This window comes from Ascaphus truei, chromosome 7 (assembly GCF_040206685.1).
Source record: "Ascaphus truei isolate aAscTru1 chromosome 7, aAscTru1.hap1, whole genome shotgun sequence".
NCBI classification, from domain to species: Eukaryota; Metazoa; Chordata; class Amphibia; order Anura; family Ascaphidae; genus Ascaphus; species Ascaphus truei.
Genome location: NC_134489.1, coordinates 23237478 through 23381656, shown reverse-complemented (window position 1 = coordinate 23381656; position 144179 = coordinate 23237478). Strand labels below are relative to the sequence as shown.

General features: G+C 49.1%; 2 protein-coding genes across 2 annotated transcripts in view; both read right to left on the bottom strand.

Moving 5' to 3' along the window:
* The window catches only part of ASB18 (ankyrin repeat and SOCS box containing 18), a 35659-nt gene extending 11990 nt beyond the window's left edge, over window positions 1-23669 (bottom strand). Inside the window, 2 exon segments of the mRNA XM_075609974.1 lie at window positions 21384-21671; window positions 23414-23669. Coding sequence (XP_075466089.1) covers window positions 21384-21671; window positions 23414-23648 — 523 coding nt within the window. The 5' untranslated portion in view covers window positions 23649-23669.
* Window positions 23670-47607: 23938 nt separating this feature from the next.
* On the bottom strand, window positions 47608-125969 carry DRC11 (dynein regulatory complex subunit 11). The gene is made up of 19 exons (XM_075607347.1): window positions 124679-125969; window positions 114193-114520; window positions 109373-109492; window positions 105154-105345; window positions 104229-104300; window positions 87421-87626; window positions 70945-71029; window positions 69317-69445; window positions 67560-67635; window positions 66389-66495; window positions 65690-65773; window positions 65269-65333; window positions 59654-59736; window positions 59448-59555; window positions 55806-56005; window positions 50815-50901; window positions 49930-50107; window positions 49136-49374; window positions 47608-48456 (listed from the first exon to the last, which is right to left on the bottom strand). The coding sequence occupies exons 1-19, from the start codon at window positions 124687-124689 to the stop codon at window positions 48316-48318; spliced, it is 2511 nt and encodes an 836-aa protein (XP_075463462.1). The 5' UTR covers window positions 124690-125969; the 3' UTR covers window positions 47608-48315.
* Between the last annotated feature and the right edge of the window lie 18210 nt (window positions 125970-144179).

The following is a 144179-nucleotide window of genomic DNA, read 5'->3' as shown; positions in this document are numbered from 1 at the left end:
ATTCCCATCGCTAATATAAGTGCCTGTACCCCATTCCCACCGCTAATATAAGTGCCTGTACCCCATTCCCACCGCTAATATAAGTGCCTGTACCCCATTCCCACCGTTAATATAAGTGCCTGTACCCCATTCCCACCACTAATATAAGTGCCTGTACCCCATTCCCACCGTTAATATAAGTGCCGGTACCCCATTCCCACCGCTAATATAAGTGCCTGTACCCCATTCCCACCGCTAATATAAGTGCCTGTACCCCATTCCCACCGCTAATATAAGTGCCTGTACCCCATTCCCACCGTTAATATAAGTGCCGGTACCCCATTCCCACCGCTAATATAAGTGCCTGTACCCCATTCCCACCGCTAATATAAGTGCCTGTACCCCATTCCCACCGCTAATATAAGTGCCTGTACCCCATTCCCATCGCTAATATAAGGGCCTGTACCCCATTCCCACCGCTAATTTAAGTGCCTGTACCCCATTCCCACCGCTAATATAAGTGCCTGTACCCCATTCCCACCGCTAATATAAGTGCCTGTACCCCATTCCCACCGCTAATATAAGTGCCGGTACCCCATTCCCACCGCTAATATAAGTGCCTGTACCCCATTCCCACCGCTAATTTAAGTGCCGGCACCCCATTCCCATCGCTAATATAAGTGCCTGTACCCCATTCCCACCGCTAATATAAGTGCCTGTACCCCATTCCCACCGCTAATATAAGTGCCTGTACCCCATTCCCACCGCTAATATAAGTGCCGGTACCCCATTCCCACCGCTAATATAAGTGCCTGTACCCCATTCCCACCGCTAATTTAAGTGCCGGCACCCCATTCCCACCGCTAATATAAGTGCCTGTACCCCATTCCCACCGCTAATATAAGTGCCTGTACCCCATTCCCACCGCTAATATAAGTGCCGGCACCCCATTCCCACCGCTAATATAAGTGCCTGTACCCCATTCCCACCGCTAATATAAGTGCCTGTACCCCATTCCCACCGCTAATATAAGTGCCTGTACCCCATTCCCACCGCTAATATAAGTGCCGGCACCCTATTCCCACCGCTAATATAAGTGCCGGCACCCCATTCCCACCGCTAATATAAGTGCCTGTACCCCATTCCCACCGCTAATATAAGTGCCTGTACCCCGTTCCCACCGCTAATATAAGTGCCTGTACCCCATTCCCACCGCTAATATAAGTGCCGGTGTACCCCGTTCCCACCGCTAATATAAGTGCCTGTACCCCGTTCCCACCGCTAATATAAGTGCCTGTACCCCGTTCCCACCGCTAATATAAGTGCCGGTGTACCCCGTTCCCACCGCTAATATAAGTGCCTGTACCCCGTTCCCACCGCTAATATAAGTGCCTGTACCCCGTTCCCACCGCTAATATAAGTGCCGGTGTACCCCATTCCCACCGCTAATATAAGTGCCTGTACCCCATTCCCACCGCTAATATAAGTGCCTGTACCCCATTCCCACCGCTAATATAAGTGCCTGTACCCCATTCCCACTGCTAATATAAGTGCCTGTACCCCATTCCCACCGCTAATATAAGTGCCGGCACCCCATTCCCACCGCTAATATAAGTGCCTGTGTACCCCATTCCCACCGCTAATATAAGTGCCTGTACCCCATTCCCACCGCTAATATAAGTGCCTGTACCCCATTCCCACCGCTAATATAAGTGCCGGCACCCCATTCCCACCGCTAATATAAGTGCCTGTACCCCATTCCCATCGCTAATATAAGTGCCTGTACCCCATTCCCACCGCTAATATAAGTGCCTGTACCCCATTCCCATCGCTAATATAAGTGCCTGTACCCCATTCCCACCGCTAATATAAGTGCCTGTACCCCATTCCCACCGCTAATATAAGTGCCTGTACCCCATTCCCATCGCTAATATAAGTGCCTGTACCCCATTCCCACCGCTAATATAAGTGCCTGTACCCCATTCCCACCGCTAATATAAGTGCCTGTACCCCATTCCCACCGCTAATATAAGTGCCTGTACCCCATTCCCACCGCTAATATATGTGCCTGTACCCCATTCCCACCGCTAATATATGTGCCTGTACCCCATTCCCACCGCTAATATATGTGCCTGTACCCCATTCCCACCGCTAATATATGTGCCTGTACCCCATTCCCACCGCTAATATATGTGCCTGTACCCCATTCCCACCGCTAATATAAGTGCCTGTACCCCATTCCCACCGCTAATATAAGTGCCTGTACCCCATTCCCACCGCTAATATAAGGGCCTGTACCCCATTCCCACCGCTAATATAAGTGCCTGTACCCCATTCCCACCGCTAATATATGTGCCTGTACCCCATTCCCACCGCTAATATATGTGCCTGTACCCCATTCCCACCGCTAATATAAGGGCCTGTACCCCATTCCCACCGCTAATATAAGTGCCTGTACCCCATTCCCACCGCTAATATAAGTGCCTGTACCCCATTCCCATCGCTAATATAAGTGCCGGCACCCCATTCCCACCGCTAATATAAGTGCCTGTACCCCGTTCCCACCGCTAATATAAGTGCCTGTACCCCATTCCCACCGCTAATATAAGTGCCTGTACCCCATTCCCACCGCTAATATAAGTGCCTGTACCCCATTCCCACCGCTAATATAAGTGCCTGTACCCCATTCCCACCGCTAATATAAATGCCGGCACCCCATTCCCACCGCTAATATAAGGGCCTGTACCCCATTCCCACCGCTAATATAAGTGCCGGCACCCCATTCCCACCGCTAATATAAGGGCCTGTACCCCATTCCCACCGCTAATATAAATGCCGGCACCCCATTCCCACCGCTAATATAAGGGCCTGTACCCCATTCCCATCGCTAATATAAGTGCCTGTACCCCATTCCCACCGCTAATATATGTGCCTGTACCCCATTCCCACCGCTAATATATGTGCCTGTACCCCATTCCCACCGCTAATATATGTGCCTGTACCCCATTCCCACCGCTAATATATGTGCCTGTACCCCATTCCCACCGCTAATATAAGGGCCTGTACCCCATTCCCACCGCTAATATAAGTGCCTGTACCCCATTCCCACCGCTAATATATGTGCCTGTACCCCATTCCCACCGCTAATATATGTGCCTGTACCCCATTCCCACCGCTAATATATGTGCCTGTACCCCATTCCCACCGCTAATATATGTGCCTGTACCCCATTCCCACCGCTAATATATGTGCCTGTACCCCATTCCCACCGCTAATATATGTGCCTGTACCCCATTCCCACCGCTAATATATGTGCCTGTACCCCATTCCCACCGCTAATATAAGTGCCTGTACCCCATTCCCACCGCTAATATAAGGGCCTGTACCCCATTCCCACCGCTAATATAAGTGCCTGTACCCCATTCCCACCGCTAATATATGTGCCTGTACCCCATTCCCACCGCTAATATAAGGGCCTGTACCCCATTCCCACCGCTAATATAAGTGCCTGTACCCCATTCCCACCGCTAATATAAGTGCCTGTACCCCATTCCCACCGCTAATATAAGTGCCTGTACCCCATTCCCACCGCTAATATAAGTGCCTGTACCCCATTCCCACCGCTAATATAAGTGCCTGTACCCCATTCCCACCGCTAATATAAGTGCCTGTACCCCGTTCCCACCGCTAATATAAGTGCCTGTACCCCGTTCCCATCGCTAATATAAGTGCCTGTACCCCATTCCCACCGCTAATATAAGGGCCTGTACCCCATTCCCACCGCTAATATAAGTGCCTGTACCCCATTCCCATCGCTAATATAAGGGCCTGTACCCCATTCCCACCGCTAATATAAATGCCTGTACCCCATTCCCACCGCTAATATAAGTGCCTGTACCCCATTCCCACCGCTAATATAAGTGCCTGTACCCCATTCCCACCGCTAATATAAGTGCCTGTACCCCATTCCCACCGCTAATATAAGTGCCTGTACCCCATTCCCACCGCTAATATAAGTGCCGGCACCCCATTCCCATCGCTAATATAAGTGCCTGTACCCCATTCCCATCGCTAATATAAGTGCCTGTACCCCATTCCCACCGCTAATATAAGTGCCTGTACCCCATTCCCACCGCTAATATAAGTGCCTGTACCCCATTCCCATCGCTAATATAAGTGCCTGTACCCCATTCCCACCGCTAATATAAGTGCCTGTACCCCGTTCCCACCGCTAATATAAGTGCCTGTACCCCATTCCCACCGCTAATATAAGTGCCGGCACCCCATTCCCACCGCTAATATAAATGCCTGTACCCCATTCCCACCGCTAATATAAGTGCCTGTACCCCATTCCCACCGCTAATATAAGTGCCTGTACCCCATTCCCACCGCTAATATAAGTGCCTGTACCCCATTCCCACCGCTAATATAAGTGCCTGTACCCCATTCCCATCGCTAATATAAGTGCCTGTACCCCATTCCCACCGCTAATATAAGTGCCGGCACCCCATTCCCACCGCTAATATAAGTGCCTGTACCCCATTCCCACCGCTAATATAAGTGCCTGTACCCCATTCCCATCGCTAATATAAGTGCCTGCACCCCATTCCCACCGCTAATATAAGTGCCGGCACCCCATTCCCACCGCTAATATAAGTGCCTGTACCCCATTCCCACCGCTAATATAAGTGCCTGTACCCCATTCCCACCGCTAATATAAGTGCCTCTACCCCGTTCCCACCGCTAATATAAGTGCCTGTACCCCATTCCCACCGCTAATATAAGTGCCTGTACCCCATTCCCACCGCTAATATAAGTGCCTGTACCCCATTCCCACCGCTAATATAAGTGCCGGCACCCCATTCCCACCGCTAATATAAGTGCCTGTACCCCATTCCCACCGCTAATATAAGGGCCTGTACCCCATTCCCACCGCTAATATAAGTGCCTGTACCCCATTCCCACCGCTAATATAAGTGCCTGTACCCCATTCCCACCGCTAATATAAGTGCCTGTACCCCATTCCCACCGCTAATATAAGGGCCTGTACCCCGTTCCCACCGCTAATATAAGTGCCTGTACCCCATTCCCATCGCTAATATAAGTGCCGGCACCCCATTCCCACCGCTAATATAAGTGCCTGTACCCCATTCCCACCGCTAATATAAGTGCCTGTACCCCATTCCCACCGCTAATATAAGTGCCTGTACCCCATTCCCACCGTTAATATAAGTGCCTGTACCCCATTCCCACCGCTAATATAAGGGCCTGTACCCCATTCCCACCGCTAATATAAGGGCCTGTACCCCATTCCCACCGCTAATATAAGTGCCTGTACCCCATTCCCACCGTTAATATAAGTGCCGGCACCCCATTCCCACCGCTAATATAAGTGCCTGTACCCCATTCCCACCGCTAATATAAGTGCCTGTACCCCATTCCCACCGCTAATATAAGTGCCTGTACCCCATTCCCACCGTTAATATAAGTGCCTGTACCCCATTCCCACCACTAATATAAGTGCCTGTACCCCATTCCCATCGCTAATATAAGTGCCTGTACCCCATTCCCACCGTTAATATAAGTGCCTGTACCCCATTCCCACCACTAATATAAGTGCCGGCACCCCATTCCCATCGCTAATATAAGTGCCTGTACCCCATTCCCACCGCTAATATAAGTGCCTGTACCCCATTCCCACCGCTAATATAAGTGCCTGTACCCCATTCCCACCGCTAATATAAGTGCCTGTACCCCATTCCCATCGCTAATATAAGTGCCTGTACCCCATTCCCACCGCTAATATAAGTGCCTGTACCCCATTCCCACCGCTAATATAAGTGCCTGTACCCCATTCCCACCGCTAATATAAGTGCCTGTACCCCATTCCCACCGCTAATATAAGTGCCTGTACCCCATTCCCACCGCTAATATAAGGGCCTGTACCCCATTCCCACCGCTAATATAAGTGCCTGTACCCCATTCCCACCGCTAATATAAGTGCCTGTACCCGATTCCCACCGCTAATATAAGGGCCTGTACCCTATTCCCACCGCTAATATAAGGGCCTGTACCCCATTCCCACCGCTAATATAAGTGCCTGTACCCCATTCCCACCGCTAATATAAGTGCCTGTACCCCATTCCCACCGCTAATATAAGTGCCTGTACCCCATTCCCACCGCTAATATAAGGGCCTGTACCCCATTCCCACCGCTAATATAAGGGCCTGTACCCCATTCCCACCGCTAATATAAGTGCCTGTACCCCATTCCCACCGCTAATATAAGTGCCTGTACCCCATTCCCACCGCTAATATAAGTGCCTGTACCCCATTCCCACCGCTAATATAAGTGCCTGTACCCCATTCCCACCGCTAATATAAGTGCCTGTACCCCATTCCCACCGCTAATATAAGTGCCTGTACCCCATTCCCACCGCTAATATAAATGCCGGTACCCCATTCCCACCGCTAATATAAGTGCCGGCACCCCATTCCCACCGCTAATATAAGTGCCTGTGTACCCCATTCCCACCGCTAATATAAGTGCCTGTGTACCCCATTCCCACCGCTAATATAAGTGCCTGTGTACCCCATTCCCATCGCTAATATAAGTGCCTGTACCCCATTCCCACCGCTAATATAAGTGCCTGTACCCCATTCCCACCGCTAATATAAGTGCCTGTACCCCATTCCCACCGCTAATATAAGTGCCTGTACCCCATTCCCACCGCTAATATAAGTGCCTGTACCCCATTCCCACCGCTAATATAAGTGCCTGTACCCCATTCCCACCGCTAATATAAGGGCCTGTACCCCATTCCCACCGCTAATATAAGTGCCTGTACCCCATTCCCACCGCTAATATAAGTGTCTGTACCCCATTCCCACCGCTAATATAAGTGCCTGTGTACCCCATTCCCACCGCTAATATAAGTGCCTGTGTACCCCATTCCCACCGCTAATATAAGTGCCTGTGTACCCCATTCCCACCGCTAATATAAGTGCCTGTGTACCCCATTCCCATCGCTAATATAAGTGCCTGTACCCCATTCCCACCGCTAATATAAGTGCCTGTGTACCCCATTCCCACCGCTAATATAAGTGCCTGTACCCCATTCCCACCGCTAATATAAGTGCCTGTACCCCATTCCCACCGCTAATATAAGTGCCTGTACCCCATTCCCACCGCTAATATAAGTGCCTGTACCCCATTCCCCCCCATTCCCACGCTAATATAAGTGCCGGTACCCCATTCCCACCGTTAATATAAGTGCCTGTACCCCATTCCCACCGCTAATATAAGTGCCGGTACCCCATTCCCACCGTTAATATAAGTGCCTGTACCCCGTTCCCACCGCTAATATAAGTGCCGGTGTACCCCATTCCCACCGCTAATATAAGTGCCTGTACCCCATTCCCACCGCTAATATAAGTGCCTGTACCCCATTCCCACCGCTAATATAAGTGCCTGTACCCCATTCCCACCGCTAATATAAGTGCCGGCACCCCATTCCCACCGCTAATATAAGTGCCGGTACCCCATTCCCACCGTTAATATAAGTGCCTGTACCCCATTCCCACCGCTAATATAAGTGCCTGTACCCCATTCCCACCGCTAATATAAGTGCCTGTACCCCGTTCCCACCGCTAATATAAGTGCGGTGTACCCCGTTCCCACCGCTAATATAAGTGCCTGTACCCGATTCCCACCGCTAATATAAGGGCCTGTACCCTATTCCCACCGCTAATATAAGGGCCTGTACCCCATTCCCACCGCTAATATAAGTGCCTGTACCCCATTCCCACCGCTAATATAAGTGCCTGTACCCCATTCCCACCGCTAATATAAGTGCCTGTACCCCATTCCCACCGCTAATATAAGTGCCTGTACCCCATTCCCACCGCTAATATAAGGGCCTGTACCCCGTTCCCACCGCTAATATAAGTGCCTGTACCCCATTCCCACCGTTAATATAAGTGCCTGTACCCCGTTCCCACCGCTAATATAAGTGCCGGTGTACCCCATTCCCACCGCTAATATAAGTGCCTGTACCCCATTCCCACCGCTAATATAAGTGCCTGTACCCCATTCCACCGCTAATATAAGTGCCTGTACCCATTCCCACCGCTAATATAAGGGCCTGTACCCCGTTCCCACCGCTAATATAAGTGCCTGTACCCCATTCCCACCACTAATATAAGTGCCTGTACCCCATTCCCATCGCTAATATAAGTGCCTGTACCCCATTCCCACCGTTAATATAAGTGCCTGTACCCCATTCCCACCACTAATATAAGTGCCGGCACCCCATTCCCATCGCTAATATAAGTGCCTGTACCCCATTCCCACCGCTAATATAAGTGCCTGTACCCCATTCCCACCGCTAATATAAGTGCCTGTACCCCATTCCCACCGCTAATATAAGTGCCTGTACCCATTCCCATCGCTAATATAAGTGCCTGTACCCCATTCCCACCGCTAATATAAGTGCCTGTACCCCATTCCCACCGCTAATATAAGTGCCTGTACCCCATTCCCACCGCTAATATAAGTGCCTGTACCCCATTCCCACCGCTAATATAAGTGCCTGTACCCCATTCCCACCGCTAATATAAGGGCCTGTACCCCATTCCCACCGCTAATATAAGTGCCTGTACCCCATTCCACTGCTAATATAAGTGCCTGTACCCCATTCCCACCGCTAATATAAGGGCCTGTACCCCATTCCCACCTCTAATATAAGTGCCTGTACCCCATTCCCACCGCTAATATAAGTGCCTGTACCCCATTCCCACCGCTAATATAAGTGCCTGTACCCCATTCCCACCGCTAATATATGTGCCTGTACCCCATTCCCACCGCTAATATAAGGGCCTGTACCCCATTCCACCGCTAATATAAGTGCCTGTACCCCATTCCCACCGCTAATATAAGTGCCTGTACCCCATTCCCACCGCTAATATAAGTGCCTGTACCCCATTCCCACCGCTAATATAAGTGCCTGTACCCCATTCCCACCGCTAATATAAGTGCCTGTACCCCATTCCCACCGCTAATATAAGTGCCTGTACCCCATTCCCACCGCTAATATAAATGCCAGTACCCCATTCCCACCGCTAATATAAGTGCCGGCACCCCATTCCCACCGCTAATATAAGTGCCTGTGTACCCCATTCCCACCGCTAATATAAGTGCCTGTGTACCCCATTCCCACCGCTAATATAAGTGCCTGTGTACCCCATTCCCATCGCTAATATAAGTGCCTGTACCCCATTCCCACCGCTAATATAAGTGCCTGTACCCCATTCCCACCGCTAATATAAGTGCCTGTACCCCATTCCACCGCTAATATAAGTGCCTGTACCCCATTCCCACCGCTAATATAAGTGCCTGTACCCCATTCCCACCGCTAATATAAGTGCCTGTACCCATTCCCACCGCTAATATAAGGGCCTGTACCCCATTCCCACCGCTAATATAAGTGCCTGTACCCCATTCCCACCGCTAATATAAGTGCCTGTACCCCATTCCCACCGCTAATATAAGTGCCTGTACCCCATTCCCACCGCTAATATAAGTGCCTGTGTACCCCATTCCCACCGCTAATATATGTGCCTGTACCCCATTCCCACCGCTAATATAAGTGCCTGTGTACCCCATTCCCACCGCTAATATAAGTGCCTGTGTACCCCATTCCCACCGCTAATATAAGTGCCTGTGTACCCCATTCCCATCGCTAATATAAGTGCCTGTACCCCATTCCCACCGCTAATATAAGTGCCTGTACCCCATTCCCACCGCTAATATAAGTGCCTGTACCCCATTCCCACCGCTAATATAAGTGCCTGTACCCCATTCCCACCGCTAATATAAGTGCCTGTACCCCATTCCCACCGCTAATATAAGTGCCTGTACCCCATTCCCACCGCTAATATAAGTGCCGGTACCCCATTCCCACCGTTAATATAAGTGCCTGTACCCCATTCCCACCGCTAATATAAGTGCCGGTACCCCATTCCCACCGTTAATATAAGTGCCTGTACCCCATTCCCACCGCTAATATAAGTGCCTGTACCCCATTCCCACCACTAATATAAGTGCCTGTACCCCATTCCCACCGCTAATATAAGTGCCGGCACCCCATTCCCACCGCTAATATAAGTGCCGGCACCCCATTCCCACCGCTAATATAAGTGCCTGTACCCCATTCCCACCGCTAATATAAGTGCCTGTACCCCATTCCCACCGCTAATATAAGTGCCTGTACCCCATTCCCATCGCTAATATAAGTGCCTGTACCCCATTCCCACCGCTAATATAAGTGCCTGTACCCCGTTCCCACCGCTAATATAAGTGCCTGTACCCATTCCCACCGCTAATATAAGTGCATGTACCCCGTTCCCACCGCTAATATAAGTGCCTGTACCCCATTCCCACCGCTAATATAAGTGCCTGTACCCCATTCCCACCGCTAAAATAAATGCCGGCACCCCATTCCCACCGCTAATATAAGTGCCTGTACCCCATTCCCACCGCTAATATAAGTGCCTGTACCCCGTTCCCACCGCTAATATATGTGCCTGTACCCCGTTCCCACCGCTAATATAAGTGCCGGCACCCCGTTCCCACCGCTAATATAAGTGCCTGTACCCCATTCCCACCGCTAATATAAGGGCCTGTACCCCATTCCCACCGCTAATATAAGGGCCTGTACCCCATTCCCACCGCTAATATAAGTGCCTGTACCCCATTCCCACCGCTAATATAAGTGCCTGTACCCCGTTCCCACCGCTAATATAAGTGCCGGTGTACCCCGTTCCCACCGCTAATATAAGTGCCTGTACCCGATTCCCACCGCTAATATAAGTGCCTGTACCCCATTCCCACCGCTAATATAAGGGCCTGTACCCCGTTCCCACCGCTAATATAAGTGCCTGTACCCCATTCCCACCGTTAATATAAGTGCCTGTACCCCGTTCCCACCGCTAATATAAGTGCCGGTGTACCCCATTCCCACCGCTAATATAAGTGCCTGTACCCCATTCCCACCGCTAATATAAGTGCCTGTACCCCATTCCACCGCTAATATAAGTGCCTGTACCCATTCCCACCGCTAATATAAGGGCCTGTACCCCGTTCCCACCGCTAATATAAGTGCCTGTACCCCATTCCCACCACTAATATAAGTGCCTGTACCCCATTCCCATCGCTAATATAAGTGCCTGTACCCCATTCCCACCGTTAATATAAGTGCCTGTACCCATTCCCACCACTAATATAAGTGCCGGCACCCCATTCCCATCGCTAATATAAGTGCCTGTACCCATTCCCACCGCTAATATAAGTGCCTGTACCCCATTCCCACCGCTAATATAAGTGCCTGTACCCCATTCCCACCGCTAATATAAGTGCCTGTACCCCATTCCCATCGCTAATATAAGTGCCTGTACCCCATTCCCACCGCTAATATAAGTGCCTGTACCCCATTCCCACCGCTAATATAAGTGCCTGTACCCCATTCCCACCGCTAATATAAGTGCCTGTACCCCATTCCCACGCTAATATAAGTGCCTGTACCCCATTCCCACCGCTAATATAAGGGCCTGTACCCCATTCCCACCGCTAATATAAGTGCCTGTACCCCATTCCCACTGCTAATATAAGTGCCTGTACCCCATTCCCACCGCTAATATAAGGGCCTGTACCCCATTCCCACCTCTAATATAAGTGCCTGTACCCATTCCCACCGCTAATATAAGTGCCTGTACCCCATTCCCACCGCTAATATAAGTGCCTGTACCCCATTCCCACCGCTAATATAAGTGCCTGTACCCCATTCCCACCGCTAATATAAGGGCCTGTACCCCATTCCCACCGCTAATATAAGTGCCTGTACCCCATTCCCACCGCTAATATAAGTGCCGGTACCCCATTCCCACCGTTAATATAAGTGCCTGTACCCCGTTCCCACCGCTAATATAAGTGCCGGTGTACCCCATTCCCACCGCTAATATAAGTGCCTGTACCCCATTCCCACCGCTAATATAAGTGCCTGTACCCCATTCCCACCGCTAATATAAGTGCCTGTACCCATTCCCACCGCTAATATAAGTGCCGGCACCCCATTCCCACCGCTAATATAAGTGCCGGTACCCCATTCCCACCGTTAATATAAGTGCCTGTACCCCATTCCCACCGCTAATATAAGTGCCTGTACCCCATTCCCACCGCTAATATAAGTGCCTGTACCCCGTTCCCACCGCTAATATAAGTGCCGGTGTACCCCATTCCCACCGCTAATATAAGTGCCTGTACCCGATTCCCACCGCTAATATAAGGGCCTGTACCCTATTCCCACCGCTAATATAAGGGCCTGTACCCCATTCCCACCGCTAATATAAGTGCCTGTACCCCATTCCCACCGCTAATATAAGTGCCTGTACCCCATTCCCACCGCTAATATAAGTGCCTGTACCCCATTCCCACCGCTAATATAAGTGCCTGTACCCCATTCCCACCGCTAATATAAGTGCCTGTACCCCATTCCCACCGCTAATATAAGGGCCTGTACCCCGTTCCCACCGCTAATATAAGTGCCTGTACCCCATTCCCACCGTTAATATAAGTGCCTGTACCCCGTTCCCACCGCTAATATAAGTGCCGGTGTACCCCATTCCCACCGCTAATATAAGTGCCTGTACCCCATTCCCACCGCTAATATAAGTGCCTGTACCCCATTCCCACCGCTAATATAAGTGCCTGTACCCCATTCCCACCGCTAATATAAGGGCCTGTACCCCGTTCCCACCGCTAATATAAGTGCCTGTACCCCATTCCCACCACTAATATAAGTGCCTGTACCCCATTCCCATCGCTAATATAAGTGCCTGTACCCCATTCCCACCGTTAATATAAGTGCCTGTACCCCATTCCCACCACTAATATAAGTGCCGGCACCCCATTCCCATCGCTAATATAAGTGCCTGTACCCCATTCCCACCGCTAATATAAGTGCCTGTACCCATTCCCACGCTAATATAAGTGCCTGTACCCCATTCCCACCGCTAATATAAGTGCCTGTACCCCATTCCCATCGCTAATATAAGTGCCTGTACCCCATTCCCACCGCTAATATAAGTGCCTGTACCCCATTCCCACCGCTAATATAAGTGCCTGTACCCATTCCCACCGCTAATATAAGTGCCTGTACCCCATTCCCACCGCTAATATAAGTGCCTGTACCCCATTCCACCGCTAATATAAGGGCCTGTACCCCATTCCCACCGCTAATATAAGTGCCTGTACCCCATTCCCACCGCTAATATAAGTGCCTGTACCCCATTCCCACCGCTAATATAAGGGCCTGTACCCCATTCCCACCTCTAATATAAGTGCCTGTACCCCATTCCCACCGCTAATATAAGTGCCTGTACCCCATTCCCACCGCTAATATAAGTGCCTGTACCCCATTCCCACCGCTAATATATGTGCCTGTACCCCATTCCACCGCTAATATAAGGGCCTGTACCCCATTCCCACCGCTAATATAAGTGCCTGTACCCATTCCCACCGCTAATATAAGTGCCTGTACCCCATTCCCACCGCTAATATAAGTGCCTGTACCCCATTCCCACCGCTAATATAAGTGCCTGTACCCCATTCCCACCGCTAATATAAGTGCCTGTACCCCATTCCCACCGCTAATATAAGTGCCTGTACCCCATTCCCACCGCTAATATAAATGCCAGTACCCCATTCCCACCGCTAATATAAGTGCCGGCACCCCATTCCCACCGCTAATATAAGTGCCTGTGTACCCCATTCCCACCGCTAATATAAGTGCCTGTGTACCCCATTCCCACCGCTAATATAAGTGCCTGTGTACCCCATTCCCATCGCTAATATAAGTGCCTGTACCCCATTCCCACCGCTAATATAAGTGCCTGTACCCCATTCCCACCGCTAATATAAGTGCCTGTACCCCATTCCCACCGCTAATATAAGTGCCTGTACCCCATTCCCACCGCTAATATAAGTGCCTGTACCCCATTCCCACCGCTAATATAAGTGCCTGTACCCCATTCCCACCGCTAATATAAGGGCCTGTACCCCATTCCCACCGCTAATATAAGTGCCTGTACCCCATTCCCACCGCTAATATAAGTGCCTGTACCCCATTCCCACCGCTAATATAAGTGCCTGTACCCCATTCCCACCGCTAATATAAGTGCCTGTGTACCCCATTCCCACCGCTAATATATGTGCCTGTACCCCATTCCCACCGCTAATATAAGTGCCTGTGTACCCCATTCCCACCGCTAATATAAGTGCCTGTGTACCCCATTCCCACCGCTAATATAAGTGCCTGTGTACCCCATTCCCATCGCTAATATAAGTGCCTGTACCCCATTCCCACCGCTAATATAAGTGCCTGTACCCCATTCCCACCGCTAATATAAGTGCCTGTACCCCATTCCCACCGCTAATATAAGTGCCTGTACCCCATTCCCACCGCTAATATAAGTGCCTGTACCCCATTCCCACCGCTAATATAAGTGCCTGTACCCCATTCCCACCGCTAATATAAGTGCCGGTACCCCATTCCCACCGTTAATATAAGTGCCTGTACCCCATTCCCACCGCTAATATAAGTGCCGGTACCCCATTCCCACCGTTAATATAAGTGCCTGTACCCCATTCCCACCGCTAATATAAGTGCCTGTACCCCATTCCCACCACTAATATAAGTGCCTGTACCCCATTCCCACCGCTAATATAAGTGCCGGCACCCCATTCCCACCGCTAATATAAGTGCCGGCACCCCATTCCCACCGCTAATATAAGTGCCTGTACCCCATTCCCACCGCTAATATAAGTGCCTGTACCCCATTCCCACCGCTAATATAAGTGCCTGTACCCCATTCCCATCGCTAATATAAGTGCCTGTACCCCATTCCCACCGCTAATATAAGTGCCTGTACCCCGTTCCCACCGCTAATATAAGTGCCTGTACCCCATTCCCACCGCTAATATAAGTGCATGTACCCCGTTCCCACCGCTAATATAAGTGCCTGTACCCCATTCCCACCGCTAATATAAGTGCCTGTACCCCATTCCCACCGCTAAAATAAATGCCGGCACCCCATTCCCACCGCTAATATAAGTGCCTGTACCCCATTCCCACCGCTAATATAAGTGCCTGTACCCCGTTCCCACCGCTAATATATGTGCCTGTACCCCGTTCCCACCGCTAATATAAGTGCCGGCACCCCGTTCCCACCGCTAATATAAGTGCCTGTACCCCATTCCCACCGCTAATATAAGGGCCTGTACCCCATTCCCACCGCTAATATAAGGGCCTGTACCCCATTCCCACCGCTAATATAAGTGCCTGTACCCCATTCCCACCGCTAATATAAGTGCCTGTACCCCGTTCCCACCGCTAATATAAGTGCCGGTGTACCCCGTTCCCACCGCTAATATAAGTGCCTGTACCCGATTCCCACCGCTAATATAAGTGCCTGTACCCCATTCCCACCGCTAATATAAGGGCCTGTACCCCGTTCCCACCGCTAATATAAGTGCCTGTACCCCATTCCCACCGTTAATATAAGTGCCTGTACCCCGTTCCCACCGCTAATATAAGTGCCGTGTACCCCATTCCCACCGCTAATATAAGTGCCTGTACCCCATTCCCACCGCTAATATAAGTGCCTGTACCCCATTCCCACCGCTAATATAAGTGCCTGTACCCCATTCCCACCGCTAATATAAGTGCCTGTACCCCGTTCCCACCGCTAATATAAGTGCCTGTACCCCATTCCCACCGCTAATATAAGTGCCTGTACCCCATTCCCACCGCTAATATAAGTGCCTGTACCCCATTCCCACCGATAATATAAGTGCCTGTACCCCATTCCCACCAGCTAATATAAGTGCCTGTACCCCATTCCCACCGCTAATATAAGTGCCTGTACCCCATTCCCACCGCTAATATAAGTGCCTGTACCCCATTCCCACCGCTAATATAAGTGCCTGTACCCCATTCCCACCGCTAATATAAGTGCCTGTACCCCATTCCCACCGCTAATATAAGTGCCTGTACCCCATTCCCACCGCTAATATAAGTGCCTGTACCCCATTCCCACCGCTAATATAAGTGCCTGTACCCCATTCCCACCGCTAATATAAGTGCCTGTACCCCATTCCCACCGCTAATATAAGTGCCTGTACCCCATTCCCACCGCTAATATAAGTGCCTGTACCCCATTCCCACCGCTAATATAAGTGCCTGTACCCCATTCCCACCGCTAATATAAGTGCCTGTACCCCATTCCCACCTCTAATATAAGTGCCTGTACCCCATTCCCACCGCTAATATAAGTGCCTGTACCCCATTCCCACCGCTAATATAAGTGCCTGTACCCCATTCCCACCGCTATAATATAAGTGCCTGTACCCCATTCCCACCGCTAATATAAGTGCCTGTACCCCATTCCCACCGCTAATATAAGGGCCTGTACCCCATTCCCACCGCTAATATAAGTGCCTGTACCCCATTCCCACCGCTAATATAAGTGCCTGTACCCCATTCCCACCGCTAATATAAGTGCCTGTACCCCATTCCCACCGCTAATATAAGTGCCTGTACCCCATTCCCACCGCTAATATAAGTGCCTGTACCCCATTCCCACCGCTAATATAAGTGCCTGTACCCCATTCCCACCGCTAATATAAATGCCAGTACCCCATTCCCACCGCTAATATAAGTGCCGGCACCCCATTCCCACCGCTAATATAAGTGCCTGTGTACCCCATTCCCACCGCTAATATAAGTGCCTGTGTACCCCATTCCCACCGCTAATATAAGTGCCTGTGTACCCCATTCCCATCGCTAATATAAGTGCCTGTACCCCATTCCCACCGCTAATATAAGTGCCTGTACCCCATTCCCACCGCTAATATAAGTGCCTGTACCCCATTCCCACCGCTAATATAAGTGCCTGTACCCCATTCCCACCGCTAATATAAGTGCCTGTACCCCATTCCCACCGCTAATATAAGTGCCTGTACCCCATTCCCACCGCTAATATAAGGGCCTGTACCCCATTCCCACCGCTAATATAAGTGCCTGTACCCCATTCCCACCGCTAATATAAGTGCCTGTACCCCATTCCCACCGCTAATATAAGTGCCTGTACCCCATTCCCACCGCTAATATAAGTGCCTGTGTACCCCATTCCCACCGCTAATATATGTGCCTGTACCCCATTCCCACCGCTAATATAAGTGCCTGTGTACCCCATTCCCACCGCTAATATAAGTGCCTGTGTACCCCATTCCCACCGCTAATATAAGTGCCTGTGTACCCCATTCCCATCGCTAATATAAGTGCCTGTACCCCATTCCCACCGCTAATATAAGTGCCTGTACCCCATTCCCACCGCTAATATAAGTGCCTGTACCCCATTCCCACCGCTAATATAAGTGCCTGTACCCCATTCCCACCGCTAATATAAGTGCCTGTACCCCATTCCCACCGCTAATATAAGTGCCTGTACCCCATTCCCACCGCTAATATAAGTGCCGGTACCCCATTCCCACCGTTAATATAAGTGCCTGTACCCCATTCCCACCGCTAATATAAGTGCCGGTACCCCATTCCCACCGTTAATATAAGTGCCTGTACCCCATTCCCACCGCTAATATAAGTGCCTGTACCCCATTCCCACCACTAATATAAGTGCCTGTACCCCATTCCCACCGCTAATATAAGTGCCGGCACCCCATTCCCACCGCTAATATAAGTGCCGGCACCCCATTCCCACCGCTAATATAAGTGCCTGTACCCCATTCCCACCGCTAATATAAGTGCCTGTACCCCATTCCCACCGCTAATATAAGTGCCTGTACCCCATTCCCATCGCTAATATAAGTGCCTGTACCCCATTCCCACCGCTAATATAAGTGCCTGTACCCCGTTCCCACCGCTAATATAAGTGCCTGTACCCCATTCCCACCGCTAATATAAGTGCATGTACCCCGTTCCCACCGCTAATATAAGTGCCTGTACCCCATTCCCACCGCTAATATAAGTGCCTGTACCCCATTCCCACCGCTAAAATAAATGCCGGCACCCCATTCCCACCGCTAATATAAGTGCCTGTACCCCATTCCCACCGCTAATATAAGTGCCTGTACCCCGTTCCCACCGCTAATATATGTGCCTGTACCCCGTTCCCACCGCTAATATAAGTGCCGGCACCCCATTCCCACCGCTAATATAAGTGCCTGTACCCCATTCCCACCGCTAATATAAGGGCCTGTACCCCATTCCCACCGCTAATATAAGGGCCTGTACCCCATTCCCACCGCTAATATAAGTGCCTGTACCCCATTCCCACCGCTAATATAAGTGCCTGTACCCAATTCCCACCGCTAATATAAGTGCCTGTACCCCATTCCCACCGCTAATATAAGTGCCTGTACCCCATTCCCACCGCTAATATAAGTGCCTGTACCCCATTCCCACCGCTAATATAAGTGCCTGTACCCCATTCCCACCGCTAATATAAGGGCCTGTACCCCATTCCCACCGCTAATATAAGGGCCTGTACCCCATTCCCACCGCTAATATAAGTGCCTGTACCCCATTCCCACCGCTAATATAAGTGCCTGTACCCCAATCCCACCGCTAATATAAGGGCCTGTACCCCAATCCCACCGCTAATATAAGGGCCTGTACCCCATTCCCACCGCTAATATAAGTGCCTGTACCCCATTCCCACCGCTAATATAAGTGCCTGTACCCCATTCCCACCGCTAATATAAGGGCCTGTACCCCATTCCCACCGCTAATATAAGGGCCTGTACCCCATTCCCACCGCTAATATAAGTGCCTGTACCCCGTTCCCACCGCTAATATAAGTGCCTGTACCCCAATCCCACCGCTAATATAAGTGCCTGTACCCCATTCCCACCGCTAATATAAGTGCCGGTGTACCCCGTTCCCACCGCTAATATAAGTGCCTGTACCCCATTCCCACCGCTAATATAAGTGCCTGTACCCCATTCCCACCGCTAATATAAGTGCCTGTACCCCATTCCCACCGCTAATATAAGTGCCTGTACCCCATTCCCACCGCTAATATAAGTGCCTGTACCCCATTCCCACCGCTAATATAAGTGCCTGTACCCCATTCCCACCGCTAATATAAGTGCCTGTACCCCATTCCCACCGCTAATATAAGTGCCTGTACCCCATTCCCACCGTTAATATAAGTGCCTGTACCCCATTCCCACCGCTAATATATGTGCCTGTACCCCATTCCCACCGTTAATATAAGTGCCGGTGTACCCCGTTCCCACCGCTAATATAAGTGCCTGTACCCCATTCCCACCGCTAATATAAGTGCCTGTACCCCATTCCCACCGCTAATATAAGTGCCTGTACCCCATTCCCACCGCTAATATAAGTGCCTGTACCCCATTCCCACCGCTAATATAAGTGCCTGTACCCCATTCCCACCGCTAATATAAGTGCCTGTACCCCATTCCCACCGCTAATATATGTGCCTGTACCCCATTCCCACCGCTAATATAAGTGCCTGTACCCCATTCCCACCGCTAATATAAGTGCCTGTACCCCATTCCCACCGCTAATATAAGTGCCTGTACCCCATTCCCACCGCTAATATAAGTGCCTGTACCCCATTCCCACCGCTAATATAAGTGCCTGTACCCCATTCCCACCGCTAATATAAGTGCCTGTACCCCATTCCCACCGCTAATATAAGTGCCTGTACCCCATTCCCACCGCTAATATAAGTGCCTGTACCCCATTCCCACCGCTAATATAAGTGCCTGTACCCCATTCCCACCGTTAATATAAGTGCCGGCACCCCATTCCCACCGCTAATATAAGTGCCTGTACCCCATTCCCACCGCTAATATAAGTGCCTGTACCCCATTCCCATCGCTAATATAAGTGCCTGTACCCCATTCCCACCGCTAATATAAGTGCCTGTACCCCATTCCCACCGCTAATATAAGTGCCTGTACCCCATTCCCACCGCTAATATAAGTGCCGGCACCCCATTCCCACCGCTAATATAAGGGCCTGTACCCCATTCCCACCGCTAATATAAGGGCCTGTACCCCATTCCCACCGCTAATATAAGTGCCGGTGTACCCCGTTCCCACCGCTAATATAAGTGCCGGTGTACCCCGTTCCCACCGCTAATATAAGTGCCTGTACCCCATTCCCACCGCTAATATAAGTGCCTGTACCCCATTCCCACCGCTAATATAAGTGCCTGTACCCCATTCCCACCGCTAATATAAGTGCCGGCACCCCATTCCCACCGCTAATATAAGTGCCTGTACCCCAATCCCACCGCTAATATAAGTGCCTGTACCCCGTTCCCACCGCTAATATAAGTGCCTGTACCCCGTTCCAACCGCTAATATAAGTGCCTGTGTACCCCATTCCCACCGCTAATATAAGTGCGGGAGAGGGGGGACGCTGCGGGAGAGAGGGGGGACGCTGCGGGAGAGAGGGGGGACGCTGCGGGAGAGAGGGGACGCTGCGGGAGAGAGAGGAGACTGCGGGAGAGAGGGGGGACCCTGCAGGAGAGAGGGGGGGACCCTGCAGGAGAGCGGGGGGGACCCTGCAGGAGAGCGGGGGGGACCCTGCAGGAGAGAGGGGGGGACCCTGCGGGAGAAAGGGGGGGACCCTGCAGGAGAGAGGGGGGGACCCTGCGGGAGAGAGGGGGGACGCTGCGGGAGAGAGGGAGGATGCTGCGGGAGAGAGGGGAGAAAGGGGGGGGACGCTACTGGAGAGGGGGGACGCTTCGGGAGAGAGGGGGGATGCTGCGGGAGAGAGGGGGGGACCCTGCAGGAGAGCGGGGGGGACCCTGCAGGAGAGAGGGGGGGACCCTGCGGGAGAGAGGGGGGACGCTGCGGGAGAGAGGGAGGATGCTGCGGGAGAGAGGGGAGAAAGGGGGGGACGCTACTGGAGAGAGGGGGGACGCTTCGGGAGAGAGGGGGGATGCTGCGGGAGAGAGGGGGGGACGCTGCGGGAGAGAGGGGGAGAGTGGGGGACGCTGCAGTAGAGAGGGGGGAGAGGAGGACGCTGTGGGAGAGAGGGGGGGATGACCCTGCAGGAGAGAGGGGGGACGGTGCAGGAGAGAGGGGGGACGCTGCGGGAGAGAGGGGGGGACACCCTGCTGGAGAGAGGGGGGACGCTGCGGGAGAGAGGGGGGACGCTGCGGGAGAGAGGGGGGAGTTATCTATGAAAGTGGATGAGCAGAAAATTCAAATGTAATTCCGTGGCAGATAATGAGCAGAGCAGTCAGCAAAGTGGGATTTTATGTGCAGAGTACCACTGCTTTTTAATGACACCCTATACTGTGCCTGTACCGTAATGAGCTGCGGGTGTCACAGAGGTGCAGGGGTGTGACCCCGTCAGTGCTCAGCTGGTTGGGGTTGGCACCGTGTTCCAGGAGCAGTTGGACGCAGTCCCCGTGCCCCCCAGCACAGGCCTCGTGCAGGGGAGAGCGCCCCCCGGGGGCAGCGCGGGGGTCTGCACGTCGATGCAGGAGGTAACGCACACACTCTGTGTGCCCCCGGGCACATGTGATGCACAGGGGGGAGGTGAGCTCCTGCGTGTACTCCAGGGTCCACAGACCTGTGGGGAGAGAGACAGACAGACTGAGAGAACGAGAGAGAGAGGGAGAGGGAGAGAGAGAGAGAGAGAGAGAGAGAGAAGAAAAAGAGGGAAGAGACATAACGGACTGTAAGGTGTCTCACGGGCTAGCACTGCTTAGTAAATCAGGGCCTTTAAGCGGAATTCTAATAAAAGCGGATGTTTTCAGACAAAAATGACTATTGAGTTGAATTTTCACTGGAAAATGTCCGGTACGGCGGCTTTAACGTATTTATAGAATGACCCCCTTTATCTGCTAGAGAGAAAGAGAGCCGTGAGACAGTATGAAAGGGAAAGAGAGACAGTGAGGTCTGAGAGACAGTCTGGGGGAGCAGTAGTAGTTTGAAGCTGTGGGCAGGGTGACAAGGCCAGATTTACAGAGAGACTGCAGAGTACACACAACGCAATGTTATCCTAATGCTACACTAGTCACACGAGATTATATTGTTACACTATAAATATCCCATCTTATCTCATCATTCATCCAGCGCCCTGTGCTGATCCAGCCCCGAGCACCCCAAACACACACACACACTGCTCTGTCACTACATCTCCCTCCCACCTTGACACAGCGCCCTGTGCTGATCCAGCGCTGAGCCCCCCAAACACACACACACACCGCTCTGTCACTACATCTCCCTCCCACCCTGACACAGCGCCCTGTGCTGATCCAGCCCCGAGCCCCCCAAACACACACACACACCGCTCTGTCACTACATCTCCCTCCCACCCTGACACAGCGCCCTGTGCTGATCCAGCCCCGAGCCCCCCAAACACACACACCGCTCTGTCACTACATCTCCCTCCCACCCTGACACAGCGCCCTGTGCTGATCCAGCGCTGAGCCCCCCAAACACACACCGCTCTGTCACTACATCTCCCTCCCACCCTGACACAGCGCCCTGTGCTGATCCAGCGCTGAGCCCCCCAAACACACACACACACTGCTCTGTCACTACATCTCCCTCCCACCCTGACACAGCGCCCTGTGCTGATCCAGCGCTGAGCCCCCCAAACACACACACACACCGCTCTGTCACTACATCTCCCTCCCACCCTGACACAGCGCCCTGTGCTGATCCAGCGCTGAGCCCCCCAAACACACACACACACTGCTCTGTCACTACATCTCCCTCCCACCCTGACACAGCGCCCTGTGCTGATCCAGCGCTGAGCCCCCCAAACACACACACTGCTCTGTCACTACATCTCCCTCCTGCCCTGACACAGCGCCCTGTACTGATCCAGCGCTGAGCCCCCCAAACACACACACTGCTCTGTCACTGCATCTCCCTCCCACCCTGACACAGCGCCCTGTGCTGATCCAGCGCTGAGCCCCCCAAACACACACACCGCTCTGTCACTGCATCTCCCTCCCGCCCTGACACAGCGCCCTGTGCTGATCCAGCCCCGAGCCCCCCAAACACACACACACTGCTCTGTCACTACATCTCCCTCCCGCCCTGACACAGTCTCCTCTGCTATTCCAGCCCCGAGCCCCCCAAACACACGCACTGCTCTGTCACTGCATCTCCCTCCTGCCCTGTCACTGCATCTCCCTCCTGCCCTGACAGCTCTCTGCTATTCCTGTTCTGAGCCCCTCACTCACAGCTCTGTCACTGCCAATCACTCACTCTGTTATTTCGGCACTACCCTCCTTCCACCCCCCACACCCCTCTTCAGACACACATAAGGCACTTCCACTCCAACAATACTCCAAGTACCTGCCAGGCCGAACCTAGCACTGGTCTGTGCCTGATACCCCATCTCCTGCCCCCGGACCTCGAACACGGTGTTTGCGTGTCTGGCCCCCAGCAGCTGGACGAGGTCCAGGTCCCCAGTCTCCAGCGCAGCGAGGAATATGTCCCCTGGCCCCGCTGTGCCCCCCTGCGGCCCCTGTGCTGTGCATTCCTGAAGGACCTGCAGCTTATGCATAACTCTGCTCCTCACACTGTCCATCGGGGGACCAGGCTGCACACACTCCCCACTCACACAGCCCTGCTACCTGCTGTGTATTTATAGGGCAGTGTGTGATGGGGGCGTGATAACTGTGCCAAGGGACTGGGGGTCACATGCAGCCAACACAAAGCTTGTGCTGAAGCGTTTTGCATGATGCCCATTCCTGCATTGTATATAAACAGTTCATTGTGAACAATACATAACTATATACCCTACATTGCGTATATATATATATATATATATATATATATATATATATAATACTTAGTTGTTATGGTGCGTAAAAAGGTGACAAAAACCCAAAAACCCTCCTTTCTTTACCCACCATAACTTTACTAAGTGTGGTGAAACCTATCCTAAGCTTCATTTTTGCATAGCCAGTATAACCAACCCCACACTTAGGAGACCCATTAAGGTCGAAACTGTCTGTGGGTGGGTTTACTGGCTATGCATCTTAACCCAGGCTGTGCTCCAAAGCTGTGAAATGCAGCAAGCTTAAGCTTATAGGGGACCATGTCATATGGTTTTGAAACAAAATGTGGCATTGTGTGCTCATTTGCATGTCATTTCCCAGAATCCCTTGCTGCAGTGAAAGTGCTGGGTGATAATGGTGAGAGGCGGGGTTGCCTACCTGTCTAAGGCTGCGCTTATAGTGCCTGGCGACTGAGACGCGACGTCACTCCAAAACAAATAAATTGAATCCGTCGCATGCGCTTATAGTAAGCGCGACGGAGCGACCCAAAATGTTGCAGCCGGTTACATTTTATTTTTTTAGAGACAGTCGCCACATGTGTCTGTCTCTAAACCAATCACAGAGCGCTGCCCTCCTCCTTGGTGATGTCACTGGCCTTTTCGCCTGCGACATCGCTTAAAACTAAAGTTTAACTTACGCCAGTGGCGACCACACACACACACACACACACACACACACACACACAACTTGGTATCAAACAATAAAACTATATCTGTTGTCAGATTGAGGTAATATTTCCATTGTCCATCACAAGTCAGTATCAAGCTACTGTTTGCATCTGCGTGCTATTTGGGGGTCGGGGTGGGTTATGTTGAGCTACAGAAGGAGTTGCACAAGATACGTATTATAAGGGTCTGAGTGTTGTATTCTCTCTGGGCGGCTATTCTTCTTGCTTCACAAAAATCCCTCAGGTGTAGAATGGTGTAAACTTCTCATGTAAAGAGATCCCCTGAAGTCCCCGTGCTGAGCTACCCCCAAGGCACCCGCAGGGGGTCACCAATCACAGATTATTTGGGGCAGAAACCAATCTACGTGAAAACGATGGGAGTTCTCTAGGATAAATCTGGTGTGGTTTTCTAATATTGTCCACGGGTCCTGCTTGCAGCACCACAAATAAATAGATAGACGATTGATGGATAGATGGATCGATAGATGGATGATCGATGGATAGATGGATGATCGATGGATAGATGATAGATAAGTATATATATATATATATCACATACCACTGTTCTGGCAGCTCCATCTCATCTCCTGTCCCTGGATCAGGATTAGGTCATTCACAATTTCTAAAGATTCTCTGAACAACATCACGATGCCCCCAATATCCCCCTCTGAGAAGCAGCGGAAAACAAACCCATCGCCCCATGTGCAGCCCGTCCTCACCATGGGGGCGCCAGCTGCAGTGCCAGCCTCCCCTATCCTGCCCCTTTGTGGTCTTGTGCGGTGACCACTGAGCATTTAGAGAGAGGAGCGTCCTGAGAAGGTACTGTATGGACACTCACAGCTGACACAAAGTTTTGTATGTCAGGGTATCAAGGGTAATCCAGCCAGCAGGGAGATTTGTGGCTTCCAATAGAGAGTGCAGTGGGAGGAGGCACAGTGTAGTGAGAGGAGACACAGTGCAGTAGGAGGAGGCACTGTGCAGTGGGAGGAGATGCTGTGCATAGGGAGGAGGCACTGTAAAGAGGGAGGAGGTGCAGTGTAGTGGGAGGAGGTGCAGTGCAGTGGGAGAAGGCACAGTGTAGTGGAAGGAGGTGCTGTGTAGTGAGAGGAGGTGCAGTGGGAGAGGTGCGGTGCAGTGGGAGGAGACACTGTGTAGTGAGAGGAGGTGCAGTGCAGTGGGAGAGGTGCTGTGCAGTGGGAGGAGGCGCTATGTAATGAGGAGGTGCTTTGTAATGAGAGGAGGTGCTGTGCAGTGGGAGGTGCTGTGCAGTGGGTGGTGGCACAGTGTAGTGGGAGGTGGTGCTGTGTAGTGGGAGGAGGTGCTGTGTAGTGGGAGGAGGCACTATGTAGTGGGAGGAGGCACTGTGTAGTGGCAGGAGGCGTGGTGTAAGTGTAGTGGGGGGAGGTGCTGTGTAGTGGGAAGAGGTGTTGTGTAGAGGCAGGAGGCGCTGTGTAGTGGGAGGTGCAGTGTAATTTCAGGAGGCATGGTGTAGAGGGAGGAGGTGTTGTGTAGTGGGAGGAGGCACAGTGTAGTGGGAGGAGGCACGGTGTAGTGAGAGGAGGCGCTGTGTAGTGAGAGGAGGCACAGTGTAGTGAGAGGAGGCGCGGTGTAGTGAGAGGAGGCGCTGTGTAGCGAGAGGAGGCGCGGTGTAGCGAGAGGAGGCGCGGTGTAGCGAGAGGAGGCGCGGTGTAGCGAGAGGAGGCTCGGTGTAGCGAGAGGAGGCGCGGTGTAGCGAGAGGAGGCGCGGTGTAGCGAGAGGAGGCACGGTATAGCGGGAGGAAGTGCGGTATTATGGGAGGAGGTGAGGTGTAGTGAGAGGAGGCGCGGTGTAGTGGGAGGAAGTGTGTTTGTAATGGAAGAAGGTCCTGTGTAATGGGAGGTGTTGTGTAATGGGAGAAGGTGCTGTGTAATGGGAGAAGGTGCTGTGTAATGGGAGGTGTTGTGTAATGGGAGAAGGTCCTGTGTAATGGGAGAAGGTGCTGTGTAATGGGAGAAGGTGCTGTGTAATGGGAGGTGTTGTGTAATGGGAGAAGGTCCTGTGTAATGGGAGAAGGTCCTGTGTAATGGGAGAAGGTGCTGTGTAATGGGAGAAGGTGCTGTGTAATGGGAGAAGGTGCTGTGTAATGGGAGAAGGTGCTGTGTAATGGGAGAAGGTCCTGTGTAATGGGAGAAGGTGCTGTGTAATGGGAGAAGGTGCTGTGTAATGGGAGAAGGTGCTGTGTAATGGGAGAAGGTGCTGTGTAATGGGAGAAGGTGCTGTGTAATGGGAGGTGTTGTGTAATGGGAGAAGGTGCTGTGTAATGGGAGAAGGTCCTGTGTAATGGGAGAAGGTGCTGTGTAATGGGAGAAGGTCCTGTGTAATGGGAGAAGGTGATGTGTAATGGGAGAAGGTCCTGTGTAATGGGAGAAGGTGCTGTGTAATGGGAGAAGGTGCTGTGTAATGGGAGAAGGTGCTGTGTAATGGGAGAAGGTGCTGTGTAATGGGAGAAGGTCCTGTGTAATGGGAGAAGGTCCTGTGTAATGGGAGAAGGTCCTGTGTAATGGGAGAAGGTCCTGTGTAATGGGAGAAGGTCCTGTGTAATGGGAGAAGGTGCTGTGTAATGGGAGAAGGTGCTGTGTAATGGGAGAAGGTGCTGTGTAATGGGAGAAGGTGCTGTGTAATGGGAGAAGGTCCTGTGTAATGGGAGAAGGTCCTGTGTAATGGGAGAAGGTGCTGTGTAGTGTTATAAGGTCCTGTGTAATGGGAGAAGGTGCTGTGTAGTGGTAGAAGGTCCTGTGTAATGGGAGAAGGTGCTGTGTAATGGGAGAAGGTGCTGTGTAATGGGAGAAGGTGCTGTGTAATGGGAGAAGGTGCTGTGTAGTGGGAGAAGGTCCTGTGTAATGGGAGAAGGTGCTGTGTAATGGGAGAAGGTGCTGTGTAATGGGAGAAGGTCCTGTGTAATGGGAGAAGGTCATGTGTAATGGGAGAAGGTGCTGTGTAATGGGAGAAGGTCCTGTGTAATGGGAGAAGGTGCTGTGTAATGGGAGAAGGTGCTGTGTAATGGGAGAAGGTGCTGTGTAATGGGAGAAGGTGCTGTGTAGTGGTAGAAGGTCCTGTGTAATGGGAGAAGGTGCTGTGTAATGGGAGAAGGTCCTGTGTAATGGGAGAAGGTCCTGTGTAATGGGAGAAGGTCCTGTGTAATGGGAGAAGGTCCTGTGTAATGGGAGAAGGTCCTGTGTAATGGGAGAAGGTGCTGTGTAATGGGAGAACGTCCTGTGTAATTGTCACGACTGTGCTCGCCACAAACCTGGGTCGGACCGCGTGGCTGAGGTGGGGTTGTAAAAGCACCGACCTTAGACCGCGCAGGCTGATCCGGATTGTGCAGTTCGTAGTCGTACGTAGCAGGATCAGGATAGGAGAAGACAGCATCGTCGGTGGACACGCCAGGGTCAGGACTGGAGACATCAGGGTAAACGTTGTTCAAGCAGGAGTTCGGCAACAGGTAGTCAGGAGAGCCCCGCTTCAGCTTAGCAGCGTGGGAGTGGCCTCTGCGCGTGCGGTGACCATGGCCCATGGTACTGGTCTCAGGAGGTGGTAGACAGACCAGAGTAGCACACCGCCTAGCTGCACTGGTAAACCAGTGCTTCAGCGCAAGAGTCCTGAGCGGGCTGGGGAATCCTCCGTCTCAGCGCAGGAACCAGGACACGGCCTCTCTAGATTAGGGAAAGAGTAGGCCCAAGGAACCAGGAAGCTGAAGATACACAGGGAAACCTCCGCTTCAGTGCAGGAAACCAGGAACAGACCGCTGCATGAATATAGCAGCCGGTCACAGGAAACAAGGAGCTGAAGTAACAAGGAGAGTACTCTGCTTCAGCACAGGAACAGACCGCTGCGTGACACTAGCAGCCGGTCTCAGGAACCAAGGAGACAGACAAGACAAGGCTTATGGCAGAACACAGAGACATCCAGGAAGGACTATGCTCGGCAGGGAGCATTGTGGGAAAGCAGTACTTAAAGGTCAGAGACCCAATGGCAGAAGGGGCGTGTGGCAGTATTGCTTTGGTGAGTGAATCCAGGCTGCAGTAAATATCAGGGGAAGTGTTCCAGGACTGCACTTGTCTGCAAGGTAAGGCAAACAGCAAACCGAGGAGCGGATTCCTTACAGTAATGGGAGAAGGTGCTGTGTAATGGGAGAAGGTCCTGTGTAGTGGGAGAAGGTCCTGTGTAGTGGGAGAAGGTGCTGTGTAGTGGGAGAAGGTGCTGTGTAATGGGAGAAGGTGCTGTGTAATGGGAGAAGGTGCTGTGTAATGGGAGAAGGTCCTGTGTAATGGGAGAAGGTCCTGTGTAATGGGAGAAGGTGCTGTGTAGTGGGAGAAGGTCCTGTGTAATGGGAGAAGGTCCTGTGTAATGGGAGAAGGTCCTGTGTAATGGGAGAAGGTGCTGTGTAATGGGAGAAGGTCCTGTGTAATGGGAGAAGGTGCTGTGTAGTGGGAGAAGGTGCTGTGTAATGGGAGAAGGTCCTGTGTAATGGGAGAAGGTGCCGTGTAATGGGAGAAGGTGCTGTGTAATGGGAGAAGGTCCTGTGTAATGGGAGAAGGTGCTGTGTAGTGGGAGAAGGTGCTGTGTAGTGGGAGAAGGTGCTGTGTAGTGGGAGAAGGTCCTGTGTAATGGGAGAAGGTCCTGTGTAATGGGAGAAGGAGCTGTGTAATGGGAGAAGATGCTGTGTCATGGGAGAAGGTCCTGTGTAATGGGAGAAGGTGCTGTGTAGTGGGAGAAGGTGCTGTGTAGTGGGAGATGGTGCTGTGTAGTGGGAGAAGGTCCTGTGTAATGGGAGAAGGTCCTGTGTAATGGGAGAAGGTCCTGTGTAATGGGAGAAGGTCCTGTGTAATGGGAGAAGGTCCTGTGTAATGGGAGAAGGTCCTGTGTAATGGGAGAAGGTGCTGTGTAGTGGGAGAAGGTCCTGTGTAATGGGAGAAGGTCCCGTGTAATGGGAGAAGGTGCTGTGTAATGGGAGAAGGTGCTGTGTAGTGGGAGAAGGTGCTGTGTAGTGGGAGAAGGTCCTGTGTAATGGGAGAAGGTCCTGTGTAATGGGAGAAGGAGCTGTGTAATGGGAGAAGATGCTGTGTAGTGGGAGAAGGTGCTGTGTAATGGGAGAAGGTCCTGTGTAACGGGAGAAGGTCCTGTGTAACGGGAGAAGGTCATGTGTAATGGGAGAAGGTGCTGTGTAATGGGAGAAGGTCCTGTGTAATGGGAGAAGGTCCTGTGTAATGGGAAAAGGTCCTGTTTAATGTGAGAAGGTGCTGTGTAACGGGAGAAGGTCCTGTGTAACGGGAGAAGGTCATGTGTAATGGGAGAAGGTGCTGTGTAATGGGAGAAGGTGCTGTGTAGTGTGAGAAGGTCCTGTGTAATGGGAGAAGGTCCTGTGTAATGGGAGAAGGTCCTGTGTAATGGGAGAAGGTCCTGTGTAATGGGAGAAGGTGCTGTGTAATGGGAGAAGGTCCTGTGTAATGGGAGAAGGTCCTGTGTAATGGGAGAAGGTGCTGTGTAATGGGAGAAGGTCCTGTGTAATGGGAGAAGGTGCTGTGTAATGGGAGAAGGTGCTGTGTAGTGGGAGAAGGTCCTGTGTAATGGGAGAAGGTGCTGTGTAATGGGAGAAGGTGCTGTGTAATGGGAGAAGGTGCTGTGTAATGGGAGAAGGTGCTGTGTAATGGGAGAAGGTGCTGTGTAATGGGAGAAGGTGCTGTGTAGTGGGAGAAGGTTCTGTGTAGTGGGAGAAGGTGCTGTGTAATGGGAGAAGGTGCTGTGTAATGGGAGAAGGTGCTGTGTAGTGGGAGAAGGTGCTGTGTAGTGGGAGAAGGTGCTGTGTAGTGGGAGAAGGTCCTGTGTAATGGGAGAAGGTGCTGTGTAATGGGAGAAGGTGCTGTGTAATGGGAGAAGGTGCTGTGTAATGGGAGAAGGTGCTGTGTAATGGGAGAAGGTGCTGTGTAATGGGAGAAGGTGCTGTGTAGTGGGAGAAGGTCCTGTGTAATGGGAGAAGGTCCTGTGTAATGGGAGAAGGTCCTGTGTAGTGGGAGAAGGTGCTGTGTAATGGGAGAAGGTGCTGTGTAATGGGAGAAGGTGCTGTGTAATGGGAGAAGGTGCTGTGTAATGGGAGAAGGTCCTGTGTAGTGGGAGAAGGTGCTGTGTAATGGGAGAATGTGCTGTGTAGTGGGAGAAGGTGCTGTGTAATGGGAGAAGGTGCTGTGTAATGGGAGAAGGTGCTGTGTAGTGGGAGAAGGTCCTGTGTAATGGGAGAAGGTCCTGTGTAATGGGAGAAGGTGCTGTGTAGTGGGAGAATGTCCTGTGTAGTGGGAGAAGGTGCTGTGTAACGGGAGAAGGTGCTGTCTAATGGGAGAAGGTGCTGTGTAATGGGAGAAGGTGCTGTGTAATGGGAGAAGGTGCTGTGTAGTAGGAGGTGACACTGTGTAGTAGGTGAGGGTGTAGTTGGAGGAGGTACTCTATAGTGGGCGAGGTGTGGGGTAGTGGAGGAGGCATGAAGTAGTGGGAAGAGGCTCTGTATAGGAGGAAGGAGGTGAGGGGAAGTGAGAGGAGAAACATTGTAGTGGGAGGAGGTGTGATGTAGTGGGAGAAGATGCAGTGTTATGGGTGGAAGTGGTGTGGTGTAGTGGGAGAAGATGTGGTGTAGTAGAAGGAGACAGTGAAATGATAGGGTATTGTGCAGTAAGGTGGTATTGTGTATTGGGGGATTGATGTGTGATGTAGTGGGGGTACGGTGGGGTGTGGTGTGTGATGTAGTGGGGGTATGGTGGGGTTTGGTGTGGTGCAGTGGGGGTACGGTGTGGTGTAGTGGGGGTATGATGGGGTTTGGTGTGTGATGTAGTGGGAGTATGGTGGGGATTGGTGTGTGATGTAGTGGTGATATGGTGGGGTTTGGTGTGTGGTGTAGTGGGGGTATGGTGAGGTTTGGTGTGTGGTGTAGTGGTGGTATGGTGGGGTTTGGTGTGTGGTGTAGTGGGGTATGGTGGGGTTTGGTGTGTGGTGTAGTGGGGGTATGGTGAGGTTTGGTGTGTGGTGTAGTGGGGGTATGGTGGGGTTTAGTGTGTGATGTAGTGGGGGTATGGTGGTTTGGTGTGTGGTGTAGTGGGGGTATGGTGAGGTTTGGTGTGTGGTGTAGTGGTGGTATGGTGGGGTTTGGTGTGTGGTGTAGTGGGGGTATGGTGGTTTTGTGTGTGGTGTAGTGGGGGTATGGTGAGGTTTGGTGTGTGGTGTAGTGGGGGTATGGTGGGGTTTAGTGTGTGATGTAGTGGGGGTATGGTGGGGTTTGGTGTGTGGTGTAGTGGGGGTATGGTGGTTTGGTGTGTGGTGTAGTGGGGGTATGGTGGGGTTTGGTGTGTAGTGGGGTTTGGTGTGTGATGTAGTGGGGGTACGGTGGGGTTTGGTGTGTGGTGTAGTGGTGGTATGGTGGGGTTTGGTGTGGGGGTATGGTGGGGTTTGGTGTGTGGTTTAGTGGGGGTATGGTGGGGTTTGGTGTGCGGTGTAGTGGGGGTATGGTGGGGTTTGGTGTGTGATGTAGTGGGGGTATGGTGGGGTTTGGTGTGTGGTGTATTGGGGGTATGGTGGGGTTTGGTGTGTGGTGTAGTGGGGGTATGGTGGGGTTTGGTGTGTGGTGTAGTGGGAGTATGGTGGGGTTTGGTGTGTGGTGTAGTGGGGGTATGGTGGGGTTTGGTGTGGTGTAGTGAGGGTATGGTGGGGTTTGGTGTGTGATGTCGTGGGAGTACGGTGGGGTTTGGTGTGTGGTGTAGTGGGGGTACGGTGGGTTTTGGTGTGTGATGTAGTGGGGGTATGGTGGGGATTGGTGTGTAATGTAGTGGGGGTATGGTGGGGTTTGGTGTGTGGTGTAGTGGGGGTATGGTGGGGATTGGTGTGTAATGTAGTGGGAGTATGGTGGGGTTTGGTGTGTGGTGTAGTGGGGGTACGGTGGGTTTTGTGTGTGATGTAGTGGGGGTATGGTGGGGATTGGTGTGTAATGTAGTGGGAGTATGTTGGGGGTATGGTGGGGTTTGGTGTGTGGTGTAGTGGGGGTATGGTGGGGATTGGTGTGTAATGTAGTGGGAGTATGGTGGGGTTTGGTGTGTGGTGTAGTGGGGTATGGTGGGGTGTAGTGGGGGTATGGTGGGGTTTGGTGTGTGGTGTAGTGGGGATATGGTGGGGTTTGGTGTGTGATGTAGTGGGGGTATGGTGGGGATTGGTGTGTAATGTAGTGGGAGTATGTTGGGGTTTGGTGTGTAATGTAGTGGGGGTATGGTGGGGTTTGGTGTGTGGTGTAGTGGGGGTAAGGTGGGGATTGGTGTGTAATGTAGTGGGAGTATGTTGGGGTTTGGTGTGTAATGTAGTGGGGATATGGTGGGGTTTGGTGTGTGGTGTAATGGGGGTATGGTGGGGATTGGTGTGTAATGTAGTGGGAGTATGGTGGGGTTTGGTGTGTGGTGTAGTGGGGGTATGGTGGGGTGTAGTGGGGGTATGGTGGGGTTTGGTGTGTGGTGTAGTGGGGATATGGTGGGGTTTGGTGTGTGATGTAGTGGGGGTATGGTGGGGATTGGTGTGTAATGTAGTGGGGGTATGGTGGGGTTTGGTGTGTGATGTAGTGGGGGTATGGTGGGGATTGGTGTGTAATGTAGTGGGAGTATGTTGGGGTTTGGTGTGTAATGTAGTGGGGATATGGTGGGGTTTGGTGTGTGGTGTAGTGGGGGTATGGTGGGGTGTAGTGGGGGTATGGTGGGGTTTGGTGTGTGGTGTAGTGGGGTTATGGTGGGGTTTGGTGTGTGGTGTAGTGTGGGTATGGTGGGGTTTGGTGTGTGGTGTAGTGGGGGTATGGTGGGGTTTGGTGTGTGGTATGGTGGGGTTTGGTGTGTGGTGTAGTGGGGGTATGGTGGGGTTTGGTGTGTGGTGTAGTGGGGTTTGTTGTGTGGTGTAGTGGGGCTATGGTGGGGTTTGGTGTGTGATGTAGTGGGGGTATGGTGGGGTTTGGTGTGTGGTGTAGTGGGGGTATGGTGGGGTTTGGTGTGTGGTGTAGTGGTGGTATGGTGGGGTTTGGTGTGTGGTGTAGTGTTGGTATGGTGGGGTTTAGTGTATGATGTAATGGTGGTATGGTGGGGTTTGGTGTGTGGTGTAGTGGGGTGATGGTGAGGTTTGGTGTGTGATGTAGTGGTGGTATGGTGGGGTTTGGTGTGTGGTGTAGTGGGGGTATGGTGGGGTTTAGTGTGTGGTGTAGTGTGGGTATGGTGGTTTGGTGTGTGGTGTAGTGGGGGTATGGTGAGGTTTGGTGTGTGGTGTGGTGGGGGTATGGTGGGGTTTGGTGTGTGGTGTAGTGGGGGTATGGTGGGGTTTGGTGTGTGGTGGAGTGGCGGTTTTGTGTGGTGTAGTGAGGGTATGGTGGGGTTTGGTGTGTGGTGCAGTGGGGTGTGGTGTGGTGTAGTGAGAGTATGGTGGGGTTTGGTGTGTGGTGTAGTGGCGGTTTGGTGGGGTTTGGTGTGGTGTAGTGAGGGTATGGTGGGGTTTGGTGTGTGGTGTAGTGAGGGCATGGTGTGGTTTGGTGTGGTGTAGTGAGGGTATGGTGGGGTTTCGTTGGGTGTAGTGAGGGTATGGTGGGGTTTGGTGGGGTGTAGTGAGGGTATGGTGGGGTTTGGTGTGGTTGGGTGTGTGGTGTAGTGAGGTTATGGTGGGGTTTGGTGTGGTGTAGTGAGGGTATGGTGGGGTTTGGTGTGGTTGGGTGTGTGGTGTAGTGAGGGTATGGTGGGGTTTGGTGTGGTTGGGTGTGTGGTGTAGTGAGGGTATGGTGGGGTTTGGTGTGGTTGGGTGTGTGGTGTAGTGAGGGTATGGTGGGGTTTGGTGTGGTTGGGTGTGTGGTGTAGTGAGGGTATGGTGGGGTTTGGTGTGGTGTAGCGAGGGTATGGTGGGGTTTGGTGTGGTGTAGCGAGGGTATGGTGGGGTTTGGTGTGGTGTAGTGAGGGTATGATGGGGTTTGGTGTGTGGTGTAGTAGTTAAGTAATTAGTCTTGAAATCCGTACAATGACAAAACGTTCGCACACATTACTCGTCTCCCACAGATACGCACACTATGTGCCTGTACTAAGGCAATGCTGCTGTGTGTCCAATATATCAAGGTCTTTTCACGCTGAGTGGGTCGACTTGTGTCCTGGGCAGTGTCAATAGGAGGGATTATGGAGCAGTTACATGGTGCGCAGAGTATAATACGCAAACTGCGTGCCTCTGTGCATCACGTCTCCTCCTTACAGTCTGCGCATACAGTCGCTCCCATCACAGGGCGGCACAGACGCAGGGCTCTGCGGGCTGCATGCTGATGGATTAAATTCCTTGCTTCCCTGCGGCGTTACCTTACCCTGCCCCAGACACACAGGCAGCACAGCGGCTCTCAGAGAGTTATGTGGGGTGTATAAGGTATGAGGGTGGAGGGCTGGGATTTGGGGGGGGGGGGGGGTTGTTAAAACCTTACCAAGAACCGCCAGATATTTGTAATCAAAACATGAGCCCGTGACTGGAAACAGTGACCTAATGACAGATTCAAACCAGAGGCCGGAACTGCGGCCAAGGTTATTAATAACCGCGGAGGGAACGGTGACTATAGAGTGGGAGTGAGCAGCACAACACCAGAACCTGAGAAATTCCATTAAATTGTTTATTTTGTTTTTTTTGTTTTTTACGCTGACCTCAATTGTTACAAAAACAAACAAAAAAACGTTTCAACGCATTAGGGACCCGTACTAATATTATATATTATTTTGTTAATTGTGCGTCAACATTTTAGTGCAAACCGTCAGAAAACGTGCTGTGTGTGTAAGTCTCCACACATCGCTGGCTGGTAGAGAGTCAGTGTGCGGCAGCGCTTCCTGTTACACATCTCACTGACGCACTTGAAATGATCACATCCTTAGGTGTGCTTTTATCCAGTGTTAGTAGGTAGGAGAGGATGTCTGTCATTTTAAATAGCCATACCGTGAATATAATGCATTGTGTTACCCTATATAAAAGAAACATCCGCACTGCATGAAATACATGGGTGGATATATAGCAACTTAATTCTGCGCTTACGCCAGTGGCAGATTTGTTAGGGTTTACTAGTTGAATTTGGGGGAGGATTTTGACACACGTCGCCCTTTCTTTGGAGGACAGTTACATTTCAGCTAATATTTAGGCGCTCACAAAAACAATTTACAATAGGATTTCCATGTGCCAATTCCGCACTAACCCCCCCCCCCCCAACCCCCTGTTTGAGACACTTAGCACTAAGGTCCCATAGAAGGTTATTAATCAAAATCCCTTGGCTGCAGAATGGAAGAAAAACCAGCACCAGACAAAAATCCACTTTGATAAATTTGGTGCTGTTTTTCTCCCCGGCTCTGCAGCTCTGTGCGCCATGTTACAGGTACGGGTTGCAGCGCAGTGCGCCATGTTACAGGTACGGGTTGCAGCGCAGTGCGCCATGTTACAGGTACGGGTTGCAGCGCAGTGCGCCATGTTACAGGTATGGGTTGCAGCGCAGTGCGCCATGTTACAGGTACGGGTTGCAGCGCAGTGTGTTAATGTCCACTCCAACACGCAAGGGGTTCTTTTCATTCAATAGAACTGCAGGTGCGCCAACGAGTATTCTAAAACTTGCCTTAAACTTGCCTTGTAAAATCTGGGGCAATCACCAACAAGGACCAGGTACATGCTGGGTACATGCTGGGTACATGCTGCAACATATCCTTGACATTTCTGCAGAGACTAATGGCCCATCGGATTAACACAGCAGGGGTCCCTGGTAGTCCCATTCAATTTGAATGGGATGCCAGGGACCCCCGCTGTTAATCTGATGGGCCATTTGTCTGTCTAGAGAAATGTCACTGAAATGTTGCAGCATGTACCCAGCATGTACCCAGCATGTACCCAGCATGTACCCAGCATGTACCCAGCATGTACCTGGTCCTTGTTGGTGATTGCCCCAGATTTGTTTTAGAATACTCGTCGGCACTACAGTACTAACTTTAGCTCTTCCAAAGGTGTTAGGGCCTGTCAGTTCATTGAGAATAAAACCCTCAAGCAGTGTTTTTCTACCAGGGTTCCTACCGTAGGTAGCCTTGTGTTCCCTGTGCATCCCTAAAAGGTTCCCTGTAATTTTCAGGTAATTTGAACATTTTACCAAATACAGAAGAATTTACAATGAATCTGATCTCAAACACTATTAGAGAGGGTTGGGGTTCCTTACAATGCATCTGATCTCAGACACGCTATTAGAGAGGGTTGGGGTTCCTTACAATGCATCTGATCTCAGACACGCTATTAGAGAGGGTTGGGGTTCCTTACAATGCATCTGATCTCAGACGCGCTATTAGAGAGGGTTGGGGTTCCTTACATTTGCATCTGATCTCAGACGCGCTATTAGAGAGGGTTGGGGTTCCTTACAATGCATCTGATCTCAGACGCGCTAATAGAGAGGGTTGGGGTTCCTTACAATGTATCTGATCTCACACACGCTATTAAAGAGGGTTGGGGTTCCTTACAATGCATCTGATCTCAGACGCACTATTAGAGAGGGTTGGGGTTCCTTACAATGCATCTGATCTCAGACACGCTATTAGAGAGGGTTGGGGTTCCTTACAATGCATCATATCTCAGACGCGCTATTAGAGAGGGTTGGGGTCCCATCCTTACAATGCATCTGATCTCAGACGCAGAGAGGGTTGGGGTTCCTTACAATGTATCTGATCTCAGACACGCTATTAGAGAGGGTTGGGGTTCCTTACAATGCACCTGATCTCAGACGCGCTATTAGAGAGGGTTGGGGTTCCTTACAATGCATCGGATCTCAGACGCACTATTAGAGAGGGTTGCGGTTCCTTACAGTGCATCTGATCTCAGACATGCTATTAGAGAGGGTTGGGGTTCCTTACAATGCATCTGATCTCAGATGCGCTATTAGACAGGGTTGGGGTTCCTTACAATGCATCTGTTCTCAGACGCGCTATTAGAGAGGGTTGGGGTTCCTTACAATGGATCTGATCTCAGACGCGTTATTAGAGAGGGTTGGGGGTTCCTTACAATGCACCTGATCTCAGACGCGCTATTAGAGAGGGTTGGGGTTCCTTACAATGCATCTGATCTCAGACGCGCTATTAGAGAGGGTTGGGGGTTCCTTACAATGCATCTGATCTCAGATGCGCTATTAGAGAGGGTCGGGGTTCCTTACAATGCATCTGATCTCAGACGCGCTATTAGAGAGGGTTGGGGTTCCTTACAATGCATCTGATCTCAGACGCGCTATTAGAGAGGGTTGGGGTTCCTTACAATGCATCTGATCTCAGACGCGCTATTAGAGAGGGTTGGGGGTTCCTTACAATGCATCTGATCTCAGACGCGCTATTAGAGAGTGTTGGGGGTTCCTTACAATGCATCTGATCTCAGACGCGCTATAAAAGAGTGTTGGGGTTCCTTACAATGCATCTGATCTCAGACGCGCTATTAGAGAGGGTTGGGGGTTCCTTACAATGCATCTGATCTCAGACGCGCTATTAGAGAGTGTTGGGGGTTCCTTACAATGCATCTGATCTCAGACGCGCTATAAGAGAGTGTTGGGGTTCCTTACAATGCATCAGATCTCAGACGCACTATTAGAGAGGGTCGGGGCTCCTTACAATGCATCTGATCTCAGACGCGCTATTAGAGAGTGTTGGGGGTTCCTTACAATGCATCTGATCTCAGACGCGCTATAAAAGAGTGTTGGGGTTCCTTACAATGGATCTGATCTCAGACGTGTTATTAGAGAGGGTTGGGGGTTCCTTACAATGCACCTGATCTCAGACGCGCTATTAGAGAGGGTTGGGGTTCCTTACAATGCATCTGATCTCAGACGCGCTATTAGAGAGGGTTGGGGTTCCTTACAATGCATCTGATCTCAGACGCGCTATTAGAGAAGGTTGGGGTTCCTTACAGTGCATCTGATCTCAGACACGCTATTAGAGAGGGTTGGGGGTTCCTTACAATGCATCTGATCTCAGACGCGCTATTAGAGAGGGTTGGGGGTTCCTTACAATGCATCTGATCTCAGATGCGCTATTAGAGAGGGTCGGGGTTCCTTACAATGCATCTGATCTCAGACGCGCTATTAGAGAGGGTTGGGGTTCCTTACAATGCATCTGATCTCAGACGCGCTATTAGAGAGGGTTGGGGTTCCTTACAATGCATCTGATCTCAGACGCGCTATTAGAGAGGGTTGGGGGTTCCTTACAATGCATCTGATCTCAGACGCGCTATTAGAGAGTGTTGGGGGTTCCTTACAATGCATCTGATCTCAGACGCGCTATAAAAGAGTGTTGGGGTTCCTTACAATGCATCTGATCTCAGACGCGCTATTAGAGAGGGTTGGGGGTTCCTTACAATGCATCTGATCTCAGACGCGCTATTAGAGAGTGTTGGGGGTTCCTTACAATGCATCTGATCTCAGACGCGCTATAAGAGAGTGTTGGGGTTCCTTACAATGCATCAGATCTCAGACGCACTATTAGAGAGGGTCGGGGCTCCTTACAATGCATCTGATCTCAGACGCGCTATTAGAGAGTGTTGGGGGTTCCTTACAATGCATCTGATCTCAGACGCGCTATAAAAGAGTGTTGGGGTTCCTTACAATGGATCTGATCTCAGACGTGTTATTAGAGAGGGTTGGGGGTTCCTTACAATGCACCTGATCTCAGACGCGCTATTAGAGAGGGTTGGGGTTCCTTACAATGCATCTGATCTCAGACGCGCTATTAGAGAGGGTTGGGGTTCCTTACAATGCATCTGATCTCAGACGCGCTATTAGAGAAGGTTGGGGTTCCTTACAGTGCATCTGATCTCAGACGCGCTATAAGAGAGGGTTGGGGTTCCTTACAATGCATCAGATCTCAGACGCGCTATTAGAGAGGGTCGGGGCTCCTTACAATGCATCTGGTCTCAGACACGCTATTAGAGAGCTTTCATAGTCCCACCCCAGAGGGGGCTGCATGGAGTGTAACTCCTGAAATGAGCAGCTCTAGTTCTGCAGATGGTCGGTTTAGTTCCACAGCAGGACCTGTGCGGGGATCTGTGTGGACAGCTCCTTCAGCCCGTCGTCTTTGGTCAGTTCTATGACAGTATCAACGCGCCTGACACGGGTTTGAAGGAGCTTAGTTACGGCTTTCTCATCCCCCGTGGCCAGTGACTACTTCAGGTTCCCCACAAAGAGGGGCCCCATGGGGTTGTCTGGGTTGCAGACTGGTGGGCGTGCTCTTCGGACGTGGGGATGGGTACTCATTAATCATGTCTGTGTGTGGTACATTGTTAGTGTTATTAAGTCTGTGAGATTGTGTTAGTTTGATAGTGTGTCTTTTGTGTTTGTTACTTTTAGTATGTTAGTGTTACTTTGAGTTCCTGTGTCTGTTAGTTGTGTCCCTGTCTGTGTTATCTTGAGTGAGTATGTCACTGTGTCCCTGTATAGCAACTCCGTCATTCCTATAGATAGAACGAATCACATGACACATTACTGATCCATCCAGAGACAGGGAGACAGAGCAAAGAGTATCCTGAGGTCAGCTCACAGCTCCCCTCACACTGTGCTGAGGGTCAGTGACTGCTCACAGCTCCCCTCACACTGTGCTGAGGATCAGTGACTGCCCACAGCTCCCCTCACACTGTGCTGAGGATCAGTGACTGCTCACAGCTCCCCTCACTGTGCTGATGGTCAGTGACTGCTCACAGCTCCCCTCACTGTGCTGAGGGTCAGTGACAGCTCTCAGCTCCCCTCACACTGTGCTGAGGGTCAGTGACAGCTCACAGCTCCCCTCACACTGTGCTGAGGATCAGTGATAGCTTAGAGCTGCCCTCACACTGTTCTGTGGAGTCAGTGATAGCTCAGAGCTCCCCTCAGACTGTGCAGAGGGTCAGTGACATCTGAGCTCCCCTCACACTGTGCTGAGGATCAGTTACTGCTCAGTGCTCCCCTCACACTGTGCTGTGGAGTCAGTGATAGCTCAGAGCTGCCCTCACACTGTGCAGAGGGTCAGTGACATCTCAGAGCTCCCCTCACACTGTGCTGAGGGTCAGTGACAGCTCAGAGCTCCCCTCACACTGTGCTGTGGAGTCAGTGATAGCTCAGAGCGCCCCTCACACTATGCTGTGGAATCAGTGACAGCTCAGAGCTCCCCTCACACTGTGCTGAGGATCAGTTACTGCTCAATGCTCTCCTCACACTGTGCTGAGGGTCAGTGACTGCTCACAGCTCCCCTCACACTGTGCTGAGGGTCAGGAACAGCTCACAGCTCCCCTCACACTGTGCTAAGGGTCAGTGATAGCTTAGAGCTGCCCTCACACTGTGCAGAGGGTCAGTGACATCTGAGCTCCCCTCACACTGTGCTGAGGATCAGTGACAGCTCAGAGCTCCCCTCACACTGTGCTGTGGAGTCAGTGATATCTCAGTGCTCCCCTCACACTGTGCTGTGGAGTCAGTGATAGCTCAGTGCTCACCTCACACTGTGCTGTGGAGTCAGTGATAGCTCAGTGCTCACCTCACACTGTGCTGTGGAGTCAGTGATAGCTCAGAGCTCCCCTCACACTGTGCTGTGGAGTCAGTGATAGCTCAGAGCTCCCCTCACACTGTGCTGTGGAGTCAGTGACAGCTTAGAGCTCCTGTGTGTGATATGCTGGGGCCGCCTCCTGTAAGCACCTGATGCCTTCTGCCCTCCCTGTTACCTGCCCGTCCTGCCTCCCCTCTCATTAGTGGGGCTATCAGAGTAGGGGAATGTGTCATCCCATCTCTCTCCAAATTACAGAGCAAGGGACACAAAACAATGAGGACACATCTGTATCCATACATCACTGTGTCAGCTCTTCCTGTGCCATGGGCAGGAGAGGGAGGAAGGGGTAGCGGCTTCTAATCACAGCACTGCTTACCTTCCCCAGGTCTATATGCTAAGTCTCTGTCGTCCTCACACACACACACAGCTGTCACTGCACCCCTTCTATCCAGCAACCCCAGCTATACCTCTGCTGCCTGTCCTCCCCACACACACAGCTGTCACTGCATCCCTCCTATCCAGCAACCCCAGCTATACCTCTGCTGCCTGTCCTCCACACACACACACACAGCTGTCACTGCACCCCTCCTATCCAGCAGCCCCAGCTATACCTCTGCTGCCTGTCCTCCTCACACACACACAGCTGTCACTGCACCCCTCCTATCCAGCAGCTCCAGCTATACCTCTGCTGCCTGTCCTCCACACACACACAGCTGTCACTGCACCTCTCATATCCAGCAGCCCCAGCTATACCTCTGCTGCCTGTCCTCCCCAGACACACAGCTGTCACTGCACCTCTCCTATCCAGCAGCCCCAGCTATACCTCTGCTGCCTGTCCTCCACACACACACAGCTGTCACTGCACCTCTCATATCCAGCAGCCCCAGCTATACCTCTGCTGCCTGTCCTCCCCAGACACACAGCTGTCACTGCATCCCTCCTATCCAGCAGCCCCAGCAATACCTCTGCTGCCTGTCCTCCTCACACACACAGCTGTCACTGCACCTCTCCTATCCAGCAGCCCCAGCTATACCTCTGCTGCCTGTCCTCCCCAGACACACAGCTGTCACTGCACCTCTCCTATCCAGCAGCCCCAGCTATACCTCTGCTGCCTGTCCTCCTCACACACACAGCTGTCACTGCACCTCTCCTATCCAGCAGCCCCAGCTATACCTCTGCTGCCTGTCCTCCACACACACACAGCTGTCACTGCACCTCTCCTATCCAGCAGCCCCAGCTATACCTCTGCTGCCTGTCCTCCACACACACACACAGCTGTCACTGCACCTCTCCTATCCAGCAGCCCCAGCTATACCTCTGCTGCCTGTCCTCCACACACACACACAGCTGTCACTGCACCTCTCCTATCCAGCAGCCCCAGCTATACCTCTGCTGCCTGTCCTCCTCACACACACAGCTGTCACTGCACCTCTCCTATCCAGCAGCCCCAGCTATACCTCTGCTGCCTGTCCTCCACACACACACAGCTGTCACTGCACCTCTCCTATCCAGCAGCCCCAGCTATACCTCTGCTGCCTGTCCTCCCCAGACACACAGCTGTCACTGCACCTCTCCTATCCAGCAGCCCCAGCTATACCTCTGCTGCCTGTCCTCCACACACACACAGCTGTCACTGCACCTCTCCTATCCAGCAGCCCCAGCTATACCTCTGCTGCCTGTCCTCCTCACACACACAGCTGTCACTGCACCTCTCCTATCCAGCAGCCCCAGCTATACCTCTGCTGCCTGTCCTCCACACACACACAGCTGTCACTGCACCTCTCCTATCCAGCAGCCCCAGCTATACCTCTGCTGCCTGTCCTCCCCAGACACACAGCTGTCACTGCACCTCTCCTATCCAGCAGCCCCAGCTATACCTCTGCTGCCTGTCCTCCACACACACACAGCTGTCACTGCACCTCTCCTATCCAGCAGCCCCAGCTATACCTCTGCTGCCTGTCCTCCACACACACACAGCTGTCACTGCACCTCTCCTATCCAGCAGCCCCAGCTATACCTCTGCTGCCTGTCCTCCACACACACACACAGCTGTCACTGCACCTCTCCTATCCAGCAGCCCCAGCTATACCTCTGCTGCCTGTCCTCCACACACACACACAGCTGTCACTGCACCTCTCCTATCCAGCAGCCCCAGCTATACCTCTGCTGCCTGTCCTCCTCACACACACAGCTGTCACTGCACCTCTCCTATCCAGCAGCCCCAGCTATACCTCTGCTGCCTGTCCTCCCCAGACACACAGCTGTCACTGCACCTCTCCTATCCAGCAGCCCCAGCTATACCTCTGCTGCCTGTCCGCCTCACACACACAGCTGTCACTGCACCTCTCCTATCCAGCAGCCCCAGCTATACCTCTGCTGCCTGTCCTCCACACACACACAGCTGTCACTGCACCCCTTCTATCCAGCAGCCCCAGCTATACCTCTGCTGCCTGTCCTCCACACACACACACAGCTGTCACTGCACCCCTCCTATCCAGCAGCCCCAGCTATACCTCTGCTGCCTGTCCTCCACACACACACAGCTGTCACTGCACCCCTCCTATCCAGCAGCCCCAGCTATACCTCTGCTGCCTGTCCTCCTCACACACACAGCTGTCACTGCACCTCTCCTATCCAGCAGCCCCAGCTATACCTCTGCTGCCTGTCCTCCACACACACACACAGCTGTCACTGCACCTCTCCTATCCAGCAGCCCCAGCTATACCTCTGCTGCCTGTCCTCCCCAGACACACAGCTGTCACTGCACCTCTCCTATCCAGCAGCCCCAGCTATACCTCTGCTGCCTGTCCTCCCCAGACACACAGCTGTCACTGCACCTCTCCTATCCAGCAGCCCCAGCTATACCTCTGCTGCCTGTCCTCCTCACACACACAGCTGTCACTGCACCTCTCCTATCCAGCAGCCCCAGCTATACCTCTGCTGCCTGTCCTCCACACACACACACACAGCTGTCACTGCACCCCTCCTATCCAGCAGCCCCAGCTATACCTCTGCTGCCTGTCCTCCTCACACACACACAGCTGTCACTGCACCCCTTCTATCCAGCAGCCCCAGCTATACCTCTGCTGCCTGTCCTCCACACACACACAGCTGTCACTGCACCTCTCCTATCCAGCAGCCCCAGCTATACCTCTGCTGCCTGTCCTCCCCAGACACACAGCTGTCACTGCACCTCTCCTATCCAGCAGCCCCAGCTATACCTCTGCTGCCTGTCCTCCTCACACACACAGCTGTCACTGCACCTCTCCTATCCAGCAGCCCCAGCTATACCTCTGCTGCCTGTCCTCCTCACACACACAGCTGTCACTGCACCTCTCCTATCCAGCAGCCCCAGCTATACCTCTGCTGCCTGTCCGCCTCACACACACACAGCTGTCACTGCACTCCTTCTATCCAGCAGCCCCAGCTATACCTCTGCTGCCTGTCCTCCACACACACACACACAGCTGTCACTGCACCTCTCCTATCCAGCAGCCCCAGCTATACCTCTGCTGCCTGTCCTCCCCAGACACACAGCTGTCACTGCACCTCTCCTATCCAGCAGCCCCAGCTATACCTCTGCTGCCTGTCCGCCTCACACACACACAGCTGTCACTGCACCTCTCCTATCCAGCAGCCCCAGCTATACCTCTGCTGCCTGTCCTCCACACACACACAGCTGTCACTGCACCTCTCCTATCCAGCAGCCCCAGCTATACCTCTGCTGCCTGTCCTCCACACACACACAGCTGTCACTGCACCTCTCCTATCCAGCAGCCCCAGCTATACCTCTGCTGCCTGTCCTCCCCAGACACACAGCTGTCACTGCACCTCTCCTATCCAGCAGCCCCAGCTATACCTCTGCTGCCTGTCCTCCACACACACACACAGCTGTCACTGCACCCCTCCTATCCAGCAGCCCCAGCTATACCTCTGCTGCCTGTCCTCCTCACACACACAGCTGTCACTGCACCCCTCCTATCCAGCAGCCCCAGCTATACCTCTGCTGCCTGTCCTCCACACACACACAGCTGTCACTGCACCTCTCCTATCCAGCAGCCCCAGCTATACCTCTGCTGCCTGTCCTCCACACACACACAGCTGTCACTGCACCTCTCCTATCCAGCAGCCCCAGCTATACCTCTGCTGCCTGTCCTCCTCACACACACAGCTGTCACTGCACCTCTCCTATCCAGCAGCCCCAGCTATACCTCTGCTGCCTGTCCGCCTCACACACACACAGCTGTCACTGCACTCCTTCTATCCAGCAGCCCCAGCTATACCTCTGCTGCCTGTCCTCCACACACACACACACAGCTGTCACTGCACCTCTCCTATCCAGCAGCCCCAGCTATACCTCTGCTGCCTGTCCTCCCCAGACACACAGCTGTCACTGCACCTCTCCTATCCAGCAGCCCCAGCTATACCTCTGCTGCCTGTCCGCCTCACACACACACAGCTGTCACTGCACCTCTCCTATCCAGCAGCCCCAGCTATACCTCTGCTGCCTGTCCTCCACACACACACAGCTGTCACTGCACCTCTCCTATCCAGCAGCCCCAGCTATACCTCTGCTGCCTGTCCTCCACACACACACAGCTGTCACTGCACCCCTCCTATCCAGCAGCCCCAGCTATACCTCTGCTGCCTGTCCTCCTCACACACACAGCTGTCACTGCACCTCTCCTATCCAGCAGCCCCAGCTATACCTCTGCTGCCTGTCCTCCACACACAGACAGCTGTCACTGCACCTCTCCTATCCAGCAGCCCCAGCTATACCTCTGCTGCCTGTCCTCCACACACACACACAGCTGTCACTGCACCTCTCCTATCCAGCAGCCCCAGCTATACCTCTGCTGCCTGTCCTCCCCAGACACACAGCTGTCACTGCACCTCTCCTATCCAGCAGCCCCAGCTATACCTCTGCTGCCTGTCCTCCACACACACACACACAGCTGTCACTGCACCCCTCCTATCCAGCAGCCCCAGCTATACCTCTGCTGCCTGTCCTCCTCACACACACACAGCTGTCACTGCACCCCTTCTATCCAGCAGCCCCAGCTATACCTCTGCTGCCTGTCCTCCACACACACACACAGCTGTCACTGCACCCCTCCTATCCAGCAACCCCAGCTATACCTCTGCTGCCTGTCCTCCACACACAGACAGCTGTCACTGCACCCCTTCTATCCAGCAGCCCCTGTTATACCTCTGCTGCCTGTCCTCCCCACACACACAGCTGTCACTGCACCCCTCCTATCCAGCAGCCCGTTATACCTCTGCTGCCTGTCCTCCCCACACACAAACAGCTGTCACTGCACCTCTCCTATCCAGCAGCCCCAGCTATACCTCTGCTGCCTGTCCTCCACACACACACACAGCTGTCACTGCACCTCTCCTATCCAGCAGCCCCAGCTATACCTCTGCTGCCTGTCCTCCACACACACACACAGCTGTCACTGCACCTCTCCTATCCAGCAGCCCCAGCTATACCTCTGCTGCCTGTCCTCCACACACACACACAGCTGTCACTGCACCTCTCCTATCCAGCAGCCCCAGCTATACCTCTGCTGCCTGTCCTCCACACACACACACAGCTGTCACTGCACCCCTTCTATCCAGCAGCCCCAGCTATACCTCTGCTGCCTGTCCTCCACACACACACAGCTGTCACTGCACCTCTCCTATCCAGCAGCCCCAGCTATACCTCTGCTGCCTGTCCTCCACACACACACAGCTGTCACTGCACCCCTTCTATATAGCAGCCCCAGCTATACCTCTGCTGCCTGTCCTCCTCACACACACAGCTGTCACTGCACCTCTCCTATCCAGCAGCCCCAGCTATACCTCTGCTGCCAGTCCTCCTCACACACACACAGCTGTCACTGCACTCCTTCTATCCAGCAGCCCCAACTATACCTCTGCTGCCTGTCCTCCACACACACACACAGCTGTCACTGCACCTCTCCTATCCAGCAGCCCCAGCTATACCTCTGCTGCCTGTCCTCCTCACACACACACAGCTGTCACTGCACCTCTCCTATCCAGCAGCCCCAGCTATACCTCTGCTGCCTGTCCTCCACACACACACAGCTGTCACTGCACCCCTTCTATACAGCAACTCCAGCTATACCTCTGCTGCCTGTCCTTCCCACACACACAGCTGTCACTGCACCTCTCCTATCCAGCAGCCCCAGCTATACCTCTGCTGCCTGTCCTCCTCACACACACACAGCTGTCACTGCACCTCTCCTATCCAGCAGCCCCAGCTAAACCTCTGCTGCCTGTCCTCCACACACACACAGCTGTCACTGCACCCCTTCTATACAGCAACTCCAGCTATACCTCTGCTGCCTGTCCTCCACACACACACACAGCTGTCACTGCACCTCCATCCCGCTATGAAGCACCGGCTGCAATTTCACTAACCCCCACCCCACATGCTGCCCATCCTGTGCTTAGTGTGAGACACGAACTGAACGAACAGAATTAATGAGCTGCAGATAATTTATTAAGAATCATTTGGAGGGTGATCGAGTTCACACACGTACACCGAAACAGTCGCACGCACTTGTACATAGAAAACAGATATACTCATAGATACATGATGATAAACGCTAGTATATAGATGCAAATACATACACATATGTACTAAGCAGCGCTATTCCACAAGAGACCTCCTAGCTCCAGAAGACACTCATTTAATTGGACTGTAAGGTGCCTTATGGAATAGCCCTGCTTAGCAAACATGGGCCATAGGAAGAAATTCAAAACGGTTATCGGAAACTCGGTCTGCATTACCTGCCATTCAAGTCAATGGCACTTAACGCCTGATCGCGTTTGATAGCCCTTATCTGAGCTTCGTGAATACAGACCCTATATACGTACGTACACACAAACATCCCATCTCTCCAGCTGTACAAGTCCGCTGGGGCTGCATCTCTCTGGAACACTTTTATTTAATCCCTTCCCCCCCCCTCATAATTCTTGCCATTGTCCTAAACTTAGTGTTCAGTCCGAAAATGCGCTAAGGCCGAGAACGGTACAAATTCTGTATCTGGCGGCAGACGTTTAACACCCCTCCCCCCCCCCCCCCCCCGAATACCCAGTGACATTGTGAGGAAGAGTAGGCGGCTCAGGTTCAAATCCACCTCGTCCCGCACAGAGCCAGGAGGGTAAATCTACTTCTTCTTCTTCTTCTTCCCCTTTTTCCGCCCTTTCTTCTCTCCTTTCCGCTTTCCTTTTTCGTTCCCTGCCTCGTCCTCTCCGACATGCAGTGATTTGCTCCTCTTCTTTCCTAGAGGTGTTTTTGAGTACCAGTCCTGTGACCGCAAACAGAGGCAGGAGGGGGGAGAAGAGGCTTCTGTTAGAGCACTGGGGGCCTCTCTCCCTCTCTCTCTCGGGCCCTTAAATCAATAAGCTGGGGAGCTGCTTCCCTGCACTGGCGAAAAGATCAGCTCTATTCAAATGAATGGGACTGGAGCCCTCTCCAATACAGGGATGGGACCTTCCAGCACAATGAAGAAGGACTATTATGAGAAGGAGGGAGGGAGAGAGAAAAAGACAGCGAGGACGATGGATAGGAAGGGATATAAAGATGGATAGAGAGGGAAAGAAGAACATGGGGAGGGAGAGAGAATGAGAGAGGAAGAGAGAGAGAGAGGACACTGGGATGGACAGAAAGAAAGAAGGACAGAGAGACAAAGAGAAAGCAGATAGAGACCCCCTACTCCAGGGGTGGTCAACACCAGTCCTCAAGGGCCACCAACAGGATATCCCTGCTTCAGCACAGGTGCCTCAATCAGTGGCTCGGTGTTAACTGAGCCACTAACACTGAAGTAGGGATATCCTTAAAACCTGACCTGTTGGTGGCCCTTGAGGACTGGAGTTGGCCACTCCGGCCCTACTCAATACGGTGACTATTCAGTGAATGAGTCATATACATGTTACTCCACTTCTACTATACTGAGTAGGGGTCGGAGATTGTAAGCAGAGGTTCACCTTGAATGCCTCCTCCTCCTCCTTGTACACTGGCTCCTGTCTGGAAAGTGCACCCAGGAACTCAGTTGCCGTCAGCGGCTTGCGGGGGATCTGCTTGACCCTCCTCTCGCTCAGCACCCCCTCCACCGCCTGCATCATGTGACCCGGGGTGAAACCATCTGTGATCTTAGCCAGAGCGCTGACATTCAGGGAGCTGCTGACACTGCCGCCTCGCAGAGTGATCAGGTGCTTCCACAGAACTGAGGAGAGGCAGAGAGAGAGGGACATAGGGAGAGGGGAGGCAGAGAGAGAGAGGGACATAGGGAGAGGGGAGGCAGAGAGAGAGAGGGACATAGGGAGAGGGGAGGCAGAGAGAGAGAGGGACATAGGGAGAGGGGAGGCAGAGAGAGAGAGGGACATAGGGAAAGGGGAGGCAGAGAGAGAGAGGGACATAGGGAGAGGGGAGGCAGAGAGAGAGGGACATAGGGAGAGGGGAGGCAGAGAGAGAGAGGGACATAGGGAGAGGGGAGGCAGAGAGAGAGAGGGACATAGGGAGAGGGGAGGCAGAGAGAGAGAGGGACATAGGGAGATCGGAGGCAGAGAGAGAGAGGGACATAGGGAGAGGGGAGGCAGAGAGAGAGAGGGACATAGGGAGAGGGGAGGCAGAGAGAGAGAGGGACATGGGGAGAGGGGTGGGAGAAAGAGGGACATGGGAAGGAGAAAGAGAGGGACATGGGGAGAAAGAGAGGGACAGAAAAAGAAAATAGGATGGGAGATGGATTAGCACAGCACACCGGTTTGGGGGCTCTGCTCACCTAGCCGTGCTGCGTAGTCTGGCCTGGGGATCAGGATGATCTTATTGTACATTTTACAGAAGGGTTTGATCTCAGCATCGAATGGCCTCAGGCTGGTCCCCACAAACAGAACCCGATCCTCTGGCTTTAGGGATTTCAGGACATTTGGAAGGCTCTTCTTCAGACGCTTGGGGTCCAACTACAAGTGTGGAGAGAGATGGAGAGAGAGGGGGGGTAGTGAAAAAGAGAGAGGGCGAGAGAAAGGAGAGAGAGGTGAGGGGGAAAAGAGAGCGAGAGGGAGGGAGAGAGTGAGAGATAGGGGAGAGAGCAAGAGGGGAGGGAGGTAGAGAAAGATGGGGAGAGAGAGAGAGGGGAGGGGGAGGAAAAAGAGTTTAAAAAAAAGACAGACAAAAAAAGAAAAGGAGAGGGGAAGAGTGAGAGAGAGGATAGATTGGGAGAGAAAGTAATGGAATATCAGGAGACAGGCTGACGTTATGCTGTGTTGTTGTCTCACTGACCAGTGATGGATAAATAGTATAAAAGACGTACGTATCTCTAACGCTTTGAAACAAGAATAAATTACCCCAAACAGGAATGGGCAAGTCAGTGCAGAGAGGAGATGCTCTTATAAGGGGGTTGTTCTTATAACAAGGTACCTTTCATAAGAAGGTTACATTAGAGCTTTGAGATGTAATTAAAAGGAGGTATTGTGCTGATTTGTGTGGATTTCCCTCATAAGCAGGAGCGCGCTTGGCCTGTACGGTGTCCTTATTAGATGGTTCTTCTTATAATATTCTTTAGAATAAGTATTTACATTTCGCTGGGTCAGTTTTAATCCTCTAACACCAGAGGGCAGTAAACTTGTGAAGCAGAACCAGCATGCTGGGTTCTGACGGGGCCCGTTACCTGCTTCTCGTTCTTTGGCACTTTCTTGTAAAAGGTTTTCTCCGTGTCTCCGATCCAGATGACTGACGGCTGCAGCTGGCGAGCCACCTGCAGGGGACACGCAGGGAGAGGGCATGAGACCAGAGCCTGGGACATGGAGGGGCAGATCAAGGACTCCCCCACCCCACACGGTGCCCTAAATTATCCTTATTTAGTTTGAGATAGATCAGAGACGAGAACAATAGCACACCCAGGCAAAAATAAGTAGCAGAAGAAAACGCACATTTTTAGTGCAAAGTCAACATTTCAGTCTTGTCCGAGACCTGCATCAGGATGCAATGACTATATTGTATTAGTCTATTTGGCTGTGTGCACTTACGTTAGCATCGCGTTTTTGTATACCCCTCAAGACTGTAATCCTTTTTTTGCTTTTTTTAAAAGGTTTTGGGTGCAGAGAGACCTTTTCATATCTTCAACCATTTATACAACACTTCATGTAACTATGTAAACCAGGGGGGCTCAACTCCAGTCTTCAAGACCCCCCAACAGGTCAAGGATATCAGGATATCCCAGCTTCAGCACAGGTGGCTCAATCAGTCCCCGCTTCAGCACAGGTGGCTCAATCAGAGGCTCAGTCTGCGACCGAGCCCCTGATTGAGCCACCTGTGCTGAAGTTGGGATATCCTCAAATCCTGACCTGTTGGGGCATCTTGAGGACTGGAGTTGAGCCCCACCTGTTGTAAACAGTACTCCGAAGAATGAGCATATACACAACATACACAATGTCAAACACAAGGCAGTGATTGTATTCTGTATGTTACTGCTTCTTCCAGTCACTGGGAAGGCAGATTCACCAATGTAACAGACAAACAGAGAATATAAGTCAGACCCTCCAACATTTTGTGGGTATGATGTAGGTACCACTGCTGTTCCTCTATTCCTGCTGGATGGAGGTACTTTCAAGCAATCCCTATGGAGGTCCCATAACCTATGCCACTCACAAAAAACGTTCTGTTATATGTACAGCTGGTCTTTCAGGAGCCAACCACATGTGGTGTACCTGCAAAATGGGCACAGTTGGAGGGTGTGTATAAACATAATTTGATATTCTATCACACCCATACGTTATTCACATGTATTCCATAGCAGCTTTCCCAGCATGCTGTTCACTGCAGCCACCACTAGAGGACGTCTTCCCTTCACACCAGTACACTGCTCTGATCTCTGAGCTGCATGGGTCACTGTTACATCACTGCTCTGTCCCTGTGTTCTGCGGCACATACCAGGTTCTTACATGGATACAGTCACAGTCTAACAACCTAATGATACAACTACAGTACATGTATACAGACAGTCACGTAGAATCAGCCAACAATAAACATAGTTACACAACGACGGCCAGCGGTGACATTCTGTATATACATAGTTACAGATGTATATAGTTAGTTACACATACACATCATTACAAACAACTTGTTTATATACACACACAAACACACACACATATATATACACACGTGTCAATCAGACTGTAATGGTTACAGTCACACAAACACAATTACAGACAGCTATAGTTACAATAACACACTTAATAACTCAAAGTTAGTCACATGTATATAATGAGTAAGACGGTTATAGTTACACATATACAAACGTAGTCACACAGTTATAGCTACATAGTTCCAATCACATATACAGGCTGTCCTCGCTTTACAACGTTTCGCTTTCCGTCAGTAGCGTTTTCCGACGGTGCATAGAGCAGTCTAAAAAAATCATTATCCGCCGCGGTTTTCGCGTATCCAACGGAAACCGCCACCAGTTAACATGGGTCCCATCTCTGACGTGGGTTTGCGGGACGCATTGTGTCGTAAAGGCGAGGACTGCCTATATACACAGCTACAATATATATATATCTCAACAGAGATATATGTACTAAGCAGTGTTATTCCATAAGACGCCTTCTGCCACCAGAAGGCACTTTTCTGGCCACTCAAGTGACTTCAATTAAATGGACAATGGGTGTCTTCCGGCCAGTGCCGGATTAAGAGTTCAGGAGGCCCCAAACTATGGTAAAGACGGGCACCTACAAAAAATGTTCAAACGCAACTGTAGAAAGAATGATCAATAGAAATGAAAGATTTGTATTTGAATAATTACACGGACAGACTGTTCCATGACAGAGAATAACGTGATTGTAAACGGACTAAAAGGAAAATTGTAAAACCTTTTTTTCTTGATTCGTGGAAAACAAATGTATCGATGATATCATCAAATGATAATGCTACGCATCTTATCTCTTTGTTTTCTTGCCGCGTTCTTAGCTTTTTTTTTAGCCTAGAAAAAAGACCTTTCTCCTGAGCAATTGGTCATCATCAAACTTAAAAATAATGTTGGGGAAAGCCAAGCGAATCTCATCCCGGACGATGATATTATACAGGTCTTGATGACAAAAAAACGTTCTTTATCGGGATCATTTTCCGAGCTACAGAGATGGAACGGATTTATTTCTCTAATAAGGTTATCATCAGCATCTGGAGTTACGGGGGGCCCTCAAATATATTATAGGTAAAAAAATAATACTAAAATAAAAAGATCATGGTATTTGGAGGCCCCTTAAATTGCGAGGCCCTAAACAGCATCTTATTTAGCTTACACGTAAATCCGCCACGCCTCCCAACGCTGCAGTGTATCTTACGGCGTAGCGCTGCTTAGTAAATAGGGCGCACAGCCTTGTATACATTTTCACCCCTTTGCTGCTGGTCCTTACACATTGCTCCGCAGCCCCTGCAGGGGTACGAGGGGTTAGCCCTCCTCTACCGCGGCTGCTGTGATGTTATCTTCACTTAGGGGGTAAATTCTATAGATGCCTAAACAGCCGTTCGGGCCAAAATTCCCCACTGGCGTCTAATCGGCCGCTTCGGCATATTGAATTTACCCCTTAATTCATCTCAGATTTGCTGCATATTTTTGGGTATACCTAATTATATCTGTTTTATTCCCCCGACTCTGACCCCCGACCTCCATCACCCGGATGATGTCACTGCCCCTCCTGCCTGTAGCGTCTTACTTTGCAATCACATTCTACCCCGGCAGATAATTAATCAAGCGCAGGTTTTGCTGATGATGAAATGCACAGCTGCTCCGTTCTGTGTTTGGCTAATTAATTATCACAAAATGTTTGCAGTTGGCAAAACTGACCTTAAATAAACCCCCCTCCCCGCCCCCCCCCCTACCCCTCTCTCCCCCGGGTCCGGCACATGGGAGGAATCGTTAGTACGAGAGCTTCAAGCTTCAAGAACACCTCCTCAATGCTCCTTTGATTATAAGGGATATAAGCACAGCACATATCTTCATGGCCCAGACGTGCCCTTTTTATTAATGCGATTCGTGTTATAAGGATAGCCCTCTTTATAAGAACCGACCTCTTCGGGTCTCAGTTATGTACAGTACCACACTTTGACCCAGAGCCACAAAGCTGCATTAAGTGACAACGTCACACATATACTCCAAGGTCAATAACGCAATACTGAGCGAGCGAGCAACCCAAGCCGGGGTTTTCTTCTTATTATTTATTTTATACGTAGGATTGAATCAGGGGGTCTCCGGAGCGGGACCCCGTTATTTTCAGCTCCGGGGACCCCCTGCTTCCAAAGATACAGACCTCCGAAAGGGGGAAAGGGGGGGACGGATCTCCTGCAAGTTTAAAGCTCTTGTGTCACGTAGGCCAATAGGAAGCAGACCTGATGTCACGGCCTCCTATTGGGCCGCGGGGGATTTGGAAAGCGGCCATTATGTGAAACGTTACGTTTATTAAATCTGACCAAAACGTGGCTACACTCCCATCCACACCGTGGGCTGTTTTCTGGAGACGGAGGTACGGAGAGGGAGAGAGAGAGAGAGAGTACTGTGATAAAGTACTTACATACCCCCCCAAAGACTTCTCTGTACAACATGTGGAGAGATACCTGTAAACACACCACAGATGCCTGGGAAACATGCTCATTTGAATAATTGACATACTTTGCATATTCAAATTAGCATGACGTTCAGCCTATGCCGATGGGATATTGAGATGAGATAATGTATTATTTGTTATTTATATGATTGTCACGTGAATTACTGCTGTGAAGCACCATGTACATGAATGGCGCTATATAAATAAAGACATACATACATATATACATACATACACAGCGGCCGCGGGTTTTGCATGTAATTAGCTTTGTGGCTATTTATTAACCACAGGAGACATAAGGTCCGTTTCTGTTTTAGGTGATGTTATGGGCCCAGAGTTAACAGTGTGTAGCTCTGTGGATCGGAACCTTTGTATTACAGAGCCAAAAAAACAACACCAGATTCATCAGACAATCCCATTGAAAATGGGGATTGTGGGATTCTTTCCTTAGATACATCTTGTGCTGTTCTTTTGCCTGGGTTTTGCAGCCGGGAGACCTTAGTAAAAGCATGGCACCTGACCGGTATTGAATGGGTTCGGCAGTGCAGTGTGTGGGAGACAGAAGTTGGCGCTGCCCATGCTGTGCGGGGGAGTATGACAAGAGAACCTGGCAAAGCAGAGCGCGTGTTGTGGCTGTGAGGATAATGCTGATACTGTCCGTCCCTTACATGTACTGGATCTGTTAGATTTGTCTGCGAGGGGAAGGGTGGCACAGCCGCTGCCCATGGTGCAAGTGTGCTGTGTATAAATGGCAGGTTCGGCAGTGTCCGGGTAAGGCTGTGTTTTAATGCCAGGTTTGGCAGTATGTGAAAGGAAGGCTGGCACTGCTGCTGCCTCTTGTGTACCGGTGCTGTATTTCAATGCAGTGTGTGATGATAAAGCTGGCATTGTTACTGTCCAGTCTAAACCTGTGAAGTCTTTAAATGCCAGGTTTGGCAGTGTGTGCGTGGGAGAGGGAGGCTGGCACTGCCTCTGCCCCTGCTGTGTGCATAAACGTAAATAATGCACGGAACTGCGCAAGTGTGCAATGCACACCACTTATCACCGCCAGACACACCTTGAGTACCATGTGGAGCATCATCTTCAGCCCGCTCTTGCCGGGGTACTTGCTTGCAATGTTGCCAGCCGACAAGTTGAACAGGTTGGCTCCAGTCTCGGTGCAGAGGGCATTTACCAGCATCTTCTTCCCCACGCCCGACGGTCCTGCCATGAGGAGCGTCTTCACCAGCGGTGCCTTCTCGTGCACCGTCTCGGAACCTGAAGCACCAGAAACGAGAGGCATCATATCCCATATCATACTCCCCACCAAAACCATGTGCGGGGGGCTTCGGTATTAACCCCTTGTACTGACACTATATACAAATTCACCCCCAGCCTGTCCCTTCAGGTGAAGAGCTAGAGAACGGGACATGTTCCAAATATCGCAGCCGGTCACCAGATCGGAGCTCTGTCCTCCAATATCAACTCATGACTTCACTCCCAGATTAATAATTGCCCCGGCATGCTAATGAAGCCCTGGAGAGGCCAACGAGCATCGGTTTCACAGAATCAGGGCTGCGTTTGAGGCTCACGTGGTCCTTGCTTTGGGTTGAAACTGTTTCGCTGCTGGCATGATTTAAAAGGTCTGTCTGTGCTTTCTCTGAGGTCATTCTGCTGTTTCAGGAATAATCCTCTTTCGCCTCTGCAAAGATCACTGTTTATATGTGCTTCCGGGTGTCGATTGTCTTTGATTCATTTTGCTAATATTACCTTATTAATTAATTACCACATTAAAGCCAAAAGAGAAGACTTACACCCCAGCTGTACCCCCTTACTGTCCCTAAAACCACGTCCCTCACCTCCTCCTTCTCTGGCACTTTTGCTGACAGAGAAAATAAAGGCCCAATCTTCTTTCCAATCAACAGAACTCTTTTGCCTCCATTTAATTACTACTAATAAATATTAGTCTGTCCCTCTCTGAAATGTTGAGAGGATATCTGTACATACACATTGAATAACACACAGGAGCAGGACTGCACCCAAGTCTCAGAATGTGATATGATAAATTCCTGACACGCTTGGCGTCCTGCGTTTATTAGCTGCACGATCCTCGCCGACACCAGAGTCACATCTGCCTCTCATTATCTACTCCCACCCCCCCATTTCCCCTCACAGCTGTCAAGCCTGCCGGGTAGCATGGCCAAGACGTGCTCCCTTATAAAAGAAAACATCCCGCCCACACCTGACCCGTCCTGCAACCCCGCACAATCCATCCCACACGTGTTAAACCAAGCGGGAGGAGAGATCCAAAACCCAGCAGTAAGGAACATGTGTGCGCCCATCTGAACTGATCCCACGGAGGCTACGGGAAGGACCATAACACACACGGTATTCTCAGTGCATGTCATCACACCCGTCTCTAAACTGCTTTCCCCGTGTATACAGGAAATAGGTTCACACAGTGTCTATCTTCCTGGATACGTTGTGTGATGCCTGAAGATGATGGGGTATCCAATTCTACGAGTGCCCGCTGCTTTCCCACAATTGAATGTATCCATATTATGACAATCAAATATACAGTAGGAAATGTATCAACATGTCTGATGTTTGTGATTTCTTTATAATGAAATTCAATTTGTCAGTATGTCAAACATTGTATCCCATCAGATACCCTACAGGGCCACCTTTGTTGGTCACATATAACCCACACCTAGAAGCCCTACGCAAGATCGCCAGGGAACGACAACCCATTCTCCAGGAAGATACAAGACTGCAACAGGTCTTCCCTAAAACAACCTCAATCTCAAGAAAATGATGATGAGAAGTAAGGTATCCAACAATACAACTGAATGCGGAACAAGACCATGCCAGGACGCAAGATGAAAAACCTGAGCAATGCTCCACACAGCGGACACAATACAAATACCACACAGGAATCAGGAATACAAAATCAGAGGAAGGTTCACCTGTTCCTCCAGCAATGTCGTGTACCTCATCATGTGCATGAAATGCCCAGGGGGCTGCTACCACATACGTAGGTGAGACAGGACAGGGGCTAAACAAGAGGAATGGATCTGCATCGCCACAGCATCACACGCGGAACAAGAGACAGTCCTGTCGGCGAACATTTCTCTGACTCTGGCCATAAGATGAACGATCTGAAGGTGGCCATACTCAGAGGTAATCTTAGAACACCGAAAGAGAAACGGTTGCATGAATACAAATTTATGCAATTGTTCGGGACACTTAGCAATGGCCTAAACAGAATGTTTTATGAGTGTTTTAAACAGTTTTATGAGTCACTACCCTGACACAAGAGAACGCTCTTCCCATGAGTGCTAAAGGCCATGTCTATACATACTGCGCTATATGAATGCACACACAGCTGTCTCCTGCACATACATATGTACAATGTAATTCTATCCCTATATACCAACAGGGACCACATAGTATCTACACACATTAATAGTAATGCAACACCCTCTTACATTTCTACACCTACCCACATCATTGGTATACACTCCCACACACACACACCTTTTGTAAAGCACTGTATACACTGTGGGGGCTTTACAAATTTATATTTACACACACATACATAACATATACTCTTACATCACTAACATTCAGGCACCATTTAACACCTTAAGTCATAAATCGCATCTACACACAGGGGGAGGAATAGGCTTCAGTCACAGATCACATTCCAGGATGCACGTATTTAAGTAAAAACCTTTCTTGGTTTATCCATTGTAACACCGCCGGAAGAAGAGATCAGTGTATCTCGAAAGCTCACACAAAAATAATGCATTTAGTTAGCCACAGAACGGTATCGCCTATTAGTTGTTGAATATATATATATATAATAAAAAACGAATAGACAATATCGTTCTGTGGCTAACGAAATGCTTTTATTCGTGCGAGATTTCAAGATACACTGATCTCTTCTTCCGGCGATGTTACAATGGATAAAGCAAGAGATGTTTTTTGTAAAACATGCAAATGAGCACACAGTAATATTTCCATTTGCTATATGCTTTACTGTGGAGGGTTTTTGTCACTTTTTTTACCCACCATAACTTAACTAAGTATGGTGAAACCTATCCCATGCTTCTTTTGGCAAAGCCAGTGTAACCAACCTCATTAGTGTGAGACCCATTACGGTCGAAACGGCTGGCTGTCTGTGGGTGGGTTTACTGGCTATGCATCTTAACCCAGGCTGTGAAACGCAGCAAGCATAAGCTTATAGGGGACCATATTATATGGTTTTGAAGCAAAAGGTGGCACGGTGTGCTCATTTTCATGTCATTTCCCAGAATCCCTTGCTGCAGTGGAAGTGCTGGGTGATAATGGTGAAAGGCGGGGTTGCAGACCTGTCCAAGACATGCACATGATCATACAGTAATATTTCCATTTGCTATATGCTTTATTGTGGAGAGTTTTTGTCACTTTTTTTACCCACCATATCTTAACTAAGTATGTGTGTACCTATATATATTACTATGTTATATACAGATGTCCCAATATCAATGTTTTTCCCAGTATATATATTACACAGTGCTATTTATAAGACACCTTAGTGTACATTCAGTTGAATGGATCACAAGGTGTCTTTCGGTGCTACAGTATATGGTGTCTCATGGAATAGCCGTTGAGTAAATGCTGGCCTGTGTATGTATCTGTGTCTGTCCTATTAAACATCTCCGGGGTCTGCACTCACCCAGGGGAAGGATTCCATACAGGGTGAGCAGCTGCTTGACGTCATTGAGTGATGGCATCGGCTCTATATCTGCCTGGCGCAAGGTGGTACCCAGGTAACAGTATTCACCTGCAGGGAACACAAAGAAGTGTCATGGTTGGTGCACACAAGTGGGTTCGGGGTTTGCTGGCTGCAGCTTCGGGCTTCACATTGGGACTGGACCTTACCCACAAAATCTGAGAGCTTCACTGGCTTTGGTTTGATAAGAAGACCCTCAGTGACCAACTCCTCATAGAGAGAATCGATGGTCCTGCAAACAAAATTATGTTATAGTGGTTGTTTGAGAGTCAGTTCTGTCTTACAGAGTAAAAGTGCAACCCCTGGGATCAGGTCTGTCCTATAGTGTAAGAGTGCGCCCCTCACCTGTCTGGGGTCAGGTCTGTCTTATAGTGTAAGAGTGCTGCCCTCACCTGTCTGGGGTCAGGTCTGTCTTATAGTGTAAGAGTGCTGCCCTCACCTGTCTGGGGTCAGGTCTGTCTTATAGTGTAAGAGTGCTGCCCTCACCTGTCTGGGGACAGGTCTGTCCTATAGTGTAAGAGTGCGCCCCTCACCTGTCTGGGGTCAGGTCTGTCTTATAGTGTAAGAGTGCTGCCCTCACCTGTCTGGGGTCAGGTCTGTCTTATAGTGTAAGAGTGCTGCCCTCACCTGTCTGGGGTCAGGTCTGTCTTATAGTGTAAGAGTGCTGCCCTCACCTGTCTGGGGTCAGGTCTGTCTTATAGTGTAAGAGTGCTGCCCTCACCTGTCTGGGGTCAGGTCTGTCTTATAGTGTAAGAGTGCTGCCCTCACCTGTCTGGGGTCAGGTATGTCTTATAGTGTAAGAGTGCTGCCCTCACCTGTCTGGGGTCAGGTCTGTCTTATAGTGTAAGAGTGCTGCCCCTCACCTGTCTGGGGTCAGGTCTGTCTTATAGTGTAAGAGTGCGGCCCTCACCTGTCTGGGGACAGGTCTGTCCTATAGTGTAAGAGTGCTGCCCCTCACCTGTCTGGGGTCAGGTCTGTCTTATAATGTAAGAGTGCGCCCCTCACCTGTCTGGGGTCAGGTCTGTCTTATAGTGTAAGAGTGCTGCCCTCACCTGTCTGGGGTCAGGTCTGTCCTATAGTGTAAGAGTGCTGCCCTCACCTGTCTGGGGACAGGTCTGTCTTACAGTGTAAGAGTGCTGCCCCTCACCTGTCTGGGGTCAGGTCTGTCTTATAGTGTAAGAGTGCTGCCCCTCTCCTGTCTGGGGTCAGGTCTGTCCTATAGTGTAAGAGTGCTGTCCTCACCTGTCTGGGGACAGGTCTGTCTTATAGTGTAAGAGTGCTGCCCTCACCTGTCTGGGGACAGGTCTGTCTTATAGTGTAAGAGTGCGCCCCTCACCTGTCTGGGGTCAGGTCTGTCCTATAGTGTAAGAGTGCTGCCCTCACCTGTCTGGGGACAGGTCTGTCTTACAGTGTAAGAGTGCTGCCCTCACCTGTCTGGGGTCAGATCTGTCCTATAGTGTAAGAGTGCTGCCCTCACCTGTCTGGGGACAGGTCTGTCTTATAGTGTAAGAGTGCTGTCCTCACCTGTCTGGGGACAGGTCTGTCTTATAGTGTAAGAGTGCGCCCCTCACCTGTCTGGGGACAGGTCTGTCCTATAGTGTAAGAGTGCTGCCCTCACCTGTCTGGGGTCAGGTCTGTCTTATAGTGTAAGAGTGCTGCCCTCACCTGTCTGGGGACAGGTCTGTCTTATAGTGTAAGAGTGCTGCCCTCACCTGTCTGGGGACAGGTCTGTCCTATAGTGTAAGAGTGCGCCCCTCACCTGTCTGGGGTCAGGTCTGTCTTATAGTGTAAGAGTGCTGCCCTTACCTGTCTGGGGACAGGTCTGTCTTATAGTGTAAGAGTGGCCCCTCACCTGTCTGGGGACAGGTCTGTCCTATAGTGTAAGAGTGCTGCCCTCATTTGTCTAGGGACAGGTCTGTCTTATAGTGTAAGAGTGCTGCCCCTCACCTGTCTGGGGTCAGGTCTGTCTTATAGTGTAAGAGTGCTGCCCTCACCTGTCTGGGGTCAGGTCTGTCTTATAGTGTAAGAGTGCAACCCCTGGGATCAGGTCTGTCTTATAGTGTAAGAGTGCTGCCCCTCACCTGTCTGCGGTCAGGTCTGTCTTATAATGTAAGAGTGCGCCCCTCACCTGTCTGGGGTCAGGTCTGTCTTATAGTGTAAGAGTGCTGCCCTCACCTGTCTGGGGTCAGGTCTGTCTTATAGTGTAAGAGTGCTGCTCCTCACCTGTGTGGGGTCAGGTCTGTCTTATAGTGTAAGAGTGCGCCCCTCACCTGTCTGGGGTCAGGTCTGTCCTATAGTGTAAGAGTGCTGCCCTCACCTGTCTGGGATCAGGTCTGTCCTATAGTGTAAGAGTGCTGCCCCTCACCTGTCTGGGGTCAGGTCTGTCTTATAGTGTAAGAGTGCTGCCCTCACCGGCTGGGGTCAGGTCTGTCTTATAGTGTAAGAGTGCTGCCCTCACCTGTCTGGGGTCAGGTATGTCTTATAGTGTAAGAGTGCTGCCCTCACCTGTCTGGGGTCAGGTCTGTCTTATAGTGTAAGAGTGCTGCCCCTCACCTGTCTGGGGTCAGGTCTGTCTTATAGTGTAAGAGTGCTGCCCTCACCTGTCTGGGGACAGGTCTGTCCTATAGTGTAAGAGTGCTGCCCCTCACCTGTCTGGGATCAGGTCTGTCTTATAGTGTAAGAGTGCTGCCCTCACCTGTCTGGGGACAGGTCTGTCCTATAGTGTAAGAGTGCTGCCCCTCACCTGTCTGGGGTCAGGTCTGTCTTATAGTGTAAGAGTGCGCCCCTCACCTGTCTGGGGTCAGGTCTGTCTTATAGTGTAAGAGTGCTGCCCTCACCTGTCTGGGGACAGGTCTGTCTTATAGTGTAAGAGTGCTGCCCTCACCTGTCTGGGGTCAGGTCTGTCCTATAGTGTAAGAGTGCTGCCCTCACCTGTCTGGGGTCAGGTCTGTCTTATATTGTAAGAGTGCTGCCCCTCACCTGTCTGGGGTCAGGTCTGTCTTATATTGTAAGAGTGCTGCCCCTCACCTGTCTGGGGTCAGGTCTGTCCTATAGTGTAAGAGTGCTGCCCTCACCTGTCTGGGGACAGGTCTGTCTTATAGTGTAAGAGTGCTGCCCTCACCTGTCTGGGGACAGGTCTGTCTTATAGTGTAAGAGTGCGCCCCTCACCTGTCTGGGGTCAGGTCTGTCCTATAGTGTAAGAGTGCTGCCCTCACCTGTCTGGGGACAGGTCTGTCTTATAGTGTAAGAGTGCTGCCCTCACCTGTCTGGGGACAGGTCTGTCTTATAGTGTAAGAGTGCGCCCCTCACCTGTCTGGGGGACAGGTCTGTCCTATAGTGTAAGAGTGCTGCCCTCACCTGTCTGGGGTCAGGTCTGTCTTATAGTGTAAGAGTGCTGCCCTCACCTGTCTGGGGACAGGTCTGTCTTATAGTGTAAGAGTGCGCCCCTCACCTGTCTGGGGACAGGTCTGTCTTATAGTGTAAGAGTGGCCCCTCACCTGTCTGGGGACAGGTCTGTCCTATAGTGTAAGAGTGCTGCCCTCACCTGTCTGGGGTCAGGTCTGTCTTATAGTGTAAGAGTGCTGCCCCTCACCTGTCTGGGGTCAGGTCTGTCCTATAGTGTAAGAGTGCTGCCCTCACCTGTCTGGGAACAGGTCTGTCTTATAGTGTAAGAGTGCTGCCCTCATTTGTCTAGGGACAGGTCTGTCTTATAGTGTAAGAATGCTGCCCTCACCAGTCTGGGGTCAGGTCTGTCTTATAGTGTAAGAGTGCGCCCCTCACCTGTCTGGGGTCAGGTCTGTCTTATAGTGTAAGAGTGCTGCCCTCACCTGTCTGGGGACAGGTCTGTCCTATAGTGTAAGAGTGCTGCCCTCACCTGTCTGGGGTCAGGTCTGTCTTATAGTGTAAGAGTGCTGCTCCTCACCTGTCTGGGGTCAGGTCTGTCTTATAGTGTAAGAGTGCGCCCCTCACCTGTCTGTGGTCAGGTCTGTCTTATAGTGTAAGAGTGCTGCTCCTCACCTGTCTGGGGTCAGGTCTGTCCTATAGTGTAAGAGTGCTGCCCCTCACCTGTCTGTGGTCAGGTCTGTTCTATAGTGTAAGAGTGCTGCCCTCACCTGTCTGGGGTCAGGTCTGTCCTATAGTGTAAGAGTGCTGCCCTCACCTGTCTGGGGTCAGGTCTGTCTTATAGTGTAAGAGTGCTGCCCTCACCTGTCTGGGGTCAGGTCTGTCTTATAGTGTAAGAGTGCTGCCCTCACCTGTCTGGGGACAGGTCTGTCCTATAGTGTAAGAGTGCGCCCCTCACCTGTCTGGGATCAGGTCTGTCTTATAGTGTAAGAGTGCTGCCCTCACCTGTCTGATGTCAGGTCTGTCTTATAGTGTAAGAGTGCTGCCCTCACCTGTCTGAGGTCAAGTCTGTCTTATAGTGTAAGAGTGCTGCCCTCACCTGTCTGGGGACAGGTCTGTCCTATAGTGTAAGAGTGCGCCCCTCACCTGTCTGGGATCAGGTCTGTCTTATAGTGTAAGAGTGCTGCCCTCACCTGTCTGGGGTCAGGTCTGTCTTATAGTGTAAGAGTGCTGCCCTCACCTGTCTGAGGTCAGGTCTGTCTTATAGTGTAAGAGTGCTGCCCTCACCTGTCTGGGATCAGGTCTGTCTTATAGTGTAAGAGTGCTGCCCTCACCTGTCTGGGGTCAGGTCTGTCCTATAGTGTAAGAGTGCTGCCCCTCACCTGTCTGGGGTCAGATCTGTCTTATAGTGTAAGAGTGCTGCCCCTCACCTGTCTGGGGTCAGGTCTGTCTTATAGTGTAAGAGTGCTGCCCCTCACCTGTCTGGGATCAGGTCTGTCTTATAGTGTAAGAGTGCTGCCCCTCACCTGTCTGGGGTCAGGTCTGTCTTATAGTGTAAGAGTGCGCCCCTCACCTGTCTGGGGTCAGGTCTGTCTTATAGTGTAAGAGTGCTGCCCTCACCTGTCTGGGGTCAGGTCTGTCTTATAGTGTAAGAGTGCTGCCCTCACCTGTCTGGGATCAGGTCTGTCTTATAGTGTAAGAGTGCGCCCCTCACCTGTCTGGGGTCAGGTCTGTCTTATAGTGTAAGAGTGCGCCCCTCACCTGTCTGGGGTCAGGTCTGTCTTATAGTGTAAGAGTGCTGCCCTCACCTGTCTGGGATCAGGTCTGTCTTATAGTGTAAGAGTGCTGCCCTCACCTGTCTGGGATCAGGTCTGTCTTATAGTGTAAGAGTGCTGCCCTCACCTGTCTGGGGACAGGTCTGTCTTACAGTGTAAGAGTGCTGCCCCTCACCTGTCTGGGGTCAGGTCTGTCTTATATTGTAAGAGTGCTGCCCCTCACCTGTCTGGGGTCAGGTCTGTCCTATAGTGTAAGAGTGCTGCCCTCACCTGTCTGGGGACAGGTCTGTCTTATAGTGTAAGAGTGCTGCCCTCACCTGTCTGGGGACAGGTCTGTCTTATAGTGTAAGAGTGCGCCCCTCACCTGTCTGGGGTCAGGTCTGTCCTATAGTGTAAGAGTGCTGCCCTCACCTGTCTGGGGACAGGTCTGTCTTACAGTGTAAGAGTGCTGCCCTCACCTGTCTGGGGTCAGGTCTGTCCTATAGTGTAAGAGTGCTGCCCTCACCTGTCTGGGGACAGGTCTGTCTTATAGTGTAAGAGTGCTGCCCTCACCTGTCTGGGGACAGGTCTGTCTTATAGTGTAAGAGTGCGCCCCTCACCTGTCTGGGGGACAGGTCTGTCCTATAGTGTAAGAGTGCTGCCCTCACCTGTCTGGGGTGAGATCTTTCTCCTTCTTTTTCCGCTTCCCGCTCTTTTTCCCTTTCTTTTTTTTCTGAAATCAGAGATTTGTTTTAAAATGTTTTGTTCGTGCTATCTTCTGCTTATAATCAGTTTCCCCAAAAAAAAACCCCACATAAAAACTGTATGTGCAACTAAATGTATTTTCCTCTCAAGGAGGAAAAGAAGTCTGGGCAGATTCTTATAGAGATTAGCATGGCTTTTCTATATTGTAATCTTCCCAAGTCAATATCGAGAGCTCACTCCAGTTCCACTGCTGTAACACACGGGTTCCTGCTATTTACATGTGGCAGAGAGAGACACTTTGATATGTCATGACTCTTTGATAAATGTTTCACAAGAATTTGCAGAACAACATTTTAAAGGATTCCCAAAAAGGGTCTCACTCACCTTCCCCCCTTTCTTCTTCTTGTTCTTCTCCCTGTCCACCGCCAGCTTGAGATTCTGCAGCTCCTGTCTCATCAATTCGTCCACCTGCAGAAAGGAGCAGAGCTCAGGGTGGGGGGCACTGTTTTTTATCTATGGGTCTCACTGACCCCCAACTGATCTATTAACGAATGACACACATGAAGTATACCTGTACATGTATCCCACGCATGACGTGCTACACACCTGTAGGGATATCCCCCATGTGACGCACACTCACCTGTACAGATATAGCCCTATGGAGTAGCCCCAAGCAGTGCTATTCCATAAAAACACTTAACAGCGCCAAGTAAATATGGGCCGTAGTCCTATGTGTACAGGCCCAGTGCCATGTGACACACACACACACACACACACCAAGGTACTAATGTATGTGACACAAACACACATATACAGGTACAGTCCAATATGACACACACCTATACAGGTACAGTCCTGTGACTGATACACACCTGTACAGGTACAGTCCAATGTGACACATACAGTACACACCTGTACAGGTACAACTGCATGTGACAGGCACACCTGTTCTAGTACAGCCCGTCCCATCTGACACATACATAACTGTACAGGTACAATCCTGTGACACACACACACTTGTGCAGGGACAGTTCTGTGACACATACACACACCTTTACATGTATAGTCCCATGAGACACACACCTGTACTCTGACTTCCGCCCCCACATCCTTCCTCTTCTCCTCTTTGATGAGTTCAGCATCATGTCTCTGATGAAAGTTTCCAGACTCATTCCGGTGCTGCCAGACATCTGGGGGGGGGGTGGGGGAGGGGGGAGGAAGGAGAGGGCGAGGGAGTGACAAGAAAGTGAGGGAGAGACAGAGGGTAGGAAGGAAGAGAGAGGAGAGGGTGAGGGAGAGAAGAGAGTGCGGGAGAGAGGAAGTAAGAGAAAGAGACAGGAGTGGGAAGGGTGATAAGAAAGTGAGGGAGAGAGAGGAGAGGGTGAGAGAGAGAAGAGTGAGGGAGAGACAGGAGTTTAAGGAAGAGAGAGGAGAGGGTGAGGGAGAGAAGAGAGTGAGAGAGAGAGGAAGTAAGAGAAAGACAGGAGTGGGAAGGGTGATAAGAAAGTGAGGGAGAGACAGAGGAGAGGGTGAGGGAGAGAAGAGAGTGCGGGAGAGAGGAAGTAAGAGAAAGAGACAGGAGTGGGAAGGGTGAGAAGAGAGTGAAGGTAGTAGCATGGGCAATAAAAAAAAGGTGTGGGACAGCGAGAAGATGGCAAGAAAGAGTGGAAGAGAGAGAAAGGGACGAAGGAGAGAGGTAAGAGAGTGAGAGGGGGGTAAGGGGGGAGAGATAGGAGAGAAGAAGACATTGATGAAGAGAGACTGACAAGGTTGAGAGAGTATAGATGTATGGCATCCATCAAATGTCAGGCCTGGTATCTGCATCTTCCTGGGCTGTGCTGCCCGTGAAGGTCACAGCTCCGATTAAACCATCATTAGAACACACGCTCAGATCATTACACAGGCTTGCTTTAGAAGGCACAGTTTAATAGACTTCCAAGTGAATGAGCTTGGAGTAGTGGTAGAGAAGGTGGTTTTGCAGTGTCTGTGGTGTGCCGGCTGACAGGAATCTGGAAAGCAGGGTAATAATACCTGGCAGGTCCTGAGTCTATTACCAAATCCTTACAGGGACAGGGTTGAGGGTGTGGGGCCGGGGACCTCCTGGGGGTATAAACTGATGCTTCCCTCTCTCTGCTGTACCCTCCATCTATTCCCCAGAAAAAGAGCTTCTGGAACAAGTGCACCCCAAAATCACCAACCCCCTGTTATCTCAGCACTGTCTCCACCCTGACACCTCGGGCTTTTCTGTACTCACCTTGGTACGTCTGGTTTCCCGACGTTATGTCGGGCAGGAACTTGCTGGGGTTCATTATCCAGCCCTCTTCTTTCTCCTGTGATGAAAGATGATAGCGGTAATGTGCCCCGCCCTAACTACACCCTGACTGACCTTCAGCCCAGTGCTACCATGTATCCGACTTCATATCACAGAACACACAGGGCAATTGTGAAGAGGCCAGACACGCCTTCCTGAGTCGCCATGTAAAAACATAGTGCTGGGAACACCCTGCTTGGTGGAGGGGTCGGGAGGGTCACTTTTGCCTGTTCCTTTAAATAAACGGATAAATAACAAGAGCACACAAACCACAGTAATGACAGGAAGGTCCCAGCAGGGCTCCCTATGTGTGCTTGCTTTGGGTGACAGGGCAAAGGGGGCCAGCAGTCAGACTTTTAGCAGACATCCTATGGGTTTTGGGTCTCATCAAAATAAGACCCACTCAGTATAACTTCACGTTGTAGCATGTTAATTATATGGGGGAAGTTGTGCTGCTTTGTAAAGTACGAGCAAGTTCGGAGGTCTGAATGTTCTCGTTGTCAATTAGGACCCTACTTTGTGCTTCTTCAGCAGTACATTTTTTTTAATGGGTCAGTAGGCTAATGATTGTGACGTTCCACCCGGAATTGGAGCAGCCCAGGAGCCGAGGGGTTAAACAGAACACACGCCCCTTACATTTCACTACCATTGTTTGGAAAATCACTTGCACGAGTGGGAGAAAGTGAGCGGCAACAAACCCCTAATAAGAATTCTTTATTAATCCTCGCCCTTTGAGGGGGCCGCGTGGAGCCGCAGGTCTGTTATTTCTGGGGCCGGGGTAGAGGGGCGGTTCATGTGGGGACTACAGTTACATGCTGATTAAATGCATATTTCCAGAGATTAGCATCAAGTGGTAACCGCATCTTTCCTCGCTGACCTGCAGAGCCCACCCGCTCCTCCTGGCGCTCTGGCTGCGTTTCCTCTCGCCTCCCATGAGCCAGCGTTCTCTCAGTAGCTAACTTGTGTCATTCAGCAGCAGAGATAGAGACACACATTCTGTCTGCTTCCCCTTCAGCTACGAGCTCGATCTCTCGCCTTCCAAAGAAGACCTTTGAGGGGCTTCGGCTTTCACTAAGCTAACTTTGATAAGGGATATATCAACATTCCCCGCAACCCTAAACAACGTGTAGTTAAGACCCACTTGTCTGATTTTTGGTGCTGCGCCCCAGCTTTCAGCAAGAGACCTATCCAAAAATCTCTGGACTTCTTTCTTTTACTTTCATCCTAGAAACGCATATCCGAAGGGCTGATGTTGATAGCCAAACCCTTGTCAATAAACTCACACACACACACACACTATTCATTGTGTCAACCATCCTTCTAGACCAGGGGTGGCCAACTCCTGTCCTCAAGGTCGACCAACAGGTCAGGTTTTAAGGATATCCCTTCTTCAGCAGTGACTAAGCCACTGATTGAGCCTCCTGTGCTGAAGCAGGGATATCCCTAGTACCTGGTCTATTGGTGGCCCTTGAGGACTGGAGCTGGCCACCCCTGTTATAGACTATAAGCTTCTTGGGGCAAGGACCAGGTCTAAGGTGGTGTAAACGTTTGAGAGTAATAAGTGAGAAACTGGGTGATCTGGTTTGACAAAACAGGGAGCAGAAACATGGTGCACTGTGTAAAATCAGACTATCCCTTGCACTTATCCGCAGAGCTCATGTCACTTCAGGGGAACACTCCTCCCTGTCCCTTCTATTCACCTCTTCCTTTCCTTTTCCCTTCTTCCCTTTGGGCTTCTCTTTCTTCCCCTTCTTCCCTTTCTCCTTCTTCCCTTTCTCCTTCTTTTTCTTCTCCTTCGCTTCTTCTCTGGCAGCAAGTTCTGCAACTACCTGGAGAGATGGAGGGAAAGTTTGGTCACCAGAGAAAAGAGTCTAAAAGAGGTGACAGGCTGAGAGGAGGAAGCTAACCACTGGGACACGTGGAGGCCCGTCCACCAATTATGACAGGAATCTCAAGGTTGGGATTGGTCGAGTGATCTCACTGAATGGGTTACAAGCCGAGTACAACTGTGTATTCATAAAGGGTGTGTGAAGTTGGGTATCACAATACCACAACAATATCCCCAACTCTAAGATGAGTTTGATAAACAGCGTGGCAATTGGGTTTGAGTGAATGTAAGATTGTAAGATCTGTAATTTAATGGACAGGTGCCTACTGAAGCTTGAGACTCTCCTGGTTGTATACCTAATGTTGGGTGACCTTTCCGACTCCAGCTTATCACGGACAGGCTCAGACAGTCCTACGTTTATATCTAATGTAGGGTGACATCTTGGCTCCAGATTATCAGGGACAGGCTCAGACAGTCCCGGATCTTATCTATATCATCTTTCCTGATTTAATGCTCCCATTTTACTTTTGGTTGTCATCTTGGTTTTTTAATCTCTCTTAGAATACAGTCAAGTAACATCTTTAAATATATATATAATAGTAGATTGTGGCTATTTTGTACGAGGTTGTGGGGAGAGAATCACAGTTAGTCTGTAAAATGCTGGGCGCAGTGATTCACTATGTTACCATTATTCTCCTGCGCAAGGTGGAAGACACAATGACAGCAGGATATAGTCAGAGATAATAATAATTATTATAATTATGTTGGTATAGATAAGTATTTGGGAACTCAGTAGTGTTTTCATTGTTTTGGAAAGCTCACCTATAATAACATCTGCATACATATTTCACATTGAAGCAATAAACATATCCCCCCAACCTGCAAAGAATCTGTGTCCTAAATATAATCGGATGGTTAGAAGTGAGCTGGGATTTCAGTGTGGACCCTTTACAAGGCAGCAGACTCACCAGGAGCAGACAGGACCGTGGATGTAAAAGGCACCTCTCTCCTGTGCTCTGAGATCCCGTGTCATGTGCAAACATTCAATACTTATTATCACTCCAGGGATCAGAGGGGGGAGCGCGAGTACAAAGTCATGGTAGGAGCTGGGCAGTAATGTGCATGGGGGGAGCTGCACTGGGGCGGGGAATTAGGATCCGATTCCATTCAGTTGGAGATCCAGTGACAGGAATAAAATCGCAGAAGGGCAGCGGCTTTTATTGTGCAAAGATACAAAGCGGCAGCTGGGATAAAGTAGAGGGAGAAAGAGGTCAGTTCTCCTCCACGGAAGCTTTAAAAATGACTTCCCCCCACAGCGCTGCTTATAGGGGCGCAACATACAGCAATGTTGTGACCCGTGATTGAAGAGTCCTGGGGGTGGGAAGGGGGTCTGAGCATGGCTACTTTTTATTTAAAAATGTCCCATTCCTAGACACTGTGTGACACAGGTGGCGTCTCTTGTCACATGTACATTTCTGACTCCAACATGAGGTTCGGTACCTGCTCCGGAGTCTTCTGAGCAAAGATAACAGTGGATCCGCCGTCCTCTTCATCAGGGAAATCAGGAAATTTGCCTGCGGCGTGTCTGAGAAAAAGACACACATGTGTTAAGGTGCAGACCCAGGGAACACATCCCAGATCCTGTCCAGGGGGAAACATTGTATAATAATATAACTGCACTACACTTCTCTGCCCTTCATAAATTGTATCTCTACACTAGTAGTGTTCAAGCTTTTTTTGGTTAAGGAATTTATATTATGAAATTCTGCAGAACCCCAACCCTCTCTAATAGCGCGTCTGAGATCAGATGCATTGTAAGGAACCCCAACCCTCTCTTATAGCGCGTCTGAGATCAGATGCATTGTAAGGAACCCCAACCCTCTCTAATAGCGCGTCTGAGATCAGATGCATTGTAAGGAACCCCAACCCTCTCTAATAGCGCGTCTAAGATCAGATACATTGTAATGAATCCCAACCCTCTCTAATAGCGCATCTGAGATCAGATGCATTGTAAGGAACCCCAACCCTCTCTAATAGCGTGTCTGAGATCAGATGCATTGTAAGGAACCCCAACCCTCTCTTATAGCGCATCTGAGATCAGATGTATTGTAAGGAACCCCAACCCTCTCTAATAGCGCGTCTGAGATCAGATGCATTATAAGGAACCCCAACCCTCTCTAACAGCGCGTCTGAGATCAGATGCATTGTAACGAACCTCGACCCTCTCTAATAGCGCGTCTGAGATCAGATGCATTGTAAGGAACCCCAACCCTCTCTAATAGCGCGTATGAGATAAGATGCATTGTTGGGAAACCCCAACCCTCTCTAATAGCGTGTCTGAGATCAGGTGCATTGTAAGGACCCCCAACCCTCTCTAACAGCGCGTCTGAGATCAGATGCATTGTGAGGAACCCCAACCCTCTCTAATAGCGCGTCTGAGATCAAATGCATTGTAAATTCTTCTCTATTTGGTACAATTTTCAAATGACCTGAAAATTGCAGGGAACCCTTTAGTGATGCCTGCTGAACCGCTATTGAAAAACACTGCTCTACACCTTCCTGTGTGGAGCCATCGCAGTAGCATGAAAATCCCAATACACACTGTACATCTCACACTCACTAAACACTTCCCTGTTCAGTGCACTGAATTGCTGAATGCTCTGATACTGTATGTTTTGCAGTTGTTACTGTGCTTTTCCCATCATACCATTAGATTGTAAGCTGTCTGGGGTAGGAATTTCGTTTTTTCTTTATATCTGCATTGTACATGTAATTCCCTGTATTTTAAAATGTTTCTGCTGCAAGTCACTGCACACATGTTAAGCACGATATAAAAAAAAAAGGGTATTTGCAAAAACCGAGATGAGCCCAACCTTTAATATACGGTGTAATGTAGATTATCGGTTTTCAGTGTGTGTTTTATGGAACATGCAGTTTCATAGAAAGTTCTACCAGGGGGTTCCCGAAAAAAAACAAAGAAGATTTCTTTATTGAACTTATTATAATATAAATAAATATATATATATATATATTCAATTTAGAATATGTAAATGCCACTGGACCGGACATATCGCAAGAAGAAATGACCATAGCTGGACAAAGATGGTACTCGACTGGATTCCAAGAGAGATTAAAAGACCAAGATGACAACCAAAAGTAAGGTGGGGGGATGAAATCAGAAATTTGTTCTCACGGAAGTGCTGAGATGGTATCCTACTAATTATATTGGCTTGCAGTACCTATAACAGCTGAAACCAACAGCAATATGATAGACTGATATGAATAATGCAAACAAGGTTATAAAAAAACAACAAGATAATGGCTATGAGGGTATGGGCAGCAGTAGGCAATATGTAAATTGAGGCAGATATATATATATATATATATATATATATATATATATATATATATAAAATATAATTTTAATTAAAACAAATTGAACCTAAATGACTAGAGCTTTTCTGTAGTAATGAGATGTGTGGTTTCTAAAGCTCTGTGCACATTATCACATGAAGGACTCTCTTGTTGGTTCATTAAAGGGTATCGCAGTTTGCAGGAATGTTACCAGGATCAGTACAGTAGGTACATGCCCCATTATTCCACACTGCAAAGAAAAATTATTTTATGTAATGACCTCTAAATATGTGTTATATCAATGCTACTGAATGATTTATGATGTGGGGAGATGCTACAGAAAACAATGCTGTATTATGGTGCCGGCGTCGCTGCGTGCATGCGGCAAGCACTCTTGCTGTATTTTCTTACCCCGTGCCTGCGCGCCTACAGGCAGAGAGGCGCCTACAGGCAGAGAGGCCAAGTTTTGAAAATACAACGCATTTTGTAGTTTCAGGCAGCTGCCGCGTGACATCAGCGCACGTGAGCTGGTTCAGCCAGCTTCGTGACGCATCCGCCAAGCGTCTACGATCTCCTGCAGCCAAGTTCACAAACCACTTGGGCTGCAGGAGTGAGTGCGGTGGCGCTCTCGGTCTCACGCGCCCGCGAAGGGACCGTAATCCCTGCCGAAGAGAAGCTGCAATACCTGCATTTCGCAATTCTTGCTTTAATAAACACTTCGAGAAGAAGTAGATGAGATCTTTCCATGTCTCCCACCGAGCCCTTTGTTGTCCGAAACGTGGCATCTCCAGGTGCTTTTCCAAACTAAATCTGGCAAGATTTCATCTACTTCTTCCCCGAGTGTTTAATGAAGCAAGAATTGCAGGTGTTGCAGCTTTGCTGCTGAGCTTGCACCTTTAATTAGTCTTATTAAATCATTGTGAAGTTTTACACTTGTTCTTGGGTTTTCTATTTCGTGCATAGAGAAATACAGATGAGTTTCCATGGTTTAGATGAAACTGTGCATATCTTGGCAGCTCCTTTCAGCCCAGCTATGCACAATGTAATGATTCCATGATATGATAACCCGCACCAACAAATATAAGGTGGATGACAAAAGCTAGAAGGTAGAATGAGCTTTGCGAGCATATAATGGCCCATATTTACTAAACAGTGATTTGCCATAATACAGCCTAATTCAAGTGAATAGGCAGCAAGGTGTCTTCAGATGCTGAAAAGTGTCTTATGGCAAAACGCTGCTTATTTTCAGAAAACAACGTTTTCTTACGCAGAAAACAAAACAAAGGGTTATTGTGTCATTTTAAACTCAAATCGGCTTTAAAAAAAAAATCAAATACGGTGGTTGCTCTGCTGAGTTTGCATTTAGGAAACTGGTGAACAGTATTTAATGCAAATTCAAAGTGAAAGATAAATAGAAGAAGGATTAAAACACTGAATATTTCATGCAATTACATTGTAACACTTAGTACTTTGAAGTGCATGTTTAAGAGACCCACAAGATATATTATGATCTTTTTTTTCTTCTTCTTCCTGAAAGAACAAATTGGCCGTTTTCTCTGCTCTCTGGTTTCAGGAGTTTAGTTACCAGTCAGCAGTATCACCTTGAGGGTCTTTAGGCTTTCAAGGTAATCGTATCTCCGCTTTCAAGTATATGACTGAAATTACCCTGACAGCTACAGATTTATAGCAAAATAGGCAATGAGTACGGAGCAGCGTTTCCTAACTCCAGTCCTCAAGTATACCCAACAGGTCAAGTTTTCGAGTTATATACTTGCTTCAGCACAGGTGGCTCAATTAGTGGCTCAGTCGAAGAGGACTGGAGTTGTGAAACACTGGTATAGAAGGAGTCCACTGGGAGAGTATCCATTCACTTAGACTCTCCTATAATTGATCTCTGTTGAGTCCCTCAGAAGCATGTCTCAACTCTCTGAATTCTGCAGCTGTTTTATTGACTAAGACTCGTCTACAAACCAGGAGATTAAAGATCATGAGAATGTGTTCGTAAAATGTGATTGTAAGCTCTTCAGAGGACTGAGTTGTTCTGGTATTGTAGCACCTCACTCGTTTTGGGTTAGATGAGCCTCAGCTCACTACTCCGGCAATGAGATGAGTGAGTGACCTATAGCATCTCATCGGGCAATGCTATGACTGATTGGGTAGAAGCATCTGAGAACTGAGGCACTGGCACTCATGGGTGGGCTGCAGGATCTCACTCAGCTGAGCTCATACCAGCAGACTTGTTACAATCTAGTCATCAGGAGGTGAAAGGGTCTTCCATGATGGATCACCTTGTTGTGACTGCTGAAGCATCCATGGCAGGGAACCTTTATTAATGGTGGGACCTGACCCAACTGGAGTGTGGAGGCTGCAGGGATCAGAGTGGATGCAATATCTTTTTTTTATTTTATTTTTTCTATTCCACTGGAGCCTCTTTATTAATGGCAGGGCCTGACATAACATGGCCCGATGATCTGCTGCAGCCCATCTGCTTTTCAGGGAAGTGAAAGCTAAAAGGACAAAGGGAGCTTCATTATTTATCTTCTCTCCTATCAACACCTCCATACTGAGCCAGCCCTGACATTCCTCTCCCACAGATCTCTTATCAATCAGCTGTTTCAAGTGCCTTGTACTCCATGTCTACCTGACAAAAGGATCCACTGCTGTTTATTTTTCATTCCTGTAGCCTTTTTATGCTTTATATGTATATAACTTAGAGATTGTATTTACATAGTTAGACAGTGAATAAAAATACCACTTGTGAGCACATTCACATGTCTCAGACAAGTCTGCAAACCTGCATTTCACCATTATCCCCTAGCAAACAATGTTTCCACTGCCGCTAGGGATTCTGGGAAATGACATGCAAATGAGCACACAGTGTCACCGTTTGGAGCCCAATGAGGTTATGCATTACGCAGCTTTTCAGCACAGCCTGGGTTAAAGAAGTGCATAGCCAATAAACCAACTAGACACAAACACTGCTGGTATAAAATAATCCCTAACCTGAAGTATTTACAGCCTAGTGCAAAGTCCCCAAAACGTATGTATATTCTGCACAGATTCGGTATCAGCCACCTGAACAGCAAACACCTTGGAACACTGCAGACTAAGGATTATGCGCATGTCAATTAGCATAAGAAGTCACAGTTACCATCCAAATCCCTACATAGGCTTTCTCTTGATGCAGGTCCCAGCTTCTACACGTGGACAGACAAAATAAAAAAATTTAAGCGTTCAGTTCATCATAATACAGTGCAGGAGTGGCCTATTAGTAAAGGCACGGACTGGGAATGGGTGAACCATTTTTAAATCCCAAGGAATTGTGACCTCAGTGAAATCACTGTATCTCTCTCCATCTATCTATCTATCTATCTGCCCCAGGTACCAAAAATATATATCGTTTTTCAGCTCTTTAGGGTCAGATTCAGCGTTGTGTAAGTTGATATTGTCATATTACAGAAGTAAACTATCAGATGGTGGTAAAGGTGAGGAGGGATATGCGAAAATATGTGAGCAGGTCAGTTATAAGAGCCTCTTTATTGACAAGGATTTGTAAACACGCACCTCTGTCTGCATTACCTGGGAGAGAATATAAACCCAGACATCTCGACAAATTCTGTTATAATAATCAAGGTATCACTTTCTATTGAACTACTAACTTATATTTCACACAATTTACCACTTGGACCAACACGGCTGCCACAGTGTAATTCAGGGATTGTATTCCAGAACCCTGCGATCCACAGATACACTCAAGTTCGGGTTAAGGCAGCATTGGTTTCTCCAGGTAATGGAAAGCGCCAACAGAACCGTGTGCAGACGTCCTGTCCATTATGGAAAGAGAGAGGAGGAGACGGAGCCTCACTCAATACACTGAATGTTGGGGGAATAACAAGAGGATGAAGACAGAAGTATTTTATAATCACGGTGTTCCCTGGAGGATTCCATACGGCTGATTGCATGCAGGAAGTGAGAGGCTCTTGATACAGACCCTTTGCGCCACCTCCCACCCATCCTAATGGCGTCTTGATTTATGGTGGTTGGCTTTCTTACATCCCCGTCTTGCACGGAGATTTATCCCCTGTCTGGTTTGGAGGTCTGCCTTTCTTTTCTTGGGATTAGAAACCTGCTCCGGGGTAAATAAACCATGGGAAGATCATGAGACGTGTAACCAGTTTCTGCTTGGGTTGCATGCAAAGCTCCATCACCAATTGCAGCTCCCTTCACCCCTTCTGCGCCAGATGAAACTGCCCTGCATAACACCGCTCTCTGAGGTTAGAAACCAGCCAAACTGAAGTGCTAGAACAAGAGGTCGTGATCTGAAGCCGGAAGGGACGGTCATTTGGGGGGGAGATGGGTGTAGAAGTTCTTGTTACTGAGAAGGCGCATGGAACAGCCGCCAGGCAGAGGTGGTTGGGAAAATATACATCAAAGAAACAGGATAAACCTTCAGAGAGAGAGAAAAAACACAGGCGATTAAGGAGTCTGCGGCTTCGTGGTGGGGAGTGAAAGCGGCAGCTTGGGTGGGCCACGCAGGCCTTTATTTGCGGTGACTTTCCATGTTTCTGACTCCTCTTGTACGGAGAGGATTAAAGCACTGGTTCCACTTGGCAAGTTATACTGAAAACGCAATAGTGTGAAAGCGCTCACCCAGATAACCCCTTCTGTGCAGCGTTTCAGTGATCCCACTTAAGAGAAGTCGGAAAAAAAAAACGTACGCTTCAACCCCAGGTGCAGCTCCCTGCAAAATCCAATGCTCGGATAATGCCCCCTCCCTCCTATGGTTAACTGAAAGGAAAACATCCTCCTGGATTAATGGGACTTCATGCCACGTCTGGGGGATTTCCTCCCCCCCCCCCCCCCCCCACAACTTCATTTTTTACTTCGCTGTTCATTAAACTGGCACCTGTAGCAGCCTCCCTTCCTGCCCTCCTGCAGCTCTGCAGAGGAGGGGCTTCACTCCTACAGTGCTATGTGCTGCAAATACCCCTGTCTGTCCTGTGGATGTCTGGGGGACAGAAATAACCTGACATCCTGCAGATCTATTGTATACAAAGGTGCAAATCCATGCTCCCCATAACTCAAATATTCTGCTTAAGCGGCCTCTTACCCCGCCATCTTATGCTTGTCAAGGGATTGTTTTGCTTCTATTTAAATGCTGCAACGCCCCAGATATATCTGTGTTTTTAGATTACCCAGTATGATGCATACATTGGCGGCAAGTTCCTCTTCATTCGACGGTTTCATGTTTTTAATAGAGATGTGCGACACAATCGCACAGATGAGAATGAGAAAAATTGGCAGGATTTGGTCATTCGTCACCTGTGAATATTAGGGGGGGACTTGGGGGGGGGGGGGGTGCCATGTGTTACTCTCACAGCTAGAGTTTTAAGATTCATACAAACATTTGCAGGAATTTATGGGTTGAAAAAAGCTGCTAAAGGTTACTTAAATAAATAAGGCAAGAAAGCTTTTGCAACTTTGTTTTAAAGCAGCCTGTATTCTATATGGTTTACCTCTCAATAAATCAGTTCTGTAGTATTAGTTAATACGGTCTACATTTTTTATAACTCCTAATGCAATTTTTAATGATTTTTAATGATCATCCTTTGGTTGCTATAGCAACCATTTAGAAAGTCAAATCCATTTCCTCTTTTGAAACAGCCTCTCACACACACCTTTTTGAGATCTGCTTTTTGGCAACAAAGTATCACAAACAGATCTGTTGCTGTGTTCCAAACAGCAGCCTGTATTACTCTGGAAGCTGTAAGAATAATGTGTTGCAGCACATTCATGTAATATATCAGCGGCAGCATTTCACAGACTGCAGCACAAAGTTAGGGGGAATGTAGTATTTATTGCTGCTTAAAGCTGCGTTTATAGTACTGGCTACAGCGACGTTGCGCAGCACTGTAGCAAGTACGTGAAGTCCGTCGTGGGTGACCAAAGTGGGCGTGACCACGACGGCTGACGTCACGCGGTCGCGATCACTGGAAGTCAAAGGATTTTACTTCATCAGCGATCAGCGAGGGACGTCAGCGGCACGTGAGCGGTTCAACCAATGAGGGCGAACTACTCACTGCCACGCCTCATCCACGCCCCCAATCGCCCTCTCCTGTCTTCTGCACCAGAGTGCAGGAAACACTATAGGGACGGCGACAGCTGACGTCATGCGCTCGCGGCACCGTAGCCCTTACTATAAACACATATGGCCCCAGTCAGTGCACGCGCACGTTGGAGCGCATAGCGGTGCGTCCACCTGTTTCTCAAGTGATCAGTGGACTTCTGAATGCTTGCAACGGGATGGAGCGTGGCGGGGGCGTGGCCATGACGTCACGCGGCTGGTTCGCCCTCATTGGCTGAACTGCCACCGTGACGGAGCCATCGCTCGACCGCCGCACCAAAAAAAAACATAGTTCTCGTCTTTGGCATTGTGGTCGCGCCATCGCGCTTTGAGCAGGCGCGCACACGGACGGACTGACTGGGGCCGGCTCCATAGAGGGCCGTCTCTTATTCGCGCCGCGCACGCCATCGCGGTCACTGGGAACGAGGCCGTAAACATTCACACAAACATTTGACCAAGGTCTGAATATTTTTAATTAAATATGCGCAAACCTTCACAAACCGGGATCAAATGATATGATTATTGTCAGGAAAGGATAAGAAACAGTGCACTGACTAGTTATGGTAGTGTTTTGGTGTTCAGGCCTAGTATGGTGGTTCACAAGCCACAATAATAAGCTCTACAGTTGCCAAAAGATAGTGGAATTGGTTATGTACATCCTATTACCAATATTACCTATTACCAACAACACCAATGCCGCTTTAGTATCATCCTCAAAGCATCCATGGTCATATTGGATTCTTGAACACAACCTCCATTCTCACTCTTTCCATTGGCCATTTTTTTTTTTAAATATGGTGCCGGCAATTTACAATGTTCAAAAAGCATTAGCAGACTGCACTCTGGGGACTTGTTTATCTGCCACGGGGGCTTTGGAAAATGGTTATAGAAATATCAGGATGACGATGTACAAATGGGAACTTCACTGGACTTATCCAAAGTACATTTTATTTATTCAATATCAACTATTTGGCCCTCACACTGACCTTCCTCAAGACAATCAGCAAAAGACTGACCACTCCAAAGACGTTGAAACGATAAGAGTTGAAATTGCAGGCAATGTCCATAAAAGTTGAGAGGCACTTCTTACAAAAGATTGCAATCTCCATGGTTCCAGGGACAGGCAGATAACCGGAGATTCATTGTCATGATCACCAGATCACTCGTCCACTATACCAATAGCAGGCTGTTAGAGCATCTGTTGTTGTTAGGGAGGCAGGACTTTTACAAAGTGCCCCCAAGCAGTGAATGGGGTTGAACACATTTTACACAATTATGAATGCGACTCTGCCCAACTTCCGTTCTGTAAAGCTTTGCACATTTCGGCTGTGCCAAAGGCGTATGGAACATACATTCCACCAGCATATTAGGGCTAGGATGACGGGGAACGAGGCTGTCTAGTTTTCTTTAGAGCAACAAGAAATGTGCAGAGGTGACATGTATTAGAAGGTTCACCAGAGCAACGCGGGAACACTGTTAAATAACCCTGAGGGTTGGGGGTCCATTGGCCCTTTGCACGTTACACTCGCACTATAATTCTGATTTATCCCTAAGTATGAAAAACACAGGAACCTAGGAGTTTCCGGCTGGTCCCCAAGAAGGCTATCCAGACCTGTTCATTAGTGTCAACAAGTCTATTCATCTTGATGCACAGAAGCTGCCTGATAGCCCCCCTCCACCTACAAATCCAGTATCACCCCATAAAGGGCATTAAATCCAGATGTCCCCGACTGAGTCTGTTTTGGAATGTAAAAGGGTTCTTGCATGTCCCCCTCCCAACTGTCTGGCACAAGGAGATTTAAAGATTTTTATGCAACGTGCTGATCTCAAAGAAAGGTTTTGAAATATAAAGCCTTGCAAGTATTGGCAAAACCATACAATGAATGGCCAGAAGGATTTAGAAAGGATTTTAAAGGATTAAATCCTGAAGAATAAATCTGTTCTGAAGGATATGGGTGTGGTGCAAAGAGGAATTGTATTTATAAGACGACTTCGAGACTCGCATGTAAAAGCAGACTTTCTATTTAGCATTAATTCTAATAGCAAGAATGCGCTGGGCTTCTATTCAAAAGCAAAACTAAATAGTTCTCTCTTCAATAAAGTAAGACGTCTGCCCTCTCACTAGAATCCCTAGCCAGCAGGATACAGGGAGACGCAAACATTTTGGGGCTAAAAATAGGAAAATATGAAGATTAAATTTGCGTATTAGAAGACGATGTGATATCCACATTAGCAAAACCATTCAACACACTACCCAATTTGTCAAACACCCTTGAAAATGTTGAGTCAGTTTCGGGGTTCAACAATAACAAAATCGCAAGCCCTCGACGCTAACCTCCCTCCAGAAGTCATTACACTAACGTGCATTAACTTTAACTAAAAATGGCAAAAAGAAGCAATTACTTCCCTGGGAGTTAAAATAACTAGGAACTATAACTTACTATACCAGGCTAACTATCCACACATGTTCAAATCCTTGAAAGAGGACCTAAAAACATGGTCGAAGTTACTCAATTTCATGGGGAGGAAAAATGTATTCAATTACAGTGACCTTCCTTCCAAAAACCTTCTACCTGTTTAGAGCCCTCCCAGTTATGGCTAAACAGCAGGAACTTGAGGACCTGCAAAAACAAGCTATGAAACGTATATGGAGCAAGATGAAACCAAGAATGAGGAGGGGTGTTCTTCTGCATAGGGCAGAGGGGGGACTGGCAGTACCAAGTTTCCTAGAATATTTTAGGGCAGCACAAATAGCCCAAGTGGTCCCATGGCATACCCCACCCTATACGGTACGATGGGTTGATATCGAAAACTATTTCATTAATCCACTAACTTTAGAGGTCGTAAAGTGGATCCACAAGAAATTAAGAATCCCCACCACCTGCCTTTCCCTTAAAATCTGGGATGCTACAGACAGACATCCCAGGGGTAAGTGTCACAGCAATCTTCCAATGATAGCAACAAATGCGTTCTCCTTTAAGGGCAGCGAGACAAGACAACACATAGCGACGGACAAATAGGTGGACACTGGACGACGGTCCCGAGCACACATAAGGGAGAAACATGGCGGACTCAGGATAAAACAATAGGAAAGAGATCCCACAGAAACCCAAGACGGATCCAAGGAAGCCTCAGCGGATGACTCCGTCCCTCTCACAACTACGCTCTAAGTCCTCCTCCACACCCCCCCAGCTCCCCTCCCCCCCAGGTCCTATGTCATGTATGTCTGGTGTGTCGTGTCTTCTGTGTTAGGTAGCTCCCCATGTTTGTCTTGTTTACTATAATGTCCCGCGTTCCAGTAAGGGAGATAAAGAAGGAAAAAAAAAAAATTTGGTGTACTATACAATGGGTTGTGATATTATGTATGCTTGAAAACACCAATAAAAATTGAAGTTGAAAAGAAAAAAAAAAAAATCTGGGATGCTATAGGAGGGAAAAATGGTTAACACAAACGAACAATACCATGATCCCCCTTTTTACTGATCCCATGCTCAAACCTTGAAAGAAGAGTAACAATTTTAAATGGTGGATAGGTAACGGAATCACCAGAACTAGAGACATGATTAGGGATGGTGCGGTTAAAACATTGAACTTTCCTAGAGTCCCAAGACATTCCGAAGGCAGAACTCTTTCGATTTATTGAAATCAAGTACTTTATACAGAGTAAATATTATAAAGGGTTTCCTGTTTCCAGTACCTACCTGGAACGGTATGCAAAAACAACCCACACGCGAAGGGCCTGATATCTACTATATATCAGGACCTGATCCCAGAGGGAAAAGGGACTGAGGAGTTCCATATCAGAAAGTAGGAGGCTGATTTAGGTGAGCCAGGGGACCCTGAGAAGTGGATGGACATTTTGGAGGCCACATCGTCGGTCAACATGAATACTATAATCAAGGAGAACAATTATAAAGTACTGTACAGTTGGTACCTGACCCAGGCCAAACTGAATAAAATATATGGGCATGTATCTCCCCTCTGCTTCAGAGAGTGTGGTCAGGATGCCACGTTCCTGCACACCTGGTGGACATGCCCACGGATGAAAAAACTATGGAAGCAGATTTTTCCCCTGCTAAACAGGGTTCTGTGAATCTCACAGACCCCGGACACATGGGCGGCTTTACGGAACAGCCCAATCCCAGATATATACCCAATAGAGAACGGAAACTTTCTCTCCATATCCTGGCGGCCACTAGAGGCGAGATCGCAGCCTCATGGGAAAAAAAACAGCCCTTAGCCTTCAGATGGTAATCAATAGAGTTTGGCCAATCTTATGCTATGAAAAAATGACAGCATTACCCAACGACTCAGTGGAGAGGTTCATGGTAGTTTGGGACCCGTGGTTGAATGCGATGGGAGCATCAGGGATAGACGCAAGACTATGAACACTATAGCCAATTGGAAAAGGAGATACACAGATGTGATATCAGATATTTACTGTGGCTATACGATAGGTGTAAAATGAAACATGTACCTTCCCCCCTTCGATTCCCCTCTCTTTTTTGTACTCCCAACCCCCTTTTTTACTTTCTGTACCCCCTATTTGATGACAAAAAAAAAAAAGTCTGAGACCACTGATACTGGGAATGGATGAGATTATCTTTCAATGAGCGAGACTCACTTCAAACAAGGGGAAGACTTTCCAATGGGTGAGACTCAATAATAACATTACAGTGAAACTGCCTTCTCATCAGTAACACTGCTTTACAGTGAGTGACACTGCCATCGATGTTAAATGGAGATGGCTCTGCAATGAGTGAGAACATTTTACAATTAATTGCTTTCCAATAAATGAAATTACTTCCAATGAGTGAGACTGTCCTTCAATGAGTGAGACTGTCCTTCAATGAGTGAGACTGTCCTTCAATGAGTGAGACCGTCCTTCAATGAGTGAGACCGTCCTTCAATGAGTCAGACTGCCCTTCAATGAGTCAGACTGCCCTTCAATGAGTCAGACTGCCCTTCAATGAGTGAGACTTCCCTTCAATGGGAGAAACTGCACTCCAATGGGCGAGACTGCCCTCCAATGAGCGAGACTGCCCTCCAATGAGCGAGACTGCCCTCCAATGAGCGAGACTGCCCTCCAATGAGCGAGACTGCCCTCCAATGAGCGAGACTGCCCTCCAATGAGCGAGACTGCCCTTCAATGAGCGAGACTGCCCTTCAATGAGTGAGACTGCCCTTCAATGAGTGAAACTGCCCTCCAATGAGTGAGACTGCCCTTCAGCAAATGAGTCTGCCCTTCAGCGAGTGAGTCTGCCCTTCAATGAGTGAGACTGCCCTCCAATGAGTGAGACTGCCCTTCAGATGGTGAGACTGCCCTTCAGATGGTGAGACTGCCCTTCAGCGAGTGAGACTGCCCTTCAGCGAGTGAGACTGCCCTTCAGCGAGTGAGACTGCCCTTCAGCGAGTGAGACTGCCCTTCAGCGAGTGAGACTGCCCTTCAGCGAGTGAGACTGCCCTTCAGATGGTGAGACTGCCCTTCAGCGAGTGAGACTGCCCTTCAGATGGTGAGACTGCCCTTCAGCGAGTGAGACTGCCTTCCAGTGACTGACACATGGTAGGTCCATAAGACGTTGGAAGGATGAAAATAAATCTTGACATGCTTTCATTAACCTCAGTAACTGGGACAGGACCAGACGTTAATTACATTTTAACTGTTTTTTTTCCCATAGATATGGGGTATTTGATCTTGAATTCTCCCTCCTTCCTCCCAGTAAATATTCATGTGCAGGAATTGAATAAACAGATTTGAGTGGCACCTCATTAGAAGGGGAAGGCTCTCTGCTCGGCCAGAGTCATTCATTAGATCTCTTCTCTCCCCAGTCGGGACATGCATTATTCATACATTAGCCGTTTCCGTTTATAGAAACATGTCAGGAATTCTGTCTCTTTTGTCCTGTGGTTCATGTTTTCTTTTGCCTGACTACCTATGTAAAAGCTCCTTGCCGTATGGCCAGTGCCAGTGTAACTCCTGTGTGCCTTCATTCATTAACCCCTTCACTGGCAGACGCACCAGTAATACTTTGCAGAATGTGTGTTCATATACATGCGGTGCAATGCATACGTGTAACCTTTACTGACATTTGTACCCGTATTAGAAGCAGCGTGCACCTGTAACACGCAAAGCAGTGCATAGCCATAACGGGAACATGCAGAGCAGTATGTACCTGAGAGATGTAGAGCGTAACTGGAACATGCAAAGCAGTACGTACCTGGAACATGCAGAGCTGCGCATAACTGGAACACGCACAGTAGCGCATACCTGGAACACGTACAGCAACACATACCTGGAACACGCACAGCAACACATACCTGGAACACGTACAGCAACACATACCTGGAACACGCACAGCAACACATACCTGGAACACGCACAGCAACACATACCTGGAACGCGCACAGCAGCGCATACTGTACCTGGAACACAGACAGCAGCGCATACCTGTCTGCTTAGCAGAGAAGATACTTTAGATCAGGAGTGGCCAACTCCAGTCCTCAAGAGCCACCAACCGGTCAGGTTTTAACGATTCCCCCGCTTCAGCACTGGAGGCTCAATCTGTGGCTCAGTGGTTGACTGAGCCACCTGTGCTGAAGTGGGAATATCCTTAAAACCTGACCCGTTGGTGGCCCTTGAGGGCTGGAGTTGGCCACTCCTGAATTACAGTATAAAGTGTCTTATTAGCTCCATTATCACCTGGGAATGAGCCATGGGAATTGCCAGGACAGTCTGCCTCAGTTCACCCATGCAATGCCAGGAGGCCCACAATGCATTGCATCAATTGCCGGCACTGTATGGGGTTGCACTGCATCATTTCATAGCTGCCCGCTGAAGTGGTTTGTAGGAAAGATTTCCCTTGGTGGTTGTATGCACCTACACTGGACCCCCAGCACCTATACTGGACCCCCAGACTGTAACAAGTGAGCAGGATCTCGTGCGCTCCACAAGAGCCTGGGCTGGTGGATTGTAAATCAGAATAACATGCTGTAGGGACGCAGGCCAAACTGAGATTTATGAAAAGTGGGAACATACTTCCCTAAAACCCCCATCCATCTTCGTTAACTTTTTCTCTGCGGAAGAGTCCAGAAACATCGTGCAGTGCAGAGTGCACCACACAATGCCACCTGCACCCATATGCAGAGCCATGTGCATGTCTTTAATACAGAGTGATGCTTCCAGACGCCATCCCAGGCCAGGGGTGCCAGCTCCAGTCCTCAAGGGCTACCAACAGGTCAGGTTTTCAAGATATCCCTGCTTCAGCACAGGTGGCTGAATCAGTGGCTCAGTCTTTGACTGAGACACCTGTGCTGAAGCAGGGATATCCTGAAAACCTGACCTGTTGGTGGCCCTTGAGGATTGGCATTGGCCACCCCCGCCTCATGCTGTCCCCACATTGTGCAGAGTCTCCTGGCCAGTGAATGGTGACACATTTGATGCACTCCTTGGGGGGAGGGAGGGGGTTTGTTCTGAGAACAAACATACAACATGCACGCAGACTGAGACACTAAGCTACAGAGACAGCCATGTAACGGGACACACCAAAACAGAACAGAAGTATGCTTGCAAACCGCACGCCCCACCCACCCACACACAGCCCCCCTCATACTTGTACTTATACGGAATTCATCATTGCACAAGCGACAGCGACATTCTTATAGACACTTGGGTGGCCAATGGTGTTGCCAGGATTAAATTGAATTACAAATCGTTGTGAGCACATAAACCAAACAGAGCACACCCCATCGCTAGATTCCAACACCCTCATATTTCATCCCAAACACAGAACTCTCTGGCTGGCAGTTTTTATCGATACACTAAATCATTCCCCCTCTCCCCTGTCAGGACAGCTCTTCAGAACGTTCCCTTTCTCACCCTTCCATGGGAAGGAACACGGTACAATGTAGGGCCTTAGCCAAGAAAGTGCAATAGCTGTGATCTGGCGCTAACGCACGGAAAGTCCTACTCCAGTCAATAGAACTTTCCGCGCGGAGATAAATAAGCACCTCAATCTCAAAGGACCTGCATACCTTGTGGAGTATGGATTAGTGATAAAGCAACTATCTTTGAAGTGGGAGAAGATGCTTGGAAACCCCAGTGCTTGTTGTGTGTAACTGTGGGTAAGTCACATTACGCACCGGTGTATTTAGCATTAATTTTAAGTGACATATTCTACACGCAGCATTGCATCTACTGTCAGAATCAATGAAAAGTATATTTAAATAATATATTTATTGTGACTGATTAGCCCCCTTTCCACTCCAACTCAGATCACGTCTCGAAATTCACCTGCTTATTTCTTGCTGTTGTCTTGCAGCCTCCCCTCCTCCTTCACTGGCACTCATTTCACTTACAAGGAGTGGGCAAGTACAGCTCAGTTCTCATATACAAGGTGGGAGTGAGAGAGACCAAACCAGTAGCTACTATCGGCAACTCCAGCTCACGTTCTTTTCTTGCTATGGACACACACAATAATGGTAGTTATGTTGCTATGTACCTGCACTCGATGAACCACTGTCGGATCTGGTCCTGAAGTGTCTCCTTCATGTCTGGACCCTCGGTATTGCGGACGGTGTCTCTGATCTGAACCAGAGCGTGCTGATACTCGGCCTCGTACTGCTCCTGCAGGTCAGAGCGCAGGGCTTCCGTCTTAAGGGCCGTTATCTGAGCCACGCTCATCCTGTTGAAGTGAGGTGGTGGCACCTGTAGGCACACAGAAGAGTTAGCAGCCAAGGAGGGGCATGATGTGCCATGCGGCTCTAAACAACATGGACATGACAGCCTGTATGGGTTGCCTCAAACCCCTTCACTGCCTTTATCCCATTTCAGAGGACAGGCCGGGTTTGTTTGGGCGACCTGGAGGCAGGTATTGTATTGTATGTCTTTATTTATATAGCGCCATTAATGTACATGGCGCTTCACAGTAGTAATACACACGTGGTAATCAAATAAATAACAGATTATGGGAATAAGTGCTTCAGACATAAAAGTAACATTAAGGAAGAGGAGTCCCTGCCCCGAGGAGCTTACAGTCTAATTGGTAGGTAGGGAGAACGTACAGAGACACTAGGAGCGAGTTCTGGAAAGTGCATCTGCAGGGGGCCAAGCTTTATGTATCATGTGCCCAGTATTATCCACAGTGCTATTCATATGCTTCTTTAAGCAGGTGTGTCTTAAGGTGGATAGAGAGGATGCTAGTCGGGTATTGAGGGGAAGGGCATTCCAGAGGTGCGGAGCAGTCAGTGAGAAGGGTTTAAGGCGGGAGAGGGCTTTAGATACAAAGGGGGTAGAAAGAAGACATCCTTGAGCAGAACGCTAGAGTCTGGATGGTGCATAGCGAGAAATTAGGGCTGAGTTGTAAGGAGGGGCAGAAGCGTGTAAAGCTTTAAAAGTGAGGAGGAGAATTGAGTGCGAGATGCGGGATTTGATAGGAAACCAGGAGAGGGATTTCAGCAGGGGAGACGCGGAGACAGATTTAGGAAAGAGCAAAGTGATTCTGGCAGCAGCGTTTAGGATAGATTGTAGGGGAGACAGGTGAGCGGCAGGAAGGCCGGACAGCAGGAGGTTACAGTAATCAAGACGGGAGAGAATGAGGGCCTGAGTCAGAGTTTTAGCAGTCGAGCAACAGAGGAACGGGCGTATCTTAGTTATATTGCAGAGGAAAAAGCGACAGGTTTTAGATACCTTTTGAATGTGAGAGGAGAATGTGAGAGAGGTGACAACTCAAAGGTCAGTTCCAGTGCTGGAGGTGCCCAGTAACATGCCTGCTTGTTATGGTTATTACTTTGCACCAGATAGAAAGCAGCACTGGGTATACTGGGAAGCTTGTTCCTCGTGTCCTCAGTTTCAGGACAGTTCTGTATACTCAGTATGGTAAAGCCATTGTGTATATCAAGGTAACAGACTCTAGGGGCAGTTCTGGTACAGGGGGCCTAATGTAAACTGCTTGTATCAGGATATCAGAACCCATGTGAAGCTCTAATACCGGGAACACTGGGGGCTCTGTATTCCTCCGGTAACAGCCAGGGGAGAAACGCTGACACTGGGGATATTGTGGGATGTGTATAAATTGCATTGGGATCTAAGAACGTTCTGATAGAAGACAGAGCTTTTATAAGAGATATGCAAGAGAGACCTGTATTAATTGTGCAAGAACCAAACAAGTTCTGATACTGGGGACATTGGATAACTTGCAGGGTCAGAGCAGGAAAGGTTGTGATAAAGAAGGACACAGCAGAGCTTTGTATTCGTTGGGTGACAGTCAGAGGAGTGATAGGGGGCTGCTGTAACAGAGACGTAGTTCCACCTGAAGGCTGTGCTACTAACTCCTTATAACTTATAGCAAATACATGCATTTCTGTATGTAAAGCCAAGCATTGCAGATCTTTCCGGCAGTGAAGTGTTTTATGGGACCTTACCACTTAGGTCACATTTTGTTTAACTTAACATTGTCATTGGTTTCTTATAGGTGTCTAGCTTATTTTTTTTTTTTAAAGGAGGCTCCAGCCAGCCAAGCTTAACCCATTAATTATGTCCCGTCTATCTGTTCATTGTGGCCCCAGAAGGCACCCAAGACACCTGCCTGGGATGTACAATGCTTCATTGTCTGCGAGGGAGCCTCATTAGAAGACAGCGGCACCACCACATCCCTCGCACAGGTGTCAACTCCACCAACTCCATCCCGTTCCGAGGGATGAGCCAGGGAACCGATCTGAACCTAACATGTGCGCCCTTCCCACGGCTTAATCAGAGCTCCGCGCTGCTGCTGCTGTTGTTGTTTGGATCTCACGCCGCTGCTGCTTTGTCACTTGCTTCCTGGTATTTTTGTTCGTGCAGCTGGTTATACGGGTTGTAGGAAAATGACTCTGCCGCCCCCCCCCCCCATTCTTCCCCTCCTCGAGAGCAGCAGGGAAAAAGAATAAAACAAACAGGCAACCGTGGAAAAATAATAAGTGTTGTTATTATAACGAAAGTTTAAAAAAAACCATAAAACAATAGGACGGGGGAAGCTCCTCTCTCCACTGATCCGACACATAGAGTCTTTGACGTAAGAGACCCTTGACAAGAGTCAGGATTAATGTGCGTAGCAGTAAGAAGACACCGCTGTCCGTGCCAGTAACGAAGGAAGGTTACTGCACCCGATTTCAGCACAGCCTGGTTCCTATTATAAGGAAATTATTTGGAGGGCCTTAATTCAAAAAGCGTATGCTGTATTTATTTAGCGTGCTGCATGTCGGCATAGTTATCTGGATCCAGTAAGTACCGCTGTCCATCTTAATGCTGAGGGTATACACCAGGGGCCATGGACCCCGGCTTCAAAGCTGCGGCAGAGCCGTCCGAGGGATCTGCCTTTTGTTGAGGCTCATTCGCAGACAATGAAGCAGTAAGCACCCCAGGCAGGTGTCTTGGGTGCAGTCTCTTCAAGGGTCAAAATAAACTGATAGAAGCAGGGTTGCCACCACTCTGGGTTTGACCCGGGGACTATTGGTTTTCAGCCACGTACCTCCCGGCTGCGGGTTTACCCGAAAAATCGCCGGGCTGCGGCATCGGCATCTCCCCCTGCAAATCCAGTCAACTGAGGCATCACGTGGCCGTCATATGGCGTCCCGTTGTCATAGCAACTTGACACCGCATGGCGCCGCGACGTCACGTGACGACACGGTGTCATGGCAACGCGCGCCACTTGATGTCGCAGAGCCATGCTGAATTTGGACCTTGCAGGGGAAGATGCCGTGAGATGCCGCCGCCACTGAAGGCAAGAGAAATAAATATATAAATAAAATAAATACATGTAAAAAAATGTCATTGCAAAAAGTCTCCGGGTTAGGGTTCAATAGAAGGTGGCAACCCTGGGTAAAAGGGACATCATTCAATGGCTAAATCTGGGTGATTGATACTTCCTTTAAAAACAAAACAAACAAAAAAAATCAGCCACCCACAAAAAAACAATTCCATTGTTAAGTTGAAATGCAGGGGGAAGGGGGGGGGGTGAACCAAATGTATCAAAGACACGAATCCCATTGCCCCCTATGGCAGGGGTGCTCAAATCCAGTCCTCAAGACCCCCCCAACGGGTCAAGTTTTAAGGATATCCCAGCTTCAGTACAGGTAGCTCATTCAGTGGCTCGGTCGTAGACTGAGCCACCTGTGCTGAAGCAGGGATATCCTGGAAACTTGACCTTTTGGACGGTCTTGGGGGGTGAATTTGAGCACCCCTGCCCTGTGGGACATCTTCTTTTGATGCATTTGTTTTTGCTTTAGTTTTGTCTCGGTTGTGCAGCCAGGAAACTTTACCTGACACCCACAGGCTCCGTCCAAAATAAACTCAAACAACTTACTAATAATCTTTAAGTAACATCAAATCTCTTAGTTGCAATAATATGTAATCTGCTGTAATTAAATGAACAGTGTCTGCCCCCTCTCCTGGCTATTTTTATAGTCATACGTTCATCTCACTGTGGTGACTTAAAGCAGCAGTCTGCGCTGATCACACGTTTCTAACCCTTCCCAACGCTGTTTTTATGTTTAAAATCGGACGCAACGTCCAGGATATAAGCGGTTTCAAATATTAAGTGTCCGGGAGGTTAAAATGGAGCTTTCCCCAGAGCCCTATGACGTTTAAAAGGTTACCACGGTAACCGGAGATGCTAGAGATTAAGACAATAATGATTTTTAACACTCATGCCTTTTTTTTTTAGTGAGGGTAGTCGCTGCTTTCGGTGGAATAAAATAAATAGGAGAGTTTACTTGATGTATGTATTGTATTGTGGAATATGGCTAATTCTGCGTCTTTATCCATTCTTTTTTTTTTACCCTTTCCTTTATGTCAAAGATCTCCGATCAGAATGAGATGTCGAACATATGATGCAGCAACCAGCAGAAATGACGACAATAATTAGAAATAGGCGAATTTTTATTGGCGGATTTGGATCCCCATCGGATCGGACAGTTCCTTTGGTCCCGCGTATTTCAGCGGATCAGCATGAAAAAGTGCGATTCGCGTTTTCCGGATTTTTATTATTATTATTATTATTACCAATACACTCCGCGGATTCCGCAACCCGGGACGGATTTGTATAATCCAATGCAGAATTGGATTCTACAAATCCGTTCGTGGGTTGTATCCAATGGCGGTTTTTGATGCATTTGCGCGGATTAAAAAACGACCAAATACGTTTGTGGATTTTACACCACAAAACTGATTTTTTTTTTGGGGGGGGGGGGGGAGAAATGCGAGAACATTCGGGAAACGGATTTTGGGGGAGTGACATCAGCGAAAATCCGGGAAACGCATTTTGGGGGAGTGACAGCAGCGAAAATCCGGGAAACGCATTTTGGGGGAGTGACAGCAGCGAAAATCCAGGAAACGCATTTTGGGGGAGTGACAGCAGCGAAAATCCGGGAAACGCATTTTGGGGGAGTGACAGCAGCGAAAATTCAGGAAACGCATTTTGGGGGAGTGACATCTCTAACAATAACACTGCTGCTATGCAGCGTTTTCCTGTGTTTCGCGCCATGAGTTGCTTAGGCGCTAGATGTTGACACTGAAGTGAAGTCCTAGTTACAGGACGAAACGCGTAGGGTGGAGGCTCTAAGACAACTCTTAGCATCCCCTATCCAGTATCTACATCCAGCAGAATCTCCCGAACATCAGAGCACCCCTGGACATTATACTCAAGTTGCGGCCGTTATTCCGGTTGAGTGACATCAGCGGGCTAGTCTCGCGAGATCGGAGGAACAACCAGGAAGCTCAGGAGAATAGCTGCCGCCAGAGATCTCAGCGTTCCACGTGGAGGACAAACAAATCGTGACTCCAGGCAGCAGGACGGAGAGGATTATTATATCCTATATGCTTGTTTACATCTGCTACTTTGTAAGTAGCGATCTACCTTTGCGCATATATTTTGACGTAATCGCGCTATCAGAGTCCCTGACGCGTTTCATCACCGCTGGGCGACTTTCTCAAAGCCCAAAGCCCTTGGCGATTACGTCACTACGACGCTGCGCACGCGCACGAGGCCACATCCAGCGTGGGATTCATACGGCGGCCATTCGTAGTGGAGAGCCAAGTCCTTGGACTCCGGTGGACTGAATTCAGAAGGCAAACGGCACCCCAGGAATCCGGTGAGCTGAGACTTCAACAGGCAGCCCTGAGGGAGCCCACAAAGACGGACAATCTGCAGCACAGAACCGGATGGTGGTGATATAATCACAAATTGCCTTTTTATCATTTTACTCTTGTGAGTGTGTTTCTTCCCCCCCCCCCCCCACCCCTTCCCTTCCCTTTATCATATTAAAAACACAGTATTATGCTATGGGGCGTGCGCTCTCTCTCTTTTTCTGTTAATATATATATATATATATATATATATATATATAATAAGGGTTTGTGTTTTAAGGTGCGTGTGCATTTAAATGTAGGTTGGAAACAACTATTGGGGGTTTTGTGACAACCTCCACCTTGGATTTAAGCTCACCCACCCCACTTTAATTGTCAGGTCCTGACATATACTTGCGAAGACCAGTCTATTGAGAGACTTCTTCCTCCAGTAGAGAGGTAAACAGAACATGTGCAGGCAGTGCAGGACCTGCAGTCAAGGGTTAACCTTGACAGGGTTGCAGACATATTGCTTTGGACAACGGATTGATTAATGACCCTTAATGATGAGACTAACAGATAGTATTTAACTTAATCATTTGTCACGTTAGATGTAGCATTGGGGCTGTTTTGTCTTTGGTTGTATGCATTAGAACACACCCTACAAATTTGGGATGGTCCTGCTAAGCATGGGACAGCAGGTATCCCTAAACAGCAGCGTGTATAAACAAGGGATTGCATGATCCATGTGTTTTTTCCCACTGGAATAGATAAATAGATGAGGGCAGTGCAGAGAAGTGTTTGAACAGGATGATAAAGTGAACGGCATTGCAATTTGTAAAGAAAAATATTTTTGCACAGAGAAAAATTGGCCTGGTGCATTAAGTAAACGTGTGCGGAGCTGCTCTGCTATACATCATACTACCCTGATGCTGCGTGTGATGGTGGGAGAGGTGGAGGGAGGACGTGCCGATGTGGGGGGGGGGGGGGGGTATGTTAATGGCCGCTCTCCAAAAGTGCAGGGCCACTCCAGCCCTCGCTTTCCCGGGCTAATGACCTAGAACGACTGCTTACATCACGTGCTGAGAGCAGGCAGAGATCATTAAACAGGACAGGACTCCTCTGCATAAGCAGGGAGCGGAGTGAGGGGGAGCAGAGACTTCGTTAATAAAGCAACTTCAGCGGGCGATGAACCATCATTAAAAGCCGCAGGGCTGTGTCGCAGGGAAGCAGTCTGATGGAATGATATCAAGTGGAATAGAGCAGGCAAAAAGACCCTCGCTGCAGACTAACCCCCAGACTCATCAAGCTCCGTTACGGGTTAACGCATCCGAACGGACGGTAATGCCCACCGACTTGAACGGGAGTGTAATGCCCACCGACTTGAACGGGAGTGTAATGCCCGTTTGGGTGCGTGAACCCATAACGGACCTTAAGAATCGTGCAAGGAGATGCGAGAACGAGAGCAGCACAAGCTGAGCAATGCTCTGCAGTTCTCATCGCTGCGAAGGTGTTCCTTTACATAAGATGGTGCAATCCTCTGCACCTCTTCCTAGAAGTCCTGTGATCCTCTGCAGATTCCATCAGCTGTGTAACTCCGTCAACCCTTCTGTGCTACAACCGGCAGTGAAAGGGTAGGGCCGAGTTCAGGGTGGCTGCTACGAGCGCTTGCGTCCGTGCGCGCCTCCCCCGCGTGCGCCTGCAGCCCAGCGATCTGTGTTCAGGGTACAGGAGTCGGGTCACGGCGTTTGGGGGCGTGGAGGGGCGGACATGTCACGGAGCTGGTTTGCCGCCCCAAATATCCTTTTTGGTTGTAGCGGCAAAATGTAGCAGTGTCAATGCTGCACTTTGCCGCCGGTGGAGTTTTCAGTTTGAACACTCCCACCGAACAACCTGAAATTGCGACGGACGTGAGCGCGCATGCACGTCGCGTGGCAGCCACCCTGAACACGCCCTTAAAGTGAGTCCTGCAGTATGGATGTCTCATGCTTAACACTTCTTTTCTTGGCTGTGGATGGCGGTACCGTTCACACTTACAAAGCTGGGCGATAATGTGTTATTTTCACATCATGTGAGTGTGGGTTGAGTTCCTATGTGAACGGGCTCTGATTTTACAGCCTCCTGAGTCTGGGACGTAATCCCACAGACTCTCCTTTCACTCTTTGCTAACCACACAACTGAAAGATGAACCGCTCCAGCAACTGAGGCAGCACAGCAAAGGTGAACGTGATCTCTGATCGTTTTATCGTTCAACATCCTCGGTACAGAGAGCTTTTGGTAGGTTTGACACGTACATATATACGCAGTATCACTATACCAGGGGTAGCCAAGTCCTGTCCTCAAGGGCCACCAACAGGTCAGGTTTTTAGGATATCCCTGCTTCAGGACAGTTGCCTCAATCTGTGGCTCAGTCGATAAAGCCACCTGTGCTGAACTAGGGATATCCTGAAAACCTGACCTGTTGGTGGCCCTTGAGGACTGGAGTTGGCCACCCCTGCATTATACAGTGCAGCACATGAATCATTCTTAATAGAAGAAACATTTCCTACTACAATACAAACTACTCATTTAGCAGTCCTGCGGCTGCCCCTCAGTTTATGCAATCTATTTAACATTGTCACCTATGGCACAATCCTTCGCAATGTGTCGCTGGCTTCACCGGGCAGTGGAAGAGTTAAGAGAGCCCAGTGGAGCAGAGAGCGCGCGGCGTGTCACCTTTAAATGCGCTGTACTGTTGATATGTGGTTTGGGCTCTGTAGGGAGCAGAGAGTGGGTCATTAAACATAACATTACCCTGTAAATCAAACTGTTCTGCCCCCATGCAAACAGGAGGCATAAATATTTATGCAAAGTGTCCTTAACAGCTAATTTATCAGGCAGATTCCGCAGATATAAATAGAATGTATTAAGAATAGCTGCAGAACACAGGAAAGGAGCATTCTGCATGTATACAAACCCATTATACACTGGGTGGTGAAATGCTGTCATGTTACAGTTAGGCGACTATGCATCACGCTTAATGGCCCTCAGTGCGTGCTTTTATATTACATCCTTAGCTCCTACATTAAGTGCAAGAAATGCGTTTTCAGCAAATACATATTCTTTTTTTTCCTTTTAGGTTCATGCCACACAGACCTGACAGTTAAAAATGATGATGAGAAATAGATACAACCTCCCTTATTATTCCATATAACCGCTCTCTACAACTCCTCCTATTGCCCCATATAACTGCTCCCTATAACTTCTTCTATTACTCCATAACACCTCTCCCTATAACTCCTCCTATTGCTCCATATAACCCCTCCCTATAACTCCCTCTATTGCCCCATATAACCCCTCCCTATAACTCCCTCTATTGCCCCATATAACCCCTCCCTATAACTCCCTCTATTGCCCCATATAACCCCTCCCTATAACTCCCTCTATTGCCCCATATAACCCCTCCCTATAACTCCCTCTATTGCCCCATATAACCTCTCCCTATAACTTATCCCAGGGGCGCGCAAACTTTATTTGCAGCGCCCCCTGTCTGCTCTCCTCAGTTAGAGCGCCCACCTTACCCGCAGCATCATTTGACGTCACGTTACTGTGGCAACCATGGCGTCACATGCCCCCGCATTGCCATGCCGACGCCTGACACCAAGCTTCTGAACCACAGTAAGTGTAGTTGCAGAGGCCTTGCGCAGTCCTCCGGCATTTAATTTAAATGCCTTGGGGAAGAGAGCGGGACCGCAACCGCCAGCGCCCCCCAAAAAATCAGGGGGGCTCGCCATCCACTTTGCGCACCGCTGACTTATCCTATTGCTCCATATAACCTCTCTCTATAACTACACCTATTGCCCCATATAACCGCTCCCAATTACTTCTCCTATTGCTCCATATAACCTCTCCCTATAACTCCTCCAATTGCCCTATATAACCCCACCCTATCACCCCTATTGCCCCATATAACCTCTCCCTATAACTCCTATGCACTTGCTCCTGACACCTCCTCCCAATTGGCTGCTGCTGGGTAATGCAGCCAATCAGGATGGAGGAAGCTGCCCAGCCCCCTAGCAACAGCCCTGCTCGGGGAAATCCCGAGGCCCCCAAGCCGGTCAGGTCACTGTGTCCAGAGAGGTAATATCGGACACAGACATGTCCAGTATTACCTCATTATTATTTTTACTGGACAGTGTGTCCAAACACAGGACAGTCCGGTTCTATACTGGACACCTGGCAACCCTACACCCAGGCAGCACCCCTGCTTAATTCTAAGGGGCGAGTCCCTTCTGAGGCCTCAGCTCTGCAGGACTATATTTTGGGTGGCGGTGCAGTACATACAAAACCAGTAACATACATACAGTACATTACCAGAATGTATAATCCCGGGGGGCGGGCGGAATAACACTAGTTCCAGCCCCAATGCAGCTCTGCCTTTGTAATAACCCTTCGGAAGGTTCCCACTCTCTCTTCACGCCTACCCGCTCGGCTCTGCCTGAATCACATTAACAGCTGTGATATCTATTCACTGTCCCAGTGTACCTGGGCAGGGCTGAGGCATGGCTCATTTGCACGGAGTTGTGTGATAAAAGTGTGCATCAGAGAAGCATGAGCTGTGCGGCTGCCTCTCAATCCATCATTACACACTCCGATACAGGAGGCAGGCGCTGTGCTTCCCGCGAGAGTCTGGGCTGAGCTGTGTCTGGCGGCCGGGCTGCTCACAACACTGGAATTACCCTCCACTTACAGCTGCCAAAAGGACTTTCCCCCTCTCACAAGGGAGCCTTACCGGGGGTTTGCAGGAAACGCTCAGGAAAGGTTAACCCTGCAGCCTGCTCTCTTATTGGAGCAGCAAAGAGGTGAAAGCACTCAGCCATGCAACGCTGCTTTTATTAACGTTCTGTTTCGTAATCCAAACCATGTGTAACAATCCAAAATCTAAACTGCAACTACAGTACCATGTAAGACACAATGTTCAACAGTCAAAGTGCAATTAAATAAAATAGTAGTAATACTGGACTAGATTTCAGAAGAGCCCAAGGAGGATCATTTCATAAAGTCTCTGCAAACTGCAAAACTAGTTTTGGGGAGGGGGGGTTTGCGCTTATTTTTACCCCAGTTTTGAAGCCAGGAGACGTTACTTAATAGGCCCCTAATTCTGGTGACCCTTTCCGCCTCAGAGGTGCCTGCTACACGCTGCTTTTAATGCTTTGCACTCAGAATGTAGCGCTAGTGACTTGGAGGGGGATAAAATAAAAAAGAGAAAGGCTGTATTCCTTGCCAGAAGTGATCAAGGGGGAAAAGGGAATAGGGGGACCCTCGCTACAGCCAGAATAGGATTATTGTTTTGGGAGGTGCTTCAAAGGGAAGTAAATAGCGAAAAACAAACCCCAAAGAAGAAAGAAAGTCCCAGTATATGAAGCCCTCCATTCCCAACAGTGTTGGATGGTAGGTAGCAGTGATTACAATCGAAATCTTTATTACTACGTTAGGGTAAAAGAAAGGTTGAAATAACTGACTGCAATCTAATAAACACGACAAATAATAAAAATGAATTGCCCAATAAGTCTCGGCCAAGGTAAACACTGCTCAGGGTAAAAAGCAGTAGTGAATCTATTGCTGGAAAGGTCACTTGGACACGAGCTCAGCAGAGCCAGAGCGCCCTGACTGTATCTGTAAACACTAAACCTGCATCGTCCGTGTTTGTTTAAGTAGCATTAAAGAATCAATGGCTACTGTATCAGGTGCACCCACTCTTCTTGGTAGATCGCGTCGCCTTGCTCCTGTATCCAAATCACTGCTTAGTCCTCGTCCATACAAGGACAGGCCGTGTGAGGCATGCGGACGCTCAGCGCTGAGCCCCTGCATCCTCAATGAGGATGCCTTGAGAGGGGGCTCGCGCGAGCGTTCGCAGGCGTGCTCAGGCTTTGGAGTTTTCAGCCGAGCGCCAAGCTGTTTTTCAGCGCGCTGTCGGCTGAAAACCTCCAATGAGAGTGGGGCTGCGTCAACGTCACTGCCCCGCCTCCCTCAGTCTCCCCCCACCTCCGATCGCGGACGCTGGCTCGCCTGTATGTGCGTGGAATCGCACAGCTTCTGCAGGCGAGCCTCAGCGTCCGCGCGCCTCAGCACTGCTCCCCCCCTCTATGGCCCGGGCCTTTGATTTATCAGATGGAAGTAAATCTATTATTAACCAAGTCACTGGTGCACCGAGCCCAGCAGGACAGCAAATATATATATATTTCGGAAAGTTTTTTGTCTGTCTCTTCGCTAGGCATTTGGACACCTTTTAAGATGTCGTAACTAAATTGTGCATGATGGTTCCTGGGATTAAGGAGCAAGTTTTTGTCTATGTTTGGATACAATTGGATACATTCTATTTTTAATTCTATGGGTTATTACAATTTCTCTTAACAAGCAATTTAGCCACTGGGTGTTGTACCTGTATGTATCTGGCATGTGACATCATTAAAACCCCTGATGCACAAATTGCCATTCAGGGATATTCCATTTCTAGGAGAAATAGGTCAAAGAGAGGAGGAGGGGTGTTATTTTATATTGCAGACACCCTACAATTTACACTGTTAAATTGCCCCCCAAGCCCACCCTCTTTTGAAAAACTAGTTGGCAGAATATGCCTCCCATTTTCTAAGCCCTTCTTGCTCGCTGGCATCTACCGCCCCCCTAAAGCCCCACTACAGTCCCTGACTGAAATCACCCAGTTTCTTGGCTCCATTTCCTCTCTGAATGAGAACAGTGAGCTGCTACTGTAGTTCTTGGGGATTTCAACTTCAATTGGCTTGACCCTAAAAACCACAAAATCCAGATACAAATCAAATCGCTTAACCTATCGCAACTCATTTCCCAACCCACACGGACAAACCTGAAATCGCACAACCATTCCTTGCTTGACTGGATTCTCTCCTCAAACCCCAGCAGAATCCAATCCTCTGGCATCCTTCCTGACATTTTCAGTGACCATGCAATAGTGTACTGTGTAAGGAAAATTAAACCGCCCCAATCAAGCCCTAAAGTTCTCCTCACTAGAACATTTAGAAACTTTAACCCACAACAGTTTCTGGATGACCTTACCAACTGCCCTTGGTACATAATCGATTTAATTCCCGACCCCGATTCTGCACTCGACTATTTCCAGTCCGAGTTCTTAAAACTCTGTGATACCCATGCTCCACTATGCAGAATAAGGGTACGGGGGGCCCACCTTCCATGGGTTACACCTGACCTTATAGCACTCTACCAGTTGAGGGATGCCTTGTGGAAAAGCTACAAAGTAACTGGCACTACCAAGGATCTCAATCACTACAGATGCATGCGGAACATGTGCACAAGGCAAACAAGGCACGCAAAAGTACAATATTACTCTGACAATCTCCACCAGTATACATCAAACCGAGCTAACTTCTAGAAGCTTATCAACAACATATTCCAGCCTTCTAACCATCAACAGCCAAGTAATATCACTAAGGGGGACATTACTCTGACAAACCCAACTGACATTGCAAATGCATTCAATGATTACTTTGTGGGGTGTGCTACTAACTTATTAGCGAAATGCAACCCAAACCACAAACCTGAATCTCATCCTGGGAGTACCCATATAGCCCCACCCCCTCACAACACTGCCCACAATTTTCAATTTGGCCCAGTATCCGAAGAGATTACACAAGCGCTCCTCAAATTAAAACTCAGTAACCAATGTGGACCTGACTTACTACAATCTAGGTTCCTAAGACTTAGTGCCCCAGCAATTGCCAAACCAATTGCTTCCATAGTCAACACTATCCTGTCTGCAGGCCATATCCCTAAGACCTGGAAAACTGCCAGAGTTGTCCCAATCTTCAAAAGTGGGGACAAAAACACTGTCTCAAACTACAGGCCAATCTCCTTTCTCCCAATCCTATCCAAAGTCATGGAAAAATGTGTCCACTCCCAATTAAGCGATTACTATAACAAGACAAATTTCCCTAGCCAATTCCAATCTGGCTTTCGCCCCAAACACTCTACCGTAACTACCCTGCTAAAAGTTTGCAATGAAATCCAGTGTGGAATGGAACGGGGTCAACTCACTGGTGCAATATTCCTAGATTTTGCAAAGGCTTTTGATACTGTTGATCATGCTATCCTGCTTAACAAACTCCAGAGCTCTGGAATAGGGAAGCATGCTTTAAACTGGTTTCAGTCCTACCTATCAGGTAGATCCCAATATGTGTCCATCTCAGGCTCTAAATCCAACCCCCTGGATATCACCTGTGGCGCCCCGCAAGGCTCTGTTCTGGGGCCCCTACTCTTCTCAGTGTTTATCAATGATATTCCCACAGCTTGTAAGGAAGCCTCAATACACATGTATGCAGATGACACCATCCTATATGCACACAGCCATAGCCTCTCTGACCTTGAACACATACTTCAGTCTGACTTTTTGAGACTCGAAAACTGGATTTCCCCAAACAAACTGTTTTTAAACACTGACAAGACTATAACAATGGTATTTGGGACCAAGACTAAATTTTTAAAGCTTCCAGTGACTGAGCTCCAGATCAGAACCATCGCTAACAACACCCTAACTCCTGTTACTAGTTTTAAATACCTGGGCATATGGTTTGACTCCCACTTAACATTCGGAATGTACATTGATACCCTGACATCCAAAACCTATGCCAAACTAGGTGTACTTTATAGGAACAAATCCTCCCTAAGCCTGCTGGTCTGAAAGCGTATTGCACAACAGATGCTTATGCCAATTATCGACTATGGAGACATAGTATATGGCTCGGCACCCCAAACCCACGTTGGCAAACTTGACACCCTCTACAATTCAATTTGTCATTTCGTTCTCCAATGCAACTACAACACACATCACTGCGAAATGCTCAAAGAACTAGATTGGTCATCACTCGAATCTAGGCGCAAAGTTCACCTTTCCTGTCTTGCCTTCAAATACTTTCTGGGCAAGCTACCCGTCTATCTGAACAAGCTCCTCACCCCTGCCACATGCAGCACTTATCATCTGAGATCTGACTCCAAAAGACTGTTCATGGTCCCAAGGCTCAACAAAGTATCCGGCCGCTCCTCCTTCTCTTACCGTGCACCCCAAAACTGGAACAACCTACCGGAGACTCTCACATCCACCACCAGTCTAAGTTCTTTCAAAACTAAGGCTGTCTCACATTTTAATCTGGTCTGTAACTGTTACATAAGCCTATAATATACATCTTCTCTAACTGTGCATGCAATGTCTTGTATATAATCTATACCCTGTTCATTTATGTAACTGTATTTGTAACCATGAAATATTTGTCATATTAACTATGCCCAGGACATACTTGAAAACGAGAGGTAACTCTCAATGTATTACTTCCTGGTAAAACATTTTATAAATAAATTAATTAATTAATGCACATAGCCTGCTGGCAGATAATGAGAGTCAGATAGCTATAAAGTATACACAGAAAGCAGACGAAGAAAGAAAGAGAGGAAGTCAGTTGGCGCGTGAGAAGAAAGTAAGAACGCTGGAGAAGCAGAGAGAGGCGGAAAGAATTGGGGACATCATAAGCTATTAAAGGAAAGTGATGGGAGAGAGATTCTATAAGCCTCGATAAGCCATTTATCGAGCACTTATCGGCCCAAATGCCGACTGCTATGCATTAAGGCTCGATAAGTGGGCGAAAAAGGCATAAATCACCCAAATTTTCAGCCGTCAAAAAAAGATCGCCGGGTGAGCGGCAATAAGCCACTTAGCGGCAGGTTCTGAAACTCGTGCAATTCTAGTAGCCTCGATTAGCTTATCGAGGCTAATCAAAGCTCTAGAATGGCAAGTTTCTCCCCAAATCCTCACACCAGGAAAAGTTGGCGTGAAGCTGGTGAGAAGCTGCTGAGAGGCGGCGAGACGGCACTTAGAAAAAAAAATGCATTTTTCCTGCATCAGATTCAAGCCGGGAGTCTCCGGAGCTGATACCCATTAATATCAGCTGTGGAGACCCCCGGCATAAATCACATGCAGTAAAAATGCATTTACAATCAACTTCATTACCCTAGCGGCTAACCGCTATAAGCCACTATATCACTCAATGGTCAACCTAATAAAAATAATTAAGGACAAAAATACACAATAATCAAAGAAATACACCAGCACCTAAACACCCCAACAATAAAAGAACTAAAAAGCCTCAACTACACATCAATTACATTAATATATCACTAAAAAAGCAAAAGAATTACAATTATCTTATTCCAAAACATAAGAATACAAATAAATAAACACCTATCCAACCAATCAATTAAAGAAATAAAACAAGTGGCCAACAAATCAATTAATTACTATAGCGGTTATTAACTGCGGTGATTAAGGGGTTAGGGGCCATTAGATTGTATTTTTTCTTGAATTCTTGCTGGCATCGGAGGACATGGACCTGCAGTATGCTGACGAGGACGCCCTTCATGATGGCAGGGGTAAGTTGAACGCATTATTTACTTCATTTATGCTGGCTGGCTAATGTTTGATTGTATCTCGGGAAGCAGAGGGTTCCGGTCCGGAAATCAATGCGGTTCTGCTCCGGAGACCCCCTGCTCATCTACACTAGTATTAAAATTTATATTAAAAACTTTTGATCGCGGCGAGATATGCGCAGGGAGAGGCCGCGCTCTCTGTGCAGCTCTCTCTGCCGTCCAAAACAAATCGCCTGGTGAGGCCTTTTGAGAGAGGCGATCATTACGTCGCCGGCAACTCGCCCGTTTTGGAAATTTTGCTATCACAGGTAATCAAAGCTTTCTAATACCGTGATAGCAACGCTCAAAAAACAGGCGGCGAAAATGGCCCGGCGATTTTTTTAATGAAGGCTACTAGCACAGGCCCCTTAGAATTCCTGAGCAACAGCGGCTACTTTAAGATTATATAGTAACTTTGCAATCATGCCTTTTATTTACTTTAAGGAACGCCGCTGTTTTATGGATTTCTCTCGAATAATGGTCTTTGCTTGGGGCGCATACAGAGCGTTAATGCCCAAAACAAATCATTGTGCTTCTTTTTTTACAGATTGGCGGAAACACTTTTCCTTTTCCCCACAAGTAAACTAAAACAACAGTGAAGGTTGAAGTTTGTGACCAGCGTGAAAAAGAGGAGAAAGTGAAGGGAACGTGTATGGATATATTGTGCTGGACACGGACATAAGGAATGTTACTTTAAAGAAATGTCACCTCTGATGACCCTACCATGCCCAGGAAGATCATTTCCTCCTCACGGTGCTGCTTGGTCGTCTTCCTTTGAATGTATCCGCGCCAGTCCTGTGGGGCAAACGAAAACGCCATTAGGATACGGAAGGAATGGCAGCACCTTCCTGAGCTGAGGCGTAGGAACACAGGAAGGGAGCATGGGGAGGGAGCAGCAGAAATGGAACGGGGCCGTGGGTAACCAACGCCATGTGCCCTATGGTCAAGCACCATGACTTCCACGTGCCGGGAACACCAGCAATGAGATTGGAAGGTTCTGTGTCCAAACTGTGCTTGTGCGTCAATAAATATGCTATTACTGGAGACGTGGAAAACATCTGCGCGTGATCACAAATTGGGTGAAATATTGGACTTTTGGGACACAGAATACTTGCGAAAATGGCATGTTTTACCAAGAAAATTAAGATTTTTGGAGAACGTTTGCGTGATGAACTGGGACACCTCTGCACTTCTCTAGCTATTATTTCTAGGGCTTAAAGACAGGAGAATCCGAGCCCACCTATAAAACATGTCACTTCTAGGACTTGTTAGGATAGGGAGAGGAATGTAGACCAGGGGAGCGCAAACTTTCCCCGCGGCGCCCCCCTGCCTGCGCTCCCCCTCTGCTCCCGCCCCGCCTCTTTACATTGTCTTCGGCGTCAAATGACGCCACGTTGCCGAAGACAAGGTTGCAGAGGCCTCATGCAATCACCCAGCATTTAATTTAAATGCCTTGGGGAAGAGCGCGGGGCCTCTGCAGCCGCCGCGCCCCCCTCTGAAAAATCTTGCGCCGCCCAGTTTGCGCACCCCTGCTGTAGACTCTTACCTCTAGGGCTAGGGTTGCAGTGATACCTTGTCATGTCCAGGACTGGCTAGGATGGATACAGATCGCTAGGAATCACTAGAAATATCACTATAAGACTCTCACCTTCTGGATGCGCAGTGCAGCCACCTCCGGGTCCACGGCTCTCTCGCCCTGCCGCTTGGCCAACCTTTCTCTCTTCTCCTCCAGGTAGATCTCCCTCATGAACTTGGCCCTCAGACGCCCCTGACGTGCCCTCTCTGACACCTGGATCACACGGGTGGCCTCGTCCAGGGACATTGGCTTCATGGCTCTCACCTACGTGAGGGAGACAAGAGATCAGGCTGCCTGCGTACGTGGTATGTGTCCTTATGTCTGTGTTTTAGGTGGAGGTAAGAGGTATGTGGCCCTGATGTCTGTATTCGGAGGAGGTGAGTGTTATGCGTCCCTGATGTCTGTGTATTAGGAGGAGGTGAGAAGTACATGTCCCTGATGTCTGTGTATTAGGAGGGGGTGAGAGGTACCTGTTCCTCATGTCTGTGTATTAAGAGGAGGTGCAAGGTATGTGTCCCTGATGTCTGTGTATTCGGAGGGGGTGAGAAGTACCTGTCCCTGGTGTCTCTGTATTAGGAGGTGAAGTATGTGTCCCTGATGTCTGTGTATTAGGAAGAGGTGAGAGGAATGTGTTCCTGATGTCTGTGTAATAGGAGGAGGTGAGAGGTAACTGCCCCTGATGTCTGAATTAGGAGGTGGGAGGTACGTGTCCCTAATGTCTATGTATTCGGAGGAGGTGATAGGTATGTGTCAATGATATCTATGTATTAGGAGGAGGTGTGAGGTATGTGTCCATGATGTCTGTGTATTAGGAGGGGAGAAATGCGTGTCCCTGATGTCTGTGTATTAGGAGGAGGTGAGAGGTACGTGTCCCTGATGTCTGTGTATTAGGAGGAGGTGAGAGGTACATGTCCCTGATGTCTGTGTATTAGGAGGAGGTGAGAGGTACGTGTCCCTGATGTCTGTGTATTAGGAGGGGATGAGAGGTATGTATCTGTGTACTGGAAAGGGGAAATTATACATTTCTGCCTTATTAATCTTACCTACTTCCCTTCTCTTTTCTTCCTTTTTTTCCTCAAAACAAAAGCAGCTTAACTATTTAAACAAACTGACACTAAATTACGACTGGGACCTAAGAGATCAGGGATCAAACTGATATTTCCTGCCGTGTGCCCTGGGAGTTATTAGTATGAGGGGAGTCCTGAAAGAGCAGAGAGGATTAATGAGCAGGGTGCTTTACTGCATTACAAATCTTTACAAGGTGGGCTCTGTGACCCAGCAAGCAGGCCTCCCTAAAATCTCTTAACCCTTTCAGTGGCTATGGAATAATCGGCACCTTGTAAAGCACTTAATACAGCTACAAGTCCCTCCTTCTCCCCACTGTAGTGAGTACTATTAGCAGCAGGAAATAAGGCAATTATCCAATGTCTCCCAACTATACTCCTTTACCAATAAGCCTCTGCAGACACCTCAATGTCAGTGACATTGTACGCAACATTTTATCATTGGATCATTAACCCCTTTCGTGCAGGAAGGTGCAGCAATGTACACACTCGTTCATGTTTAGGACACTTGCATTTACTCTTACAGCTGTAAGATGCACAGTAAGTTATGGTGAATGAAAAAAGTGACAATACCTTCCCCCGTACAGCAAATAAAAATACCACTTGTGAGCACATTTGCACGTCTCTGACAGCTCCAGGGTTCCCACAGTCGACTGACGGCCAACCCGGAGATTTTAATACATTTTTAAAAATAAAGCACTTACCTCTGGCGTCCTTCCGGCACCTTCCCCCTGCAATTCACTTCAATATGGCTGTGCGGTGTCAAATGGCGCCGCGTTGCCATGACAATGAGGCGCTACGTGACGTCACAACGTCATACGGCGTCAAGTTGCCATGACAACATGGCGCCGCATGACGTCAGGTAGCGCCTCATTGTCATGGCAACGAGAGTCCTGTGATGCTGTTACGTCACATGGCGTTCCCGTTGGCATGGCAACGCGGCGCCATGCAGCCATATTGCCAGTATTTGCAGGGGGAAGATGCCGGGAGATGCCAGGAAACGTGGCCGCCGCCACCACCCGCCCAAGGTTGCCACCACCCGGTGGTTTACTAGGCAAACCCGAAGCTCAGAGATACGTGGCCAAACCCCGTAGGCTCCTGGTGAAACCTCGAGTGATGGCAACCCTGGATAGGTCTGCAACCCTGCTTTCCCCATGATCTCTTGGCATACAATGCTTCCACTGCAGCCAGGGATTCTGGGTAATGACATGCAAATGTGCACTCACAGTGTGTCATCTTTTGCTACTTTTCCTAGAAATCCATTTTCTAGGCTCTGTGTAATCACCTAACCCCTATAAAGAGCTGGGTATGTGTTACTTTACGATGGCAGCTTGTTTAACTGGTGTAGCAACAGTTATTGTTGACATAACTAAAAGGCGAAAGGAGGAGCCCAGTGGTAAGAACACTGCCTTGGTAGTAGTTAAACCCGGTTCAAATCCCAGGGTTAGCTCCTCCGGCAGGTCGCTTTAGGCTACGGCCTCAGTGCCTGCGCTGCACGCGCGCCTGCCAGGCTGGCGGCGCGTGCAGCCGAGTTCCCCGGTCTGCAGTGAGCTGCAGGGGGGCGGGGGGGAGTGACGGGGGCACATCCATGACGTCACCCGGCAGGTTCGCCCTCATTGGCCGAGCCGCCCGTGGTGTCCATCTCAATTTTCGAGTCTGGAAGAAAAACGCGCCGCGCAATGGCCCCCCCATGGCAGCGGGCCAGGCCCCATTGAGAGGCGGCTCTTGTCCCCGTGGCGAGCGCTGCAGTAGACAGTAGGGACCAAGCCTTATCCTGCTGCCTCAGGCCCTAAAATTAGATTGTAGGCTCTTCGGGGACAGGGACTAATTACAGCAGCACAAATTCTATGTGCAGTGCGGCATATACTGTCAGTGCAGTTAACAACACAATGATTAGTCAGAACGTGGCTTGTGGAAGCACTTGAAGCTTCTTATTTTTGCCACCAGTGGAAGCGGATTTATAAACCGAGCTCTGCAGATGGATCCAGCAGGGAAGGGGTTATTTCCTCTCTTCTCACATCCCATGTTCCTGTGGGATTCTTCTGTACCACGTTGTACCTGCGAGGAGGATCCCACGCACTTCTCTCTCTCTCTCCCCCTGCATAATCCCATCCATTACCATGAGAAATAGGTTAAACATGCAGCCCTGGAGGCTGGGAGAGATGTAAAGCTTTTATAGCTGTAACTTAGCTTGACATCTGACTTGTTTTGGCCTCCGGGCAAGCCAAGCAGCAAACCCCCCATTACAGTCCACCCCCCACCCCCCCTCTCAAAAACCTGCTGTTACCCCTTAGATAATGCAAACACATGGCTCACTGTAGGCGTTAGATACATTTGTGTTAATAATCCCTGATCTAAATAAAAACACAGAGCCCCTTTGTGTGTGAGGCCCCGTCTACCACCTGATAAAAATCCCAGTATTACTCAGCACCATATACTGGGTATATTATACAGATGCAGCGGCCGTTATTGAAACACGTCACGCGGTGTATACCTCGGAATACCCATGTCATGGCGCGGGATTTCTTCCAACCGTACCGCCTAAAGACGCGAGCGCAGAAAATGGCATTTTAGTGTTCTGGCTTTTAAACCCCTGAAATTGACACAGTGGCACAGTACTGTACACATTACAATTCATTCGTTGCATTTAATTGCACACAATCCATGACATTCAAACAAAGCAACCGCGATGAACACGTGTGCCTGGGGCGATTGGGGCGTTAATGCCGCGTGGAGTACAGCAGCGCACACAAAAACGGCGCCGTGATTTGTTCGAATAACGGCCGCTGCATCTGTACACTTGCACCCCTGGAAGCAGCCAAGTAACACTTCCCTTACCGTGCTGTTGATTCCGCTGCTTGGGCTTTGTAATTTTAACATGTATGTTTAGCTGCTTTTGCAAAATGGAGGCTTCCGAAAACAAAAATAAGAAATGTCATGAAATGCACAATGTGTGCTGGTTTTAGGCAGGGCCTGGAAACCGAGCGCGTAACCCTGAAGTGCCTACAAAGCTGCAGTGTTGGGGACTGCGATGTCAAGTTTTAGAAAAGGACCATTTGTCAATATTATTTGTCCGAAACGGCGGGTTACCCCGCCCCCACCCCCCTAAAAAAAAACAAGTCTGCGGCCTGATAAAGGAAAAGTGTTCGTAATGTGTAGGGAAAAAATAGTGGTGTTGGGGTGTTAAAGGGACCCGGAGTTAACCCTTTGGTGGCTACGACACTCACAGTTTCCACGTCACGGGCTCCAGTACGCTCCAGGATCTGGAAGAGGATTCGCTCACGATCCTTTAGCACCTTCATCTTCTCCTTGATAAAGTATCTCGGGATGGGGATCTCGAGGCTTTCCTGGGGCAGGAGAGAAAAAGGTAGCAGCGTTCGCTATGACAGAAACTAGGCGCAGGGATTAAAACCCAGGACGCGCCCTGGGACGAGGGACAGCTTCGCCAGTCTGCGGCAGATGTCCCGACTATTAAATACTAATATTAAATATTCTCGTAGCTCCGAAGTGTGACAAACCGCTTCTAAAGAGCCCTTTTACAATCTGATTGGCAGGCTTTGTTATCCTGTAAACCAAGCATGTCAAACTCGCGGCCTGCGGGCCGCATGCGGCCCACAACGAATATCTTTGCGGCCCAGCCAATATAGTGTTTGACAAATCCAGTCGCCCACAGGCCTGGGGCGACTGGATTTGGCTCCGGGGCGAATGGATTTGGCCGCCCCAGGCAGCGCACGCTGTTCTTATTTTTTTTTCAGCGCGAGCAGGGAAAAAACAAAGTCCCCTTACCTGCTTTGTGATCGGCCATTTTCCCTGGTGATCTTCCGTGAAGTGCTCCCTCTGTCTCCCGCACTCCCCATGGCTCCAGCGCCCCCCCCCGCACCCCGTCTGCCTCACCATGCCGCCCCCTGCACTCCTCATGGCTCCAGCGGCCCCCCCGCAACCCATCTGCCTCACCATGCCGCCTCCTGCACTCCCCGTAGCTCCAGCGGCCCCCCTCCCCCTATCTGCCTCACCCTCCCCCCCCCGCACCCCATCTGCCTCACCTTGCCGCCACTACTGCCTCACCATGCCGCCTCCTGCACTCCCCTTGGCTCCAGCGGCCTCCCTCCCCCCGCACCCCATCTGCCTCCCCCTCCCCCCCCGCACCCCATCTGCCTCACCCACCCCCCCGCACACCCCATCTGCCTCACCATGCCACCACTACTGCCTCACCATGCTGCCTCCTGCACTCCCCATGGCTCCAGCGACCGCCCCTGTCACCCACCCTGCCTCCCCCAGTCACCCCCTCTCCCCGTCACCCCCTCTCCCCGTCACCCCCTCTCCCCGTCACCCCCTCTCCCCGTCACCCCCTCTCCCCGTCACCCCCTCTCCCCGTCACCCCCTCTCCCCGTCACCCCCTCTCCCCGTCACCCCGTCACCCCCTCTCCCCGTCACCCCCTCTCCCCGTCACCCCCTCTCCCCCTCTCCCCGTCACCCCCTCTCCCCGTCACCCCCTCTCCCCGTCACCCCCTCTCCCCGTCACCCCCTCCCCGTCACCCCCTCCCCGTCACCCCCTCCCCGTCACCCCCTCCCTCTCACCCTCTCTCTGTCTCTCTGTCTCTCACCCTCTCTCTGTCTCTCACCCTCTCTCTGTCTCTCACCCTCTCTCTGTCTCTCACCCTCTCTCTGTCAATCACGCTCTCTCGCCCTCTCTGTTTCTCTCTCTCGTCCTCTCTGTTTCTCTCTCTCGCCCTCTCCGTCTCTGTCACCCTCTCCGTCTCTGTCACCCTCTCCGTCTCTGTCACCCTCTCCGTCTCTGTCACCCTCTCCGTCTCTGTCACCCTCTCCGTCTCTGTCACCCTCTCCGTCTCTGTCACCCTCTCCGTCTCTGTCACCCTCTCCGTCTCTGTCACCCTCTCCGTCTCTGTCACCCTCTCCGTCTCTGTCACCCTCTCCGTCTCTGTCACCCTCTCCGTCTCTGTCACCCTCTCCGTCTCTGTCTCTCACCCTGTCTCTGTCTCTCACCCTGTCTCTGTCTCTCACCCTGTCTCTGTCTCTCAGTCTCTCAGTCTCAGTCTCTCAGTCTCTGTCTCTCAGTCTCTGTCTCTCAGTCTCTGTCTCTCAGTTTCTGTCTCTCAGTCTCTGTCTCACACCCTGTCTCTGTCTCACACCCTCACACTCTGTCTCACACCCTCACACTCTGTCTCACACCCTCACACTCTGTCTCACACCCTCACACTCGGTCTCACACCCTCACACTCGGTCTCACACCCTCACACTCGGTCTCACACCCTCACACTCGGTCTCACACCCTCACACTCGGTCTCACACCCTCACACTCGGTCTCACACCCTCACACTCGGTCTCACACCCTCACACTCGGTCTCACACCCTCACACTCGGTCTCACACCCTCACACTCGGTCTCACACCCTCACACTCGGTCTCACACCCTCACACTCGGTCTCACACCCTCACACTCGGTCTCACACCCTCACACTCGGTCTCACACCCTCACACTCGGTCTCACACCCTCACACTCGGTCTCACACCCTCACACTCGGTCTCACACCCTCACACTCGGTCTCACACCCTCACACTCGGTCTCACACCCTCACACTCGGTCTCACACCCTCACACTCGGTCTCACACCCTCACACTCGGTCTCACACCCTCACACTCGGTCTCACACCCTCACACTCGGTCTCACACCCTCACACTCGGTCTCACACCCTCACACTCGGTCTCACACCCTCACACTCGGTCTCACACCCTCACACTCGGTCTCACACCCTCACACTCGGTCTCACACCCTCACACTCGGTCTCACACCCTCACACTCGGTCTCACACCCTCACACTCGGTCTCACACCCTCACACTCGGTCTCACACCCTCACACTCGGTCTCACACCCTCACACTCGGTCTCACACCCTCACACTCGGTCTCACACCCTCACACTCGGTCTCACACCCTCACACTCTGTCTCACACCCTCACACTCTGTCTCACACCCTCACACTCTGTCTCACACCCTCACACTCTGTCTCACACCCTCACACTCTGTCTCACACCCTCACACTCTGTCTCACACCCTCACACTCTGTCTCACACCCTCACACTCTGTCTCACACCCTCACACTCTGTCTCACACCCTCACACTCTGTCTCACACCCTCACACTCTGTCTCACACCCTCACACTCTGTCTCACACCCTCACACTCTGTCTCACACCCTCACACTCTGTCTCACACCCTCACACTCTGTCTCACACCCTCACACTCTGTCTCACACCCTCACACTCTGTCTCACACCCTCACACTCTGTCTCACACCCTCACACTCTGTCTCACACCCTCACACTCTGTCTCACACCCTCACACTCTGTCTCACACCCTCACACTCTGTCTCACACCCTCACACTCTGTCTCACACCCTCACACTCTGTCTCACACCCTCACACTCTGTCTCACACCCTCACACTCTGTCTCACACCCTCACACTCTGTCTCACACCCTCACACTCTGTCTCACACCCTCACACTCTGTCTCACACCCTCACACTCTGTCTCACACCCTCACACTCTGTCTCACACCCTCACACTCTGTCTCACACCCTCACACTCTGTCTCACACCCTCACACTCTGTCTCACACCCTCACACTCTGTCTCACACCCTCACACTCTGTCTCACACTCTCACACTCTGTCTCACACTCTCACACTCTGTCTCACACTCTCACACTCTGTCTCTGTCTCACACTCTGTCTCCGTCTCACACTCTGTCTCCGTCTCACACTCTGTCTCCGTCTCACACTCTGTCTCCGTCTCACACTCTGTCTCCGTCTCACACTCTGTCTCCGTCTCACACTCTGTCTCCGTCTCACACTCTGTCTCCGTCTCACACTCTGTCTCCGTCTCACACTCTGTCTCCGTCTCACACTCTGTCTCCGTCTCACACTCTGTCTCCGTCTCACACTCTGTCTCCGTCTCACACTCTGTCTCCGTCTCACACTCTGGATATTTTATTTACCCTGTATATCTTAACTGCCCTATACCTACACCGAAATAACCTATACCGCTTTCTTCCAGACTCAAGCTTCACACGGGAGACATAGGAATCCCCCCTAACCCAGAAGACAGGTAGGGAACACCTTCCCTCCAAAATATAGCATTGCGGGAATGAGGGTACCTGGAGTTTTTGTTTTTTTGCGGCTCACATAAACTTAAACCTTGTTTATTTGGCCCGTGTTAACCTTTGAGTTTGACATGCCTGCTGTAAACCATTCTCATGTCCAATCCGTGTCTAAAAGACTTTTTTAGAAGCGGTTTCACTCCGGCTCTGCCGATCCCAACAGTTTTGTCAAAACACATGCATAATTTATTTTTTTTAACCAAAACTGCCATTCTCGTAGCTCCGTTATGCAAACCGCTTCTAAAATCTCATTCTTTTACCCCCTGCTTCCCGCATAGGGGAGAAATAATTATTTTATTTTATTTTTAAAGGAAAAATGCTTCTTTAACATAGAAACCTAGACACTGACCAACAATAATAACCCATTTGCACACCCAGTCGCCTATTTTCCTGCCCATGTTAGACCCTCAACTTCCTTTCATATTTAGGATTCCCATGTGTCTGCCCCAAGCATTTTTAAATTCCCTACTGTGTTAGCCTTTACCCCCTCCATTAGGAGACTTCCATGGACCACTACCCTCCACATGAAGTAGGGCTTCCTCCGATGTTACACGTATATTTTGGAGTTTTGCAGTCTGTGCATTGGGCATAATACCAGCAGTAATGTAATGAAACCCTCACAGAGCACGGGTCGAAGTGGCTTAAAAAAAATGTCCCTGGTGCATATTATATAATGTTTATGCTTAGAAAGTAGAAATGGAGAAAATAAAATACATCTTTTTTTTCTATAAAAAGAAAGTGGGCCCATAAGTTTGTTAATATAAAAGTTGTGGGACTTCGGGGTTGTAAATAAAAATGTAGTGATATACATACTCCACAACCTCTAATACCATCATATTTTGACCACTGACAGCCACTCAGGGCCTCACAGACACTCACCGGCCCCATCTTTAAGTCTTGCAGTATGTCGTCAAAGTACTGAAACTCTGAGATCTCCAACTCCACCAGCTCGTTCTTCAGCTCCAGTATCCGTCCCATCACCCCGTCAAGCAAGGTCCGGACCACCCGCCTCTTCTGGGGGTGCGTCATTTGGTCGTATGCCAGCTCTAGGTTGCGGAAGATCTGCACGTATCTGATGTACAAGGTGCCAAGCTGCTGGGCAGCTGCCATGCGGTCCTTCTCTGGCTTGGGGGGCACCGCTGGCATCTCCTGCTGGAGGAGCTGGCCCAAGGCTTGCTGGGTTTCCACCCATATCTTGTTGTAGAACCTAACGAGAAGAAGAAAGGGTGTAACTACTGTGAGCTGTAATGCTGTACTTTGACCACAATTTATTTTTAGGAATCAACTCTATGGCCCATAGATCCCTTCTAGAGGGGGGAGAGACAGACTCCATGGGCCAAAGGTCTCTTCTGTCTGTGTCACTTTGTTAACCTAAGAGGGGCAGACTCTATGGCCCATAGGTCAGTCTGCAGTGGGAGGGACAAACTCCATGGTACTTAGGTCTCTTCTGTAAGGGTGAGGGAGAATACTCCATGGGACTTAGGTCTCTTCTGTAAGGGTGAGGGAGAATACTCCATGGGCACAGAGGCAATCTAGAACTTGGAAGTGCCTTATTGCAATAAAAAGTTTAATTAATCCAACTATCCTTGTATCTCCTCCCAATTCCATGTAGGTTGTAAACTCTTTGGAATGGAGATGCTTGCACATCCATGTTTACTTTCCTGTGCAGTGCCCTTCCACCCGCATTGTGCCAGCATTTTTGCTGTAAAGTGCTGTGTATATTCTTGTCGCTATATAAGAATCGCCGTCTCTTTGAATTGCAAGCTCTTCGGGGCAAGGACACCTCACAATATATCCACTTAACCTTGGTCTCTCTTGTTCAACCATGTTTACATTTCACTTCTAATTCTCCAAGTACAGTATAAAGAATAATAACAAGAAGATGAACACATTGTGCTACTTAGTTCAGACGGTGCACATGGCAGCTGCAGATCTCTCTGAACTCAATTGTTGGGTTTGTTGGGTGGGTGAGAGGTGCCAAGCTCCCTGATGCGGTGGTTGAGCTGGGCATGCATGTGTGTAATCTGCGCTGGTATCACCATGGTGCCCTCTTTGTTCAGGGATAATAGTGAGGCTGGCACACCCTGAGCTAAGAAGGTCTCTGGGCAGCTTTAATGTGCAGACGGCTCACCCTGCCAAATTCTTTCGATGTTTTGTGTGCTGTAAAGGCGAGACTCATGCCCCGTTTCACCTAAAGACACCCTGGCAGGTGCAATCGCTTCACGTGTTTGCTTCACGTGCCTGCAAAGCGTCCTGCCAAACCCTTCCAAACATTTGCCAGGAACGACAACGGGACACGGTCAAGAATCAATCTGCAAGCCTCACACCAGAGTCATCTTCCACGAGAACCCCAGAAAACACATTTATTTATTTCTTGTTGTTTAATAGAAATGTTACAAATTTCTTAGCTAATTAAAATGAAGCCAAGTACAAATAATGTGCAAAATGATACACACACAACATGACATATACATCCTGTATTGTGTGTGTGGCAGGTAACTCTTCCCTTAAATCAGGGGTGCTCAACTCCTGTCCTCAAGCCCCCCCCCCCCCCCCCACCACAGGTCAGGTTTCCATGATATCCTAGCTTCAGCACAGGTGGTTCAATCGGTGGCTCAGTCAAAGACTGAGCCTCTGATTGTGCCACCTGTGCTGAAGCAGGAACGGATTGAGCCACCTGTGCTGAAGCTGGAATATCCTAAAAACCTGACCCGTAGGAGGGAGGGGGGCTTGAGGACTGGAGTTGAGCACCCCCTGCCTTAAACAATCCTATTGCTCCCTACATCCACCCTCCATCTTGCTAATTGATGGAAATTAGCCCAAAGCAAACAAGCTTAACATGACAATGCTCAATGCAGACACAAAGTGCCGTGTGCCCTTCATGATGCAGTCATCTTATTATTTAGACCCAGCGATCTCATATGGATATTATTATGCAAGCCCCTTTTGTGTCCCTTTTGATTGCATGTGTCAGCAAGAGATCTGTCTGGGATTATACAGAATAATCAGACAAATTACGAGAGGAATTAAACTGCACACACACACACACACACACACACACAACACTGCCAGATACCAACTGGTGTAGACCGTGTTTAGCTGCAAAACGAGCACCAAGTGTACTTTTTTGTGCACAAATACCTATTAGGTCAGCACCTATATGAAAGAAAGGAACTTTAATTCAGTTGCAAATTGCTACTGCTTTCTGGAAGACAAACTCCTGCTTAACGTCCCGCTGTCCCCACGCGGACATTTGTCCTGTGACCGGGCCCTCTCACCGCAGCTTTCGCTCAACTAAAGTAAATACAGTTTATGAGCATAACTAAGCACTAGCAGACCGTGCGGACTTCCCCCCCCCCCCCCCCCTCGATCCCCCCCTCTCTGGTTTCTGGCGGCGAAAACACAAAGGGACAGGGAAAAAGATTAAGTTGCAAAGAAGTAACGAGAAACCGCAGTGTGATGGGGAGCAGAGCCTCGGATGTGGGATTCCCGGCCATGACGCCCATTGCAGCTCAGCGAGTTCTCTCAATCTCTTTATGAGCGCACCTGCTCTTACCCGGCCCTACAAAGGAGGCACAGTGATGTCGCTGTCCTGCAGCTCAGTGTGGGGTCATTGCGTTGTCATAAACGGGGACACAAATGTAATCTTTTTTTTTTTAAAGAAATATCTACTCTTCAAATACATGCTGGGTGCAATTGCAACTCCAGTCCTCAAGACCCCCCAACAGGTCAGGTTTTAAGTATATCCCAGCTTCAGCACAGGTGGCTAAATCAGTGGCTCATTCGAAGACTGGGCCTCTGATTGAGCCACCGGTGCCGAAGCAGGGACTGATTGACCCCCCTGTGCTGAAGCAGGGATTGATTGAGCCACCTGTGCTGAAGCTGGGACATCCTTAAAACCTGACATGTGGGGGGGTCTTGAGGACTGGAGTTGACCACCACTGGCATAGACAACGTACACACATCCAATGACATGGGCATTAAACTGAAGCAAGAAAACCAAGAAATAGATTGTCTGCACGTGCGTCTATATACTCATCTTCTTTTCCTATTGTGTGCCTCAAGTGTCAAAAATGTTTCTTAGTTTTGTATATTGGCTCAAACAAGTGTGATACCCATGATGCACAGATGTAAATGATATGTACGAAAACAGTTCGTATATGTTAAAAAAAAAATATGTTGAAACTGCGTCCAAATCACACGCCAAGTTCACCCGGGCGTTAATTCAAAAAAGTATGTACATATCGTTAGCGCAGAATTAGGACCGCATTCATTTCTGTTCCGGGGACACTCTGCTTCCCGAGATACTAACCTCCGTAGGGGGTGCCGGTAGCAGCTCCGGCAGGGCTATGTGGGGCCATCGAAATGGCAGCTTAAATGTCCTGCATCACGTGGGCCAACAGGAAGCCGTGACGTCATCTCATGCATCCCGTCATCCCGTGTGGGCCCGGGACATTTAATCCTGTGGAGCTGCTCCCAGCACCCCCTACGGAGGTATGTATCTTGGAAAGCACGGGGTTCCCGGAGCTGAAATGAACGTCGTTTAGCCCCGGAGACCCCCTACTTCAATCCTGTATTCAAAATAAACCCACATATTCTGCTGTTGCTATGTATCAACCATCATTTATTGGACCCTGGATGCATGTTTCTCTATAGACGTTAACAAAATGTATTATTTCCACAGTATGGCTGCTATAAAAGATATTACAAACTAATATTCGATATTGATTAATACAAGTTATAAAATAAAATGTACACATAGTTCTGTTTCAATTGAAAGTGTATCAACCAGGGAGGCAACACCGCAATGTGGCAAACGCCATTTCAGACAGCGAACTATGCATCCTATATAAGTCACATAAAGACCTTCACAGATACCACACCAAGTCAAGGTCAAAAACTTCTTTGAAACGCAGTTCCACATAAGATCAAAAAGAACTCAGGGCCTCGATATTTTGTAATGAGCTCAGTCGTGGTGATCAGTGGCACCGTTAAATAAAATCAAACAAGAATCTTTACATTATTTTTGCCCGATGTTCTGAAAACGTTTGGAAATTAAGGGTTGGGAGCTATTTTGGTTTCCTAAACTTCGGTGTTTCCTGTGTTTGGCGCTTTTAATACCCACCCTCTCCTAACTGGTTATCTGATATGTAGGGATAATGCTGATAACCATTATTGTTTCGGAAAGGGACATAACATACACTGTATTACACTGTGCCAAGACCAACGTCAATACGCTATATCTTATATAACTTTCTCCCACATTATAATCACCAGGGAACCGAAGCCAAACACTTCCACCATGGCCATCATAGATAATGTGCCATATTAACTAAGCAGTGCTACTCCATAAGACGCATTTCGGTGCTAAAACCCACCTTATGAAATATTCACTTGAATGGGCTGTAAGATGTCTTCATGCACTAGACCTGTTCTAAATCCAGTCCTCAAGGGCCACCAAGCGATCAGGTTTTAAGGATGTCCCTGCTTCAGCACAGGTGGCTCAGTCAATGACTTGGCCAATTGTGTTGAAGCAGGGATATCCTAAAAACGTGACCTGTTGGTGGCCCCTGGGGACTGGAGTTGGCCACCCTTGCACTGTGTCTACTGAGCGTGTCTAGGACAATTAGCTGGGGCCATTCAGTCCCAGCCTTTTCACCCCCAGGATAATTTGGCTACCAGGGCAGTTCACCGCCGTAGATAATCTAACCCCTTACCCTAAAAACCCTAACCTTGACCCCTAACCCTAAAAAGCCTAACCCTAGAAAGCGTAAACCGTAACCCCGTACCTGAGGGGCAAAATGGCCATGGCAATGGTCAGCAGCTGGATGTCCCTTTCCACCACTGAGCACCACTTACTAAATACGGCCCAATGTCTCAACATCCACTTACACTACACAAGACCCCAGGTTGTCCCAAGAGATGCATTGGTTATCTTAAATTTCTTGTATGGCCCCCTATTTACCAGTGTTACTACTATGTTGGGCATCACCCTGGGTTGTTATGGGGATCCAGACATCACACAGTGGTATATATGGAGGAGGGACTATTCTGTAAGGTTAGGTTCCTGGAGGACATGAGGAGAGGAGCCTCGGGGAGAGTAGATAAGTAATGTTTATAAAGTAATAGTATAGACAAGGCCCCCCTGTTTATTATGTTGTAGATAGGGATAGTACCCATTAAGTTAGGATCCCCGAAAGACGTCCTGAATAAGTAATAAAAAGGAATAAGGCACGCCATAGAGGGCCTTAAAAAAGAGGGCTCACCGGTGCCGGCTGCCAGCGGATCAGCTCAAACCGCGATCGGTGCTAATATTCCTCTGCAGTCTGTGTGGAAGTGGCAGTTCCCCAATCAGGCACCAGGTAACGGGTCAAGTAAGAAAGACCCGCCAGGGCCCTGAGTAATCGGATTAAATCCGCTGATGGTTCTGAATCAACAAGGGGGACCGGATCCCATTCTTACTCAGAGCAACTAAGTCAAAGTACCTTTGTTTGAGTGTTAAAAGTGGGCACTGATGGAAGAACCGTATATATGTCTGTCTATTATAAAACCCAGTACAACGTTGTTAACATGTGTATGAGCCGTCCCTGTGATTGGGGACACGAATGACTATTGTTCTGCAAAATTTCCTGGGTGCCTATTATTCTACAACCTTGCTACCACATCGCCCAGCCGCCTGAATCCAGCACCCTGAGCCAAGGTAACCAATGAGAAGAAGCCATATAATATACCCCAATGTAATCTCCCTAGAAGCCGGGCAGAGAGGGTTACATTACATATGAAAGTCCCATATTTCACAGTTCATGGAGCAATGAGTTTACAGTCACAATAGCTCAGAATGCCTTTTCCTTTGCTTTAGAGATGATGGAGAGGTGCTGGGTCTGTACGTATATTTGCCACAGCACACAGCTAATTATTCAGTGACAAGGCGAATACATTCGCTCTCAGTGCAGCACAAATGTGTTAATCACAGATCTCGTTAGGATTTTGTTCCAGGCACAGTTTACTGTGGGATACGCAGCCTGATTACCCCTTACGATTTGCACATGGGATGTAAAACCAATGCCCTCTCACCCCTTACTTCAGAGGTTCTCAACTCCAGTCGTGAAGACCCACCAACAGGTCAGTTCTTTGACTGAACCACCTGTGCTGAAGCTGGGATATCCTGAAAACCTGACCTATTGGTGGGGTCGAAGACTGGAGTTGAGAACCCCTGCCCTACTTAAAGCCCTCAGACCACAGAGGTCAAGCAAGACACACCGGCAAAGAAGGGGCTGGTTTAATTTGGTGCTAAAGTTGCTAAAATGCATCACTTGAACCCCAATTGTAATGCGCATATGTTGGTGCTCTAGGTATAAATAATAATAACCGGCTTCCTATTGGTCGCGTGACGCAGAGGATTTAAATAACCAGGATACCGGCGCTACGTTCGCGGTATGTATCTTGGGAACAAGTGGGTCCCGAGCGGAAATTAACGCTGCTTTCCTCCCATGTAAAGAAGGGGGTGAAGCAGGGTTGCCAGGTGGCTTCTCCAAGAATACTGGACACAATGGTAAAAGGTGTGACGCGCCACATACACATACACACATACACACACACACGCACACACGCACTGCTCCATGCTGTTTCTCTCCCTGGCCCCACCCCCAGGCTTTTGACACCTCCTCCTGATTGGCTGCTGCTGGGTAATGATGCCAATCAGGCTGGAGGATCTGCCCAGCCCCCTAGCAACAGCCCTGCTCTCTTCCTTCTCTGGGAAATCCAGCGGAACCCTAAGCCGGTCAGGTCACTATGTCCAGAGAGGTAATACCGGACACATACATGTCTAGTATTACCTCTCATTTGTTACTGGATAGTGTCCAAATACAGGACAGTCCGGTTCAATACTGCACACCTGGCAACCCTAGGGAGAAGGGGCGTACAGAAAGGGAACTGCTGCTTTCAATAATGAATGGAGTGCTCCAATAAATGCCTATTACCGCACCCAATGGCAACAGCAAGACATTCCCCAGGAGACAGAAATATACATTTACATACACAGTCTTAGCAAGCCCAAAACCCAGACCCACAATATTATGTACAGTATGTGGATATTTGTGTCAAATGGAGTACCACTGGGTATGTGGGGGCTTCTTTGTTTATTGTAGAAATATATATTTGTAGTAAATACTTCAGTATCAACCCCCAACACACACACACACACAGTCTGTGAGGATCCCTAGAGATCCAATATACCGGCACAGCACAAGAGATAATCATAAAAAGTGGTTTACTGGGTCCAAAGTGCACACATATGCCCGACAGTACGGCCCCCATGGGGACATACATACACACTGTGTTGGGGGTTGATACAGATATAAATATGTCTTTTATTTTTTTTACTTATATATGTGTGAGTTTTTTATTCTAATACTGTTGGGTAAACGAATATTTTGGGTTTTTCCATTACGTGCAAAAACACACTTTTTTTTACCAGTTCCCACTCTGGAGCATCCAACATAACATCCAACAAAACATGGATTTTCTAAATTCAGTCCAGCAACTTTCAATCCTGACAATTTTGGTTAAAATCAGTGCAGTTTTGAAAGGTTCTTGTCTGCCATCTTGTTTCAAAATGGCATCCAATGGTATCCAAACAGACACAAATCTGCTCCTTGATCTCAAGAACCATCATGCAAATTTCATCACAATATCTTAAGTGGTATCCAAATGTATAGCGAACAGACAAACAGCTTTCCAAAATATATAGTAGATATAAAATATACTGTATATACAAATCTACATTATATATATATATATATATATATATATATATATATATATATACAGGATATATATATATATATATATATATATATATATATATATATATATATATATATATATATATATATATATATATATATCTACACACACTCACACATGTAGATATGCGTTTTCTTGGCCCCTCCAGCATAGAAGGAGTTAGCAGCTCTGCACAGCCACAGAAAGGAACCGTTTAACAGTGAGTGCCCAAACGATCCATAATTTATCCAGGTTAGACATAATACAAGGCTTATATCCAGAGAAGATTAGTCATAAATGTTTAATCTACTGATTCGTGCCTATTAAACAGATCTGGCGTATCGAGGAATGGCACGCAATCACTGCGATATAATGAGGCTTAACGCGCCTCATCGCCACACACATTTCACCTTTAAAAATAACTCTGGCAAATCTTTCTCGGTCCTCGCTGAATTAATGGGTGCAGCGTGCGTCCCGTGTTCAAATCTCCTCATTCCCGTGAAGGATGGGAGAAGAGGCGCGTCTTACGGTGTTATAAGCAGCGTGAAGGGCATTGAACTTATTAAAAGGCCCATTGAGGAGCCCGGCTGTAGCACATTAGCTCTGCAAATGCTCAGAGAGTCTTGCGGATGGGTTTTGCTCAGTGAAACATAATGTTTTTAGATAGTTTGATAAAGTGGGTGAGAGAGTAACAGAAGTGAGAGTTTGTCAGTGTGACTCTATAAATCACACCTGTAATTTAAACTAAACTGGCAGCTTCATGCCTTTGAAAGTCAAGCAACTCTCTACTTGTGGGCTATGTATGAAGAGAAGGAACAGAATAACTTAACTCACAATACTAAAAGATTATTATTATTTTTACGAGAAAAACAAAAATGCACACAGCGCACCGGAGGTTAATAGAGAAATACGCAGTGCGTGTTCAGGAGGTATAGTATACAGATGTAAGTTGTATAACCAATAGGTGAAATAATCACCAAAGTTGTAGATGAGGCTCAATAGAGACAACAAGATGTATAATATAACACAATATTTATTAATAAAATAATACACACTAACAAAAAATGTGTATAAGTGATTGCCACTAATTGCACAACCCCTATAATACAGATGGATACAAATCTAAGAAACTACAGTGAGTGCAAATAACTAAGATGAGGTTCCTTCTTGCAATGTGAATTCTGACGCCCCCGCTGACGCGCTCGTGCACGGGCACGTATGCTCTCCCAAGCTCGGCGCTTGGGGAGACAAAAAAAATTGAGATTGAAGCGTGGTCAGCAGAGGTAAGTGCACACAGAACACAGCCACACACACAGCCATACACACACACAAATACACATTACACACACAAATAGCCCCGATCCATGTCCCCCGCCCCCCCGCCCCCACTTGCAATATTAGGCCTCGGCCAGGTTGGGAACGGGCGCGCTGGCGCTCTTGCGCTGCGCCCTGCTCGGCCCGGGTGATTCGTTTGGGCCTCATTGGGCGAACCGCTCACGTGACGCACTTGGGAGCAGCAAATTCAAATTTGCTTGCTCGGCAAGCCGCTAAGCGCCGAGCAGGCGCGCCTGCCCACTCACGCTGGCCACACACATTGCCGCAATGTTTCATTGCGGCCAGCGTGAGCACGCCGGTCCGCTCAGCGCCACCCTGGATGAGGACTTAGGCAGGACACCCTGCGCTCATCCTTGAGATCAGCGCCAGAGGGGACGCAGCCTAACTAATAACTCAGTTGTAAACATACAAAAAGACATAACAAACAAACCACACTGGGGGGTGCCAAGATACCAACCGGGAAAGGTAAAAAAGCGGGACTGCTGTGATCTGCGCTGATGTTACTGTCCCGACTGCACCGATCAACAGCTGATGTTCCGTCTGCTTCAGCTCCCCGGCGATCTGGCACCAGCCAATGGGAAGGCGCGCTGAACAGCCTCCGGTGAACTCCACGCGTTTCGCAACTGCGTGCTTCGTCATGGGGTCATGTTGGAGGCTGTCCGCGCGTCTTTTAACTTTTCAAAATGTAACAAACTTGTTCGACAAGAGTCAATCTTTGATCGCAGAATGTACGTCACAGGAGATCACGCTAAAGTCCATATTCACTAAACTGTGCTCAAATTTAGCATGACCTAGCTCCCATTCAAATGAATGGGAGTTAGGACGTCCTAAAGCTTAGCACCCTTTAGTGAATATGGGCCTAAGTCAGCCCTGGTGGCGGATTTTGGCACGCATGAAAACGATAAATGTGACGCAGCCAGGCGCAGAGCCTTGTTCTCTATCCGCCGAAGCAGCCACCCGGGCTGCTTTCCACCGAAGATCTCCGTTGACTTCAAGGGGGATGTTCGCCACAAAACAGCCCGTATGTCGGGTTTGGCAGATATCAGATTACACCCCTCAGAACGTTAGAAATCTCATTACAATATGGCTATCAGGTAACTACTCCTATAGCCGCCCCCTCCCCTAAATCCCATGCAAAGGTGCAAAAAACAGGTAGAAGTTACTGTGCTAAATTGCCACTTGGAGGCTCTGCCAAAATGATTCTGCAAAGAAGGGAACTGGCGAAAGAGGAAAGGTGACTACTTACGTGTGAGACATGCTTTCTGCCTTAAATTCTGCACGTTTCCAGGCAGATTTTGGCAATAAATTTTTTTTCAAAAAAGCTCCATTATCTCGAAGCGGATGGAATAAGAATATTGAACGAGGAGGGAATTCTTGCCTCCTTTATTCACTTGGGAAATAAAAGAAAAGAGATGTTTTTATTGCTCTAAAAAAAAACAGCAGCAGGAGAATCTGCCATCCACTTGCATGTCTGTGCTTCAGATGTTTGTTTGGTTGGTTGCTAAGGAGAGAGGACATGTCTGTCACTAATTAACCCCCTCCAGGCAGGCACAGGTCATTGCAGGGGTTGCAGCCCAAATGTTCGTCCTTTGTATTTGAACTAAGCAAGCTCAGGTTAGGGGGGGGGGGTGTGCTGGGATTTTGCAAGTGACAGGGTCTTAGGTGCTCAGACAGGTGAGAGTTATAGGGCAGGGAAGGGGCTGTAATAGGAACTTGTAGGTTGCAGGGTTAGGCAGGTTTTTGTGGGGTCTGCAAATAGCCTTAGTATTGGGGGTAATGCAGAATTAGGGGCAGCTGTAGGTTTGGGGTGAAGGTGGCAGGACAGCAGATGATGCTAGAGGCTCGCTGCACAATGTGAGGCTGTTGTGGGGTGCAAGGTTCTTATTTCATGGTGATGCTGAGGAATGCGGTGTTACAGGAGGTGTGGGTAATGCTGAGGACTCACTATGTGCTGCTGTGTGTAAGGTAATATTACTTTTATCATGCATGCTATTGCACTGTATCAGGTGATGGATGCAAAGTGTGGGTGGTGCTATAGGGTGTGTATGTTGAGGTAGTATGCTGGATGGTGCAAGGTATGAGCTGCTGATTCTGTGTGGTACAGAATGTGTGGGTGATGCAGGTTGAGTGGTGATGCAGGGGCGGTGTGCTATAGGGTGATGAAGCCCGTGGGGTGCTTTAGGGTCATGCAGGGGGTGGATTATGCTGTAGGGTATGAGGTAATAATTGTGTTGGGTGCTGCTGTAGGGTAATGCAGGTTATAGGATCATGCAGAGTACATTATAGTGTAGGGTCCTGCAGGGGGTGGGGTTCTGTTTGTTAATGCAGAGGGTGGATTGTAGGATTATACTGTAGGGTGAATTAGGGTGCGAGGTAATAATTGAGCAGGGTGCTGCTGTGCTAGTTCATTGGACGGTGCTCTCCTGTGCAGCCTCTCCTCGGGCATTGCTTGCTCCGGGTGCGCCCCTGGATACCGTCTGTTTGCAGCTGATCCCTCCCGGCCATTCCTGGGAGCAGCCTGAGCCGGCAGCAACAGGACGCTGCGCCTGCGCACGCGATCTCCCGGCTGTTGCTACGGACTCCCCGCCCCTAGCAACAAGCTGGGCCTAGTGCACTAACCGCGCATTAATTGTAAACAATGAGAGTTTAAAGAGTTAAGTTAATGCTGTGTGCCCACTGCGGGCTGCAAGTGTACACCTCATATTCACCCTCAGACATTGGAGGAGCAGGGAGAAAGGCGGAGGCAAACTGGTTCAAATATATGTAAACTAAAGTCTATTTGGCACAGATACATGTGGCAGAGCAGGGCCCCCTATCAGAGAATGAGTCTCACCCCACAGATCGATGTCACTTTCTAATTACCTAGATGCAGACAACCCCAGGTGAGAAAAGGCCCCAGTCAGTTAGATTTGGAAGAGGAGTGACTCAGCCAGAGATCTCTTAATCTTCCATAAACACATGGATCAGGGGGAAAAAATACAAATTTTTCCTTGCATATTGACATTTGTCTTTGAAAGACCTTTTCTCATCAGGCGTGAGTAACCCTCATCGGAGGGCTGCCTTAATCTCATTCTTTCAAGTGACATTTTTTTACTTAAAACTTCATTTTTTAATCACAAACCCACTTTGGATTTCCAAAGAAATGTGAGGAGTGACTCAGCAAGAGAGATCTCTAATAAGGCTTCGTCCCCGCTGGCGCTGAGCGTGCTGTGTGCGCTCGGCGCTTACCGCTTTTACTTCTTGTACTCGTTATGTAGACGTCCCCGCTCACATTGTGCGCTCACGCTCTCCCAAGCTTGGCGCTTGAGGAGACAAAAAAATGTGACTTTGAAGCTCGCTCAACATGCCCCCAATGCCCCCCGCCCCCGCTTGCGAAATACACAGGACATCTGGCGCTCATGCTTATAGAATTGTTGACGTCACCTCTCTCAAGCATGAGCGCGGTCAGCGCCAGCGGGGACGCAGCCTTAATCTCCCATAAACACATGGATCAGGGGGAAAAATACACATTTTTCCTTGCTTGTTGACATTTGTCTTTGAAAGACCTTTTCTCATCAGGAGTGAGTAACCCTCGTCGGAGGGCTGCCTTAATCTCATTCTTTCAAGTGACATTTTTTTTATTTAAAACTTCATTTTTTCATCACAAACCCACTTTGGATTAACAAAGAAATGTGAGCGTTTTTAGAAAAAAAATATACAGTCTTTAAATAGAAAATAATGTGGCGAGTACATAAAAAGTTGGATCGCGTCATTTTTGTACATTTCTTTTTTCTTTTCACAAATGGGATTTTAATCCACTTTACTCATTTTTAGCAAATATACAGGTCAAATGGGGGGAAATTGTACGCAGCAGTGAATGCCAACCTTCAGAAAATACTGTCTCCTAAAACTGGATGTGCATGACTGAAATTCCCAGATAAACACATTCTACAATTATATAACAAACTGCTGTAGAGTTCAACATAAATTATTTGTGCGCAGAATGGATCAACGCTGCATTTTAATGAAATCCAGTGCTGTCTGCAGTATATGACCCCCTAGTGATGTTCTCAGTGAGACAATGAGATGTATAATATTAAATACAGCTTGTAGATGGAACTACCAGTCCACTTCTGAGATGGGGGATAACTGAACCAGTTGGATTTAAGCCCCTTGCTGCTGTGCTCTGACTGGCAGCAAAATGTTTCAAGCAGCAGTGCCATGCTCTTGAACATCTGGAATGTGAAAATACTGTAGGTACAGCTGGAGGGTGTGCTGGGCCACTTACAAACCGTTATGGGGTTTTCAAATCCATCTCTCCAGTTTAACACTCGCACTCCCTCTGACATTTTTAGAGCTGCCTCTCAATAGGATATGTGCTTAAGAGCTTGTAATATAAGATATGCTTAATAGCTTGTAAAACATAGGCCTTGGAGCCATACCCTGGAGACGAATAGCAGAGAATGTTGTAATCTTTGCTTCTTTCACTGGGAAAATAGGAAAAATAATTCCTGATGTTGGCAGTACTTAAAATTTTACAAGCACAATAGGTCCCCATCCCGAGGACCCTACAGTCTAATGGTGTGCATGGGGCACAGGGAGATGAAGGAAATATGTAAGCCTTGAATTACCTAAATCGGTGAGATTCTGGGGTTCTGGACCTAAAAATGGTAATTTAATGGAAAAAGCCCATCGTGAGATTCTGTTGGAGTCTATAAGACGCTGATGCTAAAAATCAGTGGGACTAACTTCAAATCAGTGAGAGTTCATAGGTCTGGATGAAGTGAAATGCCAAGGTCAAAAGAAGCAGGAGACAGAATAAACAGACACACAATGGCTCACTAGTACTCTGCATTTCACTAGCAGGGAAGGGGTTAATTATGCCTGTTACTAAGCATATTGTTGTTTTTTTTGCGGGCCGCATTATTCTCTATAAATAACACAAATTTGCTGTGAGAATACAAAAAGGAACAAATCTGGTGTCAGGTGCCGGAGACAGGATGTTTTTTGGGGGGAATTTTCCTGTTCCTGGTAAACATAGGGGAAGCTTTTGTGCGGCAGATGTAGGACGGAGGGAGGGGTGGGGGCAGCTCTTTTTATTGTTTGAACACCTGCTCTTCCCCTGAATCCAGATTGGGACCCGCAATCCCATTGACAGGATTCCGACCTGAACGGGCGGCATTGAAGTCGTCCGATAAAGAATTCAAGGGCTGTGAAGGTTTCCAAGTTTTAATTATTCTCTGATCACACGAGAGGGAAGAGAAAAAAATGACAATAACTTCCCCGCTCAACCAACTTCCTCCAGGGTTCCTGTACGTACAATGCTAGTGCACAATGCTTTATCCCCGCCCCGAGGCTCCGAAGCCAACTCCATTATTTACGAGATATATAAAACATGAATGGTTATTAGAAAACAGAATTCTTGGCAAAAAAAATAAAGGATATAAAGCACTCCGTGGGTTTAAATCCTTTAAAATAAATCTAGTCCTAAATCAACATTCCATGCACAGAGTAGAAAAAAAAACGTGAAACATTGTAAAACAATACTGAGTATTTCTATACATTTCAACAGATTATTTCAACATTTTAGAGGTGATGTTTTTTAAGTGATGAAATCCTAACCATTTATTTGTTCTATTTTTTTACGGGTTCTTTTTTGTCATTTGTAATGTTATTTTGTTTCTTAAGAAATGTACTCAATATCAACGTATTTAGCTAAACAGAATTTGGTGAGCTAAACAGAATTTGGTGAGCTAAACAGAATTTGGTGAGCTCAAACCTACCTATATTAGTAGCGCTATATACAGGCATACCCCGGTTTAAGGACACTCACTTTAAGTACACTCGCGAGTAAGTACATCTCGCTCAATAGGCAAACGGCAGCTCACGCATGCGCCAGTCAGCACGTCCTGAACAGCAATACCGGCTCCCTACCTGTACCGAAGCTGTGCGCAAGCAGAGAGACTATAGAGCCTGTTACAGATGCGTTATTTACATCAGTTATGCACGTATATGACGATTGCAGTACAGTACATGTATCGATAAGTGTGAAAAAGGTAGTGCTTCACTTTAAGTACATTTTCGCTTTACAAACATGCTCCGGTCCCATTGCGTACGTTAATGTGGGGTATGCCTGTATACAGTATATCATTCAATGCCTTAGCAGTGCTGATAGGGAAAGAGAATTGGAAAACAAATACAAAAACCATGTGCTACTTCCCAAATTGTCAATGTCATACGCCTATAACATATAGTATCTTTAACTGTTCATGCAATGTCTTTAAATATAATGTACAACCCTGTTAATTTAATGTAGCCATGTATCTGTCTTCATAACTCTGTGCCCAGGACGTACGTGAAAACGAGAGGTAACTCTCACTGTATTACTGCCTGGTAACACATTGTATAAATAAATAAATTGGCTTGCAATTTATTAGGAGATTTACACATTTTTGACTCGCCATCTAGCGGCGTTATTCCCATGAGCCGTCGAGCAGCTTCCGGGAAATCAAAGTCTTTGGGTTCCAGGGGGTGGGGAATATGGTTGCAAAGCTAAAACTTGAAGGAATTGACCGCACTTCAACATGGGAAATCTCACCCGGGGTGTACACAGAAAAGATTGACAGGTTGATAGCTCTTTCTCGATTCTGTGGGTGGTGGCACATGGTCCGCCAGCCCACCCAGGTCAGGGACAAGGAACTGTACCCCTCCCAGCCATTGCAGGTACCTGACATACCTGACGTTCCTTCCCCACCTTCCAGAGGGCGCAGAGGTTTTGAAGAGCGTGATGGGCACTGGTCGAGCACCCAGATACATGGGGGGGGGGGAGTTCTTAGTTGCTGGAGTGATTTGTCTGGTTTATTCCAGCTAAGTAACAAGTCTCCTCCATACTAACGAGTGAGGGGACCCATCAGCGGCCGTCGTCCAACTTCTTAGAGTGACAGGTGGCATTCAGCCACACAAGTTTGAGCAGTAACAGGTCTGTGACGCATATAGAAGTCCTGGGATGGACGCGCTTTACGCTGAACGGATCAGTGTATGTGTACTCTTCGCTGAGCCCCGTTCGTGGTAGGGAAAGGGCATTGCAATTATTTCCCATGAACGAAGAATTTTGTATGGCTCACAAGCTTGCATTGATTACGTTCCTGACCTTCGTACACATCGCCCTTCACTACTACCGATTTGTTTGGTAATGTCTCTGGATTGGCCCCGCCAGAGTCGGTGATGGCCCTGGCACAGCGTCGAAATGAGGTTCAAACTTGACTATCTTAGAGGAAGTAAAAGTCGTAACAAGCGTTGCGTAGGTGAATCTGTGGAAGGATAACTAATGGGACCCAGCTACAGGGTGAGTGGTGCACGGGCTACAGGGCCACCCCTGCCAAACTGGGGTGACGAGGTCACCAACCAGGGTAGAGAAGCGCCCGCTGCCAGGCTCCACGGTTAACAACAGTGGCCCTAGAGGAGGGAGGGAAGGAGCAGCACAGGACCTCCCATCCCGCCACCAGGAAGGGAGTGGCCACCCAACCTTAGAGTGTGCCAGTGAAAGCTGCCGACTGATTCCCCTGTAGAAGCAGCCCTGGTCGAGAGACATCTGCCCAAGCCCACTTGGCACAACCATACAGAGACACATTTGGTTGCATCTTTTTATCAAAAAATTATTTAAGCTGTGCTACCCACATCAAGGAAAACTACATTTTATCAGGTGCCTTTACTAACACTTCATATTTCTTATAATCACTGAACCTCTTCCACTATTATACAAAACTGCAAGCAAGCAAGCAAGCACTGAACAACAAGGGGACGTGTGAAATATGTGAAACTGCATGAAGGGTTATATAAAGGAAGCATTTCTGCCAGTTTTCATTACACTATGAACCACAGACAGCACAAATGCGTCATTCATTTAATTCTTCAGGCATTTTCACATATACTGTAGCATTTCACATGTGCCCTTGTTTGTTGCCTTTTCTTATAATAGTTAGAGAGCTTCAGTCCACATGATAATGGGAAATATGAATTTTTAGTGTAGCTACCTGCTACAATGAAGTGTACCTAAACATAGTTAGCACGCTTAAAGCAGCAATCCCCTTTTTTTTCTTTACAGGGTGGGAAGGGGCGGGGTGTGCCCGGCTACTGAACTGGGTTATTTTCAGCTCCAGAGACCCCACAGTTCCTGAGATATTTGCCAGTGAAGTTACCAGCGTTAACACCCATCCAGGGGCTCCCGAGAGCCAATACGAAGCCGCAACATTACAGCTTCCTATTGGACGGCCATTTAAATCCCAGCGAGTAACCAGAAAGCAATGCCGGTAACTTCACCGGGGGGTTACTGGTGTGGAAAATAGCATGGTTCAGCTCCTGGGACTGGAGTTCCCATCCTATTAAAAAATAATAGGGTGGGCAAAGGTGGCAGGATTGCTGCTTTAAATCATATTTTTGATCATAATATGCAAATCAGCGCTTGCCGGCCACTTGTGCGCATGCGAGATCAGCGCTTGCCGGCCGCTTGTGCGCATGCGAGATCAGCGCTTGCCGGCCGCTTGTGCGCATGCGAGATCAGCGCTTGCCGGCCGCTTGTGCACATGCGAGATCAGCGCTTGCCCGCCGCTTGTGCGCATGCGAGATCAGCGCTGGCCGGCAGCTTGTGCGCATGCGAGATCAGCGCTGGCCGGCCACTTGTGCGCATGCGAGATCAGCGCTTGCCGGCCGCTTGTGCGCATGCGAGATCAGCGCTTGCCGGCCGCTTGTGCGCATGCAAGATCAGCGCTTGTTGGCTGCTTGTGCGCATGCTCCAACCTCGCATGCGCACAAGCGGTCGGCAAGTGGCACTCGCGTCTGCGCGGCATTTGTCCCAATTTTTGCCGGGACCCTATACATAATTGTTTTACTACTTCCCAAATCGGCATGCAATGTATTAGTGAAACGATAAATTTTTTAACGTAAGTCTTTAGACTTAAAATCAGAAATATATCATTCCACTAATACATTGCAAGCCGATTTGGGAAGTAGTGCCGGGGCTTTTTGTATTTGTTTTCCCTCAATATAAAAATGTTAATAAAAATACCATTTTAGTTTTACAGCTGAAGGGGATCTGATATGGGGATTTAATTTCCGAAACGCAGATATTACACACCTATAAACCTTTTTTTATTAAGAATTTCACCGTCCTGGTGTTGCCAAGAATGTCTGTTTATTAAAAAATGTGATCAAGGAATCAGCCTCCGTGTTTCAGAGCGAAGGTGTCTGCCGCTGCCAGGAGCTCTGTCCCTAGCACAGCACATTATTCTCTGTCTGTGTCTCACGCTGGGTTGAAAACACTTGAGATTTTCTGCATTCCACATCCTGGGCTCTGACACTGACTTTTCTGTGACCTGGAACAAATGATGATCACAAAGGATGAACCTGACATTGGACAAGTCCCTGTGTCCTGGGCACAGAGACGTAGGCTGGGAGCTCTATGGGACAGGCACACATTGCTCTGAATTGTTCTGCTTTGTAAAGGGAAGCACACACTTGTAGTACGTCTATGGCGCTTACTTACACTGGCGACACACTTTATTCGAGCTCGGCTAGTCCCACGAATTCGGGTATACCCGGGTGTATTGAGGTTTGTGACTGTTTTCTGCCCGAGTACATTGGGTTATTTTCCAGGCAGGGATTGAAGCATTTTATTCCCGCTGGCTGCAATACTGCACAATATATATATATATATACTGCATTACAATTCATGAATTTATGCCATCTGGTAGACACGCGAAGCATTGCAGCCTATTAAATCCTAATCATTATCATTTAACAGATCAGCCAACCATCAGCCAGGCATGAACCCAGGCTGGGAAGGCAAACGCAACGGGGCTTGTCAGAGGTGAGGAGCGGCGCATTCCAGGTATCTGCCAGGTACATACTGGGTATTTGCTCGAATAAAGTGTGTCGGTGCAGTAATACTAGCCGATTTATAAATGATAGTTTCATTTTTTTTAGCTTCTCCATGAAAAATATATATATATGTATTTTTATTCTAATGCTGTCAGGAAAACTATATTTTTGTTTCTTTCATCAGAATCAAAATACCTACACATTTTTCCCAGTTCCCACTCTGGAGCATCCAACATAAAGTTGACCATGTGCAAAACATGGATTTTCTACATTCAGCCCAGCTATTTATAATCCTGGCGATATTTGGTTAAAATCAGTGCAGTTTTGAAAGATTCAGTCTGCCATCTTTATTCAAAATGCCATCCAATGGTATCCAAAAACCTGCTCCTTGATCTCAGGGACCATCATGCAAAATTTGGTCACAATATCTTAGGCTTGTAATATAGTACGCGCTGAGCGCGTGCAGGCATGCGCGTTTAGTTTCTATGTTGCAAGCGGTGATGCGTGCGGCTAGGGGTGTGGCTCTGACATCACAGCGTTAGGCCACGCTGTGATTGGCCCGCAGCGTCACGTGGCGTGGCACAGCGCGAAAATACAAATTTCTTGTATTTGCTCTGATCTGCCGCGCCACCACTCACAGCCGTGCGCGCTTGCGCGTCTCAATTGTTGTAACGTCAGCCTCCCAGCCAATTATCATTGACGCGCGCACGGTAGCGCATGCGTGTGCACTATATTACAGGCCTTAGGCCGCGTCCATGCTGCTTGCGCGCGAGAGAGCTGCGCGATGAATCACATCAGGGTAATGTGATCGTGTATATTGCGCGTGCACGTGAGCGTTACCCGGCGAGCAGCTTGAGCAGACAAATTATTTTGTATTTGCCGCGCAACGGCCGGGTCACGTGAGTGGTTCGCCCAATGAGGGCGAACCAGCTCCGTGACGTCACGGTCCATGCCCCCGAAACGCCCCCGACACGCCTCCCTCTCGCGTCTGCCTGCAGGACAGAAAATCTCTCCTGCTGCAGCCGAGCGTGACGCCGCGCGAAGGTTCGCGCGCAGGCAGCGTGGACAAGGCCTTAAGAGGTGTCCATATGCATAGCGAAGAGACAGACAGACAAACAACTTTCTCAAATATATAGCAGATACTGTGAAGTCGTCTTCTGGGAGCGCAGAACAGACGGGCCTCTCACGCCGGCACCGCAAGGACAGCGCTACAATCCTGCATGCTCGGGTCTCGGACAGAACACAGAAGAAACCTGCAGCCGTCCAATTTCTCCCATCCCTGTACCCAAAGGATCCCCGCGCCCCCAGTCAGAAGACACAGGAAATGTTTGGCCTGGCCCCACAAATCGGGAAGGGTGCAGTTGACAGAACCCTCTCCGGGGCTCAAAAACACCCAGCCCAACCTCTGCCCATTTATTTCAACAGAGGTGCTCTCTTCTCCGGGACTGGAAAGACAACTTTGAAGAGGGGTCTGTGTAAGATCAGAAATATATCATTTTAACATTAAACCGGGCTCACCCCCTTGTATATTAACCCCGTTCACTGCCAAAGTGATTGCAACACATTGCACATCGTCTCTGGCAGCCGAGGGGTTAATCGCTGTCCCTTGCAGTGGGATTTGTGGTGCACTGCAGGGGTTACTTCCTCAGTTTTATATCTTTCTCCCACTTCTGTCAACGCAGCATATTTTCACATTTCTGCAAAAAAAAAAATTCTCCTTTTTTTTCATTTACATCTCTCTCTTTCGTTTTCTCCGCCGGTGGAAAATCTGGTTCAGATTCCCAAACGAGACTCGTTGGTGTTTTGTGAGAGAGGGTCAGTAACATCGCCCGCTGGGCAGCACCAAAGATTAACCCATATGGTTGGCAGGTTTTGAACCCTAATGGTGCTGGAGTCCGGCCCTGTAAAGTATCAAACTGCCCTACTGCCCGTCCAGTATTAAAAAAACGCAAAAGAAAAGCCTGGGATGCCCTATATCATGTCAACTGTAGGTGCAATTGACTTTCCTCAAGGCACCAGTTGTATCTATTTAGCATGTGCTGTGCCTCTTTTTAATGCCCTGTTATCCCGTACTTATGAAAAACAGCTGTGCTTATTTCTGCCCATGGCTGAGAGCCGAGTAGAGCCTGTCTGCCATTGGTCGAAGTTGTATTGTATTGTATGTCTTTATTTATATAGCGCCATTAATGTACACAGCTAGGGTGACCAGATTTTGAAAATGAAAAACCGGGACATTTTTTTTTTTTTACATGACAGTTTATTTATAGTAGTACACTTATATTTTACTAACATTAGTCCATGTTACATAGGTGTGTGTGTGTGTACCTCACTAAATGAACAAAAACAACCCCAGATGTGAATGATTCTGAACCCATTAACCAGTGTCAGGATGCCCCCTCTTCACAATTTCTAAAGCAGCAATGGAGGGGAGGTGTTCCCTACCTGTCTTCCGATGTCTCCCGCGTGAAACTTGAGTCAGATCTGGAAGAAAGCAGGGTAGGTTACTTCGGTGTAGGTATACGGCAGTTAAGATAAGACAGGGAGGGTGAGAGAGACAGAGGGAGGGTGAGAGAGACAGAGGGAGGGTGAGAGAGACAGAGGGAGGAAGAGAGAGACAGAGGGAGGGTGAGAGAGACAGAGGGAGGGTGAGAGAGACAGAGAGAGGGTGAGAGAGACAGAGAGGGGGTGAGAGAGACAGAGAGAGGGTGAGAGAGACAGAGAGAGGGTGAGAGAGACAGAGAGGGTGAGAGAGACATAGAGAGGGTGAGAGAGGGTGAGAGAGACAGAGAGAGGGTGAGAGTGACAGAGAGAGGGTGAGAGAGACAGAGAGAGGGAGGGTGAGACAGAGACAGGGTGAGAGAGAGAGGGTGAGAGAGAGAGGGAGGGTGAGAGAGAGAGGGAGGGTGAGAGAGAGAGGGAGGGTGGGAGAGAGGGAGGGTGAGAGGGAGGGTGGGAGAGAGGGAGGGTGAGAGAGAGGGAGGGTGAGAGAGAGAGAGACGGGGAGGGAGAGAGAGAGGGGGAGACGGGGAGGGGGAGAGAGAGGGGGAGACGGGGAGGGAGAGAGAGGGGGAGACGGAGAGAGAGAGAGGGAGAGATGGGGAGGGAGAGAGAGAGAGGGGGACACGGGGAGGGAGAGAGAGAGGGTGGGAGACGGGGAGAGAGAGAGAGACAGAGAGGGGAGGGAGAGAGAGAGGGGGAAACGGGGAGGGAGAGAGAGAGAGGGGGGGGAGACGGGGAGGGAGAGAGAGAAAGGGGGAGACGGTGAGGGAGAGAGAGAGGGGGAGACGGTGAGGGAGAGAGAGGAGGAGACGGGGAGAGAGAGGGGGAGACAGGGAGGGAGAGAGAGGGGGTGATGGGGAGGGAGAGAGGGGGGAGACGGGGAGGGAGAGAGGGGGAGACGGGGAGGGAGAGAAAGGGAGACGGGGAGGGAGAGAGGGGGAGACGGGGAGGGAGAGACAGGGAGGGAGAGGGGGAGATGGGAAGGGAGAGAGAGAGGGGGAGACGGGGAGAGAGAGGGGGAGACGGGGAGGGAGAGAGGGGGAGACGGGGAGGGAGAGACGGGGAAAGGGGGAGGCAAGGGGACAGATGGGGAGAGAGGGACAGACGGGGAGAGAGGGACAGGGAGTGAGGGAGACACACACACTGGTACACACACTGGTACACACACACACACACACACACACACTGGTACACACACACACACACTGGTACACACACACACAGGTACACACACAGGTACACACTGGTACACAAACACTGGTACACACACACTGGTACACACACACACACACGCACACACTGGTACACACACACACACTGGTACACACACACACACACTGGTACACACACACAGTGGAGTACAGACAGAGGCAGCCCCGCCTCCCCCTGCAGCCACCCCGCGCCCATCTCCCACACCAAAGGGGGGGGTGGTGGATGGGAGTGCCGGGAGGCAAAGGTACAAACTGCCGCCCCCCCTCCCTCGGCGGACAGCCACGGGTTCCCGGGGCAGAATGGGGGGACACCGCGCAGCCACCACTGCCCGCCCCCGCGTCCATCTCCCGCACCAAGGGGACCGTAGGGGAAGGGAGCGCCAGGACAGGAGGCAAAGGATCAAAAACCCACCTCCTATCACCCCGGGCGGGCAGAGGGGGGGAGACACCGCGCAGAGGAGCCAGGAGTGGGCAGAGACACACATCACGTGTGCTCTGCAGGAGGAAGCAGAAGTCCCGCCCCCAGGCACCCTGGCCCTGCCCCCCGCCAACCTGGCCCTGCCCCCTGCCCCAAGGCACCCTGGCCCTGCCCACCCCCAGGCACAGCCCCCCCACCCAGGCCCTGAGGCCCTGCCCCCCCCCCAGGCGCCCTTCCTTTCCATTCCCACATGCCGGGCCTCGGTGAACGATGATGCCGTGGGCGGGGCTTAATGCCGGGACGCAGGGGATTGGCCAAGGTAGCAAATGCCGGGGGGAGGGACTTTGTAAAATGCCGGGCCGCATCCTCCAATCAGCAAGGCCCAGCATGTTTCTAGAGAAGCCCAACCCCAGGCATTAAAAAAAATACTCTCCGCCGGGCAGTGTCCTCCGCGCCACCGCTCACTCGCGCACCGAAGCTAATTACTCGCGCACCGCCGCGGACATTAAAAAAAAACGGGAACACACGGGGAAAAACCGGGACATTTCCGGGACACACAGGAAACCGGGACAGCAACCGAAAAAACGGGACTGTCCCGGCAAAAAGGGGACGTCTGGTCACCCTATACATAGCACTTCACAGTAGTAATACATGTGGTAATCAAATAAATAACAGATAATATAAATAACAGATCATGGGAATAAGTGCTTTAGACGTAAAAGGAAGACGAGTCCCTGCCCCGAGGAGCTTACAGTCTAATTAAAAGTCTAAGTCTAAAACCTTCACCAGCTTGAAGATCGATGGCTGTTTTGACACATGATCGGCAGGTTATGGGGAGATCCTCACTACTTCTATTTTATGTATATTTTAGTATATACAAATAAATCCATAAATAGACCGGTTTGATTGGTGAAATTAATTTTTGCATATAATACATTGTAAGTGGAACCTAGGTCACGTGTGGTGTATGAATGGCTCCAGTTAGCTTAACTCATGCCTTCCCTCTTCCAAAGCACAACAAGTCCTTTTGTCTTTCTTAGTTTTATTGCAAAAGTCAAAGAAACAAAGGGTTCTTGTAAGTGGAGTAGTGTGTTAGAGAGTGCTTCTCTAAAAGTGCTGTGTATCAAGGGTAATGGCGTGTGGTAAAAACGGAAAGGACTTGCTAGGGCTAATAGTATGAAAGGTACTCACCCTGGGTCCTAGAATTGAAAAGGAAGTAAGGGGAGAAGTGCCACACAGGAAAGTAAAGGGACTGAACTGTTTTGTCAGCAGAGACAGGGGGGCAGGAATGAACCAATCTTCCAGCTATGAAGAATGGAGGGTTGCCAAGGCAACCAGCTAGGGCTGAGAAAGGGACACATGAAACAATGTTGCCTTCACACATGCAGCTAGCTGCGGAGACAGAGGAAATTACAGGCAGCTGAACTAGGGAGACAGCCATGTCAAATCCTGTTCCTGGACAATGCGCTTGCTTGTAAGCTCCTGTATCCTACAATGACAGACGAACTAAAGTGGACCTATTTTCACGTGCTGAATGTTAGGCTCGGTACGTTTATTCTGTGTTTCTTGGCATCAAAGTATTGAGGGTTTTGTGTGTGGTGTAAGTGGTGAATTTAAGAGGTTACGGGGAGTTTGGGAATAAGACGTGTTAGGGAGACGTTAGTGTTGCAATTCTCTCTACCCTAAAAAAAAAAGAAAAGTCTTTTGTTTTCCTTACCTTCTGAAAGTTCATCCCGCCACATTCCTCTCTTAAACTTCTTAGCCCTTTTGAAGTGTTTTAAGTGGGAGAAAGTCCCTCTGAGAATCCCCTGCAGCCTGGGATAGAACACTATGGCAGATGAAAATCAGATGAAGCTTTGAAACCAGTCTGGTGATGTTACTTGAGGGAGAGGGAGAACCAATAATCAGTAAGTATAAGACAAGCAGAGGATTCTGGGTAAATACATAGCAACCAGCAGAATCTCCCTGATGCAGCAGCCAATATGTTAAACTACATATAAATAATAAAGTCAGATTTTGAGATATTTGTAGGAATAATATGTAGGGAAGACCCAATTTCTCGCTTTCATATGATGTGCTTATCTTAAAGCCAGGGGTGGCCAACCCCCATTCTCAAGGGCCACCAATAGGTCAGGTTTTCAGGATATCCTTGCTTCAGCACAGGTGGCTGAATCAGTCACAATGACTGAGCCACTGATTGAGCCACCTGTGCTGAAGCAAGGATATCCTGAAAACCTGACCTATTGGTGGCCCTTGAGGCCTGGAGTTGGCCACCCCTGGCTTAAAGGTAATTCTGGTTATGTTTGCACATATAACAATGATAAGCGTCTCACACCTGATGCAACCCCACACTGAGGTTATCCCTGACGAAGCAGTTGCGAAAAGCGTTGGATTGGATCTTACAAGCCACCGTAGCTCCTGTGACGCGTGGATCTCCCCTTGCCGAAGTTGCCAGGCGATCGCCCTGTGGTTTTCCCGGATGCGAGCGGGGCCAGAGACACCGCTGTGTAAGATCTCCTCTCGGCCCCTCCTGGCCGGGCGCACGGGATTGGAGGGAAGGAGAGGCGGAGTGTCTCTCCTCGATGGGAACGCGGAGGAAACGGACGTAGCTGGCACACAGCAGTGGAGGGGGTTTGGATCCTGTGGAGCCTGGATTGTGAGCCGGACCACGACTCCAAGCAGAGGATCCATCGCCGCGCGCTGGGAAGCTATCCAAAAACGCGGTTTTTATCAAGTGCTGGCTGTAAGTGCAATATTGCTCTAACAAAGTATTTTTGTAATAAAGTTACTGCGCCATGATCTTTTTTCTCTCTCTTATTTTGTAAGGAATCGGGGAGCACGTCCCCCGCGGCGCACTCCCTCCTCACCTGCTGCCTCGCGCAATCCCGCGGTTCACACAGCACGCACTTTGCGGAGTCTGGCTTCGCCCCCCCGGTTACGGCGCGTGTCAGCATCGCGCTGCGCCCACACGTGATGCGTGTGCACCGCTCCCCAGCTGCGCGTCAACACTCCTAACTACTTCCATCACTCCCACCTGTCTCCTGCATCTCCTAGCCTATCCCTGCCTCCGCTGAGGCCGCACCTTCACTCCTCCCCCTGCCTCATTGGTCGCTCTTCCCCATATATGCTCAGCTGTGCCACTGGCACTTTGGCTGAGCATAGTTCCTGGTAGAGTTGTTCTCCCGCTTCCTGGTTCCCAGCCTTGTCTCGTGTTCCATTGCCTTGCTTTACAGGTTGATCTCCTGTGTACCGACCCGGCTTTACCCTTGGACTCCGCACCTCTGGCTTACTGACCCCGGCTCACCTCTGACTTTCTGCATCTCTCCAACCCTGACCACGGCACTCGGACTCCTACGATCATACTGGCTTTAAGACCTGACCACGGCTCTCAGACTCCTACTATTCTACCGGCTCCTACCCCTGACCTCGACAAGTATCTAGACCAATCTCACCTCTCCATTCCTGACCCGGATACCTCGACCATCCACTCTCCAGACGTGCCCCCGTGGCTGTGGGTGGCGTTTCTACCCATTCCCACCTTAGTACCGGGGTCCCGCCTTGTTTGTGGTGAGCACAGCGTTTCATAATTGTATTGTATATTCTGGATCAATTGGGGTTCTAGCGTATCCTGATTAACCCCTGGGAATGAATTCCAATTGGGAATGAATTCATAGAACACGAACTACATTGAATTTGTAAGTGCATGAATTTAATTATAAGTACATAATAGGGTAATAACCTTTATTGATACTTTTCTATCTTCTTTTGTATTTATCCAATTTATGTTCAACATCTGTACTTGAGGCAACGCGCCAGAGGACATCTTTTCTTCTGTGCTCACAATTTGGAGGGACGCGGAACTCTCTCCTGGGCTCTGGCAGCTGGTCTACCCAATGGGACTTTTTATCTTCCTCCGTTTTACACAATAGTTGTTGTATTTTCACTGTTTTGTCATTTAATATTAGTAGGTTAGTGTTTAGCGCGCCTTATCTTTTTTCTTTCCACACTGCGGTATAACACATTGCAGTTTGATCATCCTTTGCACTGTTTAAGACAGCACTTTGAGATTAGAGCAAGTGAAGTTATGAAGATCACAGAACAACTGTATATAAACCATCAAATATATGTTTAAATAGACTCAAAATAAATCATATTTACGGGGAAGACATAGCCTCACTGCCACTGAAATGTAACTCTTGTTGATGCTATTATACAGATAAAGTGATATTTCATTTGTTCCACTTGTAGCCGTCTTGTGGAATGCTTTCTGAGCCTTGCCAGCAATAATAAAATGTTATTCTCACACAGCGCTGCCAGCGGCCTGCTCAGTAACATGCTAAAGGAAAAATTCTTTTACGTCCCTGCCACAAAGAACTTACCATCAATTTGTTTAGGCACATGGTTATTGCTTTAAAATGCATTGCTGCCTCACCCCCGCCCCACATTGCAGGTAGCGAGGAGTTAAATGCATATTATTATCATTTATTTATAATGCGCTAACATATTCCGTAGCTTAATGCGCCAACATATTCCGTAGCTTAATGCGCCAACATATTCCGTAGCTTAATGCGCCAACATATTCCGTAGCTTAATGCGCTAACATATTCCGTAGCTTAATGCGCCAACATATTCCGTAGCTTAATGCGCTAACAAATTCCGTAGCTTAATGCGCCAACATATTCCGTAGCTTAATGCGCCAACATATTCCGTAGCTTAATGCGCCAACATATTCCGTAGCTTAATGCGCCAACATATTCCGTAGCTTAATCCGCCAACATATTCCGTAGCTTACTGCGCCAACATATTCCGTAGCTTAATGCGCCAACATATTCCGTAGCTTAATGCGCCAACATATTCCGTAGCTTAATGCGCCAACATATTCCGTAGCTTAATGCGCCAACATATTCCGTAGCTTAATGCGCTAACATATTCCGTAGCTTAATATGCCAACATATTCCGTAGCTTAATGCGCTAACATATTCCGTAGCTTAATGCGCCAACATATTCCGTAGCTTAATGCGCCAACATATTCCGTAGCTTAATGCGCCAACATATTCCGTAGCTTAATGCGCCAACATATTCCGTAGCTTAATGCGCTAACATATTCCGTAGCTTAATATGCCAACATATTCCGTAGCTTAATGCGCCAACATATTCCGTAGCTTAATGCGCCAACATATTCCGTAGCTTAATGCGCCAACATATTCCATAGCTTAATGCGCCAACATATTCCGTAGCTTAATGCGACAAGATATTCCGTAGCTTAATGCGCTAACATATTCCGTAGCTTAATGCGCCAACATATTCCGTAGCTTAATGCGCTAATATATTCTGTAGCTTAATGCGCTAACATATTCCGTAGCTTAATGCGCCAACATATTCCGTAGCTTAATGCGCCAACATATTCCGTAGCTTAATGCGCCAACATATTCCATAGCTTAATGCGCCAACATATTCCGTAGCTTAATATGCCAACATATTCCGTAGCTTAATGCGCTAACATATTCCGTAGCTTAATGCGCCAACATATTCCGTAGCTTAATGCGCTAATATATTCCGTAGCTTAATGCTCTAACATACTCCATAGCTTAATGCGCTGTGACAAACGCCCCTCTTTTGTAGCGCTGACGTCTGTCTGGGTTCTTCCCGACACAGTCTTCTAGGGTTAATTATACAAAAAAACAGGATCATGCAAAGTATTATGCTGCTTAACTCAGGCTTCTGCCTGCTTTAGTTTCACCCAAGTAAGTTACTGCAGCTTTAACATGTGTAGATTAGAGGTACTCAGATACTTTCATTCAGCAGTTCACTTATTTCAGTGTTACAGTATTTCCCACACTGTTATTTTTAAGAAATAAAACCAAAATCATATAAACAAAATCCTATCCCTTTCAGGGATCTAACTACACATCAGAATCAGTCTCTCTAACAGCTGCTGGCCAACTAACCTGGTTCCCCAGCTTAAAACAATGCTCTCTCATTTAGGGTCACTAGATACAGCACAGTCTTTTAGCAACAGCAATAACCATTTGTTTTGTCTTATCTGTTCGTGGTGGGAACTCGGTCCCAAGTGTCCAGGCAAATCCTCTGGTACTGTGATACTTGGAGGGGCCGTCCACCCCGAACTGGATTCCGGGGAGCAGCGATACCCCCAGCCTCCAGGCTCTAAGGAGAGAGAATGAAATGCAAACCTCTCTGCTCTAAATACCTGTGCATGTGATTAGAAGAGCAGGTGAGGGAGAACTAGAGCCATTGTAATCTGTGGTCTGGATTTTCCATCCAGCTGCCTGAGTTAATGGGAAGCTGTGGAACGGATCATTTTTAACTATTCCTGCACTTTCTGACCTAAAATGGGGCAGAAAGCTGCCTAACATCTTTGGACTATGTCACAGCGCTAACATATTCCGTAGCTTAATGTGCTAACATATTTTGTCGCTTAATGCGACAAGTTTTTCTGTAGGTTAATGCATCAACATATTCCGTAGCTTAATGCGCCAACGTATTTCATAGCTTAATGCGTCAAGATATTCCGTAGCTTAATGCGTCAAGATATTCCGTAGCTTAATGCGACAAGATATTCCGTAGCTTTATGCGTCAAGATATTCCGTAGCTTAATGCGTCAAGATATTCCGTAGCTTAATGCGTCAAGATATTCCGTAGCTTAATGCGACAAGATTTTCCGTAGCTTAATGCGGTGGTGCGCAAACTTTTTAGCTGCGGCCCCCTTCCTGGCAGCCGCAGCGTTCACGCCCCCTCCCTCGAAA

What these genes read in the sequence shown, in the direction of transcription:
- DRC11 (XM_075607347.1), bottom strand. An exon ending in GGGCGGAAGTCAGAGTACAG is followed by an intron (nt 65,774 to 66,388) that starts GTGTGTGTCTCA and finishes TCCTTTCTGCAG; the next exon opens with GTGGACGAATTGATGAGACA. An exon ending in AGAAGAAGAAAGGGGGGAAG is followed by an intron (nt 65,334 to 65,689) that starts GTGAGTGAGACC and finishes CTCTGATTTCAG; the next exon opens with AAAAAAAAGAAAGGGAAAAA.